This window comes from Hakea prostrata, chromosome 7 (assembly GCF_041222555.1).
Source record: "Hakea prostrata isolate BN-2017 chromosome 7, UWA_Hpros_2, whole genome shotgun sequence".
NCBI lineage: Eukaryota > Viridiplantae > Streptophyta > Magnoliopsida > Proteales > Proteaceae > Hakea > Hakea prostrata.
This window is the reverse complement of record NC_142606.1, coordinates 22801856-22946034: the sequence shown is the minus strand read 5'-3', so window position 1 is coordinate 22946034 and position 144179 is coordinate 22801856. Positions and strand designations below refer to the sequence as shown.

General features: G+C 37.4%; 9 protein-coding genes, 1 long non-coding RNA gene, 2 other non-coding genes and 1 pseudogene across 16 annotated transcripts in view; 5 read left to right on the top strand and 8 right to left on the bottom strand.

The window, feature by feature from the left end:
• LOC149010633 (pollen-specific LRR extensin-like protein) overlaps positions 1–856 on the top strand; it is a 5116-nt gene extending 4260 nt beyond the window's left edge. The window contains exons 3-4 of one of the 4 annotated variants that reach the window (XR_016174403.1): positions 1–604; positions 795–856. The exon at positions 1–604 is cut by the window's left edge and continues 543 nt beyond it. Coding sequence is in view for 3 of the 4 variants with exons in the window: in XM_089161242.1 (XP_089017368.1) it covers positions 1–127 (127 nt within the window). In the remaining variant the exon portion in view is untranslated. The other 3 variants (XM_089161243.1, XM_089161242.1, XM_089161244.1) reach the window with 3 other exon arrangements.
• A 93-nt stretch (positions 857–949) lies between these two features.
• On the bottom strand, positions 950–9915 carry LOC149010632 (putative protein disulfide-isomerase A6). Its single transcript, XM_089161241.1, has 11 exons — positions 9692–9915; positions 6309–6393; positions 6086–6183; positions 5937–5992; positions 5032–5149; positions 4890–4917; positions 4659–4750; positions 2684–2840; positions 2477–2601; positions 2232–2331; positions 950–1882 (listed from the first exon to the last, which is right to left on the bottom strand). The coding sequence occupies exons 1-11, from the start codon at positions 9841–9843 to the stop codon at positions 1817–1819; spliced, it is 1077 nt and encodes a 358-aa protein (XP_089017367.1). The 5' UTR covers positions 9844–9915; the 3' UTR covers positions 950–1816.
• Positions 9916–35760: 25845 nt separating this feature from the next.
• LOC149010631 (transcription factor MYB11-like) lies at positions 35761–37953 on the bottom strand. The gene is made up of 3 exons (XM_089162189.1): positions 37706–37953; positions 37455–37584; positions 35761–37027 (listed from the first exon to the last, which is right to left on the bottom strand). Exons 1-3 carry the CDS (start codon positions 37836–37838, stop codon positions 36091–36093), a joined length of 1200 nt encoding a protein of 399 aa, XP_089018315.1. The 5' UTR covers positions 37839–37953; the 3' UTR covers positions 35761–36090.
• A 35519-nt stretch (positions 37954–73472) lies between these two features.
• Positions 73473–86320, top strand: LOC149010630 (dnaJ protein ERDJ3B-like). Its single transcript, XM_089161313.1, has 10 exons — positions 73473–73810; positions 73927–74075; positions 74179–74305; positions 75530–75644; positions 80550–80666; positions 81014–81100; positions 84707–84766; positions 84839–84916; positions 85543–85614; positions 85713–86320. Exons 1-10 carry the CDS (start codon positions 73740–73742, stop codon positions 85869–85871), a joined length of 1035 nt encoding a protein of 344 aa, XP_089017439.1. The 5' UTR covers positions 73473–73739; the 3' UTR covers positions 85872–86320.
• Positions 86321–88530: 2210 nt separating this feature from the next.
• On the bottom strand, positions 88531–88602 carry TRNAP-CGG (transfer RNA proline (anticodon CGG)). Its single transcript has one exon. It is a non-coding gene; the product is annotated as a tRNA-Pro (tRNA).
• A 382-nt stretch (positions 88603–88984) lies between these two features.
• Positions 88985–92622, top strand: LOC149010627 (uncharacterized). The gene is made up of 3 exons (XR_016174682.1): positions 88985–89872; positions 90034–90683; positions 92047–92622. It is a non-coding gene; the product is annotated as an uncharacterized LOC149010627 (long non-coding RNA).
• On the bottom strand, positions 89334–89405 carry TRNAP-CGG (transfer RNA proline (anticodon CGG)). The gene has a single exon. It is a non-coding gene; the product is annotated as a tRNA-Pro (tRNA).
• A 335-nt stretch (positions 92623–92957) lies between the features above and the next one.
• LOC149010626 (transcription initiation factor TFIID subunit 13-like) lies at positions 92958–94504 on the bottom strand. Its single transcript, XM_089163762.1, has 6 exons — positions 94356–94504; positions 93976–94111; positions 93831–93868; positions 93426–93485; positions 93250–93324; positions 92958–93068 (listed from the first exon to the last, which is right to left on the bottom strand). The coding sequence occupies exons 2-6, from the start codon at positions 94079–94081 to the stop codon at positions 92958–92960; spliced, it is 390 nt and encodes a 129-aa protein (XP_089019888.1). The 5' UTR covers positions 94082–94111; positions 94356–94504.
• Positions 94505–94944: 440 nt separating this feature from the next.
• LOC149010625 (uncharacterized) lies at positions 94945–96294 on the bottom strand. Its single transcript, XM_089163928.1, has 4 exons — positions 96135–96294; positions 95934–96040; positions 95633–95858; positions 94945–95467 (listed from the first exon to the last, which is right to left on the bottom strand). The coding sequence occupies exons 1-4, from the start codon at positions 96223–96225 to the stop codon at positions 95337–95339; spliced, it is 555 nt and encodes a 184-aa protein (XP_089020054.1). The 5' UTR covers positions 96226–96294; the 3' UTR covers positions 94945–95336.
• Positions 96295–105742: 9448 nt separating this feature from the next.
• On the top strand, positions 105743–109764 carry LOC149010624 (phospholipase A1 PLIP2, chloroplastic-like). Its single transcript, XM_089163970.1, has 5 exons — positions 105743–106750; positions 107057–107542; positions 107942–108001; positions 108154–108570; positions 108955–109764. Exons 1-5 carry the CDS (start codon positions 106046–106048, stop codon positions 109537–109539), a joined length of 2253 nt encoding a protein of 750 aa, XP_089020096.1. The 5' UTR covers positions 105743–106045; the 3' UTR covers positions 109540–109764.
• A 3961-nt stretch (positions 109765–113725) lies between these two features.
• LOC149010623 (Late embryogenesis abundant protein (LEA) family protein) lies at positions 113726–115493 on the bottom strand. Its single transcript, XM_089164242.1, has 3 exons — positions 115128–115493; positions 114795–115014; positions 113726–114454 (listed from the first exon to the last, which is right to left on the bottom strand). The coding sequence occupies exons 1-3, from the start codon at positions 115331–115333 to the stop codon at positions 114239–114241; spliced, it is 642 nt and encodes a 213-aa protein (XP_089020368.1). The 5' UTR covers positions 115334–115493; the 3' UTR covers positions 113726–114238.
• A 5976-nt stretch (positions 115494–121469) lies between these two features.
• LOC149010622 (BRCT domain-containing protein At4g02110-like) lies at positions 121470–130781 on the top strand. Its single transcript, XM_089164029.1, has 10 exons — positions 121470–121737; positions 121829–121918; positions 122071–122175; positions 124104–124205; positions 124369–124456; positions 125540–125606; positions 125737–125781; positions 126618–129296; positions 129467–129683; positions 129910–130781. Exons 1-10 carry the CDS (start codon positions 121672–121674, stop codon positions 130207–130209), a joined length of 3759 nt encoding a protein of 1252 aa, XP_089020155.1. The 5' UTR covers positions 121470–121671; the 3' UTR covers positions 130210–130781.
• Positions 130782–136697: 5916 nt separating this feature from the next.
• On the bottom strand, positions 136698–139502 carry LOC149010621 (uncharacterized; annotated as a pseudogene). Its single transcript, XR_016174752.1, has 3 exons — positions 139258–139502; positions 138523–138938; positions 136698–138424 (listed from the first exon to the last, which is right to left on the bottom strand). The product of XR_016174752.1 is annotated as an uncharacterized LOC149010621 (transcript).
• Positions 139503–144179: the final 4677 nt, after the last annotated feature.

Below are 144179 nucleotides of genomic sequence, written 5' to 3'. Positions count from 1 at the left end.
TTGCAGGGTATTGAATTTGGATGCGAAAGGAGAGGAATCGGGAGAAAAGGAGTTTGAAGGAAATGGGTTGGGGAGACCAGCTGTTATGCCGCCTAGATCTGCGAGATGTGAGAGAAAATTTTTATGACAAACTCTAACTGAGGATGGCTTTTCTGACCAGTAGATGTGGATTATAGCATTGAAGCATCAGGGTGATTTCGGTGTTTATTTGATTGGAAACGACTAATTGTCTTTATCATTAATGCTGATGATTCATTTCCCTGGAAATTGTACCTGTAATCTGCTAAATGAGTCTGTTGCAATACCAAATGTTAATGTTAGCTTTAGCCTTTGGTGGAGCTCTTGCAAGTTAATGTTACAAATTTAGGCCATTCCATAATTTCTTGCCGTATTATCTCCCTCAGTTGTGTTATTTGATTAAAGTCATTGTGCATTGATCATGATTTAGGACCTCTACCATCCCAATATTGATTTCTGTGAGAATGGGACGATATGGAGTTCAGATTGAGGAGTTGAATTGGTGTCACCTTGGTATGAAGGCCTTAATCGTTTCTGCACCTCATTAGACATGCCAGACTAATTGGTTATCCGTGGTCCTCCATAGGTAATGCTCGAAACAGATTGGCCATTCTGTGTATAGATTGATGTCACCACCATCTCTTCCTGCCTATCCAGTTTGCTTGCAACTTTTGGCATCAACTGTTAGATGTTTGCGTGTAGTGATTCCCATTCTTGAATCATCTTAGAGGCTTGGAGTTTTCATTGATTTTCTACTATTTCAATAATTGAAGCAGGATAAGTATGACAAGGGATATAGATAAAACATGTTTCCCAGGTGAGTCCTTTTCCCGGACCAGAACCAACGATTTCTGCAGATTTCTTGTAGCATCTGCATTTCCTCTGCTCGGAACAAAAGTTTATGCACGTTGTTTGACAGCCATTACAGGTAGCTAACACTGGTTTATAATTGGTTTTGGGTCTTCTTTTGTTCTAATATTTTGTTTTTTTCTTTTTAGCTGAATGGCATTTTATTTACCAAAACGCTGCATAGGTTTCTGTCTTTCTGAGACAGGAACCCTATGCTCAGAAGAAACAAGAATCTCCATACGGTCTCAACTCAACGCTGATATTAAAACCCAATTCACATCCCTGGAATTCCCTGGAATTAGAGAGGGACATGCCCCTCTAGAATTCTAAACGAACACTAGTTACAAAAGCAATAGCAATCGACAAGTTCAGGAATGATCTGAACTTCCCTACCCTTTCCGATCATCATGTGTTAAACTGACGTTGCAAATGCTAATTTTCCCACTCTATTCCCAAATGTACTTCCTGCAAATTCACGAATGTGGATTTGTCTTCCGTAAGAAGATTTAAATTGAAGCCCATCATCATCGTAACCCTTCTGGACCCCTTCCCAAATTTTAGCAGCTAACGTACAAGAAGTGTGGATCCTCAAATTTTAGCTTCGTAACCAGAACATATATGAAAAAAAGAAAAAAAAGGAGAAAGAAAAACACCTATGCACAACCATAATGAGCGCTACAAGATAAAATTACTACAATGGATCATATAAAACCCTACAAAATTTAAATTTCTAAAGTAAAATTACATTCGATCAGAAAAAATTACCACCAAACCAAAACCGTTCTCAGCACTTTCTATGGTTGAAGAGCTACTCTTTATGATCGAGGATAGTCATGCTGCTAATAGAACCTCATGTAATTATCAGCCTTCAGGGTAAGGAACTTGAGGCACTAAATCCCCCAAGAAATGAAGAATCCAATAACCCAAGAGACGGAGCACCCAGCTCCAATTAAATGAATGTAGACAAGATGTTCTTCTTCAATGTGAACTCATCAATCTTGGTTGGGGATATTGGCTGCACCCAAGAAAGGAAAGAAATCAGAAAACAAACAAAAAACTATCAGCAAAGAATAATTTTTTAAAAATATTGCAATTTGCAGGTAAAAAGAGATACAGTTGCAAATTGGCAGGGTCAAGATGAATACAAACCCCAGTCGCCAAAACTAAGAATAAAACGTTTGCCGGCTATGGAACCCATAATTCAGCTATCCACTCTGAACCCCAGGCAAATCTTATGATTATATGGCATCAAAAGAGGAGCTGGTTAGTGCAGTTTTCCCACCCCAAAAAATTCCAGCTTTTAGATAGAACTTCTGAACCCCACCAGGAAGGAAGGATTTATATATTGAGAGGAGTAATTTTACCTTATCAAGTATACGCTGTACGCGTTCTATCTCATTCTTTGCATAACCAGAGCCTTTTTCCATCCAGCTTTTAGCAGCTTTCAAGTATATCTTACCATACCTGTTCAAGCACAGGGGATCATATTTCATAAAAGCTAGCCTGCAAACTGTAATTATTTTTTGCACCATCGTCCATCAACTATGCTCTTTCACCTTTAGGCATCAATATATGAAGAAAACGATTCACGCTTCTGAAACTGTATTACCTTGCACTGGAACCCTTGAGCTTCTCAACCTCCTCTTCAATCTTGGAGAAGAGTGCTTTCTTCTCATCATCACCAGCACTTGTAAATTCCTTCACTAATGCATCAAGATTTGAAATAATGCCAGCCTGACAAACACAAGGCATAAAGACCCTAAGAAAAATGAATCACTAGCAAAATCTGGAAGCTTCTGGATCACGAGAAACGAACTTTGGAAGTGAGCTGTCCTTTTCCATCTCGGCTAGTGCCACACTTGTCATTGATGAAAGTCACAAAGTCATCTAAATCTCGGCCAGCATCATACTCCTCCCCAGCTTTATTGCTCTTTGGGAAGAATTTTAATGTAGGATAGCCACCAACACCATACCTGAATCAGGTCAGATCGTACATCAGGAACGGTAGATATACCATAATAATTTGAATGGTTAAAAAAAGTTAACCAAAGTGACCATGCATCCATGGTATCTCAAGATAATCATCTCAATGATAGAATACAATATACGAAGGAAGAAATCAACTGCTTCTGGTCAGGAAGTGTGACATTATTCTGGTTTTATATGCACTGTTCAACACATACAAAAACATCTGATGAGACCTCATCAGAAGATCAATACCATGAAGATATATTCATCAGTAAATGTAATACAAAAAGAACATTTAACCCAGTCTACCAAATACTTGAAGGGAAGCATCCTTACTGCAGTGATGACAGTAGGATCACAGTACATGCTAAACAACAACAACAGGGGAAAATGCGGGATTATCAGAAACTTGAGACATTCTATAGAATTTTAATGAATAAAAATGCCAGTTCATAAACATCCTACAGAATTTTAACAAATACAAGTGCAAATCCATGTTCCTTTTCTCCATAAACAAATACATAATACAACGTCAGCAACAATTATAGCGTTAAGCCCAACTCAATGGTTCAGCTAGATAAAAGACAAAAGCATAAAGGATGTCATATAAGATATCAAACATAAAAAACGAAACACCAGGGCATCAACCATAGCTGCTATCAGTTCATGACATACTGATGATCTGTTCTAGATCCCAAAAAGGTGGGTGAAAACAGATGGCAACTACACTGTCGTAATCCAAAAACAGGTCGGCCTTGCATATCATTGAACTTTAATCATCTCCATTTGAGGGAATACTAGGAACAAGGCCCAAGCAAACTACGTCTTTTTTTCATTTCCTCTCCGATGGTTATTTTTAGGCATATCTCTTATTCTTATGGTTCCTTCAGATAATATTCTGTAACTCTTACAAAGTGGGTCATCTGTGGGCCTCTGTAGGACATGATCAGACCAAAGCTTATCATGCATTGGAGCTACTCCTAAGTCCCAACTCAGCTCTAATCATTTTTTATTTTTCCACACATCCATCTCAACATCCTCATCTGTCATATATGTGACCTAGAGGCTTTTATTTATTTATTTTTTTTGGGGGGTGGGGGGGGGGGGGGGGGACTCCTCTCCACTTCAATCCTCTCTAGTTTGATCCTCCGCGCAAAATCATCATCTATATCTCCTTGTTTGCATTTAAACCCAAATACCTAAGGTGGTCAGTTAGTTGGATCTTCCATCCATTAATATCCACTCACTCATGATCCATGCAAAAGCTGCTGAAGCTACACCATATATAGTCTTAGTTCTACTCATTTCAGGGCTTTGGTATCCAGGCTGATCTCCGTAGTTTCAAATTGGCTAAATCCCTGCTTTTGTCTCACCTACTAATCCTATATAAAAAAAGACATACATGAAGGTACCTCATCTTGAGCAGATACATTACTCAACTAAATAAGCTAATAATTTTTGTTTCTTTTATTATTTCTTTTTTTGAAAGAGAGGTGGGGTGGATTTTTTTTTTTTTGGGGGGGGGGGGGGGGGGGTTTAATAGAGATATCTAAATGTAAATGTATGTCATACTAGTCAAACCTATTTGCTCATAGTCACTAGGATTGAACTATAAAAAAGCTTCCAGAACAAGAATTAATAAATTTCCTCCTTAATTTTTTTGGTAAACATACTCTTTGATGGTACTTCCATTTGCAAGGATAAAGTGAACATTTTCAGTTGTTATAAAGTTCATTAGTTTTCTCTAAACATTGTCTGCTTATTTGAATCCGTGTTCAAAAAGTATTTCTACATTGAAATGAGATCCTAATTTGTGGACTCACTTTTCAGCCAGATCCTTGTATTTGTCAGCATCCAGATTTGCAATTACCACATCCTCCTCCATTTTAAATGCTGTTGCCACCTTTTCATAGACCTACAGAACAATCAGAAACCTAAATTTGTTAGAGTTCTACAAAATTTTCTGTTTTGCAGACTGTGTGTGTGTGTCCCACCCCCTAAGGCAGAAAGTTCTTCTAAAAACAAAATTCAATGGATAAATGCTCTAGACTCACAGGGGCAAGACTTTTGCAATGGCCACACCTGCAAAAGTTATCCATTTCAGTTTACAGGATAACATAATTAAACAGTCCATTTCAGACTCAATGTCTATATCATATAAAATTAAAAATACAGAGACAATTGAGTGCATCTTACCATGGAGCATAAAACTCAACCAGAACATCCTTGCTTTCATCCAAAACCACCTCTTCAAAATTATCTGCAGTAAGCACCGCCACATGTGATGGGGCTGTAGCTATCTTCACGTTGGTCCCTGTGAATAATTACAAGGTACATCAATGGTTTATATTAAAATGGTAATGCAAGCCAATGACAGAGAAAGTGGTAACCATGGGTAGAGATATGTATGAGAAGATAGAAGATTACAAGAAAATGTTTGTTTGCTAATGCAGGCCAAGGCCAGAAAAAGTAGTATAAAACATGTGAAGACAAGTGCATCATTAGATAAAAATTATAAAAAGATATATTAAGGCTTCAAGAATAGATATTAATATGTTGACTACCAAAAAAGATTCTGAAGACTCCAAAAAATTAAAACCAAAAGCTCCCAATTAAAAAGAACCATGTTGTAAGGTGTACATACAACTACTAGGAAAATGAACATCAAATGGAAAAAGTAAACATCAGGCTAGCACTATCAACATATACTACTTTCCAATGTGGTATAAAGCTCGCATCTTTCTCCAAATTCAAAACTGGAATTGAATATAAAGAAGTGACTAGTTTTATTTTGAGAATAACAAGGACATGTATCAACAAATCCAAATATCAGTAGTCTGAAAAACTCAAATTCAGATGACATGTCAAAACTCTGTCACCAAAATATTGATTACATCCAGAGTTACACTGCCCAACACCCTCTTTGCACCACAACACCCCCTTCCCCTGGCAGGACAAAAAATAAATAAAAAAACAAAAAGGGGTGGTAATTAAGTTGATATACTTGGGTTAAATACCAAAACACAAAATTCATGCTTTCGTAATCAAAAAAAAATCTTCCAACCTCGGCCATATCAGCTAACAGTTCAAGCTCATATTACCTCCTTCACTATTCACAAATTCAGCAAGGGATTCCGCGGTACGTGGTCCTTCATACCTATCCAGGATACACATTCAACTATGATGAATACGAAGGAATAACCAGTTTGGGATTTAAATAAAGCCAATCATGTCAAGAACATTTCCTTACTTTTTTGGTTCCAAGGAACCTTTAGGAAACCATTGAATTGTAGGGTATCCAGTAACTCCATATTTGCTGCAAAGACTCTTATGCTCATCACAATCCACCTATGCCCAGAGTAACATGGAAACAAAGTTAAAGCATTTCAATAGATACCTCTACTCCTGTTCACACATGTTAAAAACCAACATAGAAATAATAATTGATGCTAGTTACAAGTATTAATGCTGACCTTTCCAATCAGAACACTTTTGGCTTTCTTAAAGCTCAAACCAAGTTTCTCATACTCTGGAGCAAGCTTCTTACAGTGCCCACACCTGTCAGGACAAAGGATATAAGAAGGAAACGATGAGAGCTCAAAGCAGAGCATAGGCTTCAATCATCTACCTACCCCCCCCCCCCTTTTTTTCTTTCTCACTTTCCCAAATACAATCTTCTACTCAAAAGCTATGGCATTCCAATTTTAAGGTAAAAACACTTCAATTACAACAACATTAGGGCCAGACACAAAAATTGGGGGGTGGGGGGGGGGGGGGGGCATTATAATATTCAATCGAGCCCAGAAACAAAATTAAATGTCATATAAAACCAAACTCTTTGTTTACAAGATCAACATTGCAATTCGAATCCATGCTTTCAATTTATTGAGCAGTAAATTCCATTCCACTTAATCCAATCATCAACACATATCTTTGTGGCTAAGAAAAGGGAAATAGTAGGAGGTAGGCACGATGAACACTAGGTTCAGACTATACACCTCCGCGAGAAGATCCCAAGCAAGCCCAAATAAAAAGTCAATCAGCAGTCATCAGAATGGTCAATCTTCTTCTCAGTTGAAAGTCAAAGTTCAACAATCAATCCCAAAAGAAAAAAAAATAATAGGAATATCCTTCAGAAGATGAACTACAGGGAGCGGTACATTAAAGGGTTTTCAGGAGAATAAAAGAGGTCAACGGAGGGAATGGACCTTGCGACTATGATACCAAGTTAGTGCAGAACCATGGGGTGACCTACTATGGTGCATTTGACAAAGAATTCTTCTATGGAAAGAAGAAGGGGGAGGAATAACTCATATCCACACACACTCTTGCTGAGCTACACTCCTCCTTAATCCGGATCTAAGTTCTCATTGTATGCTTACATCTATTTAAAGAAGGCAAACCATCAAGAAAAGAAACAAACTCAAACATGGAAATTCAGATAAGGAAACTAATAGACATCAAAGAAATAAATTCTAAACAGCTTAACCAACAACTACTAGACACAAAAGAGATGACTTACTACAACATACTTCCAGCCCTTGTTGGACTAAAAACCCTTGCACCGGTTTTGTTTGGTTAGGGTTCCAAAGCCAATCATACTTGTCCAACTGGTCAAGTGCAGCTACATCATATCTTCTAAAGGATATTCCTGCTACCCATTTCTGATTTATATTCAAAGTGTGATCTTCATCAGTTCCAAACCTAAAACTTTACAAAGTATCTTCAATTTGACCATTAGTCCACTCTTATCTTATCAAGGATATCCCTACTAGTTATTTCTGATTGTTTGTCGAACTTTGACCTTCATCTTAGAGGGTTGAGTTTTCCTGTCGTCTTTGGTTGACACTCTGTTTGGATTGCTAGGAATCTTGCATGGGGGATTTATCTTATCTTTGCCCATCATTTTTGTGTATCAGCTTCAAACCCTGATTGAGAACCCCAGTTAGGAAGGCCTTGAAAACCCCAAAAGTTTGTCTTAAGTTGATAATGAATAGATCAATATCCCAGAAGCAAAGAAATTAGACTGAAAACTTAACAAAAACAAAGGGGGCCCAAGGTAGTTAAACCAGAGAATAATGAGACTAAAACACCAAGAGCTGATTACTCATACTAAAACAGATGCATGGATGAAATCTTAAGTATCAGAGTTTATAACTGAAGAATGGAAAATGTAAATCAATGGGGTGGTGATAAGGGTAACTTGCTTGTGGAAAAAATGGAAAAGAGGAGCATATGATGAGTGACAAGGAGATAATCACAGATTCCCACCAGCTGGACTACAATCCCTCTGTCCAAGCTTCACTCCACAGTAACTGAATCACAGACCGGAGTTGCACAACTTCAATCTTTAATTTCTCAAATTGTGGACCAGAGTTGCAAAACTTTGAACTTTAAACTTCTTAAATCCTCTCTGAGCCAATGCTTAAAAGCTCATATAAACTAAAACATCATCACAATCATTATGATACCCAATCCTATTGTCAATATGAAATGCATGAACATAATCCAGATAGGACACTTAATTACTTTAACAAAAGCCTAAATATATAATAAAACACACAGCTGGGCTGGACTACTAAGCCCATAAACGGGCTGAAGTCAGTTCCAATCAATTTACACTTTGTTCAATTGGGTTTGGCACTTCTTCCTGCAGGACTATGTAAGATGCTTCCTTGCAACAGGAAATCTTTTTAACTAAGTGAATAAAATGTTTCATTTCACCTAGACCATCTTTTTTCTCAACAATGTCTTCATCATTTGATAGAATAATCTTCTGTTAGATAAAACACATTTAATGAATACTAATAACTCTTGGATGGAGCATTAGAATAGAAAAATTCATTAGGTACTAGCTGTAAGTCATTCCTGACGATGAATCAACGATTTAAAGTGCTTTTATTATGTACTCTTGATGGACCAATGATTATATGTAGGTGTGTGGGGGGGGGGGGGGGGGACATAGTACAAAATCAATAACACCAATGAATTGGCAATTAGAGTAATTTTAAACAATTGAAAAGCAACAGCCATCTTTTTAATACTCCAACCTATTAGACACCTGACTTCATCCAATTAATGCTAGTAAAACCCAAAAAGTACTGCAGAGAGAAAGAGAGAGCAATCATTGAATGGAATCAACAATAGACAGTTTTTTCTCTTTTCTTACTATTAGCCAGGTTGAACGTCTGAAAAACAAGATAGGAGAACTATCACTGAACTGAATCAACAATGAGAGATTTTTTTACTTTAAGAGTAATAGTATAGCCAACCTGAGCAAAGCAAGATAGGATGATATAAAAAGAGAGACTAAGCATTCGCAAACAAGTGCTCGTGCACCAAAGCAGGATATTTAAATATAGCAAGAAAAACAGATTAATTAAAAGAGGCATATATACTCGACAGGCGAGTAATAGATTGAGACTCAATTGGATACCTCAAATTAAACAATCCAAAAACACATATAACTGAGCCACAAGAGGAACTAGAAAAAAAAAGTTCCGGGTTAGTAAAACGAGAAAGTATCGCAACACCCAGTAAAACAATGGAACTGTTTGGAACTATATGTTCAAAAACAAGACCGGCGAGACGAGACTACACATCCGATTCGATCCAAACCTACTAATCCCAACTTAAATCCCAATAGATGGACAATCAGGAACCAGATTATACCACAAAACCCTAATGATTACAGTCTTGCAGATCTCGAATGTAATTACGTAATTGGAATCCCACGTTTCCACAGCTCAACAACGTTTAACTGAAGAATTCTATATAACATAACCGCACAACCAGGAATATTCATTTTATCTCAAGATGAAATTTATCGAGTGAATTCAGTTACTAATATCCATACCACGGCGCGTAAAATTCGACAAGAGCTCCCCGATCCTGTCCAACCTCTTTTTCGAAGTTCTCTTCAGTAAGAACGACTACGTCGTCTGCAAATGCCGATAAGAACAGAAGAGCAAATGCTCCAACAGTAACGCAGATTTTAGATATCGCCATTTTTGCTTCCTTATTTTTCTATGATTTTTCCGCGAGTAGTATATATAATATGTCTAAGTAGGGGATTGAAGGGCGGTGGCCTGCTTGGAAATGTCTGTCATTTTAAGTGTTTCAGTCTGATAGCTTTTTGATAAAAGATGATCTCCCACTTTTATTTTATCATCGAATTCAGGATGTTATCGATAATTCAATATGATATTTTCTACGAAAACCAAACTGTACCGTACAGAATAACGTCCCACAAAAAAAATCTAACCTAATGTGAATTTTTCCATCTAATGTGGAGCTGAATTGTTAACGTGAATTGCTAACGGTTGAAATCAGCCCTTGTTCTAATGGTTAAAAATTTAAAATTCCTACATCCCTTAGCTTTTTTTTTTTTGGTTGCCAACTCCGGTTAGGGGCCTTAGGGCATCCCTTAGCTTAATAAAGCCCCTTTAGTACCAAAAAATAAAAAATCTAAATTATCTATTTATTATAAATAACATTTATTATGGATGTCTATTATTTCAAAGAGATTGTACTTCTAATTGGAGATTTTTTTACTAATAAAATCATGTTCTTTACGAAATTATTGTTGCCTCATTCCTTATAATGGTGTTAAATAATCGTTAAGTTTAAATATGTAATGTCTAATTTGTCTTTCATTAAAATTTATTTTGAATTAATGAAATAGGCAAAACCAAAGCTATCGGTCAACATCCATCACTAAGGCTTCATTTATTTTGAATTAACGACACCATTGGCCTCTCGTCCAAATCCCATTTGGTTTCCAGCCTTCACTAAACTTCATTTATTTTGAATTAAAGAAATTGGCAAAATCCACATCCTTTGGCCCACCTTCACTAAATTTATTTTGAATTAAAATGAGCAAAATCCAAATCCAATTTGGTTTCCCACATTCACTAAATTTTATTCTTCATTTATTTTGAAAATATTTTAGGTGATATTCAGTTTCCAATTTGAGTTAAATTCGATTTTCTTTCCTCTTCAGTTTTTATTTGAGTTTTATTCAAATTCTTTCTTTATTTGGTGGTTTTTTTTTTAGAATAAAACGGATTATAGTTATTTTTTTCTCCATAGTTAATTAAGGATACTATTGTAATTTGACAAAAGGGTAAATAAAGAGATAAGTATAAGGGTATTTTGGGATTTTTGAAAAAATATAAAAATGCCACATCATTATTAAACTAACGGAATTTAACGGTATGGGGTAATAGTAAGTGAAGACAAAGTTAAAGGTTGGATTAGTAATTTTGAAAAGTACAGCGGACACAATAGTAATAAAATCAAAGTACAAGGGGACAATAGTTAAGGTGGATAATTATCCCAAAATAAATCTAATGTTTGGTTACATGAGTCTGGAGATTTCAAATTTCTAGAGATTTCAAATCTATGGAGTCATAATTTATAAAATTAAGTGTTTGGTTAACCGAATATGTGAAATGAATTCTGTGGATTCATTTGTCAAATGTTAGCATTTTTATAGTAGGAATGAAATCTCTGAATTTCACCTCATATTCATATATTTACAGATTCACATTTTTAGTGTAAAAAGATGAATCTCTAGATTTCATGAATTTAGAAATTTTTAACAACCAAACGGAATAAATCTTGCATTCATGAATCTATAGATTCCTTAAATCATCGTCGAAGCAAGGCATGTCATGTTGATCTCAACACAAGGGGAGACTCACCGACCTTTTTCTTACATCCAAGAGGCATCAACCGCTATGGGAAACCCCCCCCCCCGGTGGGGTTTTGCCCTCCCCTCTCCTTGATCAGGACTTATGTTTCTGATTCCTCGGCTTTGCACCCCCTCTTTTATGAGATTACTGTCGTCAAGTCAAGGATTGACTAATGACCAATTAGTCAGAAGCTCCACCAACAAGGCCAGCCTTGATAAGAAATCAGCCACACTAATGCTCTAGTTTCCTCCAAGATTCATAATATATCCCCAAGAACATGATGATCTTCTTTGTCCTTCATAATAAGTGGGATCAACTCCTCTAATGGGGAGTACAATGTGCTCTTTAATGCGTATTGACCATAGAAATACGGGAGGGGCCCACTAATTAATCATTTTCATTAATTTTTAACATTTACTCAGTGAGCCCCACCCCTATTTCTGTGGTAAAAACCTGTCAAGAGAGCACAGTTAGGGGAGGTGATGTTTAGTTGAAATGCATTCTCCAAGTAGCCTAGTTTCTTCCATGCTTATGTTAAAAGACCTCGCTCTTTTTTATGAACTTGAGGAGATGATCCATAATAATTTATATGAATGGGTCGGCTTCCTCCAATTTTCTTCCTAAATTACTGTAGTTGTGGGCCTTATGAGACATTTTCCTACTACTTAAAAATGTTTCTTGTGCCTCTTAAAAATTGGCATGGAAATCCTTCTGGTATTTTTATACCATGGATGTGAAGTTTATTTTCCAGAACCCCTTTTCTGCTAGGTAGAAAAGATTTGAGACTCATCTTGGTGAAACTGAATTCCTCAGAATTAGATCCAAACACAAAAAAAATATAAAAGAGAGATCAACGCAACTGAATAAATCCTAAGTGAAAGAAATTTTGTATGGTCTTTCATTAATGTTATACAGTTTCAATAGAGAATGACACCCTTAATCGAAGTTGGGACCTCATAGGTGATGACTTTATCATAGGGGTTCAATATTTCTTTCACGTAGGATTTATTCTCAAAAATATTTAAACCAAATTGTTATTAGCCTAATCCCAAAGAGGAAGAACCCTTTGAAGTGTCTCACCTTGGACCAATAAACCTGTGCCTTGTCCCATATAAGGTCATTGCTAAGTACCTAACTAATAGATTGAAACACTTACTTCAACCCTTCACTTCCTGTTTAGTCAAACACAGAATGCTTTTGTGCCAGGTAGGTCCATCTTTAACAATATGTACTTAGCCGATGAATGTCAACATTTTATGAATAAGTCCCAATCTAGAAAATGAATCATGGCCCTTGTTGCTCTTGAATCGTACTGGACCTGAATTTGTTCAAATACAACTTGAGCTGATCTTAAACCAGATGTCTACACAAGAAATGAACAGTGAGTGTGGGCCAACTCTGTGGACTGGAAGCCACGTCAAACGATTTAGTCAAATTCAGGATAACACAAAACCTCGCAGTGAGTAATTTAGAACTCAAAGAGCATTCAATGCTAAGAGTTATCACAAGAGAGTAAATGTTGTGTTTTTCTCACCTGATTTGCCTTATATCTTTCATCCATTACCTTTATTCTTAGTATCCATGATGTCCTTGTGGAGAAGATTCTCCTAATCCCTTAGATTTACATATGCTCCTTGAAGAGTCCCAATTGAATATGACACTTGGCTTACTGGAGAAGCCCAGACTTGAATCTTCTTCAAGAAGCTATAGGTGCAATACTCCTAGCTTTGTTCCGAAATATCTATTCATATTATCCTTTGATTTGATGTGTAATTAATGCAAATTGATATCTTAGCAACTGACTTTAAATTCTCGAGACTAGGGAACTGCACATTAAATGACGCATTTAATATTCTAACGCATCCAGTTCCTACCTAAGAAGTAACATCTTTGGTGATGCCACTTGAACTTCTATTACGTAAAGTGACATTGCCAACGTGGTGCTTACGTAAAGCTGACCTCCTCAAAATGCTACTTTCTGGAATGAACCCAACGATTCATCATTGGCTTCCTGATTAGACCAATATGAAAGTCATTTGTATCAAACGGTTCACTCTGATTCGTTGGCCTTATCCAAATTAAGTGTAACAACCCTAAATTGGAGCTCTGTAAATATAACAAATGGGAATGGAATTTTGTAGAGTACACACTTAGACATCTTGAATTCTTGAGCCTTGGACTTATTGGATCATGCAATGTGTGACCACTATAACATATCATATTAGAATCATTGAAAGAATTTTTTTCTTTTACAAAGAGGACTAAGGCAAGGTTGTCCTCTCAATTCTTACCTCTTTATCTTCTATCACGAAGCGTCGTCCCAAAGGTTGTCTTCTAGCTGTGGAATCTCAAAATTACTAGGTATTCACATTTTTAGAAGAAGCAAAATTAATCACCTCTTTTTTTGTAGATAATTGTATGCTATTCACTCAAGCAACACAAGCATACATGAAAGGGTATCAGGTCAACACACTAACAAGGCTAAGTTGACAATCCTCTTCAACAAGTGTATCCAAATCACCATTTGCAATAACATCAGCACCACACTGGACATCCCGAAAGTCGATTATCATGGTAACTACCTTGGTCTCCTTGTCTAGCATAGGTAAAAAAACCCAAACCTTTGCACATAACTTGAAATGTTGAATCACAAATTGATATATTGGGTGGAAGGAGAAACTTCTACAGGTAAGAAAGTCCTCATTAAGGTAGTGGCCACCATGGAATTATTTCTAATTCTGGGCAAACACCGCGGGACCCTCTCCGTTTCCCGTTCTTTTTATTCTTTTTGCTTTCTTATCTTTTTCGTCCTCCTTGTGTTTTTTCTCTTTTTTGTGTCTTTTGTTTTTTTGGTTGCCTTTCTTTTCCCGTCGGCTGTGTTTTTTTTTTTTTTGTTGTTTTTCTGGTTGTGGATGGAGTTATTAAAAAATGAAATAAAAATATTAAAGATAAACTGAGGCGCCTACGTGGGATATTTATATTAGTTTATTAATTTTTTGAACTTCAAAACTTTAAACGCATGCGAGCCATCACTCATCAATCATGTCATCATGTTATTTTATAACATATTATTATATAATTCAGGTAGATATCGGCGAAATCTCGCCGAGATTTGCCGGTCGGGCGCCGCGCCGGCGAACTTTCGTTCCATGGTGGCCACTGTCCTCCTTGTCTATTCAATGTCAAACCTTGACTTCCCACACTGCGAACTCGAGGAGTACCTAGCTTTCCTTAAGCTTTGGGCCCCATGTTTGTATTTGACCTCATTAGCGAGTCAACTCATAAATGGCACAGTTCCCCGTCAGGTCACTCTTTACTCCACATGAGGCTAAGGCAATTCTCAGCCTACCTTATTTATGCCCTTCCACCCTTGACTCATGGTTTTGGTGTTCTAACATGTTAGGATTAAAGCGATCAATCACACACAATCCAATAGAAAGCAAAGAAGAAAGAGACACAAATTTTACTCTGGTTCACCTCAATGTGAGGCTACGTCTAGCATTAGGTTTTTCACTATATTCAATGTTCTGTTACAAGAGAATATATATAAGCACTTAGGAACCCTAAGCCACGGCTATTCATAGGCCCAAGTCCAAACTGTAAAGAAACTTTGAGAGACCTGTGTCCATCAGCAACACAACGTGAAGCATGAACCATACTCAACATAACATAACTAGTCAGTTTACTATTAAATTTGCTTATTATCTTTGTTTATCTTCTTCTCATGTGTCAAGCTAATATAAGTACACCTTCAACTCCATTACAATTTTGGTCAAAACTATGGAAGATCAACAACTCTCCAAAGATTTAAAATTTCATAGAGAGGGCAGCACATGAGGCCGTTTCAAGCTGCAAAACACTCTTTTGATAGAGGTTTGGTGGGCATCCCCACCTCCCTTTGTTGTTAATAATCTCCCCCTAAATACCAGATGTGTCTTGCTTGACAATCTAATATAAGTCTACTCTTTGACCCCTCTTCAAAAAAAAAAAAAAAAAAAAAAAAAAAAAGTTTTGGGATTTCTTCGATGATTAAAAACATATTTTACGTGATAAATATAAAAAAGCATCTTAACAAAAAATAACCATATTTAAATGGAAAACAGGTTTCAAAACGTATTTTTCAAGTAACTTTCTTTTTATTTTTAATTTTTTTTAAATGGCGGGTCTAATTCCAAGAGGATATAACCTTATCCCAACCCTATCATCATATATTTATGGGTATCATCTTGTTAGTGTTTTGAAGTAGGTTTTGTCTTAAAAGTCGGGTGAAAGGGTTGTCAAAGTTTTACCAAAAAAAGAAGACAACGTCATGGGAGAGTCGTCTACCCTTCTACCCTTTATCTCAACTCAACTAGCACTACCAGCTCAGGATCCACTCATCCATGTGTCCAATGGATGGATTGGTGGTCGTTCATGTTGGAAACTTAGAATATTAATAAAATATTTCACATATGATGAGCTTCATTGATTGTGTTACACTCTAATTTGGTTTTTTATTAATCTAATATGGGTAATATATATGGACTGGTTAGTGTGGGCTAATAAGGACCGTTAGATCTTGATGGACGATCTAATGGGTTTGTCTATATAAAGGATGTTAAGTTTCTCTTCTGAATCTTAATTTGATCACATTATTCTCTGCACAAAAAGTGTTAATTCAGAGAGGTTGTTCCATCGAGCCATTGAATAGTGAGAAGTCTAAAGGAGAAGATTTAACATCAAATTGACCATAGAACTAACATAAAGTTCGTTTTTTGTGGGAGACTAAATAAGAGATTCCGCTGCACTTTGCCTCCAATGGATCTTAAACAATATATGTTAATCATCTAATAATGTTATTATACTGATGTGTTTTTAATCGATCTATAAGATCTTGAATAGATTTATTCTTACGGTTCCCTGGGGAGAATCATTTTCCTAATCATATATTTTTTTCTATTAGCTAATTTTTTATGGCACCTTAAATCCTACCTGGCTAATTATTACATCAATATCTAGACTCTGGATTGGGTTTCCATTAGAGATGGCCATTAGGCCTACCCTTCTTCCTTAGGACTGACCATGTCCTTCAACTCTTTGGACTCTCAAATCTCACCTCATTCATCCTCTTCCTATGGCTGTCGCTACCGGATTAAAGCGATTTATTCGGTCGGAACAATTCTAAGTTTTGCAATTTATAGGGTTTCTGATTCTTAGATGTGAAAAACCAAAACTAGCCAAATCCTACAAATCACAAAACATGGAATCAGAGGTGTTTATCATTGCTAATTGGATAACTGTTTTTTTTTCTTCCTTTCCCCCTTCCCTCTTTTAACCCAATTCATTTGGAAGAAGACACAAAACAAACCAAAAATACATATATGCATGGGATTTGATAATAAAAACGTCAAGAAACTCCCCCAATCGCAAAACTTACCGAAGGTTATTGTTTTATAACGATACTTCGTTTAGGTCATTGAAGTGCATTTTGACTTTGTAAATGAACAATGGTCGAACAACAAAATCTCAAAAATCTGATTCTGTTTCTATGACGGTTCTCTGAGGACAATAGAAAGAAGAGCGAGAATGACAACTTGTCGTTGCATGCATCCGATTGTTTCATCTATTGTTTCGGTTGACAACTCACGAGATTTCTCACTCGTCTTTCATTTTCTGTGTCCTCTGATCATGACTTAATTATATATTCTTATAGGTAGCTCCAATTCTGTAGTTTGAACATGAGATTTTGCCTTTTTTTTCACCCCTAAGAATCAGAAACCCAAGAAATTGCAAAACTTGGAATTGTTCCGACCGAATAAACCTCTTAAATCAAGTAGAAGTGGCTATGGAAAGAAGAGGAATTAGATGAGATTAAGAATGAGGTTACCTCGATTTATAAGGTGCTAGTAAGTTTAGTAAAATAAGAATCTTATATTTATATTTAAATCGTTAAATCTAAAATGGATTACATGGCAAATATCTAACCGTCGGCAGCAGGCGTTGCCGCAAATAAAAATCCCCATAGCAGGCCAAGCCTGGACATGAATCGTTTAGAAGCCCAGCCTTTTTGATAGGTAGCAGCTTTCCAAAACTACTGGCCACAAGAATATGATGATGGACCATTTCAAATTGGAGGTATTTTAATGGTTTCAGGTCTAATGTTGAATTGCAGTGCCATATTGGGTTTGGGCTTATTTTTGTCCAAACATATCTGAAATATTTTATAGGATGAGAACATGGTTTAAGGAATTGGAACTGAACCAACGGGATCACCCAGGCATCCAAGATAAATCCTGATACTTACCTATTATTACAACTTTTTTGTTGTTCACCAAAAAAAAATTACAACTTTTTCTGTTTTAATATTTGACACTATTCTTATTTTTTTTTTGTAGAAACATTGATTAAGAAGAAAGAGGCACAGGGGCTGGAGAAGGAACAGACTCCTTTAACCAGCAAGTGGAAATAGGCCAATCTATCGCAGCCTCACGTGACAGGGCTTCTTGGGCCAGGGAGTGAGCCACAGAGTTGGCACTCCTTGGAATAAAAGAGAAAATACATGAAATGTGGGCCATGGATAACTGACGGAATTCCGATACTACATTCATCAAGCTTGTAGGTGCCGGATCTGAAGGATGATTCAATAACCGTACCACAGTAAGACAATCAGATTCAATCATCACATGTAGTCATCCTTCTTCAATAGCTCTCCATAGGTAGTGTTTGATTCCCAAGGCTTCTCCAACACTCGCTTCACCGAAAATAAGGGGAATTGATATGGCCAGAACTGGATCCCCTCTTCAATCTCTGGCAATGAAACCAATACCACTCTTATTATAGGTCGGTTTTAAAGCTGCATCAGAATTGAGTTTGATTACCCCTTGTGCTGGTTGACTCCAAGCGTGTTCTCTTATGCCATTTCTCTGATGAAGGAAGGATGCTGATGTGGTAGGATTGACACTCGTCAAAACAATTTTAGACTGAGCCTTAATGAATTCCTCTGCTGCTTTAGTTGCCATTTGTCACTGTTCATGCTTCGTGATGTTCATCTTGATCTTTAGTGGTTAAAATTCTTCATTTGATCTTTATGGGGGCGGGGTGGATGGATCTATCCCTGCATGGGTACTAAGAATAGGTGAATAAGTGAATTCACCATCTTTTTGGCACAAAAAGTAACCCAGAGAGAGAATATGCAATCTTTACCCACAATAACATATAACCAAAATTACATATTGTAAGCATATCCTAAGCAATAAGAATATTATTTCTCCCAAAAACTAAAAAAAAAAATGTTAAAATGCAACTAGATTACAGTAGTTTTTTTTATCTATATATATTTATTTTTCTCTTTTCTTTATCTAAAAAATCACTGAATATTAATCGAGATTAATACAAATTCTAAAGCCATTGAACCATGAATCATGTAGATCAGACCCATCTATCGCTGCATGAAGTTGGGTTGTAAAAAATACGTAAGTATCAATGGGTTTTGATGCGTCCAAAATCTGCTCAGCCCTTAGATCTCCTTAGAATGACCTGCAAAACGAAAGCGTCAGATGAGGCCCGACCGCTGGGGTCGGGAGTCCACCTCCGAAGGCTAAGTTAGTCGATGAATTTAATCACAAACGGCTCTGCTAGAAGCGCAGAGCTAAGGAATGAATAACTGGAAAACGATTTAGATCATAAGCATTTGAGTGTTTACGTCCAAATGTGTGTGTCTCTCTCTACCTTGCAGATTGGTGAGGTTTATATAGATTGTACCTTCGAATCTTCTTCGTTGGATATATTTGAGCCTTCTTCGGATAGTCGTTGGATTCTAACAGTTAGATCCGTTGAGCGATAGACTTCTACTAGTTTGAACTAGTAGAGGACTCTTGAAATAACCTCACGGTTATCTGATGATTATCCCTTCAACAGTGATAAGTGACAGCCACCAAGTTGTGTCTGCCATCATTAGGGTAATTAACCTAATCCATAAGTTGGATTAGGGCGTGTTTGTTGCTGATTTAGTTTTCTTCCTCAGCAAGCTACCTCTTGAACCCGGCTCGCTCGGAAGTGAGTCGATTCCTTTCATCCCGATCGGAGTTGAAGGTCAAACCAAGTATGAACCAGGTTCGATCATATTTTCTCCACATCAGGTTTTGATGTGGTTGACCCGGGCGAGCAACTAGATCAGTTCGATTAGGATACGGTCAAGCCAAGATGTGCATACAAACGGCCTTGATAGAGATATAACCAGCTTCTTCTAGATTTTCGGAGAGGGACTCTAGTCGAATAGGGAAGTTGTAGACGGTCGCAAAGACTAGGGAGGACACTTCCACTATTTACACTAGGAACACCTTATATCAAACAACCAAGAAACATTTACAAAGGTCGATTGTACAGCCAAGCTAATGCCCAAGCACCTATATAGACCTACTACATTCTCTTTATCAGGTATACACACTCTAGTCTACATTCGAGTATTCAGAGTTTTGCAACTTGCATTCATCTTTTCAAGCGGTGACTGACTTGATTGTCAGAGGCATTCCTCAGCTGCAATAGCCGAGCATGTTGTTTTGCAGGTTAGTTTGGCTTGCATTGACGAATAGGATTTTGGAGCAATAATTTTTGACATTGTTTGTGGGAGCGCAATCAAGAAGCCATGGTGATGTTGATATTTGAACTTGAAGCTAAAAGCCAACAGAATGATCTTGAGAACCCAGAGACTTGGTAGGAAAACTTGCCGGTGTTATGGGAGGGATCCGTTCCCCCTCTCAACCTACTACCACCAGGCCCATCCAACTAGTATGTTATGATGGACAAATTTGATGACCTATAAAGACAGATCTTGGAACTTCAAGAGTTGGTAAGAATTACCAATATTCACCAATGTGGAATCCATTGAGATCCGAACACTTCCATCACCGAGTAGCAAGGAATTCACCCCGGCTGCCCCTTGGTGAAAGGCAAGAAGACACAGAGTTATAGCATGATGAAGGTTGACCACTTCCTGTTGACCAGGCCCCCCAAACCTCCCAAAGAATTTAAGGCAGGTGATCCAGTTTGAACAGCACACGAGGGAGCGTCCATACCTGATTTGGACCCTCCCTTCATTGAAGTAAGGGACGACCACCAAGGCAGTGAAAGATCTATCACAGGAGGCAACTGACCACCATTTGAGCACTTGGAGGGCATGACAAATCATGAGGTGTCGGGTGGAGAGATAGCTCGATCCACGATTTGAAGAACTAGATGGAAGTTAAAGAAGTTGAAGGACAAGGGAAAGGAGAACATATATTTTGTTTTTAACCTTGATCCATTTGTCCAATTGATTTCGAAGGTTGACATGCCGAAGAGCTTCAAATGTCCAAGCTTCTTGACGTTTAACAATACTTAGAATCCAAGGCAGCATATCATGCACTACAAGTCGGTAATTTCTTCTTACAAGAATAGTGAGGTGGCTTTGTGCTGAACCCTCCCGGTCTCACTTACTAGCACAACATCCCACTGGTTTTTAGGGTTGAAGGATGTGTCGATCTCCAATTTCAACTAGCTTGGTTGAGTTTTCATTATTCCAGAGCGAGACAAATGCCAAAAAAGACAGGATTCTCTTTTCAATAAAGCAAGGCCACTCAAAGTCAATTAGAGACTTTGCAACTAGATTTAGTAAAACTACCATCCAGATTGAAAACTTGGATGAAAAGATGGCATTCCACGCTCTATAGCGAGGCATCACTCACCCTCATCTGCAAGAGAATCTCATGCATGATATGCCTGAGACATATTCCAATTTGCTAGACCACTGTCATAAGTAGACAATGATCTTAGAGGCAATCAAATTAAGATGGGAAAAGAAAGAGCCGACCAACAAGAATAAGACCAACAAGGAAAAGCCCCAACAAAATAGGAGCTCGACACACACTGTTGACAGAGGTGGTCGAACAAAATCCAAGAAACAGTCTTCAGAGATAACATACACTCCCCTTAACATTAGCCAATTAGAGATTCTGATGCAAATTAAAGGTCTGGGCTCCTCAAATGGGCAAGTAAGCTCCAATCTAGGCCTGAAGACTGGGATAAAAGCAACTATTGTGATTTTCATAAAGACCACAGTCATTGGATTAATAACTGTAGGCAACTCAAAGTGGAGATTGAGAAGCTTATATCCTAGGGCCATCTAAATAAATATGTCCAAAGGCCATTACCCATAGACCGGAAGCGAGTAAGGTTGACTAGCAAAGAAAGGCACCGAAGCCTAACAAAGGTTTACCAAGGTCGACGGGAGATGATAATCGAAGGAGAAGGAAAACTCCAATTTACTCTATGCTCGGTGGTCCAAGTCTATTAGGTAAGAAAAGAGAAAGGCCCAGTATATGGGCAATGTAGTGATCGAGAGGATAGAATCCATGGCAATCATGGTTACCTTCTTTGAAAGAGACATGCAAGATGTCAAGACTCTACATGATGATGCTCTGGTAATTAAAGTCATATTAGCCGGCTGCGAGGTGCACTAAGTGCTGGTCAACACTGGCTCATTAGTAGATATTCTCTTATTGGACGCTTTTCAAAAGCTCAAATTGAATGAAAAAAATGTTTGTCCTATGTGGTGCTCAATTATATGGATTCATTAGATCCTTTGCAAGAGCTAAAGAAACAATTCGGTTAGACCTGAGGATTGGTGAGCATCCCCAAGACACGATCGTTCAATTAACCCTTATGGTGGTACGAGATTTGTCAACTTAAATGTTATCCTTGTTCAACCATCCCTCAATGCCTTAGGTGTAATAATGTCTCCCAAACATATGAAGATGAAATTCCCGACAAAGAACGAAATTGGAGAATGCAGTTTTGACTAGAAAGCCTCTTATCAGTGTTATGTGATCTACATGAAAAAGAGAGCAAGAATAAATTCCATTATAATAGTGGAAGTAAGGGATGATTGGGACGAGAAAGCAATGCAAAGGTAGAGCCAGTGGAGAAGCTCTGATTAAGCTCGAAAGATCGAAGTTGGGGGACATTGGTAGGAGCTAAGCAAGAAGCAAGTTTCAAGAAAATATTGATAGAGTTCCTAAGGGACAACTCTATTGTCTTTGCCGGTCAGCCAGAAGACATGCCCGACATTGATAGAAAAGTAGCCGAGCACCAACTATGGATTGACCCGCAAGCCATTCCGGTCATCCATAAAAGAAGAAACTTTTCCACAGAGAAGCATGAGACAATCAACTAAGACAATCCTAGCTCACCAACGTTGTAATGGTAAAATTGGCCAATGGAAGTGGAGAAGTGCACCAACTATACAAACTTGAACAAAACATACCCAAAAGATTGCTATCCTTTTCCAAGGATTGACCTTCTGATAGATGCCACTGTCGGCCACCAAATTCTCAGTTTTATGGATGCTTATTCTGAATATAACTAGATTCTTATGCACCCCAATGATGAGAAGTATACTGCTTTTATGACTAATCGACTATTATAAGATGATGCCCTTTAGAAGAATGCTAGGGTGACTACCAAAGAGAGGAGAAAAAAAATTTCCTACTAAATACGGAGGAACATGGAGGTCCATGTGGATGATATGTTAATAAAGAGTGTGGTTATAAAGACCATATAACAGACCTAGCAGAGGTCTTTGATGTGCTTGGAACTTATCGAATAAACTGAACCTTGAAAAGTACATTCAGAGTCTCTTCGGGCAAGTTCTTCAAATTCATAGTGTCCCAAAGAGGTATAGAAGCCAATCTAGAGAAAATACAGGCTATCCAAGACATGCAACCACCTAGAACCATAAAAAAAACATTCAGTGCCTCATTGGTTGGGTAGCAGCACTAAACAGGTTCATCGCTTGGTTAGGAGAGAAGTGTCTACCCTTCTTCAAGGCTTTGAAAAGCTTGCCAAGACATAAAGAAGAAATTTGGAACGAGGAGTGCCAAAAAGCATCTAAGGAATTAAAGGTAAGGTTGGTGAGTGCCCCCTTGCTAGTCTAACCATCACCCAAGAAGGAACTCTTGTACTACCTTGCAACATCACCCACTACCATCAGTCTTGTACTCGTTTAAGAGGAAGGTACCATACAAAACCTTGTGTATTATGTGAGTCACGTGTTAATTGATACTGAGACCAGGTACCTAGAGGTTGACAAGTAGGCCTTGGCTTTAGTAGTAGCTGCTTGCAAGCTCCAACCATACTTCCAGCCCCATCCTATAGTTGTGTTGACCAAATTTCCTTTAAAAAAAATCCTATGTCAACTAGACTTAGTTGGGCTATTGGCCACCTGTGAACTTCATTGTTAAGACTCATTATCCCCAAGATGAGTAGGGGGAAACAAGAGCCACTCCAGAATAAATTCAAAGATGGATCTTAGCCGTTAATGGATCCAATATTGCACAAAGTAGTGGAGGAGGCTTAGTCCTTAAGTCCTAGAGGGTTCATGATCAAATATGCCCTCCGGTTCAAATTTAGAATCCCTGACAACGAAGGAAAATATGAAGCATTATTGGCTGGACTAGACTTTCCATGACACTCAGTGTTCAAGACTTAGAAGTCAGAATGTATTCAAAGTTGGTCGTGAACCAGGTGAATGGGGCTTAAGAGGCAAAAGAAAAAAGGATGGGCCAGTACCTTACAAAGGTCAACCAACACATGCACCCTTTTATAGACATATTGGTGAGGCAGGTTCCTAGGGCAAAGAACGACTAGGCAGACACGTTGTCTTGCTTGGCCACAAAAGAATTAGACATCTCAGAACTAGTGGTCTACCTAGAAGAGTTGAAAGAGGTCCAACATCAACGTGATCGAACAGATGTAGATGGATGTGGATTAGGGGTGGATGGAGCCGATCATTCTCTATTTGGAGCACAATCAACTCCATGAGGACAAGAATGAAGCCTAAACTATATAGCAATACATAGCTTGCTACCCTATTAGAGGATACCTACTCTATAAGAAGTCAGTCGCTAGACCATTGCTCCGGAGTTTGGGACCCATTGAAGCAAAGAAAGTTCTCAAAGAGATACATGAAGGGGTGTGCATAGCACACATTGGAGCTAGAGCACTAGCAGATAAAACGTTGAGGCTAGGGTACTTCTGGCTGACCATGCAAGAAGATGCTAAGGACTATGTACAAAGGTGTGACAAGTTCCAAGCACATGCAACAGTGCCTCATAGACTAGCCATGCCACGAACTTCTGTCTTGTGTCCCATGCCCTTGGAAACAAAACGAACATGTGTTCACCAAAAAATTTGTATGGTCAATGTCATGAAACCAGATGATTGGGATTCAATTCAAACATTACATCTATAGAAGAAATAGACTCTAGATAGATTTTATACAATGTGTCTTTATCCTAATTGTGTCTTGCTCACCTCTCTCTCTCTCTCTCTCTCTCTGATTTTTATTTGTTGCAACGGCTACAGCTACAATGGGCCATTACGATCATATCACGTGTATGGGAAAAAAATCAGTGGCTGTAAAATAAAAAGTGGAGACTGAAGTGCAAATAAAATTTTTTTATTTTATTTAATCAAACTCTACTTAATTAATCTTTTTAAATATTAAAAAAAATCCTTGGTTCACTTGATTCTGTTGAATTCGATTTAGGGTTTTCCATGAAGATTTTCTTCCATTTCTTCTTACTCTTTTCATTCCCTTCTAATTCTTGCACTCATCCCTTCATCTCTCTAGTTTCTGTCTTGAGAGGCTACTCAGATTCCCAATATACATACCGAAAACTCTCTGTTGCAGGTTAAGCTTCCAATTGATTGCAGTGGAATAAATAATAATGCACCCAATAATCAAGTGAAAACTAGAAGACCTCATATGAAGTAAATTATGTGCATGTAAGTATAAAGTGGAGACATTTTCACTTTATGAGCATGAACTTTTAAGATGTCATACCCATGGTACAAAAAGTCAGCGATATATCCCCATGTTGATGGAACCCGACATGAAACCCATGCACGACATGGAAAATTTCAAAAAGTCGCTAATATGCCGCCAAATGTGGCCACTGTAGTCGATATTTAGCTAGACTTCGGTCGAATTTTGACGATTTTTCACTTTATTTTTTTGCCATTTTCTCTCTCTTCTCCAAAGCTTCCTAGAGTTTCTCTCTCATATTTCTTGCATTTTAACCTTATTTTGCTTTGATTTTTGATGTCTACGAGTATATCTTGCTACGTTATTGTTGGCTATTACATTGTTTGTGTTGATCAAGCGGGATTTCACACAAATTTACAAATTTTTTAGATTTTTAGTTTCACCTACATACAATTGGGCATGTGCCGAACAAGAACATTAGTTTAGGTGAGGTTTTATGCCAAAATAACACTACTAGTGTGTTTATTGGCCTCAAATTAGGGTACACAACAAAGTTCATGCCAAAAGAACCCCAAATACCCCTTGAAACTAAGCCGATTTTTCATCGACACCACTCCAAAAGTCGCCAGAATTGTCGCGACATGTCGCTGTGTTGTGGTGTCACCTACCACAGAAATAATGACATGAGGTGACTTTTCGAACCTTGGTAATACCTCCCTTTTGCACCTAGAGGGCGAATGTTTGTCTACAAAAGAACAACAAAGGGAATAAGAAGAAAATACCTAGTCAATTTTTACAAGTTATCATTAGAAAGAAAAATATTTTTTCCCCCCAAAAACTACCAATCTTATATTAACATATCCCTAGTAATAAACCTGGAAGAAAAGTCATTATTTGGACACATAAAAAGAGGTGGGCAAACCACCAAAACCTAGTAAGAGCAAACATATTTGCTCCACGAGCAATAGTATCCACAACATAGTTTGAAGACCTGCTGATAAACCTGAATTCAACAAAGGAGAAATTTGCAACAAGTTGCTGAATTTCTCCAATAATATTCATACTCACCCAGTCGATGGGTTGATTGCTATCATTTAAAACAAAAATAATAGATTGACAATCTGAAAATAAAATAACCCTATCAACATTAAAGTTTAAAACTAAATGAAGTTTATCTCTAATAGCTTCAGCCTCTACAGTAGTGGCTGGTGAGCTATGACATATCTTAGCATGGGCAACTACAAAGCATCTAGCTGAATCCCATAAGATAGCTCCACGACCTCCCTGCTTAGTCATGTTGTTCCAAGCCCCATCTATATAAACCATCATTTCAGAAAATTGTTGTATCTCCAGATCTGTCAATAGTATCAAGATTCAAGATAGTAATATCCACAAAGCCTAAATATCTTGCTAGATCTTATTTTTGCTTCCATTTATTTAGTTTCCAATAAGAGTACCATGGTTGGCCTAGTTTTTCTATATAATTTTTGTAGAAAAGATTTTGTCGAAGGTTGGCCACACAAATACAACATTTAGTCTCGTTGATTTGCTTGGGATGCTAGCTAAAGAAAAGAAAAAATGAAAAAAGAAAACAAAAAAAACTGAGTTCCCATTGCATACTCTATAAATTGCGCAACATCAACACACATTTGTCCTTAACTCAACATATAGTCATACACACGGGTTGGATTACACCTTTGCCAACGAACTTTTATTTGATATTCTGATTATTAGTTGCTAGCCTAATATGATTACCAAGGGAAGAAAATTCTAGTAAACAGATGTCTCATCCGTTTCCTCTTTCATTAACTAACAAAAACCAACCCAGAACGAGGTGCTGCTTCTAACAAATTCATGCCGTTTGTTGCACCTAAGAATATACAACAACTTTGCACTCGACATTGAATTTGAGAGAGAGAGGAACAACTACCATTGATAAATAATAAGTGAAAGTGAGATTCCCTCCTTTTTCTTCTTCTTCTTCTTTTCTTTTTCTCTCTCTCTTTTTTTTTTTTTTTTTTTTTTTTTTCAGTCATTAGAATTGTACATGTTGGATAGATCATTAAAGGAACAACCACCATTGATAAAGATTAGGTGAGATTTGACAAAATTATATATTTACAATCAAACTTATTGACATTGAAAAAGACAGCTTAACAAAAAAAGAGTAAGTGATTTTATTTATTTTTTGATAGAGAAAAGAATAAGTGATTTGACTCCTTTTTTTGCAAAAATCATTGTCCAGATGGTTTAGTTAATTAATAATGTCCCTCAATAATACTTTACCCACATCCCTATGAAAGGAACTCTAAGAGACAAAATAGTCTATCATGCAACGTAATGCACATTTACACCTCATGATGTCTTTGTGTTTGTTCTCTATTAATGATATTTCTAGAAAATCAACCAAAACCCTAGCCGCCACTTCGTCTCAAGCTTATGCGGCTAGGGTTGCTTCCAAGAGTTCCACTTCTGATAGAAGTCCCACAGCTGATCAAACTTCCAAGAGTTCCACTGTTGTTAGAAGTACCACAGCTGATCAAACATCAATTACTACATACAAGAAGAACTCTACAATTGGTATTCACAAAGACACTAGGCAACCCAAAGAAGAGTTTGATACTGATTGGTGCAAAACTCTAGTCTATATTTTATGTAATCTAAAACACCTACTCTCATGTAAACCAACACTGTAACTCTAGAGTCCTAGAACCACAACTACAAGAGTTCTAAAACACTAAGAAGAATGACTCTGTTTTTCCATATAAAGCCTTGTACTAAATCATTGGAAATTAATGTGAAAATTGTTATTGTGCTCTCTCACACGCACACTAACATGGCATCGAGCACCAGGCTTTTTCTTCCCCCCCTGCTTCACTTCCCTCCCTCAACAATCTACTAACCATCAAGCTCACGGACATCAATTACTTACTATGGAGGTCGCAACTTGTTCCTCTCTTAAAGACTTATGACTTATTTTCTCTTGTAGATGGCTCTTCCATCTGTCCTCCTGCAACTATAGTCATTGAAGAAGACTCTATTCCTATATGCAAACTGAATCCTGCCTACAATTCATCGATTTGTTAGGACCAACTTCTCATGTGTTGGCCTATTGCTTTGCTCACAGAATCCGTCCATGCTCAAATTGTTGGATGTTCTACTGCCAGAGTAGTCTGGCTTCATCTTGAATCTACCTATGCTACACCTTCTACAACAAAGATTATGTAACTTCGCCTTCAGTTATAAAACATGAAACGTGGTAATAGTACAATTCATGATTATCCTCTTCATATTAAGCATACTACCAATCAACTTGTTGTTGCCGGTAAGTCTGTTTCAGATGATGATATTTGTCTTCATGTTCTCAATGGATTGAGCCCTGATTATTCAACCTTTGTTACTTCTATTACAACTCGTGGCATCCCTACCACTTTTGCTGAGTTAAAAGGAATGTTACTCACTCAAGAATTCATCTTAAGGATGACTTAGCTTATAACTCATCTTCCCCTTTGGTTAATCTGGCTCAGACTGGCATTGCTCGCAATTATCATCCTCCCTTTAGGGGTCAATCGCACTACAAGAGGCGAGTTTTTTGTGGACGTTTTTCTAGCTATCGTCCTCCTCTTTGTGCCACTCCACCCTCCAATGGTGGTTACAAACAACAGCAGTCTTCTCTCATTACTTGCCAAATTTGTGATCGTTACGGCCATAAAGTTCATGATTTTTATCAATGCTACAATCATGTTATTCAAGGTACAACCAATGCTCCCCCCCTCTGTAACAACCCCTGTATTTCTAACCCGGGATCCGTATTCCAGGTCCGAGAATCCAAAGGTCTATCCGGGTAAATTTGTGGAGTGTTCGGATAGAAATCCATGATCCATACCTGAACCCATGGATCTGGATTCTTTTGGTGAAGAGCCTGCCTTGCTTGGTAGTTGGACTTCTAGAATGCAAGTGATGTCTGGAGATGTCCGGAATGAAGGTAAGACCTCCCCCATGTCTTCATTAGGGTTAGATTGTACTTGGACATCAACCCCCTAAGCAAAGCACCCTTGTATAACAATATACTTGGGGGCGGTTGCTAGTGGCGGTTGATTAAACCAAGCGACCGCCTGGTCCTAGTTATGGGGTTTTGCCCTATTTTGCCCCCAAACTCCTATAAATAGTAACCCTCGCCTATTTTGCAAATATGATATTCGGGATTACTGTTTTTGGAGGTTAGACGGCTGTGGAGACGTGCTGGAAGCAGATCTTAAGTGCTGTTAGAGTCCCAGAAGGTTCTACTGTCCTTCATAGTTGATCTGGTTGAGGTAAGTGATTCCCTGCTCACTCATACTTCACCACTTGCTATGATAAAAGTAGATTAGTGTTTCCCTTTGGTTGTTCTTGATCCTTCTATTGCATTGCCTACCTTTTTGATGATCTTGGTGAGATCAGATCCGAAACGAAACCTTGCTTTCGTGAAAAGGGCTAATCTAATCAAGAGGGAGGATTCTGGATAACCAATTTGATGTCTTTGGTTAGGTTTAGTATCACCCGTGGTTATGGGAGTGATAGATTTGAGATTCGGACTATGATCATTCAAAATTCGGATTGAAATTGGATGATCAGAAGCCTGAGTTTTGGATTGAAAACTCTCTGTTTTTGGGCCGGTCACTAGTGGTGATCGCTCAACTTAAGCGATCGGCTGATTTCCAGTGACCAAATGACTTCTGGTTTTGATCCGATTTGATTCATTCGACTTATATCTTATTGTAACCTTGTATATAGGTGTTCTCTATTTCAAATAAAAGTCTTATAATAGTTTATGGATTGCAAGTTAGAGGAATTCTGAATAATTACAGGTAAGGACATACAATCCTATCTTTATGAAATGACTTAAACATGCTAGTCCAGTGTCTGTTATTATTGTTCTTTCATTTCATATGCTGCTGTAACCTTGTTTAGCATGCTGATCTTGTGATATGCTTGATGTTTGTACTGTCTTTACTTATACTTTGTTGATCATGAATGTGTTTTGTTGATGTTGGTTGGTTTGTGGTTCTAATGGAAGGGGTATTCCATTGGGATATCTTGGCTTGGGATATCAGAGGGCTGTGGTATGGGACACATGCTCGCTGATGTCTCTAGCTCTATCATAGCTACTGGATGACATACCTAGGTAGAGTCTAGAGTTGCATGGCTAGGTACCCCACATACTACTACCCTTTCGATAGGGGAATTGAAGCCAGATGACCCGTGACGGCAGTGATGTGACGATGGTCCACTGTTGGTCATATAAATTGTAGGGTTGCATATGTTAGAGTTGGGCTCATGGACGTCAAGGAACGGACCGGGTGTCATGAGGAATCATGAGAGCATTCCGCCCCAACAATATTTGGATAACCATAGGGTTATGGAATGGAGTCCAATAGCGGTAACCAGTCCGTGAGGGTTCTCATTCCTAGGTTGTGAAGGATACTGAACCGAGTTGGTTTGGTGTCATAGGGGATGTATCTGGACTTCATGTAGTATTTTACATTTATGACCTACATTGGATTAGAAACCTCAACATGTGCCAGTACTCATGCCAAGCTTATTCGGCTAGGGTTGCTTCCAAGAGTTCCACTTCTAATAGAAGTCCCACAGCTGATCAAACTTCCAAGAGTTCCATTGTTATTAGAAGTTCCACAGCTGATCAAACATCAATTACTACATACAAGAAGAACTCTACAATTGGTATTCACAAAGACACTAGGCAATCCAAAGAAGAGTTTGATATTGATTGGTGCAAAACTCTAGTCTATATTTTATGTAATCTAAAACACCTACTCTCATGTAAACCAACACTGTAACTCTAGAGTCCTAGAACCACAACTACAAGAGTTCTAAAACACTAAGGATAATGACTCTTTTTTCTATATAAAGCCCTGTACTAAATCATTGTTAATTAATGTAAAAATTATTATTGTGCTCTCTCACACACACACTTCTTCTCTCTTGCTCTCTTCAACTATTATTATTTCAACACCATCACATAATTGATGTGACATATAAATATATGCATGCCAAGTAATGAAACAACACTCTTTCCCTCCATCAAATAATTGAGGTGACATATAAATATATGCATGCCATGTAATCAAACAACACTCTTTATAGCTACTAAAAATAGAAGGGGAAATCATGGTATGCTCTTAGGATACTTAGAGGACATTTTGTTGATCTCTAGACATTTTATTCTGGACGTGCCCTCTCACCACGTGAGATAAGCTATTTGGTTTGCAGATTGCGTACCAAGCTTAGTGTCAGTTTTTTATGATATTAGGTTGGGTCCTTATTGCTTACCCCAAACCATCCACAAGTTTGTTTGTGAGGAGGCAACAGGGAAGAAATTCTTTCGTATGTAATTCTGTTTGTACTCTATTCTATCTATAAATATATGTAGTTCCAAAAGAAAAACGAAAAAAAGGAGAAACATCTTTAAATTAATAGTTAAGTCAGCCCTGCCAGCTATCTATTTGTTAGAACCAAACTAATATACCATGTGTTTTCTGATCATGAATAAGAACAAAAATAGAATGAAAAGAACATAAATATTTAATGTGGTTCACACACCAATGTGGTGTATTAAGTCCATGAACAAATAAGAAAAACTTTCACTATGTAGAAGAAGAAAATAACGAAGAACGTATGATAAATATTTATAGATTTTAATAACGTAAATGAGCCAATCCATTGGTTTGTACCTCATGGGATCATTCAGTCGCCTATCAAAATGTGTTTGTGTAGGTCAATCTTCGAAGCCCAGTCATTACATAACACTATTGTCTTCCTCCCATAGAGAATTAATGAGCCATTGTCTTCATTGATAGGCTTCCTATCATGTCAAACTCAAAGAGATGGAGATTGAACCAAAAATTATTTGGTTTTATTACCTCTAGAAGAAAGGTTGCCATCACTGTACCAAAAGCTAAAAGCACTGCCATAAAATAACTACCTTTACGAAGTGTTTCATGTGCTTTTAATTTTTTTGGCCTCACTACATGCTAATTATACGGACAGTTTGATTTCTAATCATGATTTTTTTTTTGATAAACAACAATCTTATTCAACGCGGGCAAGGGGTGGGGAGGAACATAATTCCACCAACCACACAGTGGAAGACGGTCAATCTTTCGGGCCCGAAACCGAAAGGGCTTTCCTGGCTAAGAGATCTGCAATCACATTAGAACCCCCGATGGTAGTGGACCCTCTGATCCAAGATATCCATTATTTAATGGATAACTTTACACATTGTATCCCTGCCTCCTAAGATTTCTAACCATGGTTACTTCCTAAAGAAACATCCAAGAATCAACGAGAAAAGACAAACTATATATATATAGAACCACAATTCATCAATGAATTCAATCAAGCTCATTATTGTTGGGACTTGTAGATGCAACTCAAAATAATTCACCAGCAAGTCCATAGCAAGGCCAAGCTTGGTGGGCTGCAACCAGGGGTCCATTGCTAGGAGAAATTTTTATGAAGCGACCATCGCATTTATTAGATAACCAAGGGGATCATATGGGATAAAAAATAAAGCTGCAAAAGGTCAGCACCCATGGAAAAAATTATCATTTCAATCATTTATAGGGTTTTGTAGTATATGTGGCTTGGGGTCCCATAGGTTATTGGCCTTCTCTTCTCTGGTTGAGACACCTGCTACCATTGATTACGTGTTTTTTTATTTTATTTTATTTATTTATAGTGAAAATAAAATCTATATTAGGGAGCAATTACAACTAGTGTCATTCCAGACTAGACACTGTTTCCTTACTCATAAGATTTTAGAATTATTCAGGGTTGTGGCCCAGGGTGACCCAACTGTGTCAATGCTTCATGTCATACAATTTAACCTTTCGATAGAAATTCCTGTTGTCTTGAAACTAATAACTTGGAATATGTATAAATAATTATCCTTCTCTCATATATAAAATATATTTTTTTTAAACAAAGAAAAAAAAGTCTAGTAATGATATAAATGTAAAACATTCTGAGTTTAATAGTAGTGTCTGAATCACATTTTAGGTACATTAAGCAATTCATTGAACTTGAAAGGAGGGAGATGCCAAGGAAAGGTATGTGAGAGGTGTTTGTAAACCAGTGTGCATGAGTCTGATTTGTTGTCGGTGATTGAAGCTTTATCTGATGGATTTTTCGGTAAAGTTGCTAAGTTTAATGTTGAAGAGGACATCTTTTCCATCGCAGCAGCTCCTCCGGTCATGGTGAAATTTTTCTATGTTTAATATGGTCTTCCTTTTGCTTCAGGTGCTTTAGGCCTGTTAGCTCTCCCTGATTATTTCCTTCTAGAGATGAACTAAGATCTTCTAACCACTCATCTTCTTAATAATTGAAGTGCATTACTCAAAATAATAATAATAATAATAATAATCATTTGCATGTACCAACACATAAAAGTATACCTGAGAGCTAATGTTGCTACGTTTAATGTTGAAGAGGACATCTTTTCCATTGCAGCAACTCCTCTGGTCATGGTGAAATTTTTCTACGTTTAATGTGGTCTTCCTTTCGCTTCAGGTGCTTTAGGCCTATTAGCTCTCCCTGCTTATTTCCTTCTAGAGATGAACTAGGATCTTCTAACCACTCATCTTCTTAATAATTGAAGTGCATTACTCAAAAAAAAATAATAATAATAATAATAATAATCATTTGCATGTACCAACACATAAAAGTAAACCTGAGAGCTCATGTTGAAGAGGACATCTTTTCCATTGCAGCAACTCCTTTGGTCATGGTGATATTTTTCTACGTTTAATGTGGTCTTCCTTTTGCTTCAGGTGCTTTAGGCCGGTTAGCTCTCCCTAGTTATTTTCTTCTAGAGATGAACTAGGATTTTCTAATCACTCATCTTCTTAATAGTTGAAGTGCATTGCTCAAAAAAAAAAAAATCATTTGCATGTACCAACGCATAAAAGTACTTCACAGCTTCGCCTGCTTCTTATTACAGCGGCTATGTTGGCGTGGCGGAAATGAACGAAAAGCGATATGAACGTGCTATTTTCAAATCGATTGATACATAGCCTAATCTGTTCTGATAGATCGAAAGAAGAGTAGGAATGGATAGAGAGGGAATCTTGATCCCGTTGGTTGAGCGAGCAAGTCTTCCTCCTCAGTGTGATCCCCTATTGCTCACTCAGACCCATCACCCGCCTCAGTAGGGATGATAGACTACCCCACCCCAACCACTCTGATGGATGCCTGACCCGGAAGTCATATGAGGGACCGGCGTTCTTCTCCAACCTTATTCATTCTATAGGGCGAGTGACTTTGCGCCTCTCCCGCTACTTCAATCTCTCCCAAAGATTTTATCCGTCGATATAGAGGCTATAGCCCACCTTTTCCAAGTCAAGTATACCTGAGAGCTAATGACACATCCTTTGTGTCCATATATACTGTTCCTCAGGAATAGTGGAGATGAATTGACCATGGGATAACCTAGTATATATCTAGGTTGGCTGGAACTCCACCTTTTTAGGTCAATTAGAAAGAAAATACTATGTAAGGGACTTAAAAGAAAAACATAGGATAAGTATTCAGGGGTGACATTAACTGTTAACCTACTCTAAAAAGACAGCTCCAGAGAAAGTACTGTTTATGAGATACTGATGTTATTATGTATGATGTTTAAAGGATCGAAAGTCCATGAAATTTTTAATGTGAAAAAAATCTATTTTTTTATGCTAGCAAAGAAGCATCTATTTTGTCACACTAATAAATGATATGTCTGTTTTGATAGATATGTAAATCACGTATTAAATTTCACAATCTAATTCAAAATGTCCTTTTTTTATAACACTACATGTCATATATCAGAAAAAATCCTCTACTGTGCATATCTTTCTGCTGTGTACAACAGTGCATTTTTGTACTAAATGATTTGTTGAGATTAAAAACTTAATTTTAAATTTTAAAAATCCTCCATAGTTTTGTATTTACTTTGTTTTCTTAACCAATCATTTGATACTTTAAAAATCATTTTTTTGTTTTTAAGTATTAAGTTAACCATTGTCTATTGTTAGCTCTAGGGAGATGGTCATATCTTTTTGGTACTTTGATGGGGCACTATATTCAAACAACTACCAAGAGGGGACCATGTAATTTTTTATTTATTTTGAAAAATTAAACATGGATTCTAGTGGGGGAAAAATTATTTGCTTCGCCCATCTTTCTACATGTTATGCAGAGCAGTGCATTTTTATCTCAAACAGAAAACTGATTAGGCTTAATTTTAAAACAAATAAAAAAATCATCAATACTCTTTTAATTTTTAAGTTTTGTCAACCACTTGTTTGGCATATAAATGTACTACAGTGCACAGAGCAGAAAATGTTTTTCTGATTGAAACTCATCATTGAAGATGTTTTTCTGATTTCAACTCAAACACACTTAGGTTGACAAAATTAGGTGTTCGTCCCGCTATGATTCATGACCAAAGTAAAATATTATCACCCATGGTGATTGTATTCGTACATCTGCTGGCAGCGCAGCAACAAGAGTACAATTTGTTTTTTTCGTTTGGTAAACGAAGAAAATACAATCAGGGCATCTTTTAGAAACTTGGAGGGACAAAATAATTGGAAATTTACTAAGAGAGCTGTGAACTACATAGAGAAGGGGGAGAGGACCAAGCTAAGTTTATTAAACCCTAATTTTCTTTACAAAAAAGAGAGAGAGAGAGAGAGGTTTTCCAAGAATAAAAGGAGAATAAGTGAAAGACACACAAATGTATCAAGAAAGAAGCCAATCGGCCAAAGCCTGTTGCTGCTGCTCCCAGTCTTCTGCAGTAGTACCTGCTACTCCTAGTTCACCATCATCATCCTCCCAGAGCCAAGACAACATCTTCTCTCCCTCTTCTGGCCAAATTGCACCACTGCCACTGCTACTGCTATGAATATCCTCTGCTGCAACACTCTCATTTGTAGTAGCCGCAACAGTAGCATTCTCATTCCAATCCCAATCAGCCCAGTTCTGATCATCAAAGCAGCAGGAGATATTTGAAGAAGAAGAATACCACTCCCCACTATTCTCTCCATTATTATAGCTTGCAATTCCACTCTCCATTTCCTCGCTGGTGGTGATGATGGTGGCGGTGGTGGTCCCTTTGTAGCCTCCAATTAATGCCAATGTTCCCTCATGACTTTCTCTTTCCTGGTCAATTCCATTAATTACCTCATCAAAGCTTATCGACATGGACTCTGTATCCAGAGCCTTCGGATCTTGTTCCATTGCAGCCCCGTTAAAACTCTGCAATTCAGTCTCTACCCATCCACCACCACCGCCAAAACCAACTTCACATGATGGCTTCATACTCATGCCCATGCTACCGTTTTGATCTCTACCGCCATCAATTTGAAGCACATCTCTTTCTTTATGAGCAACTAATCTCATAGTTTTCTTCTCTGCCACAGACATAGATGATGCTGCATTAATGGAATTAGCACCATTAATGATTTTGATGGGTTTCTTCTTCATGGCAGATCGGGCCGTTCGGCCCCCTCTTCTCTTACATCCGGTACCCAACTTGGCTATGTCCATGACCACCGGAGGTTGACCTTCGTTGCCTGCTTTCCTGATACAGACGATTCTTCTGCTCAAACGGGAGTTCCAGTAGTTCTTTATCTCGTTGTCCGTTCTCCCTGGGAAATGGGCAGCTATCAACGACCACCTGTTTCACAAACAAACAAACCCCAATAAAAAATTTTGTAAAATGTTTTGTGCATGGTGATACATGATACATGATGCATGAGTCCATGATTAATGGTTGCAAATAGTTGAATGGGAGTCACACCCCAACAGTTGTAAGCAGATTCTTTTTACCAGAAAAGTTGCTTTTGCACATACTGGCGTTTTTCTAGGATCCCGTTTTCTTTATATGGACTTAATGCCATCCTGAGATGAAAGTCTTCAACTCTTATGATTGAGCAGCTCGAAAGAGTTAAAAAGGTAAAATGACTAATCAGGATTTGACAGGAAAAAGTAGAAAGCGACAGACGAGGATCCTGGATCCCGTTTCAGGTGAGAATGCTGAACTGGAGGTTGAGCTATACAAATACCAAACACTGACAAAGATTGAAAAAGATGTTAAAAAAAACCTGTTTCCCAATGAGCTGTGTAGTTTGATGATTTTATCTTCTTCTTCCGCAGAGATATTTCCTCTCTTTAAGTCACCTCTCAGGTAATTGATCCATCTCAGTCTGCAACTCTTACCGCATCTCAATAAACCTTCAACAGCAAAGGAAACGATGGTTAGATGACTGAATCCCATCAAGAATAAAGAAAAAACACCAACTCATTTGAACTGCTAAAATAAAACCCATCTGGGAATCTGGAATCTTTAACTTACCAGCATTCTTGGGTAATGATCTCCAGTGACCTTCTCCATTAGCTTGAATGTACTTCATCAGTATCTCATCCTCTTCAGCTGTCCATCTCCCTTTCTTTAATCCCACTTTTTCGCAACAGGGTGCTCTTCCCATCTCTGGAAAACCCACACTGGAACGTCCACAGAACACAACTCTCAGAGAGTGTCTGGGTATATTTATGTCTGTGTGTCTTATAGTGAGAGGGAGATGATAGAGTGAGACGAGTGCTTTGGAGTGTATCTACCAAATCTTGGACGAGGATTGACGATGCTAAATAGGCGCAGAGAGAGAGAGAGAGAGAGAACGAAAGAGATATGTGGGGCTGGTTATGTAGAAGGACATGAGGTGGTGAAGGTGCCACGATGAACACAGAACTGTGTCTTTATCGGTCGTCGTGGCTTTTCGCCCTTCGAGAGGCTTGTCATGGGCTTCGATCTCCCACGTTGAAGGTTATAAGGAATGCTACGCTAGCTTCAAGTAGTAGGAGATACTAAGCAGGTTGCGCAGCAACTTCTCTCACCGTATAGAGATGCCTAAATTGTCTTGGTCCCTCAAGATTCTTCAAGCTTCACAACCATACACTGCTCACCTCATTAAATTTCTCACTTCCTCCATTCTTAGAGCTTTTATTATTTCACCGACTCCGCTCACCATACTTCCCTTCCCTCACCTTCAGGCCTTGGATTAATTGTCAACTGGACCAACTGGACCAGCTTCTACAGGGACGACACGGTTAGCCTAATCATAGCATGAAAAGCCCTTGATTTGACCCCAAAGGGTAAAAGAAACAGAGTCCGGATCCTCACCCCGTCGGGGGAGCACAGACTGCTCCTCGACGGCTTCCCAACCACACAAATACGTGAGGCCTACAGGTGAAAAACACTTTTGAAAAAAAAATTTTAAAAACTTCAAATTTTCACCTGTGGGCCCCACGTATTTGTGTGGTTGGGAAGCCGTCGGGGAGCAGTCTGTGCTCCCCGACGGGGTGAGGATCCAAACTCAAAAGAAACAGTGTTCTCGAAGATTTGCGGGAGATTGCTTCAAAGCTACGGTAGTTCCGTGCAGCCTATGGTCTAGATGAAAACTTGTAATCGAGACTTTCGTAGTGCTCCCCGACAGGGTGAGGATCCAGACTCAACAGAAGCAGTGTTCTTAAAGATTTGCGGGAGATTGCTTCAAAGCTACGGTAGTTCCGTACAACCTATGGTCTAGATGAAAACTTGTAATCGAGATTTTCGTAGTGCTCCCCGACGGGGTGAGGATCCAGACTCAAAAGAAACAGTGTTGTTGAAGATTTGCGGGAGATTGCTTCAAAGCTACGGTAGTTCCGTGCAGCCTATGGTCTAGATGAAAACTTGTAATCGAGATTTTCGTAGTGCTCTCCGACGGGGTGAGGATCCAAACTCAAAAGAAACAGTGTTGTTGAAGATTTGCGGGAGATTGCTTCAAAGCTACGGTAGTTCCGTGCAGCCTATGGTCTAGATGAAAACTTGTAATCGAGATTTTCATAGTGCTCCCCGACGGGGTGAGGATCCAGACTCAAAAGAAACAGTGTTCTTGAAAATTTGCGGGGAATTGCTTCAAAGCTACGGTAGTTCCGTGCAGCCTATAGTCTAGATGAAAACTTGTAATCGAGATTTTCGTTTTGCCTCATTGCACGTAAGTTCTATTTCTTTAAGTAAAATTTATCAAGATTTTCACAAGTTTCAATGTGAATCATAAATTGCACAATACAGCACAATAATCGTGTAGCATTCAAGTAAAGCTCTTGCAATAAGTCCAAGCCCACTCACATCTCAGATAGGACCCATAGCTCGAGATGTGGGGCTCATCCCATATTCTCGTACGTGTAGGCCCCAATACATTTGAAGATTCAAGCTCATTTAGGAGGGGGAAAGATATGTCTGGATGCATTAGACAATGGTTTTGGGAACAATCTGGTGTTTATTTGTTCTCGAAGAACAGAAAAATGGTTTGCTTTTTGTCTTTAAATAATAAATCAATGAAAAAAAGTCTAAGAATTGACTTTTACGGTAGAGGGACGAAAAAAAATTTGGTAAGAAGAGACAAAAATTTACTACAATGGTGTCGATGGGATAATGGTCCCCATGCATAATTATCCATCGGGTGTTCGTCTTAATGCTAAATTCAGGGGGCATACCTCACTCGTGTTTGATAGGCATTCACAAAATAATATTAGGATTTAAAGCACCTAACGAAGCAACCAGAGAAAAAAAAAATTGTTTTCAGAATTTGTTCTAACCCAACATCCATTCTGTGAATGCATTGCAAACACAACCTAAATAATTCCTTCTCAAATAATGTCTAAATATCTTCTAGTATATTCTGTGTGTGGGAGAAGAGGTGGCAATGTTGGGCATCTCAATAGTGTCATTTTATTCTTTGTTGGAATTTATTGGTCTGGAGGGGAAAAAAATTATTGGATCACATTTGCTGGCCGTATTCATCATCTAGAGGTTTCTTTTGTTCCAGGAGGGGTTCTTCTTCGTCCATCTATTCCATGACGTACCCATATTTCTAATTTTTTTTTGGGTGGGGGGAGGGGGGCCACAACTTCTCCATGTTTCGAAGAAACAAAAAAGAACCGTAAGTTGGTGAACTAAATCCGGCAAGGGAAACACAAGATATCCTAGACAAATAAGTTAATTTTAAAAAAATATGATATTGGACCTACTACGGGTTAAGTACTAGTAGTAGGACTGTGGTCCCAAATCTATAGACACCAACATGCTTGATTTGTCAGGGAATTTGAAGGGTATTGAATGAGACTCATACGAAATGGAAATAAATTCCACATCTAAAATTGATCTAATTAATTAAGATGGGTCCTCAAGCCTAATTAAAGCCTAACTAATGATTACGCAAGGCACATGTATGATTACGCAAGGAACATGTATGAGGTACTTTATTTAAGCAAAGGATTTGTGGTGGAAAGAGATGAAGTTGAAAGAAACCTCATCCCACCCACCTCCCATCACTGATGATATGTTTCGGTACACAAAGGGAATGTGTGCAACTGGATCCATTCCGATATGAGAATGAGACTCGAGAGTAGGATCCGAGTGTAAGATTCACTTGTGTTAGTCAATCGACTCTACACTTCTACCTTATTGGATGAAAGACCTGTTAGATGGATGAAATGCATTTAATTAAAGTTTAGTAAGAAAAAGGATTAAAGTTGGATCATGGAAGATCTGAAAACTCTATCCTTAGACATGAATGTACAATGGATGGAGTAGAGGAATGATCCTAATTCCTAAGTGTAAGACTACATTGATGTTGTTTAATCATTGAATTATGTATCGATTGGATCGTAAACAACCTCCAAGCGAAAGGAATATGCTCAGGAATAACATGTAAGTGAATTTTTACCCTTAATATTTGCATAAACATGTAGCAATCAACTTTGATGATTTATGATTTTATGCTATGATGATTACTTGAATGTAAATGCATATATGAGTGTATGAAAGTAAAATGACTTGTTTATGCTTATGGGTGGAAAAAAGATAGGATTATGTTTAAGGAATGAAAATTATACGATATGATTATAACATTATGATATTATGAAATGAAAATGATATATTTATAAAAATTTATACATACTCAATGGTAATGGAGTTAGGGATGCCGTAGACGTATAATAGTCCACTTCAGTGGATCGAAGTGTATGATAGATGTTACAACTATAGATAGTACATTTGGCATTCCTATGCTCATCACTAACTTGACGATTAGGGGTATGAAATGAATACGAGATAAACACATGATTAATAAGCTTATGAAACAATGTAGAGGAAATATAATGAATGTCTCATGCAATATGCTCACAAAGCGAAAGAATGAGAAATGGATTAGATGATTATATCACCACCTTGAACTAAAATTAGTCATGTGATACGAAGTAAAACCAAACCTTAAGGGTTATGAAGTCTCAACCCTCCGTTGTATGACATGTTTTGATACATTGAGAGGGCATAATCTTGCAACAATATACGTTCTGGCTTAAGTTGTGATAAGAAAGCATTTAGGAGTTGTAGGTAATAAGAAGATGTGAGTACATGATGTGAAAAGTCTCAACCCTCTTAGTACAACAATGGTTCGTTCCGGTACAAACAGAAAATGATTATGTAATTGAGACAGAATGTAGGAAGAAAGATGAATTCGAAGGTCAAGACAGTACAACAAGGATACATTTTGATACACAAAGGGAAAGTGTATGCAATGGAATCCACTCCTGCATGAATTGAGACTAAAAGACTCATGTATTGAAAAATGATAATGGAAGACAATAGTAATCATATATGAAAACAAAAAAGAAAATATGAAAGTACAGTTTTTCATTGTACACTGTCTATAAGATGCTATGTTAAATAAAAAGTCCATACTGAAGACCAATGAATAGGAAAAATAAAAAGAATACAAGGTCTATAGGATAATGTGTTTGGAAGTATCATTGTCCCCCATGATCCTAATCCTAAAATCCATGTTGTAGGTCTGAGAACCTGAAGCTCAAGTAGAAGGCAACTATGGGCCATCCAAATAGGGATTGGAAACTGAACCAATGGAAGTGGATTGTGATGATGTTGAAGTTGGAATGTTGTTGAAGTTCGAAAGTGGATCAAGAGTTCATTGACGGCACCCTTGGAAGGTCCTAGAGATTAGGTACGACCCCCCCCCCCAAGTGTGGGTTAGATGTTGAAGCAAAGCCAAGGGAAAGACTACCCTCAAAACTGATCTTGGAGCAATTCTAGGGGTATGGGTGTCCCCAGGCAACCCACACCGGTGCCTACAAGTGAAAAAAAGGAAGTTTTGTTATTTTGGTGTTTTAGACCCCTATTTAATGATTTCTTTGAACTAAAACGTGTAATTTCACTCCTACTCCATCAGCGAACGTCATAGAGTTTGTTGCGAAGAGGGAGAATATTACGGAGATCATACGAAGAGCTTTTCGAGCACCAACTGAGATTTCTAAGGTTAGTTCACTCCTTCGTTTGTTTTGTTCATCTCCTTTTGATTTTTCGCTGTTAGTAGATCCTTGTGGAGAGACCCTTAATTACAGGAAACCTAAACCCTAATCTTGTTTCTACTTTAGAGTGATTTCACGATCACCTATTCTACCCTTTTCTTTTCGATTGGATTTCAAAGAAGACGTATTTATGATTTGGATTTAAGTTTTTGAATGTCTTCTATTGATAAATCTTGTTCTTAGGTGTTTTTATAATTTTCTATTTGATCTAAAAGTAGTTTAGAACCCAATTTCATAGCCATCTAAGTGTTAGATATCAAGATTCTGTCGTACTCGGACATGGGTTTCCCTAGGTGACCCATAGTGGGTACTGTTCAAGCAACCCATAGCCAACCCATACCCCATCTGAGGTGATTGATCAAGTCTCCTTGGGAGACCCAAGCAGCTACTGTTCAAGAGACCCATACCCGGAGTGTTGGTTTTCGATTCCATTTTTTCTATGAGACTTTTGGGGTTGTTTCTAACTTTTAACCAAAGTTTAAATAAGATTATTTGAGATGCGTTAGGTCATATTTTGATTATTTTGAAGAAGTTCAATTTACCTGCAAGGTGAGGACACTCAATTATCTTTGCTTATCTTTAGTTCTCAATATGATATTAGACTTGCATAACGAATCGTAAGCTACTGTTTAGAGACTTTTATATTCTTACAATATTCTAAAATTGTAGAATCATGATGGTTTATTGAAATATAAGTGCTATTGTTTGGTCGGAATAAGAGTGGATTTGATTTTTTTTGTGGAGTAACCATTGCTCAAGGAACCTTAGAAGGAACACATAGCTTAAGTGGTGTCTCTAGGTTGTCTACATGAAACATAGTTAGGCACTCCATCATGTCATTACCCTATCAGCAAGGGAATTGATGCTGAGTGACCCGTGGCAGCAGTGTGGGGTGGTCGCTGCTCAAGATTGATAACCAACTCGTGAGAGGACACAATCACATTGTGGAGGCCATTCATTGGTAGAGTTGCATATAATATGCTTGGACTCATGGACATTCAAGACTGATAACCAACCCGTGAGAGGACATGATCAGAGCTTCCTGTCCATTATATGTGGATAACCAATAGGGTTAAGGGAATGCATAGTCCAAGTTGGTTGAAGCCAGAGAATACGTTGACTCTAAATAAGGAAGGATACTGAATCAAGAAGGCAAAACGCATGAGGGAGGTATTTGAACCGAGAATGATATGACTAAGTAAATGACTTGCATTGGGTTGGGCTTCGATCTCTCTGACACACACACCTACTCATGCCAATGGTGTGGTGAGAAAGTGGTGACCGAATCCCCAGCCGTGGTTGATGAGAGTATTGTAATCCCTATATGTCACACCCCACCTAGCCGGTTTTCGAGCACGCCCGAATACCCGTGGGGCGATGCTCTCCGTAGGATCTCGGTTCACGGCCAATCCATAACAACAATATTATATAGCATAATCCAAGAGCAAGAATATAAAAGAAAGTAAATCTAAGGTTATTACAGCGGAAGTCTCAAAGTCAAACGACGCTCTAACAACGAAAAAAGGAGGAAACAACCTAAACCCAACCCAAGTAAAAGAAACTCCAAGCCTCAGAATGGCTGGACTCCAAAAGCACAATCTGCACAAGTACACATCCCATCATGCATCTTCTTATTCTCGCTCGCCAATCCCACATAGGACTCTACCGGCAGCAGACTCTCCAAGTAATATGAGTCGTCACAACCTGCAACGGAGTCTAAAGAAAAGACAATATTCACAGAGGATGAGTTCCACAGAACTCAGTGAGTCTAACATATCATACATCATGCATTCATCATGTGCACACACACATATCAGCATATACAATCGATGAATAAAAGAATGAACATGATGATATGGTTATAACTTCTACCATGCAGTCTCTACAGTAGACACGCTTTAAGATAACACACCAGCCTCCTCTGGGTAGTCTCATCACTCACCCTCACGACACTTAAGCTGGTTTGTTGGGTTCACCGCGGTAGTTGGGTCCTGTCACATCAACCATGGCTGGGGATTAGGTCAACACTCTCTCACATCACCATTGGCCTGAGAACTGGCGTGTCTCAAGGATTTACTCTAGCCCAATGCAAAGTCACTATGTCTCGTGCTACATGTGATCCGGATACCTTTCCTCATGCCTAAGCGCCCTTTTGGTCCGGTATCCTTCTCACCTATGAATGGAATCCTCAACGGGAGGCATCTATTGGATCCCATTCCTTAACTCTGTAGTCATCTACATATGCTAGGGTGGATGCCGTCATGTCCCCTCACACCGCCTAACCGCCGTCTTTTGGGCGATCACGAGGTCCATTCTAACACATGTCACTATACCACTGCATGATACCGTGGGTCTATTTGATGCACACAAAACCCCCATCCACTGATATCACGGGTCACTCGGCTTCAATACCCCTGCCGAAAGGGTAGTAGCACTCACGAGATTCTTAACCACATGCATCTAGACAACCACACCAACTATGAAAAGTGCTTTGGACATCAAAGGACAGTGTTCCATACCACAACCGTTGATAACCCAAGCTAGGAATACCAAGATAGGTAAACCCCATTTCACAGTCACATACATTTATATGCATCAATCAAGTGAAGTAACCAATCACATAATCACATACGATTTACATTTTATCATTTAGTCAAAAATATAGTATGACATGCAGGATTATCGAGATTATAGAAGGTAACAGAAATTATCATGCAATACCACATTATTCACAGTCCAAATACACAATGATATGACATAATATATGCGATGTTATCCTCACCTGTTAATCGAGAATTCACGCGCAGACCCACAAATTCACAAGATTAAGGAATGCCCAATACCCAATTAACCTAGCAAATAAACAAACTAAATTAGATTTAATTCGGGATTCAATTTGAACACAGATCAAATGTGGGTTAACCGGGTCTTAATTTCAGTTCAACAAGGCGGGTCAACTCAGTCCCAAATAGACCCGGTTAACTCGGCGGGCAACTCACCGAGTCAACTCGGTCAAAAATGCTCGGTTTCGCACGAGGTTCAAAGTAGACGTGTGCAACGGCCGTGCGAATCTTTCTACGGAGTCAAAAAATTATTTCCTCAACCTAAGCCCTCCAATATCACATTTAAATGAAATTACCCATCAAAAACCTCATGAATTTGGGCCAAAATTAGGTATGTTGAAGCAGACTTACCTCTTTACACGATCTAACTTCCAAATCACGATTCCACACCGTCAAACTACACAAACTCTTCCTCCCCAAGCTTCTTCTCCTCTTCTCTCTCCTCTCCCACGAGTTCACCCTCCTTCAAATCCAAAAATCCCGAATTTGGGTGATTGGGGTGGTTAAAAAGCTTTTAGGAGGTGAAATGACCATTTTACCATTCATTGAAAAAGGACCGGTCAGATAATTTATCTAACCGCCTCCATTTGACCGCCCCCTATCTTCTTCATCTGAAGGTCGATCGCGATGAGTTTTGGAGGGTAGGTATCTTACACAAATACCAACTCAATGGTATATTTTACTTGAGATTTGAAGTCGTCTTGCATAGCTTTTTGGGCACACCAAAATGTCACTTTAATGCCTTAAGGAGAAATTTTCTCTCTCCTGGTGAAGTCAAACAAAGTGCCCGGGTCTTCATCACTGTCATTCAAGTCCATAGGATCAATTTCTGAACTTTTGGGCTCAACTCGGATGTTCAAGAGTTGACCTCATCCTGAACTTCGGGTACACGAACCTGAAATGCCAGGTTATTAGGTTAGGATTTTTAGGGATCTCACACTATACCTCAGTCATGAGGCTCAACATTAGTAAGACTCAATGAGAGGTCTGTGTGAGACTACCTAGAGGATGCTGATATTATATCTTAATGCGTGTTTACCTAGATAAATACTTGCATTGGTTAGAGTACAAGAGCATTACTTCATTGCATTTGCATAATCATGATAGTTCATATCATATCAACATATAACTATTATTATCTCGTGTTTTGAATGATGGATGTGCATATTTATTTGAATTACTCACTGACTTCTTTGGAACTCATCCCTTGTGGAATTGTGTTTTAGATTTTATTACAAATCCAGATGTCTCAATATTTCAAGATCACAAGACATCAGCGACTGACGTGTATGATGTACCAGATTACGGGAGTGACAATGAGCACAGTGAAACGTGTGTATATCTTGATTGTGCACACAGATTAGTCCTACGTTTAGGAAGACGTTCGTGAAACTGTGACATTTGAGTTCCATTATTACCATTTGATTAAAGACATATACTTGATGTAGACTTTAGGAGTTTTGATTCTTTCCTAATATCCTTTTCCATTTTTGGACAAATGTTTTTATCATATTGACTTCACTTTCGTTTATTGTTTTGAGATCCTTTTGAGATCATTTAACTATGATATTTTTACTTTTAATATTGGATTTTTGATTTACTTGTGCTCATAATTATGTTATTATGTGGAATGGTGTATGTGATGTGACATTAAATCGGATTTTGTGGTTGTGGATCACTCCCTCGGATATTTGGGTGGATTGATATCAGCTGGGTGGATGTGACAACCATTGACCGTGTTGTGTATATGTATTCTTTCCATGACTAGACTCCTATTATAACTTAATATTTATGTGACACAGTTATTGCCACCATGTGTATGTTTTAGGAATAGTTTCACTTACTGAACTAAGTGCTCATTAAAGTTCATTATTGTTCCTAACACAGGTTTAAAGAAAAGGATAGAAGAGGTCACTAGCACGGATAAGAGTGAATGACCTCTGGTGTATTGTTAAGTAAAGTTTAGATACCAATAGAACATATGCTTGTGGGGTTTTATGTTTATGTAATAGGTACATGGTCCTTGATCACAAATATATATGATTTGTTATTCAAGATCTTTTAATTTGATGAATAAATAAAAAAATTTATTTATAAACCCCATTGATGTAAGCTTCCGCATGTTATAAAAATGAAATGTTTAATAAGAAGACAATAGATTACCTGCAGGTGTCCAGTTAGATTACAGTGTCATGGGCTCCACTAGGTCTAAGAAACTAAGGTATGATAGTAGGCATTGACACAATATGTGTGGTGGAAAAGCATCAAGGGAACCCCTAATGGGAAAGTGATTTAAACTCTACCCTACACCCCAAAAAAAATTATAAAAAGAAAAAAGAAAAAAGAAGAGAGGGAATTGTTAGACTTGAAATCCACAGTTGTCATGGATGATGCCCTCCTTACATTCTTCAATCACACATTCATAAGGGACGTCCGTCTCTGAGCATTAATAAGGTGAATCATATATAAGTTCTTTCTTAAATATGTGGTGAGAACACGTGAGAGAAGTGCAATCCTCTACCCTCAATCCCAACTCTGTTATAGTAGCCTTCAACTACAGGATTTTTTGTTTATTGTGGCGCCAATATCTCCCATGCCACAGCTATGATTATCAAACTCTATCTAACGGTCATGAATGAAAATGCATATTTAAGTGTAAATAGCGATATTTTATCTTACATTCTGGGGGCTTTTGTTTTCTGAGTGTACAATTTCAATTTTCAAACCCTGACTGCTATTCGATTGAGGAAAGTCCAACATAAATAGCTAGTGGTTTTTCATTTTATCTCCTACGGGCTACTATTTTACATGTTCAACTCCAACTAATCTCCAAGTTGAATTAGATTTCGTTTCAGCTCTCGCATGCATCATAGTTACTGAACAAGGGTTCTGATATGTACTATATTTTAAGAATTCGGATCATCATCCCGTCAAGGGAGCACTCCCCGACGGCTTTACCACCACAAATCCTGTGGGACCCACAGGGTAAAAAATAAAAAAATATAAAAATATAAAAAAGAACCCAATCACCCAACCACTGGGTCCCCTGTATTTATGGTGGTTAGGGGTGTCAGTTTATAGCCAAACCTTTAAAACTGAACCGCACCAGCCGGTTATAGCCCGAACCGGCCCGAACAGAACCTTAATGGGCCTTAATTGGGCTGAGGTTTGTGGAGCCCATACCAACTCGAAACCGAACCGCAACCCGTTATAACTCGTTTACAACCCGTTTTGTAAATTTACTTTAAATAGTATTTGAATCATTATATTATCATTAGGTAGTTGGTATAGATAATTAAAAAAATTACACATGAATTCAAAGATCAAATAGTTATTTTACTACTTAATATCTAGGTTCTTGATTTCTATAGAATGGGTGGGTTTTTTTCAATGGAAATTTACCAATAGCAACTTTGCTTTCCAAATAATTTTCACTTTTGTTGTAGGATGCTCAATTGTTTCTTCTTGTTTTTTTTCTTACACTATAAACCGTTAGTCAACCAAAATCTAAACCGTTAATTAGCCTAAACCCAAATCGCATCAAACCAAAACCGGCCCGAAACCGTTATTTTGCTAATGAGCCGTATTTGGGCTAGGTGTTTTTCAGCCCGAAACCGCACCATTGACACCCCTGATGATGGTAAAGCTCCGTGCTCCCCCGACTGGTAGCTGGTCCAGACTCAAATATTAAAGCTTCAAGACTCCTTTTCAAGTTCACTGACAGATGAATTAACTCATTGTGACCTACCCCCTAAACTCCCAACTAATTTGGCTTAACAAACCTAGTAAATGCCAAACATGACATTCTCTGTATGTACATGGGGTCGCTTAAGTACTTTTTAATGAGGCACTGACCATTTTTTATTTTGTGTCTTTAACTTCTAATTACTCCAATTATAATTCATTTTAGCCCTTGCATTTAGTAGATGGAGTTTTTATTTTCCTGATCAAACATCAGATCAAGTAATGAACAGTATTTGGCTCATCTCCTTAGAGAAAATCTCCCAACTAGTACTTAGTCCGTTTCAAGATTCACCCATGTATAATATTCTAATTCAAAAACATTCATTGGATTTATTCTAATCCTTGGATTCCTATAACTCATAATTAGACACTCACTGCCAGAACCCCTCCAAAAAGAAAATACAAGCTTGTTTTGATATGTATTATATTTTAGAGCTTCTAATTTCCCTTTTGAGTTCCCTAATTTGATTACTTAAGTAATTCCTCGTGACCTCTCCCCTTCAACTCGCAACTAATATGGCAAACAAATCTAGTAAATGGGAATACCATAACATTCTCTTTGTTCATAGAGGTCCCTTAACATTTTCTTCAGCAAAATGTTTGCTTCTTGATGCCCAACCACCCACTTGATCATGCATGATGGCAAAATCTCCCCGTTGTTAGCTGAAGCAGAAAAAATAAAAGAAAGAGGGAGTGGGGTGAGCAGGAGGAAAAGGTTACTATAGAAGTTTTTTCTTCTTCTTTCTTTTTCTTCTTCTTCTTCTTTTTCTTCTTCCTTCTTTTTTTTTTTTTTTTACAAGCGGGCTAAACAACCCAAAGGAACAAACGACTTACTAACAGCTCTCTCCACCATGAGATTCCTTCAACCCCTGGAGGATCGGAGAAGCGCCCTGGGTCTGGGCGTTGTACCCGCTCCTCGGCTTGTTTGCTTCCTCAGATGACAAACCTCCCTTCCTTCGCCCGGGTTTTTTTCTCTGGGCGCTCTCCCTTGTGCTGCCCGGGCGGAGAGCACTTTCCTTGATCGGTTCTTGTCCCCCCGCCCGCCCCTGGCCTTCGCGCTTCGCTCGGTGCCGGCTTCCTTGCCCTCCTGCGCCCCTCTGTCTCGCCCCCCCCTTGTTCTTCTTTCTATTAAGAGAAGCATCCACATTGCACTTTATCCGATCACCTGCATATAGTTCTTCTTTGGTTGCATCGTATCTTAGATTACAAACTTCTAACTTAGATGTAATGAGTAGCATCATTGTCAAAATAGGAATAAGGGTGGGAGATAAGTGGTTTATCTTTTTGCCTGTGGTGAGATATTTTGCTATTGTGTGATCACCCCAAATGTATTGTAGTTGTACAATTTTTAAATGGGCTCTTTGTATCATTGTCCAAGTGGCCTCTAATAATTGTTTCAAAAGTTGTCATCTTTGTGCTCTTCCTGTTTGAAATTCCGGGATGATTCCATTCCAAAGGAGTCCTATGCTCCATCTGTCTTCATCTAGATCATCAGATACACCTGCACACATAAGTATCGATGAATTTCTAAAGTCATTAGATGAGTGAAGACATTTGAAACAAATAGGTTATGATGTTATTTCTGCATTAATTTGTTGATTCAAGATTAGTTTTGGTAAGAATTTTCGTCCCTAATCCATCTATTTACATTATTGAGTATTTGTAGTGGGTTGAGTTCTTTATAGTTATATCCATTTGCATTCCTTTCTACCCGATATGTACGTTATTATAAAATTAGAGAACAACCAAACAAGTGATTCTTTATTTCAACAACTGTTGGGTTGGGTCTTGTTAGCTAAAGCGCGAGGAATGAATGACACCAAATAAGCAATGCCCACTCATTCAGATGGAGCTGTTTTCGATCCATTAATAAATCTGGGACCAGGATGATTGCTAGAGAATAAGGGAACGGGAGAATGTGTTGGAAAATGGTTATCTTGCTGAGATCACTGAGCACCATGATATGCAACTAATTTTCTAAACGGGCTTCATTCTCATGGTCTTCATTAACTCAGAACGTTTATGTATTGTTGTTGTTGTTACATGGTCTAAGAATTCAATAGGGTTGGTGTAGCCATTTATGGGTAGTGCTATACAAACAAATATGATCGGCAAATTCAAATGATTTCTTCCTGAATGGATCTACCACCGTAAATGAAAGATGAATAACAAGTCAAACTATTGTAGCAAGGTTTAAAGTATTGTGTATTGGTATTGTATCGGTCGAGTGATTTTAAGAGACGTTTTAGCTTGTATCGTATCGTATTGTAGCTACGTATCAATGAATGTGGAATTAAATAGAAATGATCAAAGCACATATGAAAATAGTCTAATATATATACACATAGCTAGTAAATAATTATGTTATCATGCATCTACATAACCATGTGTACCTCATAACTACTAAGCATGACATCTCTTAAGATCATATTTTATTCAAGAAGAAATTTTTCTTACTGGGAATTAACTTTGTAATTGTTAAAATATACCTTATACAGAATAGAGATATGCTAGTATACAAGGTGGGAATGTGGGAAGTGCGATGGAGGCTCTATTTATCGATGAACTTTTGGTTTTGGACCCATTAGGGAAATCGATTCAGAATTTTAGAGGTTATTTTTTACATTTGTTTAAAAGTTTATTAGTATACTGACATCAATGAAACCTCTTCATCAGAAAGGAAGAAGAAAAAAAGAACATCAATGAAACCCTATTACCCTAAAAGTATTTCGTTTTAGGCGTAAAAGCCCTAGAAGTTAATGAAACTAAAGTTTAATGATTTAGAGTTGGTACTGAAAATCTGAAATAATTCACATTCAAAACAAATGCTATTCATCCCTCCAAGTTTGAAGTAACTTCTGGAATCAATCACTGATAAAAGTTGACGTACAACGACCCACCAGGTTTAGCAGCTTCATGAGTTTTTCTTTTCCACTCTGACCTTCAATCTCAAGGTTTCAGACTTCTTCCCTTCTATCAACTCCTTCACATTCTCCTTCTGGAAATTCATTTCTTGCTCAGTGAAGAAAATGCCTACAGATCAAGACTGTGCCCATTTCTTCCACCTTCTACGACTCGTTACCAGACATCAAAATGCATTTTCCCCCGTTGAAGGAGTTCATATCAATGGTATCAGCTCGTATCATAGTGTTTTGTATCGTTTCTGAGGGTATCGGTCGATACATAACGATACGTGGGAAATGATAAGGAAAAATATTTTTTAGAGAAGTATCGGCCTGTATCGTGTCATAGGTCTGCAATACCGATACATATTGGCTGATATGAAACAATACAAACCAATACTTTAAACCTTATATTGTAGCATTTGCATGGATTGGAATGGGCAAAGTCATTGTGTATTCTAGAACTTTGAGGGAGATGTGACTCGACAACAGTTGTTGTTAGTATGCATAGAGGGATTAATATTCCATGGTTTATTTTATAGATGGATTACAAGTTTTAGTGAAAGCACGTTGGAACCAAAAACATACCTCTTTACGGCTCTGCTGTCCACCACCTATAAGCCCAAGACTACTATCATATATGACTAGGCCCTCTTTACTAGTGAGTCAGCTATAGTGTTGACATCCCTTGAAACAAAATGAAAAGTATATTTATGAAATGAATAATTTCACTTAGGAACATAGAAAAATATTTCAACAAACATTGGCCGTTATGGCGTTTAGTGATTTTTTTTAGAGTGAAACCGACACGGATAAAAAGTCGCTGAAATTTTGATGGAATTTCCAACCTATTTTTTCTGATTTTCTCTCTCTTCTCTAGAGCTCCTCAAACATTTTCTCTCCTACTTCTTGCATTCTTGCCAAATTTTTCTTCGATCTTTGACATATAGAAGTAGGTCTCGCTTCATTCTTGACTAGTATAGCATTGTTTGCAATAATCAACATGAAACGTCATTGATTGACTTTAAAAATATTATGGAGGAGAGCTCATAACTATAGCTTTTGAGCCTTCTAACATGAGATATGAATCATACGACTCACAACAGATGGATCCACCGAGGCATAGTACTTGGAATTAACATGATAGAGGTGGTGCCAGCTCAAGTATATATTTAGTTGTATTTGTATATTAGTATTTTATAATGATGTTTATTGTCCTTGTGTATATTTATTTTGGTTTAATTGTTTAGAATAATGTTCCAGTTTTGCCCATATACAGTTGGATATGTGCCAATTAAAAACACCAATTTATGTGAGGTTTTAGGTAAAACCAAGTAATTCTAGTATGTTTATTGGCATCAAATTCGGTGGGGCCAAAATGACTTAAGGGCCTAAATGAATTCAAATCTCTAGATTCATGAATGTGAGATTTATACCTGTTTGGTTGTGAAAATCTCTAGATTCATGAAATCTAGAGATTCATCTTTTTACACTAAAAACATGGATCTGTAGATTTATGTGTATGGGGTGAAATTCAGATATTTCATTCCTACTTTAAAAACGCTAAACATTTGTGCATTCACAAAAATCACTAATGAATCCACAGATTCATTCCACATATTCGATTAACCAAATAGTTAATTTTATAAATTATGACTCCATAGATTTGAAATATATGGATTTGAAATCTCTAGATAAATGAAATCCCCAAACTTATGTAACTAAACAGGCCCTAAAATACTCTTGAAATGGAGGTCGAAATCTAGCGAAATTTGGCCGTATTTCGGGCTGAAGTTTCGCACTATGCTCTATTTCGACCGAAATTCATTAAAGTTTTGCCCTATGCTCAGGATATTCCTAACATCCAACAACAAATTATTTTTCTATTTTGCATTACAAAAAATCTATTCACCATAGAAATCGAATGTTTTCAAATTTCTTTCTAACATTCAATAAGGGCAAAGTATGTCTTTTAATATTTAAAGCTATCCATAGGACATTTGTAATAGAATAAATTTATGTGATAGAAACGTAATTAATTGAAAACCTAAGGGTTGTATATGTAAATTAATTCTAAATTTCATAACTGAGTTAGGAAACCTTTTTTTTGGTAACCTTACGGCTGTATTTGTTTGGAAAGGTGGGGTGAGAAAATTAAGCATGTGGGCTCACAAATAATGGGGTGAGGGAGAAGGAAAAGGAAAGAAAGGATTTTGTGGAAAAATGTTAAATGAATATCACATTTTATTGTTTTCCACACTTTTCCTCCAAATTTCACCTATTTTGTAGAATTTTGAAAAGGCATGATGTAGGAAAGTTAGTATATTACCTCAACAGACAAGCTTTCTTAATTTAAAGAAGCTTGTCAGTCAACTTTTTTACCCCCAGTAAATCAAATAAACTACACTTTGGGATTTCATGAGAGGAAAAAAAATTTCAAACTTTTTCCTACCCACCTTTATTCCAGCAAACAAATGGTGCTAGGGAAAACTTTGATATAGTTTTCATCAAATTGTTTGTTTGTCCCAAAGATACGCATCAAAATATGGGTTAAGTTAATTCTTTTAAAAATCAAATTCTACTTATGTAGAACATTTTCTTCTTCTTCTTTTTTTTTTTTTTTTTTGTTTGTTTTTTCGGGGGGGGGGGGTTTTTTTTTTTTGGGGCGGCCTCCCTTGTTTTTCAACTAACCTTATCAATACAATAAATCAAGAAAATTTTCTATTTAAGTTGCAACTTATTTCTCATTGGCTAAGAGGTAGGGATGTAAAGGGCTTGAATTCGGCATGAATAATTGAATATAGTAACATCTTAATCTAAACAAATTATCCTAATTCGAATCTGATATCCGTCATATATGTAAATTTATAACCGAATTCGTATTTGTTTAGAAAATCGAATTTTTAGATAATATTCGATCCGAATTCAAAGTAATCGAATAGATAAAAATATCTGGATGTAATTTGAATATCCAACATCCAATTAGAGTAATTATTGGTAGCTTAATGTAATTAGTTACTATAAATGAAAATTAATGAAGGGATAATGATGTATTTCCCAAAATTAAACTTTTACGTGATACAGAATCACAAATAGTATTTGTCAAATATCTAATCAAATCTGATAGTATCAACTTAAAATTGACATATTTGAATATTAGTCAAATTATCTAATTCAAACCGAATCCCCATCCAATTATTAATCGGGTCATCCAAATTCAAATTCGAATTCAAGAAAATCAAAGTCTAATGCTTTTGAACGGATAAAAACACAAATCAAATTCGAATTTTCGATTATCTGTTTACATCCCTACTAAGATGTGAAAAAGAGACAAAGAAATTACCAAAAAAAAACTAAGATGTGAAAAATGTACGGAAACCAAGATTATGGATCTTCTATGGGAACCTTCAAATTTAGCATTCAACTTGGTCACAAATTGTTGAAGAATTCAAAATTTAAATTTAATGCCAAGTGGGTAAAACACAAGAGATAAATTAATTTTCTATTTTAATTTACGAAAAATTTATAAAAAAAGAACAATTGATTCACCATAGAAATCGATATGTTTTCAAAATTCTTTCTAACGTTCCAAATGGTTAAATATGTTTTATTATCCCGAAAATGAGGATTTTGTTCTTAAGTTTGAATCCTCTCCCTTGAGAAAGTATCTCGAGGAGTTTGTAATGAGTTATAAGATTTATCTCTATGTAAGGAGATGATTTTAATCTAAAGGTTAGATAAATCAATAGGTGCCTTTAGATTAAAATGTTTACCAGGAGTTTTAATGAGTTATAAGATTTATCCATGTGGAATATTTTAATCTAAAGGTTAGATAAATCAATAGGTGCCTTTAGATTAAAATGTTTACGTGTGGCAATTCATCTTTGATTTGTTACTCAGTGGAGATTTCCTCTTAGAAAAGGAGCAAATCCAAAGATTTTGCCCCCTTAAAATAAATTTATTTTGGAAAAAGAAAAGTTACTTAATAAAAATATAGATTAAGTAAAATCTTTTCCAAATCAGATTCTATTATTAACATAAAACTTTCTCTAAGGAACCTTATATCAATACAATAAATCAAAGAAATTTACAAATAAACTGTGGCTCTTTATCTCCCACTAGCAAAGAGTTAGGCATCGGATGAAAACCTAATTTTGAATCTTCTTTTAGAGTTTATTTTTGTTTTCCCTCTTTCTGAAGAGTTCAGATATGATCACAATACTTTGAAAAAGCAAAACCTACAGTTAGAGAATAACTCAAAAAACGGTTAAGCATAAGAGTCCTCATAAATTTGGATTTTGCTATCCACCGTTGTATACACGCTTACCTGAATTTTATCAAATCCAGCCGTTCAAAACAGGATTTAGTATAATAATCAACCTCAAATTGCTAGCACAAATCATGAAGAGTCGTGAACCAGCTCAACTCTACGTAGTTTCTCTATATAAACTTGGAAACGGTCTCTCTGCTCACATCTTCTCTTTGATCCTCTTCTCTCTTCTTTTTGATCGTCTTCTCAAATCCATCTCTTCTCTCTGATCTCAAATCCATGGAGATGGAAGTTCTCTCTGATCTCAAATCCATGGAGATGGAACTTTTTCTCTCTGATCTCAAATCCATGGAGATGGAAGCTCTTCTCTCTGATCGTCTTCTCAAATCCATGGAGATGGAAGCAAAGGAAGTGCAGGAGCAGCAAGAAGAGATGAAACCAACAATGGACATGGAACCAAAGGAAGAGAGCAACCAGCCACATGTACGCAAATATAACGCACAGGATAGGTTGGTAATCTATGGCTTGTTTGTCTTGTTTGGAATAATCGGTGGCTTGCAGTCCAAAGGCTGCTGGACCTTCACTTTGTTAGCAGTCACAGTTTTCTACTGGTACTTCTTCAACCGTAGCAACAAGGGAAGAAGTTGTGTTCGTCTTCGTGGTTCAAAACCTTTCATCATCAAGACCTCCGTCTCCAATTGTCTTTTCAGGTCTCTAGCAAGAAAAGATCAAAGGTGGAAGAAGGTCACATTCGTTTTATTAACAATTTTGAATATTATTCTATTAGTAGAGAATATTGTTCTATTACAAGCTCTATACGAGTGGTGGTCCAGCCCTTACCCTTAAGCATAAGGATCAGCATAAGGAGGATCGACTACTTAGTCCTATTACTAGTTGCAGACATCATCATTATTAGCATGTCATCCAAGATAGAGGAGGGAAGATTTCGTCTTTCATTAGGGTTTTTTTGAACCAAGGCAAAAAAAAATTATCGTGTTTTATTTTTTTATTTTTTTTATTTCTTTTAGGTAGAAATTGAAGCATGAATGTATTCATGAATATTTTAATAGATCGTTTGGACTCTTCTTGTTATGATTTTTCATTCTTATTTTGTCTAGGGAACCTATTGTGAAGGAAGTAAACTATTATGTTAATTTTTTGGGTTGCTTTCTACAATCCAAGTAGATGCACTGGAAGCTGAATGTGAGTTCTTTATTGGACACCAACTGATAGAAAACTCATGTTGTAAACAAAGCAGGTGAGGAAAAGACAAATGGCAGAGAATCATTACTCTTAAGACACTGAGGTCATAAGAATATACCATAGATTTTCAATGACAAAAAAAAAAAAAAACAATAAACACAAGAAGAGCATAGAAGATGAAGGGAACTCTAGGATGAAAAAATAGCAATGCAATTGTAATAAAATGAGAAATTTAAAGCTTCCAAGACTCGCACTTTTTGTGTGAAGCATCTAGCCAAACCATTTTATTGGTGGGGAAAAATCAAACCAAACCATTTTATTGGTGGGGAAAAATCAAAATGGCCAAACTGCTCGAGTGGCTAAAAAATTTAGGCTCTCTCTAATAAATAGGCATAATAGAGAATGAGAATTGATACCACAAAGAGCGAGATTTGCGTGTTGTGTTTTTCTTGCGATGGAGATGGGAGGTGGGTGGCAAGGGTAGGGAAGGAGGAAGGGGAGGAGACACAAGTGAACAAGAGAAGCAATAAATATATTTACAATGAGCAGATGCAGTATCATAAACAACGTTATCTTTTAGTAACTCTTTAAGACTGAGGAAGCTGATGTCAATCTCTTTAATTTGCTATTGCTGCCCAAGATAAGCCTCAATGAAACCTTCCATGATTACTAAGGGTATAGATGGTAAATTACAGGTTTCTAGGTACCGTAGAGGCATATTCATTAGCATTGGAATTGGAAAGTCATCTTTTAGTAACTCTTTAGGGCTTAGGAAGCTGATGTCAATTTTTTTAATCTACTGCTGCTTCCCAAGGTAAGCCTGAATTGGATCAATGAAACCTTCCATGATTACTAAGGATACAGATGGTAAATGGCAGGTTTTTAGGTACCGTAGAGGCATATTCATTAGCATTGGAATTGGAAATATCCTAAACACTTGTGGAATAAGGAGCTACTGGATTTGTTTCATTTTTTCTGCCTGATTTTCATTTCAAAGTATTCAGGGTAGATGAGAAAAATGAAAACAGAGCATTTGAGATTTAAGGATTTACTACAGCAACAAAAGTTCATATCAAGCTTCCTCTCCTTTTCTTTTTTTTTCTTTCTTTTTTTTGGGGTGGGGTGAGGGGATTCCCCACATATGAAAAGACGTACATTTTTTTGGGGGGGACTCCCCACATATTTCAAGACATAGATGAAACATTGCAGCTTCATATTTTTTTAAATTTTGCTCAAGTTGCAGACAAGGAGCAACGAACCCTTGTTAAAGTGCTTTTCTTTTTGCCTTTCTACAGAACTCAAGGGCAAGAAATTCTCAAACATCAGAAAACTTAATGCAATAGCGTCTTGAAGAGATATATGACAGACTGGGCCTTTTACGTTTTGAATTTCATCGTTGTAAACCAAAGTTCATAACAGGGGATAAAGTTAATACATGGAATTAGTAGTTAATGTTTCAGTTAGATTAGGATCATTAATAATTACAGAGAGTTCCTTTCGAGTTTATTCCCTTCTTGAGTGCAATGGAGTGACCAGCGGTTCTAAATCTTGGTGCTGAGGCCAGTTTCAACCATCCATTAAACCAAGGTTTTATTAAACCATATTGGGCACTGCATACATGACTGGTGTTTCAAAATTGCTTTCTCATTTTCTCCTAGTTTCCTCACGAAATGATCACTCTCATCTCTTTTATTTCCCATTCCACCAACACAAATAAAGAATACAAGTTCAACTCAACCAGAAAGGCCTTAAAGTCAAAGGAATATTTCAACATAATAACTCTTACATGCAGCACCAGCAATCCACGGCAAGAGAATCACCAGAAGTAAGATATACGATCTCATTGGTGGTAAATGTCGCCTAAAACAACAAGAAGCAAGTGAAGTAAATTCAGAAATATGACATATGCTAATTTAAAACATGGTATGTATAAGCAAATGCAGAGTGACAGATCAAATAGATCATCAGGTAATCTATCTGAAATAGATACAACATTTTGGCCTTGTTTCCATTGTCAATAAGCATAGCTCCCATACATGATGTGACCTGGGATGTTATAGTGGTTCACCATCTAATGGGTAAGGCATTGAGGGAAAAATCTGATTGCCAGCAGTTCATAGCCAAGATAAGGATGACAAGTGCCACTACAACAAATCCAGAGTCGATCCCAAGTTTCACACAGCAAACCCTGTCAATCCCAAGTTTCACACAGCAACCTTCCGAAGTCCCCAACAAAACCATCTCAAGAATGAATTTATCCCATATCACCCAATTTGACCTTCATTCAAGAATCCCTTTTTCTAACTGAAAACCCATACAGTTAACCACCTACATCTGCAGCAAATGAAGCCTAATTTCATAATCCTGTTTGAACTCAAGACCATCCCATACAGTTAATCACATTCTCAGGTTTATTAATATTTCATGAGCATGAGGTATTGAAACACAGTTTACAAATTTTACATAGAGGAGAATGGTACTTAAGATATGACTCTGATATGATGAATTTTATTTTCATCAGGAAAAAAAAAATTGCCATGCAAAAATATCAAGATGCTTATCTATTTATACAGAACATAAGGTGCAAGCTGAATTATGAGAAATATCAGTCAACCTGGGTATGTTCCTGAATATTCTCCTTATCTGTTCAGTAATATGAGTTTTCTTTGAGTTAATACCTTTAGAACATAATCTGTGACCACACTGACTTCCTGTCCAGCACCCTGAAAATTTTTCCAATCCAAGTTAGTATATCATAAAATAAGTTGAGAAATTTTCTTTCATGAGATTGCTAGCTAAAGAATATGGAATATCTGAAAAATTAAGCAATTTTCAATAAGCCATCTTAAATCCCCTATGTAGATTGCTGAACTACCAAGTACACATTGAAATTAGACATTCACAACCCTTTTGCCTCACCATAAACAACAGATGTCCTGCAGGGCTTAAAAACTACAAAGTACATAATAATCAAGTCACAGAACCTATGTGGGAAACTAATTATGCATGTATTTATTAAGAATACTTAAGAACTCAGGTAAAAATTACTAAATATGATGGTGATCTAGTAGAATGACACTTTCGGTGTTCAAGTTTGTGCTGCTGCACAAATGGCAGTTTGGATAAATGGGAGAGCTGTTATTTGAGGGATGAGAGTTGCAAGAGGCTGCTGGTCCCTTACAGCAAGCAATGAAAATTGGATTACCAATCACAGCAGCAGAGATTTGATCCTGGCAGAGCTCGCTTTCACGCAAACAATCCTTCAATTCCACCAACAATAGTGGGGAATGCTAAATAGAAAAATGAACAGAAAGTAAAAATAAAGAGAATAAATATAGGACATTAGGACCGCTATAAAACTACACCTACCAAAAATAAATTTGTAATAGAAAGTTTAGATTTTATGGAAATTTTAAGAAGGTAAGCAGAAGAACTATGAGTTCCCTCAACATTATTTAACCGAAAGCTAGCACATTTGAAACAATACAAGAAATACGCACCTAGGATCAGACATTGCTATTGCTACATAAGCCGTGGAGGGTGTTTGGAGAGAGGAGTTATTGGAGACTTAGAAAGTGAAACTACAAAAGAAATTCGATGCTAGAGTATATTGTTCGGTTTCAAAATACGATTACTGATTAGCCAATGAAAAGAGATAATTAGAACAAAAAGTCTAAAATCCTTAAGAACAGAGAAAGAAAACAAAAAGCATATCATAGCAAAAATTTACAAGTATCGTATCATAAATGAGAATTTTGTGAAATTAAGAACAAGTTAAATAGTTTTACAAATAGGTCTTATGATCAGCAAACCTTACCCTAGCAATGAGGGAAAAAGAAAATGGCAAGCCCTATCAGTTCATCAATTTAGCTTGAAACAGAGCTCATGAGATCCTTTTCAACCTCATCAGCACTCAAGGGTTGAATATGAAGGACTAACCGCTGGTTCTCCACTACAATCACCGGCAACTCAAGGGTTGAATACGATCGAGCACCATGACCTAACCTACAGATGGAAGACGATCGTGAAGAAGATTTCTAATTTGTGATCGACTTAGCTCCACGATTTAGTTAACTGTTTAACTTATTTCATGTAATGCAGAAGGTTATTTGACAAATTATATTTTTGGATATTCTTTTCTGATGACTTAAAGGTTTAATAGTTTTAAAAGGTAAGGGTGTCTTGGAAAGTAAAATGTAGCTATTCTCCCTTCGTGCTTTTATAATAGTAGTATGAAAGTATGATATATATATATATATATATATATATATATATATATATATATGAATTTATCATAAACAATCACACAAGAACTCAAGAATTAACGTGGTTCAGCATTCATTGTGAGCCTACATCCACGGTGGAAAACCCCAATCAACTTACGGGTGGGTTCATTATCTTTAAATAGAAAGGAGTAAGAGTTTTACAAAGTCAAATTCTACTCCCCCTCTCTGCTAGTCTCCTTATAGGTTGGGAGACTAGCAGTTCTTCATAACACTCCCCCTCGTTGGATCGACATCATTTGAGGTCAACTTGCTCAATGCAATTTGAAACAATCCCTTTGACGGCTTTGGTGATACATCCGCTGATTTTCACTTCTTCATAGGGGTTTCTTGTTCCATCTCGAACCTTCTCACGAACAAAATACAATCAACTTCATGTGTTTAGTTCTTTCATGAACACGGATTGGGCTGTGTGTCCGCTTGTTGTCGGCAACTTCATGGGTTTTTAGAACCTCTCACCCCCAATTCTTGAGTAGGGCACCAATCCGACTAATTCACTAGTGGCGGCGCCATTGCTCCGTCTCGCTTCGCACTGCCGCAACATTTTGTTTTTACTTCTCCAAGAAACTAAATTTTCTCCTCGAATACACGCCGTAGTTGATCTTCGATCGTGGTTGCCCCCTCTGCATCGGCATATCCTTCAATGTTTGTGTGTCCATTATTCTTCATGCAAATGCCCCTTCCTGGAGAGACTTCGGTCGTATATATGATTAACCAATTCCATGTGCCCTTTGGTAGGATTATGCTACCGCTTCTGCTCCTGCATTGCATGTCGGTCGAGTATGTCGTAAATCAATTTTCCAACCAACCTTTGAAAACAATTATTATCCTGCTTGAGAATCATCATTGTAACCTTACAAGTGTAATCCATAGGTGTGTTGGCTGGTTTCACACCCAATTTGCCGTTTCCTTCAACAAGTCAAGAACATATTTCCGTTGAGAGATGAATAATCCTTTACTAGACCTAGCAACTTCAATTCCAAGAGTATCGTAGTTGTCCCAAGTCCTTGATGTCAAAGGTCTTCTTCAAATATTCTTTGAGGGTATTGATTCCTTCATGATCATCTCCGGTGATTACAATGTCATCCCGTATCCAAAATTCTGTTTGCCGGTGGGTTTTCTTCACAAACATGGAGAATCTGTCCACTTCTGTAATCCAAATCTAATAGAGCTGTCTTAACTTTTCATACCATGCTCGTGGTGATTGCTTTAGGCCATATATTGCTTTTTTAATTTACAAGCAAGTCCATCTTGTTTTTCTAATGGGTGGCCTGGAGGAATTTTCATATAAACTTCTTCTTGTAGTCTCCTGTAAATGCATTTTTCACATCCATTTGCAAAGTGGCCATCCACAGTTCGCGACATCATACTCTTCGGTATTCATTTTACTCGGGAGCAAATGTCTCTCTATAATCAACTCCATATGTTTGAGTATATCCTTTGGCAACAAGCCTTGCCTTATATCTCTCTAGAGTCCCATCACTCTTGAACTTGGTCTTATAGACCCACGACATCAACTGGATGTTTGCCACTTGGGAGTTGCACTATATCCCATGTTTTATTTTTATGAAGAGCTTCTAGTTCCTCATTCATAGCTTTCACCCATTTAGATGAATTTTTAGCTTCAATAAAATTGGTCGGCTCCTTATAGTCTTCAATGGCCGAAAGATATGCAAAATATTGAGGGGAGATATTATCATAGCTTAAATGAGATTGGATTGGAAACTTAAGCGTATGATAAGTGGTAAACTCGCGCAATCTTCTTGAAGGTGAGAGACTCGGTAGATCTGCGGTTGGTAGTTGCGCATAGTTTCAACTGTATCATTTTCTACAATAGGTACATTTGTAGTTGCTTCACCATGTTGATTCTCGTCAGTATCTTCGGTGACATCACCTATAATAGTGTTATCTTCGGTGTGTCGCCCATAACATTGTCTTCATTAGCATCACCCCTTCGGACATGTTGTCGGAATAATTGGTATGGGCGGGAACAAATTCACCGTAATCTAGCTCCCCTTGGTTTGATTCTGCTAGAGAGAACATTTGAGTTTCATCAAAAGACACATCCCGTGAAATAAGTTTACCGGTAGATGGGTCAAGCACTTGTAACCCTTTTTAGTAGATGAGTATCCCAAAAACACACATTTGCGAGCACGATGATCAGTTTACCACCACCCGGGCATGAACATAAACAATGCAACCAAAACTCGAAGATGAGACATCATGATAGGGCGATCATATAGAATCTCTAAAGGTATCTTAAAGTTCAAAGCTGTCTTGGGTGCGGTTGATTAAATAACAACTCGTGTTGACATCGACCAATAAGTCTTGGGAAGATTCCCATGAAATAACAAAGATCGAGTCACCTCAAGTAAATGCCTGTTTTTGCGCTCGGCATGCCATTTTGTTGAGGAGTGCTCGCATGAGTTTGATGTAAGATTCCTAAACTTTTGAGATATGATTGAAAGGGCCTATTGGTGTATTCTGTCCCATTATCTGTTCGCAAAACTTTAATGCGAGTCGATCTTGAGTCAAACCATCGACAAAATTCTTGAAACATCGTAGTACTTCGGTCTTGGAGGACAATAATACAACCATGTGCCGAGATTTATCATCAACAAATGAAACAAAATATCTGAATCCATCTCTAGAGTCTATGGAGATGCCAAACATCGAATGCACTAGATCAAATAATGCATTTGAAACATGAGTACTATGTGGCGGCATCTGTGTTGCTTGGAATGGCGGCATCACACCGGTAGAATTTATCGGGTTTAAAGATCGTAATCCTATCGGGGGTGCCCATCCCTGCCAGTTGAGATTTCTCATGTTACTCATAGAGTCAATGCGGTGTTGTAGGATCTAACATATAGAGTCCATTTTGCGTCTACCTTCACCAATCATTGTCCCTGTTATTGTCTTGGACACTACTTTGTCCTTTGAAATCACATTACAATTTAAACTCGGTAATTTTACTACCGATAACAAATTCCGATCGATGGCACAATAATGAATCGGTCTTGGTTGTAAGTTCAATGTCCCTTGCCTTGGATTGGGCGGTGTCCATTGGCACGTTGGAGGTGTTTGTAACTTATCGGTGCTCAAATCGCGTGGTGATCGCACTGTTGTCGGTTGCCCCGAATCTACTATAATGATTCGGTGAGGCGGTAGTACCATGGCGTTCGGGGTATAATTTTTCCAGGAGTGTTGTTTGCTGCTTGCCATTGGAGTCTCTCTTCCCATTTCATATACCAATGGCAAATCTCCTTGTCCGTCTTCCCCGTCTTTGCCAATCATCCTTCATTGTTCTCCGCCCTTTTTCTCATGTTCTAGATCTCCACCCCCTCGCCGCTCCCTGTTGTTTATCTCTCACACGACTCGTTCGTGGTTCCTTCATTGTGGCCTCTCCCGGTGGCCCCTCCTGGGGTTTCATTATCTTTATGGGGTGGTTTTCATAGTCAATTCTAACTCCCCCCCGTCTCCTTATGGTTGGGAGCTGCAAGTTGCATTAAAAAAAATTTATTTTTTTTAGGGGGGGGTCCTGGGGGGGGTTTTGTGATGTTTTCAATGCAATATTGCATTATAAGTTTCAAAACATTTACAGCCAACTAAGCAGCTTGGTAAAATTAATTTCACGGTACTCCATTTACAACCAAACGATATAAAAGGGAAAATGAATCTTTTTCACTTCATATTTCTTCACTTCCCTTTCTCATCCCCCTTAATTACAGCCAACCATACTCTTAGTTCAGCTGCTCCAATACTGGCTGGAGGATTAATACCTTTGATCATGAAGAAGCACATGAACCTCTCAGGTATCCTACTGAGATCAGTCACCGGGTGAAGGCATGCTTTGGTGAAGAAATATATGAATAATTGAATACCTGATTGAATGCTATTGTGATTGAAAGATTAAGATTCAGTTGCCTAACTCTCCACCTTACTGAGATTAGGCATATATATGCAATTTCTCTTGCATTTGGCCAGGTGATTCAATATTGTCTCTCAATTCATACTCTCAACCTTAACTGACACCAACATGGTTGAATTTCTAAGATCACCAACTGAACTGCGAACGTGTAATGCTTATATTTGTACATAATTTTTCCAACACCTGAAGAGAAAATATTTATTAACTTTTCAATATGAATTTTTTGGATCATAGTTTTGAGTAGAGATTTGGTAAAATCAAAACCAAATCAGATCATACCAAAATCATAAGATGTTTTCTCTTCATGCTTCTAATATACAAGGCTGCAGAGAAGGCTTCTACTTCCAAAAGGAAGAGTTGGGATGAGGTGACAAAAGGGTGTGGAAGACTGTATGGAAGACAAGACACACTGCCTAGAATCCGTTCTTTTCTGTGGCATGCTTGAAATGGAGCTCTTGCTTGCTTCAGGTGAGAACTGTGTTAAAATGGGCTTCAAATTGGACCCAAATTGTGGGCTGCCTGGAAAATCAGAATCAGTGTGAAGCATATTTTATCGAAGTGGATTGCTGGAATGGTGGAATTTTGAAAGAAATTGGTGAGAAGTATGAGGAGATTCATGGGCTTTTATGGTTTATTATGTTGTTGTTGTGGTCCTGAAATGATGTAGTCTTTGGAAGGCCCAGGTGGAGTCCCATGGACGTAATTTTCCAAGCCCAGAAGGCAGCAATGGAATTTTTAACGGGAGAGAAGGAGAATGGGCCAAAGGCACCCCAAACGTGCCGTGGCTAAATTGGTCCCACCTCAATATCAACTATGATGAGAAGCTGGATCACCTCCCCATCGTGGAAGCACTACTGATGTTTTTTCACCTGACATATTGTGTGGGTTCTACATCTAAATATGACAAAATCATTTAGAGGTGGGACCCCCACTCACCAAGGATAAGTAAAAAAGAGCAGGATTGGGGTTGTTATTTGGGATTGGCAGGGTACCTCGCTCTCGCCTAATCAGGGACCTTTGCTTCAGTCATGCGCATTACATGCGCAGGACTGTCAAGCAAAACAATTTCGGACACCGGAAAGAAATTTCGTCTGAAATTTCAAATCTGACGATCCGAAATTCGGCTTGCAATCATGCGCATTAAACGCGCAGGACTGAAGCAATTTCCCCTAATCAATTCCTCTAAAATTTAAGGGCATTAAGCTGGGCAAGATGCTGGCCATAAGGGAAGGATTGCTTGAAGGGGTGGGTCATGGGTTGGATCATTTCAAGATGGAGGGACATAACCTTTTTAGTTATTCAATTGCTTCAAGTAGCTAGTGGGTTGATAGTAACTGCGGTCTATTGTTTTTTTTTTTTTTTTTTTTTTAGGCATTTGACTGTGTACCCTTTATTGGGTTCTTTTTAGTTCGATACCTAGGGAAGCCAATTCAGTAGCCCACTCCCTAATCCCAGAGGCCTCATCTTTAGAGACAAAGATAGCATGGCCATTTTCCACTACTTGGCTTAGAGATCCAATTTGTTATATATGCCTGATGCGTCTTAGTTACGATCTAGATGTTGACTAAGCCCCTTTAATCTCCAGAGACGATGAGTCCCGCAAGAAAGGTTAGACGCAGGCTGGCTCGTATGCCGAGCAACCACCTCCGATGGCTAAGTCAAATAGTGAACAGCTTAAGATCCTGTGCAAGAGCTACACAAGATTATGTTCATAGTGTATTGGTTGCTTACCGGAAGGGGTGAGTCCTCGTTTAAATAGTGTATGTGTTACATTTTCAGGATTGGACAGGCTTCCCCGACAAAGGCCGTTATATCTACCTTGACTACACTCCCTTGTTGTCTATCCCGCTTAATCATCTTTGTAGTTCACCTTCTAACTAGGGCGTTGTTGCCCTATAGGTCCAGCGTAAGTGGCGTTTTTTTGTAGTTAGTAAATGAAGGTCCCAACCGTGTATCTAGTTTAGCCCCGCTCGGGCCGGATGCTAGTCGGGTACAAAACCTCCCGTATCAACGCCCATTGTCTCCTTTTGAATAAATAGGCTTTTCTCCCAAAAAAAATTCCAAAAAGAAAAACTATATATATATATTATATTATGTTATTCACTCAATAAGTACTAAGATTATTTTTATTATATAATATATTAGTTTTATAATAAATAATAATTATTTAGTACCCATAATAACCTATTAAAATTGATTTTCATAAAAAATCATAAACATAAATATAAACTATGCCAAGGAAAACCTAATTTAAGGTACTTTTGTCTATTTGATTTAAATGCCATGGTCTTTATTGGGTTCTAGTCTATGGATCTGCTTAATAGCACTTTAACGAAAACAGAGAAATTTATTATTTGACCAAAAAAACAGAGCAATTTATGAAGGCTCTTTTTTGTATCTATTTTCATTCTCAATTATGGAATTTTTTTCATTATTTTAAAGTGTTTGGTATCTATTATCAGTTTTATTTTTATTTAAAATAATAGGAAAAAAAACCCCATAATCCATAATATTTTTTTTGTCCATTATGGATTATGGGTGAAAATTTCATTCTTCTCATTTATGCGCAAGTTTCACTTAAAATTTTCAAGTTAAAGTGAGAATAAAATGGTCAATACATATTCTTTTATGAAAACCGCAAGAACAAACACCACTTGGTGGCTGGAGTTGCAACCAATTTGTCATTCTCTCTCTCTCTCTTTCTCTCTTCTGCAAATCTCATGTAAGAGAAGTATTTCTTCTCTCTTTCTTTTGCTCTCTTTCTTGTTGAGCTTCTACTTTCAAGTCGGTAGTTGTAGGAACTTTTGCCTTTTTGTTTGTTTTCTACTCTAGTGATAATCCAATTTGATATGTTTTAATCTTTGAAATGTCTTCACACTTACTTTTTTTTTCTTTTTTTTTTCCGAATTATCCTAGTATTTGAGTTTCCAGTAAAGTTGTCTGGTGTTTATAAATCTAATCTTTCTCCTTGGTGTTGCATATTGGATGTGAGGTTCTGGTACTACGTTCTAGTCTATGTGATGTTTGCATTTAATTTTTCATTGATTATAGGTTTTGAGTCTTCTTGAGCTACCTACATTTTAGTTTATCTCCTGCTAATGGTGCATACCTAAATGTTGTTGCTTGGTTTTTTTTAGGGTTTAAGGTAACAACTAATGTGTCTAATAATTTCAAACTTTCTGTCTGTTTGTTCTATTTTATTGCTACCCATTTCCATGTGATGTTCTGTGATTGGTGGGGATGGAGAGCACATCATGTGGCTATGGTAAAAGCATTAGTCATGTGATCATTGGGCTGAAAACTGTCAAAGGAACAAAGCAACTGAAGTTGGACCCAACTATTTATGATGTGATGATTAAGGAAAAGGTAAGGCCTATTCCCTTTCCTTTAGTTTCTTGTGTAAGGTAGACATAAATGTGTTATTGTAGTATAGCAAACTAATCAATTGCTAAACCTTGTACTACTGAAAGCATCTCTCTATTGTTTGTTGTTACTCTGCTTTCTTCCCAGTAGAAAATTATTTATCTACTAGTGCCTCTGTGCAGAAGAGGAGGATGAAGTGCTTATCGTGCATATAACCAAGATAAGGAACACTCATACAAGTAAGGTGAAAGCAGGATTTGATCCCAAGACTTGATAACAACAACCTAAAGTCTTACTGAATGAGAGAGCTTGAATATTTGTACTAGAGGTGTATGTTGATTGATATATGTCATTTCCAAAGTATTTTTATTGTGGATGGGTATTCCCTAACTATTTTATTAACCCCAACTCCTTTTCTTGGAAGAAGTTTTGGAAAGCAGACCTTCACTTTATCTTGCTATTCCTTTGTCTTCACTATTATGTTACTTTTTCCATTATGTTCAACAATGCACCAGTGCTAATAGTTACATCATGAAAAAAAATCCCAATTGTTGAGTGGCTGCTGAAATGTACTTACTTCCAAACGATGCCTTCCATAGACTGCATCTTTTACTCTTTGTCTAACATGTCCTATACTCTTGTTGCTGATTGTGCTGAAAATATTTAGAAAGATATGCTTAGCTGTTGGTTTACACCAACAAACGCGTCTTTAAGCCGCAGATTGCAATGCTTTAATTTGAGGTGGTGGTTAGGATTTTTTGTTCAAGCTAGCTTTTTTACATTGTTATGATCGGGTGTTGTGCAACTTTTGTAGGAGGCAATTTAGTTCCATATTTATGATTGCATTTTTGTTGGTGCATCGTGTTATATGGAGGTATTTGCCTTTCTGATTATTAGTTGTTGCTCTCATTCTCTTGGGGTCTCCCTCACGCATTACAGGATGTAACACTGCATGATTTGGATGTTGCAAATGCCAGACCACAAGGTGGCCAAGATATATTATCATTAATAGACCAGATGATGAAACCAAGGAAGATTGAAATCATTGATAAGCTATGGCAAAAGATAAACAAGGTTGTGTTCTATAGCTTCACGACATAAAACATCCTTTGTATTTCATTTCTCTAAATTAGTTATCCCAACTTATCAGGAAAGTGCAATTGTGATAGGGTTTAAGTGTAAGCTTTGTCAATAACAGGTTGTTAATCGCTATATTGAGGAATGAGTCACGATGCTTGTCCCTGGGGTGCTATTTATTGATGAGGTTTCTTTTTGTTTTAGACCTTACATTCTGCTCTAGGTTTTGATTTGCTCGGGTGAGTCTATTATTATTCTGCAGGTTCATATCTTGGACATGGAATGCTTCTCTTACCTGAACTGTGCTCTAGAGAGCTCATTGTCTCCAATTGTAATTTTGCCACTAACAGAGGATATGTGATGTGAGGTATGCATTCCAAGTCTTCCTAAAAATTAGAAATTTCAACTAGTCCATTTGGTAAGTGGGTCCAGTATGTTTTGAATAGCTATGTGCAAAATACATATTGTGATTTAGCAAACTCTATTTAGTTGGGACAAGGCTAAATGGAGTTGAATATGGGAAACACATATGGTCTGAATATAGTAATGTATGGACAGAATTTCTTAATTGTCCTAATCCCTAACTTTATTGTTGTTGAAGTCCAATTCTTCCTAGTAGTTCATTTGACAGTTCTATACTTCTATGTATTCCTCAACTTATGTATCTATCTTATGCATTTCCTTTTAAGGCTTCCTTGCTTGTCTTTGAATCCTTTGTTTGGTGTTAGTATGCTCTTTGATGCTGTAAATCATGTAAGTGGTCTTGTTAGTCTTTCATCCATCCAACCACTATGTGGCTTGATTCCTGGTCTTTCTTTAATCTAATTCTACTCCCTCATCTTCTTCTCCATTAACCATTTAAGTGTTCTTTTGATAAGTGTTCATCTACTATAGTTACACGTGGAACTTGTTAAAGGTTCACATGAATTTTGGTAAGGAATCTAACCATTAGATCCTTTCAAATTTTGAGTTGTTCCTCTCAAAGAAGCTTTCAACTAGAAACCCTAGCTGATTAGATGATTGTTAGATACATGTTAGAGGTAATTTCTTGGTTACAAATTCATTATCTAGAAAATAGTTGTTTTGGTGGAGTTTGGTGTTTTAAGTAACTAAATTTGTGGTGGTTCATGATTGTAGGGAGCTTTCACTCATCAAGATTTTGGAGGAAATAAATGCACAATTAGAGCTGGTGATGTACATATATGAATTCTATTTAAATACCAACTAAAGCTCTCCTTATTTGATACATTTTTTTATTCTTCATGGTTATCTAATGTTATGTTCTTCAATGGACGACTACTAGTAGGGGTATAGTTAACTTAGAGATGCCTTGTAGCGAAGGGGTCAATAGGGGATTGCAGGAGAATCAATTTAGCTCTTGACCTTTCCTCTTCTCTCGTGCTGACACCGAGCTTCAATTTTGAACTTTGGAGACAATTATTCATAATGATACATTCATCAACAACTAGACACATTTGCCATCAATGGAGGTTAGGTGAAAATGTTTGAACGAGCTTTGGAGTGGTTGATGTGGCACGAGATACTTTCCTGAGTTGGCAAAGAACAATGAACAACGGACGCCCATCGCCTGCATTGGTTGTCAACATTGCGACGTAAATGACTCTAATCTTGTTCCAACGAGAATTTCTAAGAAATCGACAATTTAAGATTGTGAATCTTAGTTTTGGCTTGGATCTGATCTTCTGGATGAATTAAGGCTGCTCCAGCCTCCAGGTGCAATGCTTTTTGTTTGGTGCATTTTCTTATAATTAATGAATTGTTAATATTTTATTAGCAAAAAAAGAGTAATCATTAATATTTTGATTAATAGGGTCTTTTTAGTATCTATTTTCCTTATCATTTTTAAATTTTTTTTCATTTTTGACATACCAAACTTATTTTTTATTCCTTAATCTATTCTCGACAAAAGTCACCAAGCCATTTTTCATTTTTAACTAAGAACGAATTCTTTGCACTCATTTCTCGTTTTTTTTGGTAACAACACTCATTTTTTTAAATAGGCATAATAATGAATGAGAATTGATAAACAAAAAAAGGGTAAATATCAATTACCTCCCCTCTTAGCTTGACAAATAGCACTTACATCCCCTCTTAGTTAATTTTTTCGATTAAATTTAACTTTTATCGTTAAATATTTTTCTAAAACCCCAAACTATTATTGGCTAAAAATATTTTTTATTTTAAACCCTAAATTATCGTAATCACCCTAATAGTTAAAATACTAAATTACACTTAATTAAAATAATTATTAAAAATCAAAACAACATAGTTAAAATCCAAATTATCTTTAATTATTAAAAGCCCAACATACCCTCTTTTTTATTTTATTTTATCAACAATTAAAAAAACACATACTACTATCAAGTAAAATAAAAAATGCAATTAAAAAAAAAAAGTATGTTGATAAAATTAAACACGTACTACTATTTTGGGCATTTTTAATTGTTTGACGATTAAAAATAAAATAATTAAGGGTATGTTGGGCTTTTAATTATGATGTTTTGGTTTTTAATAATTATTTTAATTGAAGATTAATATTTTAACTGCTAGGATAATTGCCGTAATTTAGGGTTTAAAATAGAAAATATATATTTTTAGTCAATGGTAGTTTGGGGTTTTAGAAAAATATTTAATAGTAAAAGTTAAATTTAACTGAGAAAGTTAATAGAGGGGAGGTATTTGATATATTTGCCAGGTAAAAAGGGAGTGATATTATCCAATTAAAAGGGGTGTAAGTGTTATTTGTCCAGCGAAGAGGGGAGGTAAGTGATACTTACCTAAATATATATATATATATATAAAAGAGCAAACTGTTTAACCAGATACCAACCAATTAGCACTCTAACCTCAAGCGAACCGCTCCACTTTCGACCGTTTCGTATAGAGAACCGGACCGACGGTTTAATTATGAACGTCTTTTTTGGGGAACGAATGTCCTGCATATATAAGGCCAATACGCCACATGTCATTTTTCTATTGGATGAACAACCCTTTCCTACTCATTCATTGGTTAGCGTTGAAAGGGAACACGTCGCCACGAGAAAGTCAGTCAAGTCGTAAGGTCGACGGTGAAGCCTGTGTCTTATTCTTACAAAGCGGTATCGTTTCGGTTTCCAGGATTGTTGTTGAAGGGACAAACAGGAACTGTAACTCTGCAAGTGATCCCTCTGTCTTTAAATCGTTATTGTTTCGGGAAACATTTTTCGTAGACAAATCATTTCGAGAATTCTCCATCATCTGCAAATCTGTCTTCTTTGCGTTATAGTGAGCCCTAAGCTTCCAGGAGAGAGAGCTTCAATCTCTCCTGATTTCTGTACTTGAGTTACGATGGCGGATCAACGAAGGAAATTCTTGCTGTTCGTTTGCTTTCTATCATTTGCGCTTACTGTTCTTGGAGGGTAAGAGTACAATTTGTGCCTATTATTTATTGCAATCGTCGCTCTATCGTCTTTTTCTTGGATTTTAATTTTCAAGACTTTCTTTTGATTGTGATCAAATGATTTAAATCTTGTAGGAAAAACTATTATGATATTCTGCAAGTTCCAAAAGGAGCCTCGGATGACCAGATCAAACGAGCTTATCGGAAGCTTGCATTAAAGTATCATCCTGACAAGAACCAGGGAAATGAGGAAGCTAACAAGAGATTTGCAGAGATTAATAATGGTACATATGAATGGCATATGCTGCTGAACCGACAATGTTCTGCTTACATTTCCGTTTTCTTTCGTAGCCCTGCATTCATTTACTTTTCTTGTTTCGCTAATAGCTTATGAAGTGCTGTCGGATCGGGAGAAGCGGAATATCTATGATAGGCATGGCGAAGAGGGCCTCAAGCAGCATGCAGCCGGAGGTGGCAGGGGTGGAGGAATGAATATGCAGGATATCTTTAGCTCGTAAGTGAACGCCCTTTGCCAGCTAGTCATTTTTATCAAACTCTGAATTTATATAGCAGTTAATGCAGATTGAATTAAGCTGAGAACCTCCTCTTTTTTTCCTCACTTGACAGGAAAGAATTCTATGTTAGTTTTCATTCTAATGCTAATCAATTATTGTTACTTGTACTAATCTTACCAACTACATCTTTAGCCCTCGTTAGTCTGATGTTTCACAGGGAATTAGAATAGTATGGGAACTGCAGGGTTTTTTTTTTTTTTTGGTTTTCTTTTTGGAGTAAGACCTTTATTCCTCTAAACCTTGAAAGGAAAATTTTTATCGACAATCATACAGTCAGTTATACAGAATGTTGGACAGTGAAGAAGCATCATATAGATAAATTCAGTCTAGTGGAGAGTGGTTGTTGAGATGAATCTGTGGCAAAATTATGGAGGAAAAAGAAAAGGTAACAAATGATCATATTATAGCAGATATGGAAGTAGTTTCAATACACGATCAGGTGTAAAGGTTCATTTCAGGTGGCATGACCATGTTCAATGGAGACATGGAATGCCTAGTGCAGAGTAGTGATTTGATTTATGATTTAAGAAACTAAAAGAGCTAGATGCTGACCTAAAATTATCAAAAGAGAGGTTGTTAGGAAAGACTTGCATAGATTAGAGTATCAAGTATGACCTTGAATAGAGTGGAGGCAAAAAATTGGAAAGGGGGGGGGGGGGGGGGGGGGGTTTTTTTTTGGTCTTCCTAGCATGAATACACCACCCCTTAGCGTTGCTACTAAAATTACACACGTATACTTTACTTGGATTCTACCAGCTCAATGCCATGATTCCAAGGTTGATCTACAGAATTCAATTGATTATCTCAGCGTGTCATCAAAAAGAACCTAATTTTGTGATCTGCCCTGACTGAAATTGGGAATTTACTACCTTATCCTTCATAGTTCTTATGCTAGTCACCAGTCATTATAGACATTGAAGGGCCAATTCATTTCACATTGAAGGGATTAATAGATATTCACTAATTTATTTCCTAGACATCTAAAAATGTAGCTATCACAGTCGATGTAACAAATTTGTTTTTTGATTGTTTATTTATTTTCAAGACATTATGAATTTGTGTTTCTTTTTTCAGCTTTCCTTATGCATGGTGTTGTTTCAAGTTGCTTTTGAAGTGCAGACAACAAATTTCTCTTTTCCTAACAAGGTTGGTTTGCCTTTTAGCTTCTTTGGTGGAGGTCCGTCAGAAGACGAAGAAGAAAAAATTGTCAAAGGAGATGATGTAATAGTTGAAGTGGATGCAACATTGGAAGATCTGTACATGGGAGGTTCACTAAAGGTACCACCTGTATCTTTTTTTACTGAACCAGAGTACACAAACTTAGCTTTTTTATTTTGGTCGGAAGAAACCTCTGCATCTTGCATCAATAAATTCAAAGGGCATGCGTTTATCTTCTTAAGTGTTGCATGCATGCAAATTGTAGCAACATAGAATCTGAACCAGTCTTATGCGGTCTGACTTATTTTGAATTATGAATTGTCCCTATTATGGCTTCATCATTGATTAAGACTCCTATGTGAAGTTAAATTACAACTGAATTAATTAGTAAAAACTAAGAATGAGTTGATGAAAACTAACTCTTAAGACAATCCAAAGAAGTTAGCAAGGACCACCCTCTCTCATGGTCCACTTTGAATCTCCCCTAGATGGTGCAAGTTGGGTCTAATAAGCCCTTTACTGGATAGCTTTTGAGCCAACTCAAACAATTAAACACTCAAGTCCAAAGTTAAGTGGCAAAACAGAAAATTGGTGGAAACTGGATTTGGGTTCAGGTGCTGGAAACTTAGTCATTTGGCTATTGTTTAGCCTGAAATTTCAGGGATATAAGGTCACGACAAAGAGCCTTACTAAACACAATTAGAAGCAGTCCAACAATTTACCAAGAAGGTAACAAAGGCTACCTGAATTTTTTCTGGCAAAAATCAGGCAGACCTGATCTCAAGAGAATTACCCTTAACATGTTTGCAGGCCAAAATTCTTGACATAGGATTGCTCTAGGATGAAAAAATCAATCCTAGAAGATTCAGATTAAATCAATTTTCTCCTGCTAGTGTTTCAAGCAACTCTATATTGGGCTTCTATTCCCGGAATAAGTTTATGTTTGGGATGTGAGGTGTTGGGCCCTTGATCTCATGGGTTTCCTGTTATTAGGCCTCTTTAAGGGCCTAAAGTTGGGAACCAATGGTGCATTTGAATTCTAGTCTATATGCTTAGTTTATTTTAAGTTTTTTTATTTAAGTCAACTGAACCCTTTGTTTCTTCTCTCAAATCCTAGATTCAGCCCCTTTCTTGAATTTTTGAATTTCCCAAGTATTCCAAAATTTTGACTTAAATTTAGTCTATGAATCTAACTATGAGATTTCTTTAAGTTTTGGACTATATACATCCCAAACCTGAAGCTATACTTGATCCAACTTATGGGCCCATTCATATACCACAACCTAGTTTCTTGATCACCCAACCCTTCCAAAAGCCTTAGGTTTTTTTTATTAGACCTAGTTTCACTTCTACATATCAAATTGTTTCAAACTTTTTTTTTTTTTTTTTTTGGGGGGGGGGGGTGGTTTGAAGAACTTAATAACAAAAGGTTTAAATTTTAATTGAAGATCTTAGCCACCTCAACATGCAATCTTAGTGATCCATATTTCCATTCTATGCACCTTCTATCATGGGTAGAAATCTATCCTTCCATACTAAGGGCATCTTATTGTGTGCTAGAATCAATTTGAATATCATATATTGTATTTCTTTATAGACTTTGATATTTCTAGTTAGAGAATATATTGTAATATCTTCAACTCTACTATAAATAAAGAATGCACACAACACAATGTAATAGAGAGATTACCGTCATCTTGTCCTTTTCTTTCTTTTTTTTTTTACAATATCTTTTCTAGTTTTCCTTTAGTTTTTATAACATGTTATTAGTACGAATAGTCTCTACTATATTCAACTAAGGTTTGGATAACTACCAACTAAGAAAATAGATTTTGTCTAAAAGATATAATTCTTTATGAATTTTTAGTTCATTCTCTTCTATCAATTTTTTTTTTTATCTTTGTTTAATCTAAAACTACCTTTGTGCTCCTGAAGTGGCAGTGAATATTTACAATCCTATTACCTGTGCTACCCGTGCTTCTACTACCCATAGCCCTTGTGCTTTGTTATGCAAATATTTTTTCTTGTGCTAGTGCTATGCCATTGAAATTAATCCTACTACCTTAACCACTCCTACCCATGTTTGCCCTTATTTTTTAAAGATGCCTATTATAGATTGACAAAGTGCTTCGGCATACGACAATACGCGACCAGTGTCCAGTCATGCCAAAATGATAGCGTATATTTTTATTAGCCACCTTTTTTCATTATCTACCTTCATTGGTTTCTTTCCTTTACCATGGTTCGGGCCAAGGTTACATTTTCTAGGGCGGTTTAATTTCCCATCACCTCTTCAAGGATTATATCCTTGCCTGCCCTCATAGCCCTTAATATGACTAGAATTTTCATAGAGTTAGCATCTGCTTCTAGCAATGCTTTTGAACCAGCAGTTTCAAGATCATGATTTTTCAGCAGTAGTTCATTAGTTTGTTTAGCTGTCAGGAGTACAGAAATTAATTCAGAGTATGTGGCAAATTGATGCTGCCAGTATTGCTGTTGCAATACTATATTAGAAGCATAAATAGTGGAGAATGTTTTCTTTAATAATTTTGCATCAATTAACTTGACACCACATAACTAAAGCTGAGAAACAATATAAAAAAAGCGGAATTATAATCATATAGTGATTTAAAATCTTGCAGCCTGAGATGCTGCCAGTTATACTATGCTTGAGGAAGGATAACAGTCTAGGAATGATCATACCTATCCTTCAACCTTTTCCACAAGGTCTGAGGTCTCTAATGAATAAATACAGAGTTTGCATGCTCACATGTAGATGACAATGAATAAAAATCAGTGCATTTGCTTTATTCATTTCATTTGAGGTTTTAGTTTTGTAATTGCATTAGCGAGACCTTGCCCTTGAAGACGCATTTCCATGTCAAGGCACTAGGACAGATGATTCCACTTACTTCCATGATGTGGAACTTGGGCTTATCAATATTTGCCATAATTTTGTTTAAAAAATCCTTAAATTAATTACAAATATTGTAAATGTCCATTGCCCCTTCAAGAGTGGAAGGATATTTTCAGATTAAACAATGATAAAAATAAATAATTAATAGAAGATGATGAACTTAAAAATTGATAAAAAGTCATACCTTTTAGACAAACTCTATTTTCTTAGTTGGTAGATCTCCAAAACTTAGGTGAATATCATAGAGGCTATTCATGAATGTGTTATAAAACTAAAGGATAACTTGAGGAAATATAGTAAAGATAAGAAAGAAAATTAAGACAATATGAAACTAATCTCTCCATTACATTGTGTTGTGTGCATTCTTTATTTATAGTAGAAGTAAAGATATTATAGTATATTCTACGACATGGAAATATCAGATTATACAAAGAAATACAATATATAATATTCAAATTGATTTTTATATATAATAGGATGCCTTTGATAGGAATGATAAATTTTTGCCCATGAAAGAAAGTGTATAGAATGGAAATGTGGATCATCAAGATTGCAACACCGAGGTGGTTGAGATCTTTAGTTAGAAGGTACACATTTTGGTATTATCTCTTTGGGGGTGATGGACATCCATAATCAATATTATTTATAACACTCTTCTGTGGATGTCTATCAATAGATAATGTACATCATTAAACCTTACTAAGAAAAAACCCCTGGGAAAAAATCTTAGTGAAAGAAAAAGAGTACACATTTCTGGATAATACGTATTGCTAATTGTCTCATTAAAAACCTTAATAAGAAAATCCAGTAGGACAAAACCTTGGTGAAGGGAAATAGAGTGTTGTCCTGATGTGTGTGTGTGTGTGTGTGTGTGTATAGCACCTCATCCTCCCACTCCATTGCATAGGAACCCCAAAAGAACCATACCTATTTGGAGATTTAAAAAACCCTAATACCCTATCAATCTTGCTTAAACCTAGCCATAGTCCACTTAATTCAAGATGGTTCTATTTAAAGGTCCTGTTTTGGCCCTTGGGTTTAAGGGTGCATCAATGTAGCTTGAGGGGTAAAGGAGAGAGTAAGAGAAGGGGGAGCACTACTGCAAACACCACTCAGGTAACACCTTAACTACCTCAATATTCCAATTCAGTCTCAAACCTAATTCTATCCACTATATTGGGGACCAAACTGAAAGTGCAGATTCTAGAAAACATATCAAATTTGAACTACCAAAAGAAATTCTATGAATCTATCCAAGCAACGCAACCTCCTAAAATAAAGAGAGTTAAATAATCTAACTGCTGCATCCTATGTAGTTACCAGTCCTTGCCAGGCCCCCAAAAAGGGTTTAGGACCATTTCTTGGTTTAGCCACCAAAGAGGGTTGTGTTGGTCCAGCCAAGCCAAGGCAATGGGCAGCAGTCAAGCTGGAAGTCTCCCATACCCAACTTGAGCAACCTCTGAGAAATGCAGGCCAAATAATGTCCTAGTGATCACAAAGTTGATTGCCTGAGTTGACAAAGAAAGTGGCGAGCAGGTTGTGCATTAAACATTCGTTCCACATCAAAAGGCCAACTTTCCACCTTTAGCTCATTCCTTACAGGAATATGCATCTTGCATCACATACACTTATTTCTGGGTACTGTTTATTGATCCTCTGAAACATCCTGCATTGCATGTCATTGATCGTGGGTAATATTAATCACTTAAAACCTGAAGTCTTTCCATTACCTTGGATAAATTTTATCACCTGAGATGCATTCGTTCTGTAGTAGAGAAATGCACAGAGAAAGGTGTGAAGTCTAGCTCCTGACTCCTTTAAGGGTTGAAACTTGATTTCCTGGTGCATCACTCTTTGCATGTTTTACTGATTGTTTGTTCAATCTGTATTATTTCCACCCTAGCAAGCACTTGAGCTGACACTTCCCTGTTTTACATTCTACCAATTGGTGCTAATGCATGATGTGTCATTCTGCAATTGGAATGCTAATGTGCTTCATAAGTGTTACCTATGCAGTTTCATTGTGTTGATTTTCTACATTGGTAGTTATGCAGAATGATGGATGGTTATTTTCTTCATTCATATGAAATCTTCTATGTAATTACTAGGTCTGGAGGGAGAAAAATGTTTTAAAGCCAGCCCCTGGTAAGAGGCGCTGTAACTGCCGAAATGAGGTCTATCACAAGCAAATTGGCCCAGGAATGTTTCAGCAGATGACAGAGCAGGTACTTCCACTTTTGATATTTTTTTTGGGGGAACTGTAGCTTGTATATATAGGGGAAGGGGTAACTTATATATAGGGGAGAAGCCCTGGACCCAGGGATTTGAACACTTGAAATCTTACTTATGAGGTGTTGGTCTTTGCCAACTGAACCAAACCCTTGAGGTTCACCTTTGATATTTTCTGTGAGCAGGTTGTTCATGTTAGTTAGATCATGTTTCATGATTCCAATCTTTAATGACTCTCATGTTTGTTTCTGTTGTAATTGAATTCTCTTGTTAAGAACATATGTTGGAAAGATCATATTTATCCACATAATTACTATTGACTTTAGTTGTTTGTTTCTTTCAGGTCTGTGAGCAATGTCCAAATGTGAAATATGAAAGAGAGGGGTATTTCATCACTGTTGATATTGAAAAGGGGATGCAAGATGGGCAAGTAAGCCATATTTCAAGCATACCTTTATTTATTCATAATTTTAGTTAAGTAGCAATTCTTTTATTTGTGAAAGAAATTCAGTGTTATTCTGCATTGTGAATCTTCTGTTCATTCTTATTTAATTTTAGGATTGAGGTAAATCATTAATTATTATTGTCTCTCGCTGCCCCCTTTTAAAATCTGAACTAGAGGAAGGCTATATCCTCTGATACCCTGGATCTAGCAAGCTTCAACTGCTTCATGATCTGTGGATTTTTTTTTATGCTTTGGATACTATTAATGACTTCTGCTAGCCTAGTTGTCTTCTCTCAGGAGATAACCATAATGTACAAGTCCTGATATGCCACAATAAATCATCCGACAGAGGCACTAGTTATAATTAAGGCTTACACACCTCATGTAGGATTGGATGAAGTAGTAAGTCTTCATGCATTATCTGTCTGTCGCCCAATTCCCTTAATGGTGACCGTGTGATCAGATTCTAAAATAAGATAAAAGTTATAGAATTGTAATAAATGGGTTAAGAGTCAGTTTTGGGTTTGGTGGGTTCAACAGATTAATTACCTCTTCATGTAATCTTCGTTAGCTGAAACTGTCCCAAACATGAAAATAGCCAGCCTGAGCACTTACTTGACTGATCAGTTTGGGTATTCCCAACCTTAGGCCTTAGCCTAGTTTTTCTTGCTTGTCTTTCTTTACACTTATTATCATGGATCTACTCCACACCTGTATGATGCACCCATTGAAGGTGCTTTGGTTCTTTTGCTTATAAGCCCCACAATCTCCCCACAAAGACAGGCCAGTGCGGGATTGGGAAAAGCTCTGTGAGACTGTTTCAGCTATGCCATGTAACTCTTGGCATCCATGCCAAGGAAGAATCAGCTCCGTATGAGACCCACAGTCCACACTACAATATTCCCAAGACCAGCATTCCCAATGCCTTTAGGTTCGCTTTGATGCCAATTTTCATGGGTCCGCACCCCAAAAAATGTTTCTCTTTTGAGGTTTCCTCATGTAGTTAAGATTGTTCAATTAGGGGTAGGAAGACATTACTTTGGTGCACGGATGTGTTTTATTTGCTTAAGAATTCTTTTATTTTTTTGTTTTCTCATATAACATGCTTACTTAGTAAGCCAGTGTGTAGGGATTTTTGTACAAGGAATTAAAAATATATGCTGGGTCCCATTTGTAGGAGTTCTGTCAGCTGCCAGTCGGATGCTTGAAGTTTTCTTTAAGTAGGTTGGCCTTTTCCCCGGGTGGGGGGGGGGGTTGCAATGACGCAGTTGGATCCAATTAAGTTAGTTTAAACATTTTAGGAAATTTAAGATTCTGTGGTTGTTTGTTTCTAGTTTGAAGTGTCATGATAGTTTCTTGGAGTATATTAGTTTTCTCTATTAATGGCTTTGTGTGGCTTACACTCTTTGATGTCTCTCTCTCTCTCTCTCTCTCTCTCTCTCTCTCTCTCTTAAGAGTGAGATTTTGTCACTCCTTGTTTCTTATCCCTCTGATGCAGGGCTGCAAACATAGTCCCAAAAGAAGCCTAATGGATTAAACCAATTAATGGCCTACAGATATGAGTCATATGACCCAAATCAGTCTATAACTTTCATGGGCGAGGACTACTTTAATGGATTAGAGTCAGCCCAAATATTATGGCCTTCATGGGCTAGACTTAAGCCCATGTCTAATCTAATGTGAGTGGAAATTTGAGAAATGTTTCAAAGTCAACAAAAGGGGCTGTAGTGTGAACATAAGAAACTCCATTGTTAAAGGAGCTTTCCTTTGTCAAGATTCAGGTAATTGATGAACCAATTTTAGGTTTGAGTTATACTCTTTTTGGTGGGTGTTGGCTAGTGTTTAGTCGATGTATTTAATATCTATTCTTTAGATTGGTTGCATAAAGGGATTTACGTAAGAGGGTTGATCACCTCACTTGGGAATTGAAATCTATATTTCCTTTTTCAAGTCATTCTTCTATATGGAGAAAACTTGTGTTTGATCAAGTTAGGATGGTTGCACCTTGCAGTTTGAAGCCCGGGCATTACTTTATTGTCCTTATTGTTTTCTCACATCCCTCATATTTTTCCCTTACTTTCTTTATCTATTAACAATCTATTTAGTGACTAGTCTTCTGTTTTCGGTTACTAATTAGATCCGAGTATCTGCTTGATATCAGATTTTCAGGGTATTGGTCTCATTTCATTTTGGTAATCTACTCTTCAACCTAGATCAAGCCTAATCTACAGTTCTACCCCTGCTTGAATTACAATGCTACCTTGTCATAATGTGATTCTAGACATGGTTTAAGATCTCAATCTCGGGGTCCATCTCGCCAACTTAAAAAAGAGAGTTGGCTTGAGATCTCGGTGAAATCTCACTGAGTTGGTAATTTTTCTCGCCAACTCAAGGCTCCAACTTGAGGGGTGTTAGGGGTCATCTGGAGCTGAAACTCGCTACCCACCGTATTTCAGCTCTTCTGAACATGATGATGATCTCAGATTTATGGAAAAAAGGGTAAGTTCCACTACAGACCTTGAGTTTAAACCACTGTGCTGAAGTGAAACCTTAACATGGCCTATTGTGTGCATCGTATGTTCATACATTAACGCTCAAAGTTTAGAATTCAAACAGGTCTAATGCACTACACATAGCACATAGGGTGTCAAGTCTAGACTCTTCAAGTTGTAACTTTGCTGATCAGCTTATCATTATAACTTTATAATTCAAACTATGAATAGGCACATCATCTTGTCTCGCTATATGGAAAGAGAGAGATATCTCGCAAGATCTTGGTTAGGTCTTGAGAGTTCTCCGACTATGATTCTTGAGTTACCATTATGATATTACTTGAGGCTTCAGTTTTGTTTCACATTCAAATTTATTCTGTGAAAACATCTCAATTAGCTACTGGTTTGAGCGTCAAACACAGTACTACTTACCCTCATTGTAAGGAATTTTCTCCATTATATTAATTGGGTCTTATATAATGGGAGGATTTTTTTCTTTTGGATGAATGAATAAATTCATTAACCAAATGAGAGAAAGGTGGAGGGGAAATAATATAAAAGCAAACAAGGAAAAGAAAACATGACTCAACAAAGCAAAAAACACAGCACTAGCATAACGCTAGCACAAGTGGCACATAGTGTTACAGCAGGCTTACAACAAAGCAAAAAGCACGACACCAGCACAACAGTCGGCCAAAATAGACCAAAACCAAGGCCAATAGGCCAAGTTAGATGGATGCAGTTTCATGTTTGATGAAATCTAGCTTAGAGAGGGAGTTCAATTATTTTCCAACTACAATCTCTGATTTCGTCTGCTGCCTATATATTAGTGAGCTGAAGTGCTGCTGTGTTTTGCATACTAGGTTTTATCTTTCCACTTAGAAGTTCTATGTTGTCTGTTGCACTAGTATGCCCTCTGATTAGTTGGAGTTGCCAGCATTCTGTCATTACACTTTCTTAACCTTTTGTTACTGGTTGGGACTTGTGGCTCAATTTCAAAGCTGACATCGAGCTGGAGTTAATAATTTATCTGAAACGCATCTCCTACATGTTTATATGTTTTATTTCTAAAATGTTACTTGGGATTGGCTTTATACAGGAGGTGGTCTTTTATGAGGATGGTGAACCTATAATAGATGGAGAACCTGGAGATCTCAAGGTTTGTTCCTTCTAAGTGGTTCTTGCCGTTTAAGTTGTGATCCAGGGTAACAATCATCTTCCTTCTGAGCAGGTCCGTATTCGTACTGCACCACATGAACTTTTCAGAAGGGAAGGCAACAACCTGCACACAACTGTTACCATAACACTGGTAACTATTTCTTGTTCATGATTCGTTCTTTATAGGTTTTTTTCCTTCTAATTTTTCTATTTTAGCCTGCTTGTGCCAATATTGTTCCACCACCTTGTTCATGATTCACTCTTTAGGCTTTTCTCCTTCTAAGTTATCTGCTTTGGAAGTGCTGCTTGGGCCAATTCTTCTTGAGCTTCTTTTGTTCTTGATTCACTTTTTAGGCTTCTCTTTCCTATAAATTTTATATTTCTCCAATTCTGCTTGTTTTTAATCAAAGGGAATGTTGAACCGGAAAAGAGCCAACATACTAAGCAACATTCCCATTTTTTAGCTTCCCAGTTTCCCAAGTGATAGTTGGCTGTTAAAGTTATGTCAACACTGTGCCAACCAGATGATCTAATTGTGTTGGCTGGCAAGTTTGAACTCTGTGGCCCGTGATTTAAAATACATCTGCAGGATATTGGCAGATGACAGAGTTTTAGTTGTTCAATCAGTTTATAAGTGGACATTCTCTGTAAATCTAATCTTATTAATTAATTATTTACCAAAGAAAAATATTATTAGTTAATTGTTTAGCATTTTTCCCTCACACTAGGACATACTTTGACTTCCCCTAACTGGATGACTGATATAATTTGCTCCAGGTTCAAGCACTCGTTGGTTTTGATAAGACCATCAAACATCTTGATGAACATCTTGTAGACATTGGTTCTAAGGTGAGGTTATAATATTGTGCATTTTGGGACTTAGATGTTAGTGCTTATATTAATTACACTCTCTAACTTGGAAATTGAATTGGGCATAATACTTTCAGGGAATTACAAAACCAAAAGAAGTGAGAAAGTTCAAAGGTGAAGGGATGCCATTGCATTTTAGCACAAAAAAAGGGGATCTATATGTTATGTTCGAGGTTCTGTTCCCCACATCACTAACTGAAGACCAGATGGCCAAGATCAAGGCAACTCTTGGTTAATGCTGAAGTTATTTCCTTTTTGTGTTCCAAGATTTTCCGAATTGTACAACGATGAGGTCAACAAGATGTGGGCAGCTGAAGGATTTAGTCAAATGTTTTAGTCCTTAAATTCTACTCTCGCGAGGGCAGTTCACCCTCCTATTTTTTCCCCACATGAGTATACTTCTTCCTTTCATCCTTGGAATATCAAATGTAGGATCCTAACTACAAAGTTGTAATTGAAGCTAGTGAACTTAATTTTGTGATCGGCAAATGTTTCATGTTTTGTCATGCATTATGTATGTAGAGGCCATTCCAGCTGACTAAAAACCAAAGGAGTCTAGTACAACATGAACAGTAAATATTAATAATTTAGTGAAAGTCAGATGGGGGTCTTTGTAATTTGATTCCAGAGTTTCATTAACTGATTTGTGAGTTTTCTATACCAGAGGGTTAATGTTATAGGAATGAATGTGTTCCTTTCATCGACAATGCAGCTTTTTTGCTGGCGTATTGGTTGAGGAAAATCCCATCTACCATTTAGAATGGATAACTGACTCTGATCGCATACATTAGAATCCAATCCCCTCTTCTAGTTACAGTATATGGGGGAGTCAGTAAATCATGATAATTATGGCTATGCTGGATTTGCATCTTTGGAATGGGTTCTACCTGTAGGATCTAAGTTGAAACTTGATTCTTCTCTTCATTTTCTACCTATCCTTGGGCACATGTTTGCCACATGAAGTTTCTGATCTTGGGCAATGTCTTACAATGGTATAATCTCTTCCAGTCTCTGTTGCTAAGGTCTTCCCATTAGTGATGTCTAGAAGAATATGGTTGAAGATGCTGACTTGACTCCACTCCAGGTTCGAAAGGAGGTGGTAAGCTGATTTCGTTGACAATATGCCATTAGAAGACAACCCCCCCCCCCCCCCCGGAGGTCCCTATCCTATCCTCTCTAGGATTTAAGGAATAATAATTTTTTAATGGCCGAGATTTCCTTGGAATTAAATAGGGACAATAGTATGCCTTCCCTCCACTCGCACCCTTCTATTCATAGGGTCAGTTGAATTCCCTCAACCACTAAATTTGACAATTTGTAGGACACCAAGAGGAGATTTTGGCCAACGCAGAGCTATTCTAGTGGTGAAACCAACACCTCTTAGTGAAGAGGTTGTGGGTTCGACTCTTGCTGAAGCATATTAATATCCCCATCCCCCGGCTTAATAAAACCCCTTTGTACCCAAACAAAAAAAAAAAGAGAGGAGACTTTGACACAAGGGAGTGAGTGAGGGAACCCATTGGGCCTTCTGACAATTTGTAGTGAATGCTCATCTTGTGAGGAAACCATTTCCCATATATTTTTTTCACTATCATGTAGCAAGAACTGTATGGTTTGCGTGCCAATCAGGTTGGAGGAGCTCTCTAGCAACAAGTGACTCAATAGGGGAATGGCTCAACACATGAAAGCAGGTGGAATTGTTGAATAGCAAGGATGCTAAGGATTTCAAGTGCTTCTCCTCATTTGTCCTATGGATCCTATGGAAGGCTAGGAATGATAGATTGAATGGAAGAAGGAAGTGGTTACCTTTGGAAATTGTAAAGGAAGCAGAAAAAGCCTCCTATGAGTTTAAGGAGCAAGGAATCAAGGAAGATAAAGGGACACTAGCAAGACATCAGTTGGACATGCACACAGATAGCAATGGAAAATTAGACATTGATGACCATAGTTGGTTGCCTCCCCTGCTACCCCAAAGTTCGAGTGAATACTGATTTGACCTAGATTGAAAAGGATAAAAAAGGAGGAGTTGGTTTAGTGATTCGTAACTCTGAAGGGATTCCCATTTTAGCACACTTGGAACCTATTTCTCATTTCTCATTTCTTGAAGGAGAGGCAATGGCATTAAGGTGGGTATGCTTCATGCTATTGGAGAATGCCATGAGCATTTAGAGGTTGAATCAAATAATCAGCAGAGAGTCAAAATTATCAATGGGGAGATGGAGGGTCCCTTCCAATGTCTTCCGATCATTCAAGATATTCTATATTTAGCATCTAAGTGTTTAAGTTTCAAGGCAATGTATATCTCTAGGAGATCTAATCATCTAACCAAGTGGCAAATCATCTAGCAAGGATGGCGCTCACCTTGAGGGAGGGTAGAGATTGGCCTGTATCCTCTGCGTGGTTATTAGAGCTCTACTCGGCCTCGTGTTTTTCCTCTGTTGAATAGAATGTTATTTACCAAAAAAAGATACTAACCGATTCGATTGCCAAAGCCACCCGCCGTACCAGCCCATCTTGGACCACTTTTAGGCCCACCAGAATGGTACGCCAGGCCCAGGATGGAGGACTACCTGCTTTAGCCTGAAAAAGATCACAATTGCGGAAGTATATGGCCTTCACGAATTTGGCCCAAAGTGTTTCCGGCTCCTGCCAAAGTCTCCATGCAACTTTGGACACCCCCCTCCCGACCTTTCTCTTTGACTTGCAAAGCCAGGCCCAAGCTACCCCAGTTCGACTTTCTTTCGCCCCAAATACAATCATCACATCTTTTTTTTTTGGGAAATGTAGCTTGGGGTCTTTAACCGCTTGACTAAGCCATCATTGGCAAAATCAAAGGACCTCCCCGAGAGGGCGGGTCTTTTACCGCTTGACTAAGCCATCATTGGCAAAATCAAGGGGGTGTTGCGAGAATCGAACTCGCGACCTCTCGCACCCGAAGCGAGAATCATACCACTAGACCAAACACCCATAATCTACAATTGCACATTTTTCTTTAAGGAATTCTTTCTAGTCCATTTCTGACCATCCATTGTCCTTTGGATAAATGACACATGTTCATCAATCACATCCAAAAGTTTAGATTAAATTATAAAAAATATTTCTATATATATATATTTTTTTTGTAGAAAAATATTTTTATCATCTATGCATAACTTTTGGATGTGACTAATGGATATAGAAATAAATAAAATTCTCCTTTCTTACTTCATTTAAAAAAAAGAAAAATAAACAAAAAAAAAAAAGGGGAAGAAAAGGTCCGTTTGGGGCTTATATATACGAAGAGGTCGATGCCTAATTCTCATAAAAATTCTTGCAATATTTGAAAATCTATTTGATTCTATGTCCATCAGTTTACAAGTTACAGCCAACCCAAGTCTTGTGTTTTATGAGTGCAAGGCAGCATCCATGTCTTGCAACAGAGGAACTCGTAGCTAGTTGCTTCCCCGTGGTGTTCAGAACCTCTCGTAACCGCCATGCTGCACAGATTGCTGACTAGATACCATGTTCCGCAACGAGGATGAAGTTTTTCATCAGGCTTTTTAACTCCTGTTTAGTGTTAACAATTTGAACTGCAATAAAACACTGTAAGCTTTGAATGCTTCTTCTTGAAAGAGAAAGACCTAGTTGTTCTCTCTTGAGGTGATCGGGTGAGGAAGACAGGAAATGGGATCCTGGAATCTGAAAAACAAAAATCAATGGGGGCGTTGCGAGAATCGAACTCGCGACCTCTCGCACCCGAAGCGAGAATCATACCACTAGACCAAACGCCCGGAATCTGACAATGATTTCTTCGACTTACCCTAAGACAGCAAACCAAGGTCGTCTCCGTCTTGAACACATCAGACGTCTTTCCCCTCAGCTTCACAACTTTGGCTCTGTAAGTTCCTTCCAGATCTAGGGTCAGTCCTCTTTTGATGTCATAAGCTGTCGAAAGCGGGAATTTCAAGTTAGGTACCTCTAGTTCTGAAGTAATCTTTAGTATTCATTCATTTTGACTGTAAAATCTTTAACATCTGCACTGTGATTAAGTAGGAGTGGTGGTTTTGATTCAATATTTTTCTTGCTTATATTCAGGCAGAGAGAGAGAGATGAAAGTATGTATGATAATGATGTATTTCAAATCTGAAGCTTTAATGAATTATCTTATGTTTCAGTTTTATTAATTCATTTGCAGCAAAAGAAGCCCTTGAAACACAGGGCTTTGAAATGAACTTGTTTCTCACTTGGGCACACTCAGGTTTTGCTTTTGGAATACCCAGAATTTCTTTTCATTTGAAATTGCATTTTAACTGGTAACTAGCTCACTGCTCTGACTATTTTAATTAATATGAGGTGCAAATATCGAAAGCAATAATTTTTGTTGTTATTGTTGTAATGAGCCCTTATGGTCTTTTTCAGGTTTATTGTTTTATAGGGTGCATCTTTCATCCGTGTAAGTTCTTTATTAATTAAGCATATAAAGGGTTAGGGCGTAGTCAATCTTCTCGGAAGATGCATCTTCTCCTAACCTTTGTGAGTTCGTTGGTGATTGGACTAGTTGATCCATCATATCTAAGTTATTATTATTTTTTCTCTCTTTCAGATCCATCTCTTTTCAGTTGAAATATGCATTTTATTTAATTTTCTCTGGATGAAAAACAGCTTTTTGATGAACCAGATGGCTCTAGTGGAATTTGAAGTTTCTTCTAGTTCATGAATTGTGATTGTGTTTGTTGCAGGTTGTAACTCCTATAGTTCCTCCAAGTCAGCTGGTTCTTTCTCAACTTTGTTTCAGTAGAATTTTGCTTCTGTATTCTTGTTGTGATAAATTGATAACAGGTCTTGTTTGTTCTGGATACTGTCATGCAGTTCATGAATGTGCATTAACACATCTGCTAACTACTTGGTCCAGATTGATGGAAAGAAACTTTTATTTCTTTTTTCTGGCTAAGGTTTCATGTGTGTTCACATGGTTGTTCTCTTCATGGTCCTTCTGATAAGCTTTAGGTATGTTGATGCAGGTTGAACAATCATCCCTTTGGTAGATGCATACACCATGTCTGAGTAAGGTGTGTATATAAACTATGCATCTATAGAGATAATCTTAGTCTACTAAGAAGTGAAGCATTAAAAAACTATTCTTTCTTAACTCCATTGTAAAAATGACAGTGGGACTTGATGAATTAGGTCTCAGATTTATTGGCAACATTAAAGAGATCTCTGAGAAAAATTTAGCTGAATTAGATCTCTGTAACCAATCAATAAGCTCCCTATGAATCATCTGCTGTTAGATGATTTATTCTGGACATGGTTATTCTTGATTCAGGTGTGCCACATGTCTCTCACACCATGCAGAGTGGACACCGTTCATGTTGTCTTGAGTTAAGTTTGGTTTTTGACAGAGAATTGTCTATTAAGCATTTGAAATGTAAAACGTAGAATAATCATAAAGGTACTGTGAAGGAAAATGATTGAAGATGTTTATTCATACTGTTTATGTACTTGGGCTTTTTGATTTTTATGTCTCACAAGGACATCTTGTTATAGGAATTAAAATATCACATATTCATATTTAGAAGCTTTTGACGGCAAGTTCCGAAATCGGTTTGAACTTCTCAAGTAGCAAAATTGCAGGCAGCTTTACTGAAGAAGGAAGCAATCAAAAGAAATAAACCTCCATTTGTGCTTGACTCTTTCTGAACTTGTATTGACCTGTAAACCTTGTAAGACCTTGATTCTGGGTTTTAATACCTCTTGGCCCAAGAATTTGAATCAGAGTGCATTCTACTTATAGATTTACTATGCTTGGTCAGCTTATTACCATACAAATTGCTAGCGGCAGATTCTTGCACAAGACCCTCTTTTTTTTTTGAGAAGGGGAGGGGGGGGGTTAAAAATGGATTGATTGAAATTAAAACTTGAACCTCTTGGATAATTACAGCCTAAATCATCCAACAACAATGATCAACACAGAAAGGGGGGATGGGGCTGAGTTAGACAACAAGAACTCTGAACTAGCTTTTGGTGCCAATTTTGCCAAGTACTTTGTTTTAGTGTGAAGCACGCATTAGGCAGCTGTAGTCAGGTCTTGGAAGTCTATTGAACACCTTACCTACTCCCTTTGGCAAATGGCGATGGAAATGTTCCTGGGTGGAAATTGGTAACCATCTTCTTAACCAAAGAGAGGGTGTTGGCTGCAGTCTGTCCCAGAATAGTTGTATCATTAGCAGCCACCTTGAGGGTGTAAATTGTCTCTTTCTCCTTTTCTGCTGAATCTAAATATGTAATCTATATGGAAAAATGTTGAAAATTTTGAAACATTTGTTGAAAAACATAATTTTGGGGAGGGTTGTTTTGGTTTAGAGAAGAGAATACTGTTGTGAAACATCTTGAAGCATGATAAGATTAACACAGAATGGTGCATATCAACAGGCTACAGAAGGAGGGAGATGATAAGACCCACAGTCATGGTTCCTGCAGCATCAGTGTTGAAGAAGGAAACTGGAATTACTGATAAACCATGGTGTCTCCTTGTTGGATGATCATGACAGTTTTTAAGAATGGTGAACTGTTAGCTTTACCAAATGCTTCCGCGATCCATTCTATGTACTTCTGGTTGGTTGTATAAGAAGTTAACTAGAGAGGCAGGTAAGAAATAACATCTCTCTGTTGTTTCTCAATTTTGGTAATTTTTAAGGCTATCTATAGTCCGGTTGGATAGTTGGTTAGAATGTTAGATCTACCAATCTGATCTCAGACGAACCAGGGATCTACCATGGATTGCAAGAAGCCGAACCAAGCCACCAACCTCAGAATACAATGATAGATGTATTCAATAATAGAGGATATCTAAATGGTGTCCATATCTTAGGAATGGCTTTCAGTGTACAGGGTTAGTGCAAGGTAGTCAGGAACTGTTTAATTCAATGTTAACAGAGCACAATTTTAAGCCAATTCAAGAATGGCATGAAGCTGATCAGTGCTTCAAGCAGCACGTTGCAAAGGGCTTGGAGAACTCATGGTGACCTACAAGTCTGCAACTTGCAAATGTGCAGCCAAGGAGCATGGCAGGAATGAAGCTGTCACTGCTCTTTATCTTACTGGTTGTTTCCTGAATGAATCACCTACTAGTATTTACAAATTCATGATGATCAAGTTGAATGTGTATTCTTTAATTCTTTTTTTTCCCCCAAGAATTTGTCTACATAGATCCAGTGAGAAACAACAAAAGAAAACCCACAAGGGATGCCCAATATGCTTGTCTCAGTTTTTGAAGATGTTGAATTCACAATCCATGGTGACAGAACAATGAATGACTTTGGTTCTGAAGGCATTCACTTGTTTCAGTCTCCACTTGCCAACTTCTCTTCATCAACTTCAAAAGCCTTCCGAGCTTGTTTCAGTTCTTCATGCATAGTGAGTAGCTCTGTACAGCGGTTAAGTTTTGGTAAATCCTGCAACATGAAATTGTCAAAGGTGTCTTACTGTTGCATTAGAAAACAGAGCAAACAGACAAAGCATCAATCTGAAAAAAGAGGAAATATATCTACAAGTGTTAGTTGGAATAACTGGTGGATTGTGGATAACTCTGGAAATTGAACAGTTGGGATGGATTGAAGTAGGAGTAGAAAATACCTTGCGGATTTGAAACAAAAAATCTTCTGTTAAAAGCTTTCCTCTCTTTGATGCAGGTTCTTGGGCTTTATGCACCTTAAGAAAAATTCAGCTCCAGATAAAGGTTATAGATGCAAGGATATCTTAAATTTGATTAGCTAAGAAACATAACCTTGAACATAAATAGCATGGTTTACCATATCTGTGATATACTCAATAGCTATTTCTTCAACCAGTGCAACTGTTTCTGGGAGTGGCTGTGAAAGGAAAAATTAATTTAAACAACATTGTTGATGAAAGGTGTTGATCTTGAGACTTCAAACAGATAGTAGACAAATAATGCAGCTCTGTTCAACACAGATCTCTTCTCAAGTAGAAAAAAACCACTGGTTCATGCATAATTTTCAAGGCAAACATTAATTCAGGTAGTTGTTAAAGATCAAAAAACAAAAAAATCAAAAGACATAAAACAAACGATCAATTATAATTCCAAGAGGAAATTTTCTACCATTGGTTCCTCTCACTGTTGCTACTTTTACGAAGCAATGTGTCTTTTTAGTATTTCTAAAATAAAGGGTGAAACTGAAGAGATGAGAACGTACGTTAGGGTCGTCACCAAATCCAAACATCATGTGTTGCACTGTACCATCATACAGAAAATGAAAGAACACTCAGAGCAGTCAAGAATCAAAACTGAAGGAGTTTTCACAACTTAATTGAGTCAAATAACCATAAGCATTTGCTTACAATCTTTCAGAAAGATCCCTGGCTTGCGCTTGAAAGTGGTATCCAACATTGGCAGCGATCCAGTTTTCGGTTTCCCAGTGGATCCACTAGCAGAGTTGTCGTGCATTTCTGCAGCGTGATTTGCTATATCCTTGCTCTATCACATAATCAAATTCAAAAAATAGATAATTACGGCACAGATAACGATTTGTGTCAAATTTTAGGTCAAAACAAATCGTTTTCTTTTCTTATCCTGAGTGTTCTTGAGAATTCAAGAGCCTAACAATTCCACCCAAAAAAAAAAAATCTCAAAATCTGTCTGTGGCTTGTGGGTGTATTGAAAAGAATGAAGAACAGAAATCAATTTACCAAAAGCAAGGTCGAATAATGGTGTTGTTTACCTTGGGTTCAATCGATTCGATCTTGAAAGGAAGATTCTTTGACGATATGAAAAATAACTCTAGATGGTTGATCGAGGGATGAAGGTTAGGGGGCTGAGAATAGGTTTTAAACTTGGAGTTGATTCTTCGATCAGAATCGATCTCCAAAATCTTAGAATCTTAGAATCAGAATCAATTACATCAATTTGGGCTATTCCGATTTTTTGAAGGATTAGTTTTATTCATATTTTTGTATTAAGATTACTTGAATTATCAAAAGTTCTCCATCACCCCTGAAGCAAAGAGAAATATCCAAAAATATAGGAATGTGATTTTTTATTAAATTCATTGATTGCGATGGATGGTTCTTCACTAAATTGAATCTTGAAGTGTTAGGGCACTTTTTTTTATAGATGATGACAATATTACATATGCTGTCAACAAGAGTTAAACCCACAACCATATGAAACTAAAGTAGTTCAGAACTATATCTTACCATATCTTCATTGCTTGCAAGATCAAGAATCAATGACACATGATATTTAATACTAAGATAAGACGTTTGCTCATATATAGAACTGGTTCATGTTCAGCCTGAATTGGACTTGCTATTGGTTTGATTTGGGTAGGGGTTTAATTCAATTCACTCAAAGAATCTGAAATAGTTCGAGTTATTTTTAGTTTTTCAACATTTCCATAGTCGTGTAACAATGCCTTTGCTTGGCGAGTGAAAACTTTAATTAGCTGGAGGATATGATTACCACCAAGAAGCACCCTTTTATTTACTTACAAAGGATCGAGAAAGCTTCCAAATCATACACATATAGTATAATGTAGCTTTATATATATGACATCATATATCTATAGAGTCATTTTTTTTGGGGGGTAGATATAGAGTCATAAATCAGTACATATTTGTTGTATTGAGATATGGAGAACCCTTTTAATCTTTTAAGGTGAAGAGGGCTTGGAGGGTATGTTAACAGCCATAGTAATGTATACTTAAAAAAGGAAAACAAGGAGGGTGATGAGGGACACAGGCAGATATGGCTGCATCAGGTGTGATTTATCACTGTAAGCATGGTTGCCATAGTATTCCTCATTCTGCATGTGTTGTGCAACATTGAAGTTTCCTGCAAAACAACACCAAGCACAACATAAGCTGAGATTTCTATTTGATCCAAAACACTTGTCACAGAATGTTTAATCATGAACACTGATTTTGGTTTCAAGGGGTTCAAACTCAGAAGTCAGAACCATCCACTGTGCTTAACCGTCCCAAAGCTAAAATGGTTTACCTCTTTCACTGGTGTCGCCACATCCAGAACTAATTGTTTCTCTTATATCTTGAACAGTGGCCTTGTTGTAAAACAGGAAATTGCTTAAGATGCCATCGATGCAGTCAAGAACAAGGTTTGTCTCCTCCAGGCAAGGCCCGTTGCAGTATTGATCAGTTTCTTCAGGAGAGACATTGATGTTTCCACTGTCGCTTAATCTGTAACTTTCATCGCAGCTACTATAAATCTGCACATTTTGCAACACATAGATGTTGGGTTTGAAATATTCTTCTCTTAGTAATTAATACAAGCATGTACTTACGTAATGATTATTGAAGCACAGCAATGCTTTTGCAACTAGTTGAGCTGGATCATCATGGGTAAAATCTGCAGCTGGATCATCTTGGGTAAAATCTGCACCAGAAGAATCTAGAAAGGAAGGAATCAACATCAGTATATGAAGAACCCAACTAACATCCATTCTTGATTATCAACCTAAACAAGAAATTCTCTCATGGCAGACCTGAGTTGCAGCATGAGACAACTATGGAGATTAGAGCAGCAATCAGAAAGAAGCGCTTTGGGGCTGGGAAGAATGAGAAAGAGAATGCCATTGCAGAAGAAGCTATCTCTCAATTTCAGTGGGAGAGAGAGCAACTCACTTAACTAGTTATTTAACATGCAACACGTACAAGAAATAAATGCTTAATTTCTTGTATTAATTGGAAACAACTAGGTTGAGCTGCTAATAACCAAACGCACCCAATCTCCTTTATGTTACCAAAATACCCACTCCCTAATATCATCAAACCAACCATTTGACTCCCTTGCCTTTGAAGATAACATCTAATGTTATGGTTAGTATGGTAAATATGGAAGGTGAGAAGGAAGGGGAAATGGGGTAGACCATTAGTTGGGCATGGCCAAGACCAAGTCACAGAGCTGAAGAGAGCAGTTGGTGTATAGTAGTTACCAACCCGTTTACTTCTTTGAAAAGTTCAAATTTGTGTCTCAGAAATCAAACCTAAATGTTCTTTTTTGCTGGTGTCCTTACTCTTAAAAGGATTTCATGTCTCACAAGCCAGTTTCAATGACTCATTCCTTCTGAAATCCTAACAAAAATTCCAACCAAACATCTAACCTGAAATTAATTAATTATATTATTTTAAACATAAGAATTGGATTTAGTGCATCAGCCAATTTGAACCATTATTGGTCGAGTTTGATCCTAATTCAAATGGTTTCAAGATTGGCTTCTCATTCTCATATCTTAAACCCAGTATTTCAATATATAGTCCGAGTGTGAATCATCTCCCCTGACGTGGACAACTTTGATCCAAATTCTAATGGTTTTGAGATTGGCTTCTCATATCTCAAACCCAGTATTTCAATATATAGTTTGAGTGTGGATCATCTTCCTTGACAGGGAGCACAGAGTGTTATCTTGACAATTTTACAACAACAAATTATGTGGGGCTCACAAGTAAAAAATAATAAAATATTTTTAAAAAATAAATCCCATCACCTTAATCATGTGGATCCCCCATAATTCGTGGTCAATAGCCATCGGAAAAGCACAATGTAAGGCTCACAAAGTTCAGCTCACGTACATATGTAAGAAAATACATTGCTCAAGTAAATGATCAATAGTCAAACCAATTTTGATTTTAAAAAAATGTAATGAAGAAAGGAACATGTAAATTGAGAAAAGGGCAAATGTTGAAGAAAATATTGAAATCCATTTAATTTTAAGGATCAAAAGACTGAATGAAGCATTTAGGCATGCATCTGTTGCACCAAACATCTATTCTGTAGCTTTTTGGAGAAGAATGAAATCTTGGCCAGCAGAACATAAGTTTTAGCCACTAATTTACAAAATACTTGACCTAGGGATAAGATGAAAAATAATACATGTCTCATCATCTTAACTGATTAAACATTTTTCTTTTGTCGTTTTTTCTGAACATTTTTTCTCAAGACATATATATATATATATATATGGATCTTTGCCGTATAGATGCAAGAAATCTAATCATCTGTAAGGGCATTCATTAGATTCCTAACTCTTGAATTAGAATAATATACATGGAAAAAGTTCAACTAGTTTTGTCTTTATAAAATTCAATAGTAAATTGATTTTTTTTTAAAATTAATTCAAAATTTTCATACCTCCATAAACAAAACCAACCTTCCATACTAAAAGCAATATATACAAACTAATTTGAAACCATATTTATTCTTTTGGATCTCAAAATCTAAGTGAACGAGAAAAATTTATAAAAAAAACATTTGTCACCTAATTCATCAAACCAAAGGGTATTGTTTAAAGCAATAAAATGCAAAAATCATTTGTCACATAATTACATAACCCTTTAAATCCTCAAAATATTGTCTTTACCAATAATAATAATAAAAAATCTTAAATCTATATCAGATGGTGCTTGTATCTTAGAATCATATGTGAAAGGAATACCGGAGATAATGGCCAATTGACTCAAAATACCATTGTAGACTAATTATCAATATCATGAGAATAGAATGATTTGATCTCTACATTTAAGACATGTATTGTATTAGGGATATTTCTGGCGAACCACCCAAAACTCTAGCTGCCACTCGCTCAAGCTTATGCGGCTAGGGTTGCTTCTATGGCTTCTACAGTTGATTAAACTTTAGCTACTACACTCAAGAATATCTCTACAAATGGTACTCACAAGGACTCTAACTAATCCAAAGAAGAGTTCACGAAGATGACAGTTTCTATAAAACCCAAGTTAATATTTTATGTAATCTCGAACACTTATCTTCATGCAAATCCAAACACTGTAAAAGGAATACTGAAGATAATGGCCAACTGACTCAAAATACCACTGTAGACTGAGAATCAATATTATAAGAATAAAATGATTTGATCACTACATTTGAGATATGTATTGTATTAGGGATATTTTTGGCAAACCACCCAAAACCCTAGCCACTACTCCCTCTCAAGCTTATGCGGCTAGGGTTGCTTCTAAAACTTCCACAGTTGATCAAAAATGAGGTGGATCTAATTTTTCTTTTCCCTTATATTGCATTGTTTTCTTAAGAATTTTTAAGGATCACTTATTTGTTAACATATTTTCAGCTTCTTTCATTTTCGGGTTAACATAAATATGAAATGAAAACTATAAAAATTATTTTATTTGGCATTATTAACATACAAATGAGAAGAAGAAAAATGTTACGAAATATTGGAAGATAAAGAATAAGGAAACCATCTAGACGTTACAATATGTTGTGGAGAAATATGGTCCCGATCCTCCCCCTTCGGGAGAGAGACACCCCCACTCGGGAGAGAGGCACCCCCCTCGGGAGAGAGGCACCCCCCCTCGGGAGAGATGCACCTCCCTCGGGCTGGTGCTTCTCTTCCCTCTTGAAGGGTCCCGAGTGCCTTACTCGGGACATAAGCCTCCCTCTTTTGTAATCTGGTTTATTCCTTGAAGAAGGTCCCGAGGGCCTCATTCGGGAGAGACACCTCCCATGTGGGATGGCTCACCTCTTCCCTAAAGAAGGTCCCGAGGGCCTCATTCGGGAGAGCCCTCCTTTGGGGGGGGTTCATTTATTCGTTGAAGAGTGCCACACTTGGGAAAATATCCAACTCTAGCATTTCTGGAAGACTCTCTTGACTAAGTCAAGAGAGGTTGGTTTCGCATAAACACTCAGCATATCTATTCCGAGAATTGGGGAGGTGAGTCGGCGATAACGGCGATATCGGGGGACAAAGAAGGAGCCGTTATTCCACTACACTCACTCCTCAACTATCGTCCGGAATCTAAGGAATCGCCGCCTCCAGGTAACTTCTATATAAACCTACCTCCAACATGGAGAAAGGTAACGAGAACTTTCATCCGAGTACTATCACTTACGTTCTTGAGAACTCTCTCAAGAACCATTATTGTTACCTAGGCTGATTTGAGCGTCGGGCGGTTCCCGGCCAAAACTAGGCCGGGCCGTTCTTGCTTTCTTTGTGTGTGCGGGCTGGTTATTCCAACTTGGTTGGAGAGCTCTTAAGGTGGTCATCTCAATATCCGACTCTCGAAGAAGTTCTATACGCAACACAATATGTAAAACATTAGAATAAAAAAATTAGTGAAAAACATTATTGAGTAGATTGGGGAGGAGAAATTAATAATTAATGTATCATATTAGATAATTACAAAAAAAAATTATTTAAGATATATTCAAATATCAAAATAATTTAATTAAAAGCATACTTCTAAAACATTCCCCTTCTTACCTTACATGTCTCATGTGCAAAATGCAGTTTTTATCATATATGGGTTTCTATTTTCTTTTTTTTTTCTTATTTTTTCTTTCTTAAAAAAGGTAAGAAATCAGTTAATGCATCAATTAAGAAAAAAAATCATGGAGATGCAGAGAATCGATGCCCATACCTCTCGCATGCTAAGCAACACTCTATGATCCGAGCTACATCCTAAGGACATAACAAATGATCAATGCACATATTTAAAATTAGATTAATAATAGTCAATACCATGTGTTATGAATAAAATACCCCAACCTCGGTTCATAGTGGTTCACTCCGGTCTAAATCTAATGCGATTTATTTAAGTCGATTAAATAAAGCAATCTATGAGTCCCGCTCAAGAGCTAAAAAAAGGCCTAATTATGGTCATCCAATTCTATACTATGATCCGACAATCACAGTTAAAAGCAGATCAGACGGGAAATCTATATAAGAAGGAACGATGAGTTCGTCGAGGGTAAGTCTCTCAGATAAACCTGAACACTGATATTTTTTCTGATTTTTACTCCATTAGAACACTGGAGAAATTCAGAAGCTCCTACGAGTTCTGAAGAATCGTCTTCATCATTCTGACTAGACCGTCGGAGACGCGAACGCTTATCAAGACGATTGGCTCCATTTCTCACTGGTGTTCTGTCTTTCAAGAACGAGAGACTAATTGAGGATTAAGCAAGTCAAATCGATCCAAATCTAAGTTGGATTGGTGCTAAGACCGCGGTTCAAGATATCCAACAAATTCTACACCAAACACCCCAAAAAAATACCGTGAATTTATAAGACATGCTTATTCCAAATAGAAAATATCGATGAATTTTTAAATGAGCTCTTATTTATAATTATGCCCAAATTTTTTCTCATATGTCCTACTTGATTTTCGTTGCCGGGTGGGGACTGGGGGGAAGTCAAGACAGATAATCACGTTAGGGTTTTTTTCTTTTTAAATATTAATTCGTATGATAAAATCAAGGTTGACAGAAAATCACGTTGGGGAATGTGCTCGTGGCCGACGCTTATGGGAATTGAGAAAAGTCGGCAGAGTAGATTAGATGAATCAACAGGGTCAACTGGTTCACACGAGCTCAGCATCTCATATCCAGATAAATGAAACCTTGCTAGAGAGTGGCTGGAACTGGAAGTTGATTTTAAGCCAGCTAGCTTTAATGCATCGTGGCTGGAAACTAGAAGTGGGTCTCCTCCCTTATTATCGGATGTCTCCGAAGAGACGGGTCTCCTCCTTTAAGAGTTGCGAAGTTTCCTAGGCCTTGGGGGCCATGGTCCTCACAATTTTTTAGCTTTTGTTAGAATTTCTCTTTTCCTCTCCAGTTTTTTTAATGTTCGTAAAAATGCCTTTTTAGTCACAATGCCTTAGCTGAAAACCATGACCAAGATTTAAAGTGTTCTACAATACCATTCGATACTACATGATACATTTCAATACGTCTCTCTATTGAATTGTACTAAAATACATTAGTTAGAACAAGACAATACGTCTCTTAAAATCAACTAACCAATACGTACCGATACTTTAAACCTTGACCATGACTACAACAATATCCACACACACAGAGAGAGAGATGGAAATTGGAGAGATTCTAGACTCTCTATGATGAGTAGAAATTTATGCTTTCTTTATATTTCTCTACTATATATACTTATCTAAACGTGAACGTAGAAATTTAAAGAAAGCATAAATTTAAAATTTAAAAAAAAAAAAATGTGAACGTTGGTAATGAGCCTAGACGAATTCATCTATTTAATTATTCTGAAAAATATAAAAATAAAAATTATTTAAAAAAATAGTTGTTAACATATATATATATATATATATATATATATCGTTTTCCCATCGTTCATGTAGATTAATAGTCATTTTAGTCAAACCAAAAAAAAGTGTGTAGATCCTTGTGGAAAGAGGAGGATGTAACACTTGAATAGATGGAGATAGTTACCTAAAATAAGTAGACAACCATGATAAAGATGTTATATGATTAAACTTTTTTTAGATTAAATGATGCATGGGTATGCATGTATCTTGTTAATTTGGACTTTCCATCTAGTATATTAAGCTTCAATTATTAAACTGATTTCAACCAAAATGAGAAAAGTTACTAGGCCAATAAAAGCTTTTATATGAGAATCATTTTCGAGGTCAAAGAATTGTGGAAAGGGCAAACTCCATGTAGATGGTGTAAGATTAATTCTATAAAGACTTGAGTCGAGTTCTTCAATCATCTTATGAGACGGATTTTATGTCCATTGATCTCAAAAACCATAATCTAAGTCGATCCTTAATTTGCATCATTACCAAATAGAATCGGTCCAATCGACTCTTTTCCGGCCGACTAAATTACTGTTTACAAAAATGATTTCAAATTGGTCAAGAAATTGATTTGTTTCCATAAAAAATTAACTAAAATCAACCAAAATGTGCTATTATCTCAGAAAATTCAGTATGGATCGGCGAAAACAATTCAACTATAACAAATTCAGACACAGTCGATCCCAATTGTTCATAAAAACCCAAGAAAGTGATATTCTTGGAAGATGAAATCACAAACTGAAACACTCAACAAAGATTGGCCTATTTTGATTTTCTAATTCTTATTGTCAATCAAAATCAACTCATTTATCAGTCAAGAATTGGGATCGGTCCATTCTGATCCAATTGAGATAATTCCAAAATCATGGAGCCTGGAAATTCCATATATGGTTTTCAATAATTGAATTGCTTAGTCCAAGGCATGAAAAGAAAATATGTGGGTCGGACTCGGTGGGTCTCAACAGGGATGTAGATCCGAGTCCGACTCGCCTAAAATCATGTTAGAACTTGGAGAGTTGTCTACGTAGACGTCACGTGGTGAAGAAGTGAGATGTTCATGTGGTTTCTTCGGATTTGAAGGAATCTCGAGATTGAGAGCTGCAAGAGACAAACAGTTTCACTTCGGCGACACGTCATTGATCGTCATAAGCATCCATTTACGTGTCACCACGTGGATAATTACAGAAAGAACGCGTGTACTTGTCAGCGAGTAGATAATTATTAAAGCGCGTGATAGGTACTGCAGACTTTGCTTCAATCCTGCGCCATCATGCAAAATAATTTGAACCATCGAATCAAAATCTATACCAAAACTTTAGATCCGACGGGTCAGAATTCCGCTTGACGGCCATGCGCAATCAATTACGTGGGTACTACAGCTAAGCAGCTCTTGCTCTTTCTTGTTGTCTCCGAATGACCATTCAATTGGAATTTACTGAGACAGTTCAGTTTTTGTTTGTCTCTGAGTCGACCATTTGTGACTCTTGAATTTCAACTTTTCATTTTATGACCCAAAAAAACGAGAAAAAACTTCAATTTTTTTTTGAGAGAGACAGAAAGATCGAGTGTCACTGTATTGACTTTCATTTTGTTAGTCTTCTTCTCTATTGAAAAGACTCTTAAGGCTGCGTTTATTTGTGAAGGTGGGTAGAAAAAAATGAGTGGAAAAAAATAATATGTGGGTCTCATGTGTAATAGTGTGAGAAAGAATGAAAGAAATGAAAGGATTTTATAAAAAAGTTATAGTGATGGGTCTCACTTTTTACTTTTCCTAACTTTTTCACAAAGTCTCACCAAATATGTGAAGTTTTTTTAAAATAGGCTGGAGTGGGAAAGTTAAGTTGCCACATCATCGACAAGTTTTTTTTATTCAGGTTATAAAAATAATCACAAGACATTCAAGGAAACTTGTCATTCAATTTCCCACCCCCAAGCAACCAAACAATCTACTATTTTGGGATTTAAGGAAAAAATAAAAAATCTACAAATTTTTCCATCTCTTTTTTCCCACCCCATCCTTGTTCCAGCAAAAAAACGCAACCTCGCAGCCTAAATGACACTTGAAAGGGTTGAGATGTAACACTACCCAAAACACAGTTATTGGAGAAAATTCAAGTTCAATGTGATTTTCAACTTTCATATTTCGAATCACATGACATTAAAAAAACACAAGGATAACAATACTTGAGTTGATAACAAGCTACAAAAAAAAGGACAACCAGGAGAATGTGTGAAGGAAAACTGTATCCATTCCCTACAAACAGTACAAAAAAATACAAGATCTACTTCATTCATTTTTCCAATAACAAACACATGGTTAATCTAAACTATAAAGCGTGTGGGGATCACATAATTTGTTTTTTCAATTCCTGTCCCTTTTCATGTCTCCATGGATCCTACACTTTTTATTGTGTCACCATTTTTTTTACTACAAATGAAATGTATCTGTTTACATGATTTCAGTAACTTCTCTATGGCAACCAAAAAAAAAAGAACTTCTCTACATTAAACACTGGCCTATTTAAAACCCATTAAGCTAAACCTTCGACCAATAATAAAGGCCACCAAACAAAGCATTGATGACATTTATAATCACATAAGTTGATATCCAAGTTTGCCATAATATAATTTTACTCAAAATTTTGTAAATTGATATAATATTATTTTGGATTCCATATGTGTGACTCAAATTGTACCAAATAGTTCATGTATGACAAGTTGGATTACGAAATTAATCTTAAGGAGTGATTTAGTTGGTAAAAAATAACACTTTCAAGTAAGTTTAGAGTTCGAATCTCATTCGGGCCAAGAGCAAAGTCTTGCCTTATATTTAAATTATATGTAATAGTTAACTGTGAGGATGTCATCAAGATATGCATAAGTTGAATCGAATAAACATGAGTCCCCCTCCAAAAAAAGAAAGAAAGTAGAAACTAAGCTGCAAAATTGAACCAATAATATTTTTTAAAAAATCGGTATTAAGTCGGGGATGGGGATATTGATATTGCCTCAATGAGAGTCGAACCCACGACCTTTTCACTAAGAGGTATTGGTTTCAACCATGGTATATTATGTCTGCAATATATCGCCGAAATGTCGATATATTGCCGAAAAATCGATGATATATCGCTACATTCGCATATATAACAATATTTCATTCGTTTTTCGCCGATTTTTCATTCGAGTTTTGCCAAAGTGACATAGGACCTCTTAGACCCCGTGTCCGTCGACAACAATATATGAAGCATGAGTCATACTCAACATAATTGTATAATGAATTGTAAACTTTAGTAGATCTATTTACTAGTTGTGTATTTGTGTTCTGTTTACATATTTACATTAGTTTATATGAATTTTCCAAACTTCCAGTTTTTGCCCGCATATAGCCGACATGTTCTAATTATAAATTTTAGATTAGGTGATGTTATATGTCAAAATAATACTCTCAATGTGTTTATTAGCCTTAAATTAGGCTACACGTCAAATTTTAGGTCAAAATGACCTGAAATACCCTTCAAACCCAAAAGTCAGCCGACATTTGGCAACATGTCGCCCGAGTCGCCGTGTCGCCATGGTCCAACACGACGACACGGACAGACATGTCGGACCATGGTTTCAACCACTAGAACAAATCTACATTGGCTAGTTTCTTAGTTCTAAAAAAAGGCAAAATAGATAATATAAATCTAATCTTGACAAGCTGTTAATTTAATAGAAAATTAAAAAAAAAAAAATTTAAAGAATAAAGTTGAATTAGTAATTAAGTAATAGAACAACAGGCACAAGTAATTATCCTTAACTTATTTGAGAAATTAAGGTCAAAATGTCAAAGAAGAAAATCCCGTAAGACAAGGAAGAAATGGGTACCTGGCTTTTGCTGGGAAGGGACAACTGCACAAGACGAAGGAGCCGTTGCGGTTGGTGACGGTTTGGTTCGAATTTTCCCTTTATAAGACGCAAAGCAATAGATAGAGAGAAAGAGAGAAAGAGAGAAAGAGAGAGAGACAGGCACGTTACTCTGAAGGTGGGAGGTTGGTTCATCTATTTATTGGTTCATTCTCGGCTTCTTTAATGCTCGCCACCTTCCTCTCTTCTTCAACTGTATCAAAGATTGTTCTCCAGTTCTACGTTATAGACTTATAGTTACCTTCTTCTTCCTAACATTTGGGATTCTCTTCTTCTTCTTCTTCTTCTTCTTCTTCTTCTTCTTCTTCTTCTTCTTCTTCTTCTAGAGAAGTATAGAAACTGTAGATAGAAAGAATCAAACACAGAGTTATAATTAGACGGAACTACTGAAGAATCAAGAATGGATAGTTTGCTTTACAAACAAGGGATTCACGCTTCGCCCATCTCCATTTCCAGGTCTGTCGAAGGGCGTACGCACCCGGTGCATGTCTGCGCTCTAGGACGTTCTGGGGATGGGGCTTCAACCAAATCTAATGGAATTTTACTTGAGAAATCCAACGCCGAAGTTTCGTCTCAGATACCCTCTTCGTCCTCGAGGTTTCCCTTCATGTTCCCTTTCAGACCTCTCTGGCCTGAGGATCGGAATGGGAAGCCCAATGACGGTGTTGCCCAGGACGATGCTGTTGTTTTCGTTGGGAATGGGGAAGATGGAGAAGTTATCGGTGGTGATCGACCGCCGGAGGAGAACGAGAACAAAAACCAGAACCAGAAGGAGCCATTGCCGTCCAGCGATGAAAAGGAAAGTTGGGTCATGAAAATTCTCCGTGTAAAGTCTCTTTGGTCGGAAGAATCGGAACGAGATGATTCTGGAGTAGAGAAATTGGGGTCGGACGAGGTTGCGGTGAGTAGATGTTCTTGTGGAGAAGATTCCGGAGTTTGTGGTGTTGATGGCGAGAACGAACAGGAAGGACAGGCTGAGCAGGAGATCAAATTTGATAAGGACTCTTTCTCCAGGTTGCTCTGCCGGGTACCCTTGGCTGAAACTAAATTGTATGCTCGAATGTCGTATTTGGGGAACATGGCTTATACCATACCCAAAATCAAGGTACACCCCCATTGCCAAACCAAAATCTCTATGCTTATACCTCTTTTCTAGATTTTTGTTATTACCAATTGGTTTTTCTACTTCCTGGCTTCCTTTTCTCTGAGATTTTTGAGCTTTCTGAACTGATTATTTTGTATTTCAGACAACAAATCGAGCAACCTAGATACCATTTTCAAAACCCAATTTGCATTTTAATTAGCCATAGTCCTGATCTGTGGAGTTTTTGTTTTGATTATAGTTGCTCAGTTAATTTATTGACGACTTTGTCTTTGTTTTCTTTTCCCTGTTTTCCCTCTTATTATTTAGCCGGCGAAACTCCTGAAATTTCATGGCCTGCGTTTTGTTACTTCCTCAATAGAGAAGAGAATGCAGTCAAAAAGTGGGAAAGAAAAGATGACCCCAGCACAGTTTCAAGAGCCCGAAAATGAATCAGATATTGAGGGGCAGATGAAGAAGAAAATACTTGGTATTAGCGCATCCACTGCGTATCAGGTTGTTGCATCTGCTGCTTCCTATATGCATGCTCAAACAAAAAGAATTCCTCCTTTTATGTCCTCAGAGGCTGCAACAGGGGTCTCCCCTGGAGATAGAGGCTCCAATGATGATATCAATGTAACAAGCTCAGAGGAGGCTTCTTTTATGGCGACTACTAACTCAGTAACAGCTGTGGTGGCTGCAAAAGAGGAAAGAAAGCAAGCTGTCGCAAAAGACTTGAACTCAGCAAACTCAAATATTTGTGAGTGGTTCATATGTGATGATGATCGCAGTGGGACAAGATTCTTTGTTATTCAGGTAAAAATAACTTATCAACTGACAACTGACTTGTACCATAGGATAACTAGACTTGGATCAACCTCGAAAAGATAAAATCAGGGGTTTCTCTATTTGATCACAGTGTTGACTCTGTTTTGTCGATCAGTAAATGATGATAAAAATAGGTAATAGATATAACTGTAACTATTATGTAAACTGATGTCTTGGTTATCCATTTGAACATTAGTAAATGGTCCTTCGCACCCAGAGGGTAGCCAACCATTGGACTTCTGTGCACCTTCCCTCTGTCTGTTTATTTATCATAACCAACTAATCAGAATCTGGTAGGAGAACAAAAATTACTGCAGATTTTCATGAGTTATGATATTGCATTTTATTTGTGTCTTGTAATATGACTTTCACTATTTTAATGTGCAGGGTTCGGAGTCAATGGCTTCTTGGCAAGCAAATCTTCTCTTTGAACCCATCCAGTTTGAGGTAGAAATCTGAATTTACTTGGAGTAGTTAGGGACCTCATTTGATAGGATAATGCATCCTAGCATGTCATCTCTTCAAAGTGGCTTACAGTTGGAGTTAGGAGATCAAAACATGCTAATTGTTAGCTGACGATTAATTTGTTTGTGGTTCAGGGACTAGATGTACTTGTACACAGAGGGATTTATGAAACTGCCAAAGGTATATATGAACAGATGCTACCTGAAGTCCATGCCCACCTAAAGTCTCATGGTGATTCTGCAACATTCCGCTTCACTGGGCATTCTCTTGGGGGTAGCTTGTCTTTGCTCGTAAACCTCATGTTGTTGATACGGGGTGAAGTCTCATCATCCTCCTTACTTCCTGTAATAACATTTGGTGCCCCATCTATCATGTGTGGAGGGGATCAACTTCTGCAGAAGTTTGGCTTGCCACAGAGTCATGTCAAAGCAATTACCCTGCACCGAGACATTGTACCCCGTGCTTTCTCTTGCATGTACCCCAATCAAATTGCTGGATTTCTCAAGGCTCTTAATTCCAACTTCAGTAACCACCCATGTCTAAAGGATCAGGTATTGTCTTTTACTGCTACATTTTGTAACATTGCTAATTTAGGTTTATTTTTCAAATTTGATGTGAACTTTTCATTTCTTTTGAGTCTCCCTTGAAAACTGTGGTCTGTTTTGAGCAACTGACTATAACTTTGATCTAGTTGGTTGTGGCTTGGTATTTCTACGCCAATAACTTACAATTAATGTGTTAGATTATTGACTCAGCTGTGCACAAATAATATGCTATAATAACCTTGAATCAAGTTTTGAATCCCATTGGTTTCTCTTGACAAGAGTTTACTTGTTCTGGAAATTCTTTATGTTCTGTTACTTATTTGACTTTGACAGTGATTGGTGTTTGAGTATGGGCAATAATTGACATTTTGTTGTGGTTTTTTGTGACAGAAACTGTTGTATGAACCCATGGGGGAGCTACTAATCCTACAGCCAGAGGACAACTTTTCTCCAAACCACCACCTTCTACCCACTGGTAGTGGTCTATACCTTCTAAAAGGCCCCAGGCCAGATTCATCTGATGCAGAGAAGCAGCTCTGTGCTGCAAAAACTGAGTTCTTGAACTCGCCTCACCCACTTGAGATCCTGAGTGACCTATCAGCTTATGGCTCCAATGGAGCCATTTTCAGGGACCATGATGTGAGATCTTACTTGAAGTGTGTGCATCATGTGCTCCGACAGGAGCTTCATTGTATCAGAAAGGCTAAAAGGGAACAGCGGCGTCAAATGTGGTGGCTCCTTGTGGCTCCAAAGATCATCAATGCAGGTATCAGTGTGGATAAGCATGTCGCATCGGGCAACATGAGTCAGTGGGCTCGGCACCTGCCCAGCTGGTCTGGTATCTTCAGGGATGGGAGGCCAGCATTGAAGCGGTTCAGTAGGTTGGTTGCATCACAGCACTTGCATTTGCTTGTCCTGCTTCTATTCCCTTTACAGTTGCTATTGAGGACAAATTCTCTGTTCGGTTTCCATTGAATAAGAAAGAGCTATGTATCTGATTATCTTAGTTTTGGAACTAGCGAATAGGTAGGGGGTTAAATTGTACAGGTTGAAGCAACTCTCTGTTGGAAAGGGAGGTTATTCTTTATTCATTGGTTTTACAAATATTTTTCTCTCGAAAGAAAGGGCAAGAGAGGAGCTGGAATGTAAAGAACAAACATACAATTTTATGAATGAAAACAGAGGGCCTTTATTTTTTGGCCCCCCTTTGTACATGTGGATCTGAAGTCTGTTACTTGCTGTCACCTGTGAGGCTGCCATAAATATGTTATCATGAAGTCTGTTACTAAATTTATGTTGCAAGGTTGCTCTACTGCCTGGGGTGAACATGTTACATTAGATCCGAATCAGGTGGTTGGGCTGAAGTTGACATTTTGGATTTATGTTTTCCATTTTCTTATTCTTCTCCACGTTGGTCTTTTGGTTGGTCTCTTGGTTTGGTCTCTTGAATGATCCTTGAAGTTTAGATTGCTCAAGTTCACTGGATCACACTGCCAGAAAATGATATTCTTATAAAACCCAGAATAGGGCAGAACCCTGTAAAGCTGTTTAGAGGCTGATTGTAGTGGATTGAAGTGGGTTCATCTTCGATTCATAAGACCTGAATCTGTTCTTGAAAACCCTGGATAAGACCCAGAAATGACCACAAATTCATGTTCAATGTGATAATTTTCATATGTTCTGCTGCAAAAGTAATACATTGCACTAAAAGAAAACACAAGTATGACATCAAATTCAAGTTCAAGTTCATATCTAATGTGCGACTAGATATACTGTCTGTTGCTTGTTTGGTCTACGATGAGCCTAGCACAACCACGTGGTACAATGGGCACTCCAAAGGACCTGGCAAATGCTGGCCCACCCGACCCAAGGGCATGTATGTCATATGGGAACTCATGGCTGAAAACAAAGCTTATGGTTTTGATATCCGGTGACACTAACCAAAGACACAAGTATGAAAATGAATTCAAGTTCAACGTGATGCTCAAGTTTCATAATTCATATGTTCTGCTGCAAAAATAACCAGCACTGATTAACCAGTTAATCTGTGGCATGGCTAGCCAATTGTTAAAGCCAACTTACCATAAACGTGTTATCAAAAGATTTTGGCAGGATGACTGCCATCCTGGCTATAGAGCCAGCAAAGCTTGTTAGTCTCCCTTGGAAAAAAAAAAAGAGAAAGTACAAGAGATAAACTTTGTGGCTAAAAATTTGATCTCCTACAATGTTCCTAATAAAGAGATGATTCAATTGTCTTAACCAGCAATTGGGAATCAGATTCTATTACCAAGTCTTTGAAATCCTCCCCTCCGACAAAGCATTACAGCATACCTTCATGCATTGCCATTGCCTCCCTTTTGGTCTGGGACAGAAGCGACCAGTTACACCTCCTCTCTTGACTCTTGAGTTCCTAACAACAAAACCAAGGTCCCCTTCTGAATCCTTCATGGTTGCAAACTTGGAGGATTCTGTGTACTTTGTTTTTGTTGAATCACCATGAAAGCTCTCTTGCCTTTAATCTTCAATGCTTGTATTTCAGGTATACATAGTTCTTCAAGCTGTTGGCATGCTCTCTGTATTACTTGACTTCGTGAAGACTGAATACCTTGGAAAAGTAGCCCCTTCGAACAAGCTCTTTATAAGAAGAGCTTCGCACCTTTCCTTTGTGGGGGGGGGGGGGGGGGGTCTTGACATTTCAAATCTTCCTCCAAACTTGATTAGGAATCTGATTTTGCTCCTTAATTACTTGAGGAGAAAATAAATTATAAATGACTATATTATTGATTTATTCTTGGAAGGTGAAATATGACCATTTTTCCCTTTAATCCATATCACTGTCTCTACATTTCTTCCTTGTGATGCAACCTATGGAATCTGATTAAAAAAAATATATTCAAGCCGATAACCCACATGAAATCATCTTAGTGAACAACTCCTTTTACACCTATATTGAAATCCTCTTAGTGAACAACTCTTTTTACACCTGTCTTATTAATGCTTAAAAGTAAACTCTCCTCTGAACTCAAATCCAACTTCCTCCGTTCAGATCGATAATCACCAAACTTAGAATTATGTAGATTGTACTGTAAATCTATGGCAGGTCAAAATCCACCACCATCACCCAATTGGAGCCAATAGGAGAGCAAAATTTTGATGCCTTCTACATTGATTTCTAGAACAGTGATCAATTAAGAGTGGAGCCAAAGTATGAGTGGTTCAGTTATAGAGAGACAAATCTGGATTGTAAAAGAGGGCCACCCAGTGGAATAGTGGTTCAGTTATTATCAGCACCCATTAGCCTCTAGCTGTACTTTGCTGTTTTCCACATAAAATAAGAATATATAATAGGATTTTTATTTATTTTTTATTTATATTAAAAACAAAAAATATTTACAAACTTACAATCAAACACAGGTTGAGAGAAAGCCAATCATTTACGTCCGCAATAATAGTTGCTTCAATACATTTAAAATCATATTCATAGGAACCTCAAGATACAAAATTGTGTGCACATGTAATCAAAATCGAAAGCAAGAGCACCCAGAGGCATGCCAATCTAATTCATTCGTTCCTAGTTAGTCCCTATCCTTAACTAGAAATGAATATTTAGTTTACCAAAAAAATACCTTAATATGAATAATTACTGTTCATCTACACATGTTTAGTCTATTCTTTTTGGAGACGAATTTAATGTTTTTTCAACCAATGTTTAGTCTCTTTCTTAATTAATTGGAATGGTGCAACTACCATGGAGGCGATCAACTTTGCTGTCTTCCTTTAATGATGACTGGAGCCCTTCTCCATTATTTCAAATGTAGTTCCTCTTGGGGCTGTTACTGTTTCATGGAAGTGCCAATAAAACCATCACGGGCAGAATTGGCCCTGACCAACACAAAGCTCGCGATAGAAGTAGAGAGAAGGTAGGGATTAGAGTAAGAAGATTGGGATTAGAAAGGGAGTGAAAGGCCAGTGCAGAGCTGTTCTAATCGTGAAACCAACACTTCTTAGTGAAAAGGTCGCGGATTCAACTCTTGCTAAAGTATATTAATATCCTCATCCCCGACTTAATAACCCTCTTTGTGCCAAAAAAAGAAAAGAAAGGGATGAAAGATAGATAGAATTATCTGGAAAAGGAAACTGAGAGAGAGAGAATTGGGTTTAAACATCTTGTTTGTGTTCCTTTAATCGTCTATATATAAAGAATTACATTTCATATGATTTCTGTTGACCTCAATGGATTATGGTGTTATGGTCAGGGACATTAAATTTGTTATAGGGCTTGCAAAGAAGCATGCCGAAATACAGCTCCCAGTTTCCCAATTGAAAAAGATTTATAGTTTTTTTTTTTTTTTTTTCTTAACAAATAAGTCTGAAAATTTGAGCTCATAACCTTTTCTTTTCATGAACGTCCTTTCTCGGCATCTTGTCTTCTAATCGAGCATGACTAAAAGTCAAAATTCTAACAGGGCAGGAGCTGACCTGCAACTTGCTAACATGGTTTTGGAAACCTTTCGCCAGAAAGTGGGAAGAGTTAGAGCAAAGTGACAAGCCCAAAATCAGAGTGCTTGGGGTCAATCTTCCTATGTGGAGGATTAAAGAAGCACGGTAAATAAGTTTAGTTCAGCACCTGCTTCCTAGTACTACTACATAATTAACCGAAAAATCCATCACCCTGCAACTCAATCCCATCAAGCATGACTGAAAATGCTTTGAACCAAACGAGTTCTGGTGCTGGAGCAGGCAAATCTGTCTCCCATGCCAAACTTTTACAATAACTCTCGAAGAGATGTACCTTAGCTATCAAACCCAAGAATATTGAAATCTAAGTGACATGGGTGCCTGCAGTAACTGACCAGAAGCCTTTCACAAAATACTATTCCATGCCCATCAATCCTCACTCAGGGCAATAAGTGACTGGTCAAGCTCTGAACAATTCCTCCAACCTTAACTATTGGATCCATGTCATACACATTTTATAAAAGCAGGATAAAGTAAATCATTTGAAGGAACAGCAGGAGGTTGGTCATGTAAGAATGAGTTTCAGCCCAAGAGTTGGCTGTATAAATGAGAGGAAAGTGGTCTGAAGAACAGCACTTACAAAACATGTAACACAGGTCTTTTCGAGAAACAGAAACTTGATAAACTAATCCATATAGTGAAGATCTATTGAGATCAGCCCCAACCCTACTTGTAAATCCCTCTCCCTTGTTCTCCTGTCCCAAACCCTTACTAAAACAAGATTTTTCATATCAAGGGCTCAATTGAAAAATATTTCTAGATTGGATTTGTCAAACACCCAGTTCCAAACAAAGAATGATCCCCTAACACAGAAGCATCAAGCATTTTAAGTGTATTGTTTGCTTCACCCAGATTCTGCTGCCAAGGAACAGGTTGCAACTTGCAACGAAACAGTTTGCACAGAGATTCATAAACTCACTTTATCTTTAGTTTCAAAGTCTCTCTCTCTAAAATATGATGGATTTATTCAATTATGGTCAACCCATAAGCCAAAGTAATCAGAATAGAAGCAAGAACAGTTTATCCATTCACCACCACCTGCAGCAAAGACACTTACCTAGTACAAAACAGTTTTGACAGAGCTGGGCTTGAAGATGGTTGACAGGGGGAAGAACAAATGAGCAGTTGGCATGAAAAACAACCGTGAGCCCTCTAATCAAAGGTTTAATTTTCCAGCCAAGTACCAGGAATGCATTGCAAGGCTACCAAAGGACATAATATTGGCAAGAGATGAAAGCCCATGAATCATTCCAAACTTCTTGTTCATTGCCGCTAGCTTTGGATTAACCTTGGCTACATCCCTGTTCTTCGTCCACCCAACTTCTTCTCCAATGTTCTCTTCTCTCTCCACCTTGTGTCGCTGCTTCATCATCTACCCAAAAACACCAACACATGAAATTACTCAGCATCATAATAGGAAGCCCATCAATTAGCTTATCCAATTCCTCCTCACAATTTGCAACATAGTGTAAAAAAACGAAATGAAAATAAAAAATAAAAAAATCTCTTATGATGATCATTCATCGTTGCTCGAAAGTTCTAGGGTTTGGAGGAAAGCCTAGGTCAATGAAAAGATAACTGCAATTGAAGGGTTAAACCCTATAAAAACAACCCAGTGAAAGGAATTCTTTCTGATTGATTCTCCTAAAATGGTTTCCAGTTAACCTAAAAACCCTAAAAGGTTACTGGGTTGACATAATAAAGAGGATTACCTCGATTGTCATGGGCGTGAAGACAAGCAGATTGGTAAGATTGAAAGCGAAGGATGAAATCAGAAACCCAAGCTGATACTTCTCCGCAGACGATGAAGATTTCCAGGGGTGAAGGTAACCGAATGAGGCCACCGATATCGCACAACAAACCCCAACCAACGAGAAATAAGCCGGAAACATCTTGCTCTGTAGATTTCCAAACTGATGTCTCGGCAGATTCCTGTGTTTTACACAATCAAGGAGAGGAGAAATTTGACCAAATCAAATAAGTGATAACAGCTTTACCATCTCCTAAACATCAAGAAATTAATAAAATCAAAGAAAAATGCTTACTTGAACATGATAATTCCGCCAATGAAGGTAACCCAAAGAGCAGCACCAAAGGAGGTAGCGAAAGACAAGAGATGAGCAAGCTTGAGAGAGATTATGAGGCTCGACGAATACCCACCTTCTGATTTTGATCCAAATGTTTCTGGAGAGAAGAGGACTCCGAAAGCCAGGAAAGCTACTGCAGCCAGAAATCGAGTGAGCCAACCCATATCTTCTTCTTCTTCTTCTCTCTCTCTCTCTCAGAGGTGTTGTCTATAAATTTCAGGATTGCAGCTTTTTCCCTCACCGAAAGATCTATTTATTAGAGATGGAAACTAAAGCATGGAAGAGAAATGGCACTCTCTCCATCTGTAATACTAATATGTATCTCTGGCGTTGGCCTTTCTTTGGTATTGACGTGATATGTTATTTTCCATTCCTTCAAGCTTTGGTTGGTGAGAAAATGGGAAAAGTCTACCAAAAAATAAAGAGAAAATGGGAAACTCAATTACCCAAAAAAAGATCTGTTTTAAAAAAAAATCTGTTAAAAGAAAAAAACAGATCTTTTTTTTGGGTAATCAAGAAACAGAAAATGTCAGTGTTTTTTATTGTTTTAGGTCTTGAATCATGTATGATAAAATATAAGTAAAATATTTCAATTGGAGAAAATAATATAATTAATAAATTTAAGTTTTTAAGGTTTTAAAATAAGAAGATTTTATTTTTCAGAGCAAATTATACTTAACACGTCAAAATGAAAGCCTTAAAGCATTGACCCCACTTTATGTTTAAAAAATACAAACACCTCAAAATTAGATTTTTATTGAACACATTAATCTAATTCATAATTGAAAACTATTAAATCACTTCTTTTCTTTTTTTTTGTTAAAGATTAAATTTTGATGTTAAAAGGATGATAATGTTCTTCTGTTTTTTTCAAAAATACTGGCAAAGTATGCTCATCACTATAAGAAAGCCTTTACTCATTTCAGAAATAAAGAGAACTGCAAAAAAACAAATAAGAATACACATACATAATTTTGCTCGTTTCTATTCCAAATATATATAAGGAAAACACAATAAACAATGAATGGGTAACATTACAATACAACCCCTTTGGCAACCAAACAACACACTTTAAATTCATGCTCATTTATCCTTACACTATTACTAAATAAACATGATTGGGTACTTGTTGGGGAAATGATAATATCATTTCCATACCCACATTTTATTAGTTGTCAAACAGATTTGGACCCCTAAACAACTATAAATCTGAATTTAAAAGTGGATTTAGTTTATCTATCTTATTGTGTCATTTTGCACAAGAATAGAGCTTAGTCCTGAATCGGTGGTCGAACTGAGTTGATCCTAACCAATCATGCATTATGCTCAAGATGACTGGACCAAAGATCAGGAAATCTAGCTTCCCTAGGATTTAGACATGACTTGCCCTAGGGATCACAACTGAGGATGAAAAAGGGAAAAGTTAATCAGGTCGGGAAATCCTAGGATTGTTGGTGAATCTAAAGATTTAGTGTTGTAATCACTTTGAGTGAGATACTCGGGAGCTCGACTTCAATTAATGCGGAGCATTGTGCAGTGACCAGTCAAGATCGAGATATAGACCGAGATTTTGATCTCAACCGTCCGTTTTGCATAAGTGTGATAATACACTTTTTGGAAATGGACAGTGTGTTGTGCATTAATTGCAAAGCACCCAAACAATGTTAGATAGTTGATGCCATATTTGCTGCAAATGTCATACCCGTCGAGTAGAGTATCCATGGGGATTGAACTGAAACTTAGGCAAGAAAGAATACTCATGTCAATCTAAGAAGAAAACCCCGCCCTAACTGAATAAGTTTACGAGTTTACAGCTCATAGTGATCACGTTACTCTATATATAAACCCCTTCCATATTCCATTGAAACATAAATCTCAATTAGTCCCCTCAAGCTCTTGACAACCCTGCCTAGAGCTCTTTGCACCCCCATCTTTGAGGTAGTGTTGTTTTCGTAATTTGACTTACTCACCAAAGGCGACTTCCAAATCAACAAGGTCTATTTATACTGTTTGTAATTTGAACAAGTTCAAGTTCGATTGTGATTTATACGAGAAATCAAATTTAGATGCAACACATTTATAGCTCTACATATATATATATACTATGAATACATATATATCTACCGTCTACCGATCAACTCTGAAAAGTAAAAGGAAAAATTAAAAGAAAAAGACTAGCAAACTATTATACTCAACAACGTTCTAAAGTTCATCTACAGCTAGTTTGCGTGCACCTTGACCATATCTTCAAATGAGTAATTGTAATATAATTAATATGCCATCTACAAGAGTAAAACCCACGACCTCTCCACTGAAAATTATGAATCTTACCACTCTATCAACTCTGCATTTACACGACATGGTTATTTTTATCTCTCTTTCTTCACCTCGATCAAAAATGACCCTTACATCTCATAATGATGCATCGTTCCATATTTTGATTAATGTTACATATGAGTGATATATTGATATGCCAATTATGGCCTAATAAAGTTGGATTTGGAAATAGAAGATTAGAGATTTCATAAGTTTCTAGATGAGTTTTAAAGATTAATTAATTATTTTGCTCTATCTTATCACTTTCTCTAAACTCTGCTTGGTTGAAACTAGATATGAAAGCTTATGGCGTAAGTAGTGATTGCTCAGAAAATTTGAATTCATGATCTCACATAAAACAAGTTGACCCGCCACCTATCTAAAGCAGCAGTTATTAACGAAGAAAAACATAGGAAAAGTGGCTATCAGTTCAAAGAAAAATAAATAAAAAAGAATCCTTGAATGTCACATGTTTTATTTTTCTAAGGAAATCTGGTCATCCATGCTTTTCTTAATGTGAGTAGAAGCGCCATGGTCAAGACTCAACTGCATCTGAAACAAATAAGTTCACAATGGGACAAATCGCTCTTTTTTATATTTTTTCCTGACAAAAAATCTGAATATTAGTCAAACACTGATTTTCAGTGTGATTGATTCAATCCACGAGGATTTTGATTTTTGACCCAAAAAAGGAGAGTTTTTTTTTTTTTTTTTTTTTTTTCAATGTTGTTACTTATATGTCAATATTACATATTGAGTGCACTACTGAAGGTGAGAAATTACAAGTTACTTATAGTTACTTTTTAATCATTTAACTGTTAAGTTTTTATATTTTACCGTTACTTTAGTCTGATCATATTTTCTTAAAATGTGTTAAGACATAAATTCTTAAAGTAAAATCCTCTTAAGGAGTTATTCAAAAGACAAAATTACTCCTTCATATGGCTTCAACCCAGGGTAAAACATATAGCTAAAAATTGCCAAAATTCGGTAATGAGAGATATAAATAGAGGTCGTAATTGAACTTTTCTTGAAGTCGCCGGAAGATCGCTGATTTTTTGCGAACCAGCAAAAGATTAGTTGAAATCAGGCGAACTTTGGAGAGTAGATGAAGAATTACAAGAACTTCGAGGGTTTTCGAGTGAGTTGCAACTTTGCAAGGGAGGTTTGAGGTGAACCTACCGCTGCTGATTATTCACGGCAAAGAGGATAAGGTGTGCAATCCTGCCTGCATGGAAGAGTTGTATCGGTGCCTCCAACAATGAAAAAACTCTTCAGATATACCTAGACATGTTGCATCAAATTGTTGGTGAGCCTCAAGAGAACAATGATTTGGTGTTTGGCAAGATCATCAACTGGCTTCCCTAGGAGAGTCAGCGATGAACCACCATTTTCTGCTTCGCCTCCATCAGTACCGTCTTCTGCTTCGCCTCCATCAATACCATTTTCTACCCAGTTTTTTTTCCCAGTAAAATACTGTTTTCTACCCAGTTACGGCCACGCTTAGTCATTCTTGAATGAGTTCATCTTTTTAAAATTTTGAAGTCTGCAAGTTTGGTTCTTCATTTTCCAGTTCTTCTCTGTGGCAAACTTTAGAGCTTGATTTCATGCGAACTTTCAGCGAGATTTCACTGGTTTGCCTAGTTCGCCAAGTAGCAAACCGGCGAACTCCACCGAAATCTCTCACCTGGCTTCAACCATATAAGCCATCTACCAATAATCGGCCATCCTCCATGTGAAAGGAAACCCCAAACCCAACAACAAGATGAATATCAAAATTAAAAAATGAGACCTTGTAAGATTGATTATCAATATTGTACCCATTTGATAAGCCACCAAGTGTTTTTACTTTGAAAAATACTAGAAAAAACTTTACTTGTTTCTAAAAATAATTACATTTTTTTAAGCTTTTGATAAAACTTACTTTTGAACCAAAAATATTATCAACCGGGTTTCAATAGAATTTTATATTTAAAATGTCAAATTTTATGAATAACCCTCTCTAAACTCTTTCACTTAAACATAGCTCACACCCAAATTTTGTTTCGAGAAACAAATGCAACAACTAATCAAAACTATTTCTTGAATGAGAAATTTTCATAAGTTTCTATTTATGTTTCAAAAATCACCTCAAACAAAACAATTTTATCAAACAGTCTTCAGCCTAATAAGTAAATCCATGGAGCAAGTAAACCAATCAGGTCCATGATATGGACCAGATTTGGGGTAACTTGGTAAAAACCAAATCAAGAGTGTGTTATAATGTGTGATGGTGCAAGGGTCACCAATAAGGCTTTTATAAGAGTATTATTTTTCTTTTGGTTTTGGTAAACTTTATAAGAGTATTCAAACCCTTCTTTTTTCGGATTCTGAGTTCTTCCCATTATATGGTCTGAAAGAAGCAATGCAAAACATGGCTCTAGATATCAACATCTTAGTTTCGCACTTGTTCGGCGGCATTAATTATATATATAAAATCTCTCTTGAGGATGTAATCGTGGTACGCGTAAGCTGGCCCGGATGAACCTCATCCAAAAAAAAAAAAAAAAAACAATATTGATACTAATTTGATACCGTATTGATTACATGATATGAAGAGGGGTTAATGAAGTTCGGAAATCTAGCTTTTAAGAACTTTAAGGGTAACTATTGTCCAATACTTTCGATACCTATATACTAAAACCAAATTCAATTTCTATGTTGATGATATGCATTCAAATACCTGTAAACTAATACCTAGTGTTTGAGTCCAGATGCTCTCCACCCAACTACCCATCCTCCCATCCCCCTACCCTCACAAGTTGGCTTGTGTCAACCTGTTAGGCCCAACTTGAGGGTGGGAGGATGGGATGGTAGCCCACCTGGGTGGAAAGGATCTGGGATTCCAAATCCTTGATGTTGAGGGTATTTCAGACCAAGGTATGAAAGTTCGGTAAAACTTGTTGGTTCGTCCCTTGGCGAACTTGACAAATTGGCGAATTTTGTCAATGTTTCAACTAGATTTCAACCCCCCTTTGGGAGGTGTCTATTGACTTTGAAGATTCCACTACAAAATCCCATTGTAATATAATTCATAAATTCTTCCATGCATATTCTCCTCTCTAACCACATATGGAATGTTACATTTTAAGGCCTTAACCATTGGGATGTAATTTTTTTTTCTTCTGAATATTGACATATAATCGATAAGATTGTCCATTGATTTTAAAGATCCTGTTACAAAATGTCATATGAATTTGAATTATTTCAAAAAATTATTCTATATAAATTCTCTTCCTTAACCACACTTGGCACAATGCCTTTTGAGGTTTGAATCATTGAGACAAAATTGGTAAAATTGTTTGTTGACCTTGAAGATTCCCATATAGAATCACTAGAGAAATTGCCGGAAAATCTTGAAAATATTGCAAAAAATCGAGATATTGCCCATATATTGAGAGAAATCAACCATCAACCTTATGGCAATTTCTCTCCAACTTATCAGCAATATCTCGATGATCTTAAGTAGATATAAGTTTTGGTGGCATAAAAAATTCGGTAGCTATCGAACCGGACGAATTCTCCAGAACTTCTTATCAACATTACACTACTTCATTTTTTTTCCCTTCTCCCTCACCCCATTACACATGGCCCCCTATATGCTTTTTTTTTACCACCTCACCTTTGCAAACAAACACACCTAAATATGTTGGATCCTCTCTCTTTGCCTGCTCAGCTGTCCCAATATATTCTAGAAGAGCGGCATTGTGGTAGGTTCTTTAAAACCTAATCCAGTTTTATTGTATGTATTCTAGTTATTCTTTCTAATATAAAATCTCCTTTTCTCGAAAAAAAAAACGCACCTAAATAATGGAAATCTGACACATTGTTGCCACGTAAACATTTTTTTATCTCCCGCCACAACGCCAAAAATCAAATCAGTGAAGAGGTTTCCTTTTATCTCCTCGTGTCTCTCTCTCTCTGTTAAGAACACACAGTCACACACTACAATTCACAGTTCCCGCCACTCTTCATCCATGCTCGCGAAGCTTTGGTTTCTGCCATTGCTAATAAAAGAACCGTATTGCAATCTTTGCTTAGGGTCCATTTCTCTTCTCTTCTCATCTCATCTCATTCTAACCCCAAAATCGTTTCTTTTCTGAAATCTGCCCTAAAGAGGGGAAATTTCTTCTTGTGATAACATAACATGGCAAATATTTTTATTGGCGTTCGTTTCGTCCTTTTGGGATTTGATCCCTTAATCGAAGCGCAGGTGGTACTTTTATTTCCTCTCTTCGATTCGGTTTTCCTGTATTTTTTTCAAGTCGAAGGCTTCGATATCTGATTGTTTTTCCCTTTCGCAGATTCGATCGAAGCTTGTTAGTGGAGGTGGCGTTGATGTCGGGGAATACGGTCCGAGTTGCACACATGTAATCGTGGACAATGTTGTCACTGTAAGTCATTCTCTCTCTTTCCTACCTAAATCACACATTCACATCAGGAATTTCAGAGTGTTAAACCCCCCACCCCGACCTTTTAAAAAAAAAAACAAAATAATAGTCTGAAAGACTTAATCATGCTTCATTTCCTTATCTATTTTATGCAGGATGATCTTGTTTGTGTTTCTGCTTGCAATGATGGCAAAACAGTGGTTACTCGCTTATGGGTTGAGCATAGTTTTGATACCGGAATGCCTGTAGATGCAGATATGGTTCGTGTCTTTTTCATCCATCACTCTTATTCTAGGTTCTTAATGAAATTCCGTTATCATTGAAAGTGGTAAATTTTGTATTCATCCAGCCTGGAACACTCTAACTATCTTAATGTTCTAAACTTAGGCCTCGACTCTGAAAACTGTCAGTTGTACCCAAGCTCAATTTGTTTTCTGCTCTCTTTCAGGCTTAGGTACTCCTTATACGTTGGTAGAAGAATTCAGATAATTTTACCTATTATATTTTAATATCAATTCTGTTGGAGAGGACTGATTATCTGACTTGTCCAGGTGAAAGTCAACATAGAGGTGGGGAGGGTGAATAGGTTGAACTAGTGGATTAGGCCTTGTTATAAAAATTTAACTAACACCTAAATATTGAAAGTTTAAAATGCAAGAGACAAGGCACACAAAATTCTCTAATGGTTTGACTCAGTAGAGTCCATGTACACTCCTCTCTGACCTTAGAGAGATTTTGACAGATTTTGACTAGAATGTCCATTTCAGTACGGTGAATGGGGATACAACACCTTTACAAAATCTTGAATATGGGCAACAACACCTTTGCAACAATCTTACTTCCGAGTAAGAGTATCCATTCACAATAATAAAAGTGAAAGGTTACCTCAGGTGTGGCACAAACCCTTGTATGAATGTATGAATGAATGCACACACAGTTTATTTTAGCTTTTTCTCCTTGGGTTCAACATGCCAACCTTCTATTGAACAGGGAATGGAAATCTAAAGGATTTTAGGTTTTTTAGGGAGACAAAGATGATTTGTGAGTAACATAAAGTAGGTCAGTAATTCTTCAAAATTTGTGCTTAAGGGTGTCATTAAGATCCCTATTTGTGCCAAAAAGTTGGGTTTGAATTGGGCTCCAATGGATAGAAAATGGTTATATTTTTGAATTCTTGGTTGACTGGCTTAAGATAGCCATTTGAAACTCGTTGTTGGAGGCCAGCCTTGCTTGACGGTTGAACATCGGTTGTCCAATGCATCGACCATCAACCTGGCAATTGACCAGTGGTTCCCAATGGTTTTAACCTGATGCTGATGGTCGATCAGGCTTATTTGCCTGATGAATGACCATCACAAAAATCGGTGGCATTTTTAAGGTTTTCCAAATATATTTTACAAGTTCAGTTTTTTCCCCTAAAATCTGACCCAATAGTTCTTCATGCACATGCAAGTAGATTACAAAAATTATAAAAATGAAAAATATGCTATTACAACATGCCATTTGTCCTAGCCTATGTCCGTTGTCTTCATTGCTTGTTCTTTCTTCAATCTTGAGCATCTGAAGTGTATGCTTGTATGTTGGTCCCATGAGGATCTTCCATGGTGCAGATGCTTCATTTTGGGTCTTGTGCACCTTTCAGACAGTTCAGTCCAATGCACGCTCCCTGGATTCACTTACGTGCATATACTCCCATATATTGGATTGATGTGATCATCTTAACAAAACGGTAACTTGTTAGTGCTTTTTATATATGCTTGTGATCGTCAAAACTTGTGAGGGCAGTAGGGTCATTTCCCTAACATCAGGATCTTGTTTGTCTGCTTTATCTCTTTTTCTCTAGTATCCCAATCTGGGTGATACATTAATGAGGGTGCTTACCATATTTCTTTACAAGCTACTGAAATTATGAAAGTTAGCTAAATTCAACCTTGCTCATTGAACTTTCATTTTACTTGCATGTGTCAATTGTTTTTCATATTTGTGCAATCAGTTTCTAATACATAATCATGAATATATGGGTTTCAAGTTGATTTTGAAGCAGTTCTTTGTTAATAGGTAAGGCAATTTGCAAATGATGTGACAGTATATATTCCTTCTTCTAAGTGCTCTCTGTGATGACTTCTTATTTCTCTGTTTATTCTTATTGTACTCCAAGGTTTGATTTGCTAATTCGGTTTCCTCACAGATTTTGTACAGACCTGTAAAAGATTTAAATGGAATCCCAGGTGCCAAATCTCTATGTGTTTGCTTAACAGGATACCAAAGGCAAGATAGAGAAGATATTATGGTATACCATTTCCTCCTTAAAGTTTCACGTCTTATTATATCTTCTCTCTCTCTTCATATGATTTCAAAAGTTAAAGGAATATCTTAGACAGTAAACTAAATAAAGTTAGCAATTCTGTTGTGACAGGAGCAATTAATTGTACCCTTTTTTCTTCTTTGGTTAGCAGAAAATGGTAGGCATGATGGGCGCACAGTTCTCCAAGCCACTGGTTGCAAATAAAGTTACCCATCTTATATGTTACAAATTTGAGGGTGCGGCTTCTTTATTCCTATGAACATTTCTTTAAGATGTTTAGTTAGTGAGTTCTGCTTTTGGTTGCCATTTTTTTGTTATGCTTCTTTGATGAGTTGACATCTGTAATCTTTTGTCTCTCAATGCAAGAAATCCCTAGTTTCTTCATGATTTTCCAACCAAGGTTCTAAATGCAAACACATTAAGGGCTTAAAGCTATTTCTGTGGAATTCCTCACCTTGACCAGTTTCACACTAGTCTCCTCAGTATCAAACATGTCTTTAGACTAAAGTTATACTCACATATTTACTGGCAACAATTGTTTTCTCTAGTACCATCCACCCTGTAGGGACTTTGTCATAAGCTTTTGTTAGGTCGATAAAGACCATATGGATATCCTTCATGCGATATCTGAATCTTTCCATTAGTCTTCTGTGTAAGTAACCAACTTCTGTAGTGGATCTTCCTGGCAGTGTAGAAAACTGCCCAGGAGTGAATAAATTGTTGATCTTTCTACCGTACTATGCATGATTAGTTTTACACTTCTGTAGCTATTGCAGCTCTGAATATCACTTTTATTTTTTGAAAAACTAAAACTCAATGTCTCTTGTACATTCATGTGGCATCTTCCACATGCTCATAATCTTATTAAAGAACTTGGTTGGCCAATATAAATCACATATACTTAGGTCCCTCCACACAATGGAACTCATTTGGCTCAGGTCCCTTGCCTAATTTCATCCTTTAAAGCTTTTATTGCTTCAGACACCCTTATTTTTTTTAATTCATTGTTCAACAGTCCTGGAAAATACTTATATTTGTTGGATAATAATTTGTTACTCATTAAATTAAGAACCAGAGCTGTTAGATAGTTACAATCTTTTTGTCAAGTTTTATGAAACAATTATTTTACTTGGTAAAATTCCATAAAATGAAATCATTTTAGATTTTTTTTTAATGTTGTTTAATAAAGTATTGCCCTTGACATAATCTAATATCGAATTTTATATTGAGTATACACGAGGGAAAACCACAATTGTGTGTTTGTTTCCTATAACTAGTAGATATCCAATTTGAGTAATGGTTTGCTCATTGTGATCTAGGAGAGAAGTATGAACTTGCAAAGAATTTGAAGATAAAATTAGTCAATCATCAGTGGTTGGAAGACTGGTACTATTCTACTTCTTATCTGAAATGAAGTCTCTTTTCTTTGGTAGAGTAACCATGTGACATCTTGAATTTTTATTTTACTTCTGACTTCTGATTGAGGATTTTATTATGAACATGAAATCTCGTGAAGTTTAAGAGCATGGGAGATTGTCCCTGAAGGCAACTATGACAAGTGGTGAGCTTTTCTTTACTCGTTTCTGTGAGGCAACTACTATTTTTGAAGCAAACTTTCAGTGTCTTTCCATTTCTTTTGCATTAGAAATCGCAGGTCTTTGTATTCCTTTCATCTTTGTTGTGGTGGGTGCGTGGGCGTGAGTGGGGGTGCATTTGCATCATTCATGCATGGTGCAGTTCTGTATTAATCTCTGCACTTGTGTTTTCGCTTGGATAATCTGTGATGCATATTTTGCTGTTAAACGGGGAATATCAAGGAAATTGTTACAATTGAATGATAATTGACTACATGGCAAATATTAGGTAATATGGATTAAGGAAAAATGGTAAGTCATTGAAGAAATGATTTTTTAATTTTCTTAGGATGAATTATTTGAAATCGATTAATATTGGGGCACTCACATCAATAGACATGGATGACATATGAGGTTTGGGGGGGGGGGGAGCTGCATTATTTGGATGTGACAGAAGCCATGCCACAATTTAGTTCCCAAAGGTCTGTAAGTTGGAATACAAGAAAAGAATATGATAGCCGTTAAATGTGCACTACTATTAAGTATCTATACAAGTTAACATAGAAAATTATTTAGTTGTCCTATCATTGAGCTTTGCTAAGAATGTTAAGCCATGTCAACAATGGTAATGCTTCTGCCATGTGTATTGTCAATTTCTTTCCAAGGACTCCATTAATTAAGCTTTCAACACAATAAATCATGTTCTTTGTTTGTCTTCAGTTTGTGAGTAAAATAAACAGATATTTCCATGCCTTCTTCAGTAATTTGATTCCCCACGTTTCACTTGTGGGTTTCTTATTATTTTTTCCCCTTCTTAATACAGTGGTTATGAGTTTGAAATGATGGAAACTGAAGCCAAGGATTCTGATGAAGAAACTGGGGAGTATTATGGTAGTAAGCAATGTGATGGAAATAATGTCGGAGGGAGCCCTTTTGGCTTAACAATTAGAAATCCAAGAGACTCCAAATCGCCCATGCCTACAAGGGATGTGCCAGAGATCTTTCTGAAAAATTTCTTACCTAAAGATTTGTCAAGTGGTGCTGAAAATATTATTGATAACGATAGGTTATCAGCTAGTAGTGGAAAAGATACCACATCTGGAGAAGCCTCAAACTTCCATAATGTAAATGGAATGGACATCGGGGACTTCAGCTGTAGCAAGAATGGAGCTCTTTCTGGGGATGCTGTTGGTGGTGGGACATCAATTCCATTCGACAATATTTCCAACCACACTAAAGAATGCAATGAATCAACATCTGACTCAAGAACTGCATCATTGTTCCCTCACTCTGATGCAGCAAAGCTAATTACAGTTAGATACTCCAGGAGAACCCCAAGGAGGTCCTCGACTTCAACTTCTGCAGAATCTTCAGGTCATTTATGTGAATCTTTGCGAGGAGGTTTAGAAGGAAAGAAAATCAATCTTGGGATTGGCACTTCTTCCTTAACAGCAGATCAAACCAAGGATAATGGTGATTTAGATAGTGGAGCTTTATATCTTCAGGGAGAGAAAACTGGTTCACTACCTCCGAAGAGAGCGCTGGCTATTTCTAGTAATGATATTAAATCGCCAAATATGGAAAATCATGATTTAAAAGTTTGTGCTCCTGTAAGACCGGGATGCACTCTCGGAGGGTTGGAGCTTAAATCAGTGACAGCTAGTGCCTCCCCAAGGAGAACTGATCATACACCTAGTAATAATAAGCATCATGGTATTGCTTATGTGGATTCTGTTGAGAATCAGCTAAATGGTTCATCAATGATGAACTCCTTAAGTCCTAACCACATATCATTGAAATGTGGATTTCCTGATTTGCATACTTTAACTTTCGACAGTACTGAATCTCCTAATAATAAGAGGGTGACTGGCCCTCCTCTGGGGAAGTCATCTGGAATACCAATGGGGGCTTTAAAAAGTTTTAGCACAGCTGGGGGGCCTGGTGTAGGGGATTTTCAAATTGGCAGAGCATCAGACCATCCTGCTGATGGAAACACAGAGCCCCAAAAGCAGCTCCAGGATGCCAAGGTTTCATCTCGCAATATCAAAACCACTGTGGCTGAGGAGTCAAAAAATCCTGTTCATTTGGGTGTACTCAAGGGAGTGAATGATAGATTGACTGCCAAGAAAGTGGTTGGCCAAAAAGGTTTAGGCTCCAGGTCAAGTACTGCTAGAAATAAGAAGCTGAAATGTGCGTTTACCTTTGATAACACTGCAACTCCAAATGGATATACCTTCTGTCCAATGATGGGCACAAAGGGCACAAAGGGAGCAGAAGATCAGCAAAGAGTCACTGAGAAACATAATGTTTTTCGGCCAACTTCAGCTGCAGATGTAATCGTGGGGGAAGAGATAGAAGGGGAGAAGACTGCAAGTCTCAATGATAAGACTGAATCACTCGAGGAAAAAGATGGAGATAAGCTTGAGAAGCCACTCATTGAAAAAGTAGAGATGGTTAAGTCAATCTACTCTGTTGACACATCGACCATGGGTTCTGATAGAATGCCTAGCGAAGAAGGCAATGCTGGAGCTGAGCATTCAAGTACTGTGAATATAAGAAAGATTGATATGAGTGAATTATCTTCTCTAGCAGCTGCAGTCCTAGAAAACTCTACTAATGATGGGGAACTATCTTCAAGGAGAACCAGGAACACAGTATCTATTGTGGCTGGAATCAAGACCTACCAGAAAGTGAAAAAAAGGAATGAGGTTAGAGAAGGGAAAGTCAGAGCTGAGCATGATGAGGGAACTGACAGAAAGAAAACTGGGATGATGGCTCAGGAGGAAAAACACTCACCAAAGATACCCAAGGGAAATACACTATCCTCTGTATCTGAGATACAGACTTTTGACGAAGGCAAAGAAAGAGAAGAATTAAGGGAAGGACAAGAGGGATCTGAGCTCAAGAAGTCATTTAGGGAAGAGATGACTGATAGGGGAAAAACAACAGAATGTGTGGTAAAGAAAAATGGTGCTAAAAGGAAAATGCATCCTTCAAGAATAACCAAAAGAAAGGCTGTCACTACTGTAAATGAGATCGAGATGTCTGATGAAGGCAGAGACAGAGAAGAGATACTGACAAACATTGGTGTTCAGAAGAAAGAGGTGCCAAAGGCATGTCAAACGGGTAAGTGTACGGCTGCCAGTAAGATGAAGAAGTATGTGGATGCTGAGAAGGAGAACAAGCCAATAAGAAATGAAGTTTTGAGCGTGAATTTGTCTAAACATGGGAAGACCAGCGATAGAAGTAATCAAATGGTTCGTGAAATGGATCTGACCACATTTCAAGATGGTGGAAGTTGTAATATCGTAAAACGTCAACCAGTTTGGTTTATTCTGAGTGGACATCATCTACAGAGGAAAGAGTTCCAGCAAGTTATACGGCACTTGAGGGGAAAATTTTGCAGAGATTCTCACCAGTGGTCATATCAGGCTACACACTTCATTGTCCCAGAACCAGTTCGCCGAACAGAGAAGTTTTTTGCTGCTGCAGCATCCGGGAGGTATTTCAAGTCATCCTTGCTACTTTCTGCTGGAAAGCTATCTATAGCTTTTTCTACCTCCAGGCTCAACAACAGCATAAAATATTTTACTTCATTATTTTCTTTTCATGAACTTAAGCAGTCTCAAGACTCAACTATATTTGAAAATGATTGTTCCTCTGTCAACATAGGTGGATTCTCACGACTGATTACCTAACTGCTAGTAATCAGGCAAGGAAGTTCTTGCCTGAAGAACCTTATGAATGGTATCGGAGTGGCCTCAGTGAAGATGGCACAATCAATTTTGAGGCTCCCAGGAAGTGGCGACTCTTAAGGGAACGGACTGGTCATGGTGCTTTCTATGGAATGCGTGTTATCATTTATGGAGAATGCATTGCACCTCCTCTGGTATTTTTCTGTAAAAATCTGGTTGGGTAACATTTTGAGTACATCTGCTGCTTCTTTTACATTTAGTAGTACAAATAAATAAGCCTCAGAATCATGTGAATTACTCCCCCCCCCCCCCCCCCCCCCCAATAATTCTGTTGATTATATTGTTGGGACAAGGCTCGTTGTTGTTACTGTTGCATTCTGTTGATTGTATTCAGTTACTCATAATTCCTTCATCAACCAGGATACCCTGAAACGCGTCTTGAAGGCTGGAGATGGCACCATTCTAGCAACATCCCCACCATATACCCGTTTCCTCAAATCTGGAGCTGATTTTGCCATTGTTAGCCCTGGAATACCATGCATTGATCCATGGGTCCAAGAGTTCCTAAGGCATGAAATCCCTTGTGTTTTGGCTGATTACTTAGTAGAGTATGTGTGCAAACCTGGATATTCCCTTGAGAGGTATGTGCTTTTTAATACTCTTGCTTGGTCAGAGAAGTCATTTGCAAACCTGTTAACTCGGTCAGAAGAGAATATATAGGTCTCCACAAATTCAGATAGCAATGACAACCAGAATTGTTGAGTCTGACATTCTTCAGACATGAGGAGGCAATGCAAGTGATTCCAAGGGTGCAGAATTGGCATGCATGCTGATTGCTGTGATCCTTTCTTTGAAGATAATCCTGAGGAAGACTAGGTTTGTTCAAGCTTCAAAGTGTAGTGAAGATGATATTATTAGAATTCTAAAGAGTACCAAGAGAAGGCCCTCTTTGAATTTAATCGTGTAATTAGACTTCTTTTCTTCCTATGTGTATATAGAAATGTCATCCCACATTTGTCTTGCAGCCCATCGGATTGTGATAGATGTCAATGGGATTGTATTTAGTTTGCTTCACACCACTGTAATGAATAGTTTCTTTTTTTACCCCAAAATTTTGGTATGATTTATCAAGTTGATCTTGGTCAGAAGATGATAGCAGCAGTTTTATTAAACTAATTCATGCATATTCATGTCGATTAAAAGACTGATGTTGCTCTTACCTCGCAGCTGTGCTTTCATCTGATATTCTCATTTGATATTGACTCCTTTAGAAGCACCCGATTTTGGTATTAGCACACATTCCATCTTTCATTTGTCTAGAGTTATTTATGCTTTGACTTCTGCAGATACAAGTGTCAAAACTCAAAAGATCATCAATGGTGGGAGGCTTCAAACAAACTTGAGATGATGATCACATAGAAACATTGTCTCTCCATATGATGCTGATTATACAGATACTGTTTCTCCATTGGCATCACATTCTTGCTCACTTCCCAACAGATTTGAAAAGATGACAAGCCATAATCCAGCCCTCTTCCCCAGCATTGCATGAGAATAAAGTGACCACATTGGTATAAGAGTTTTTGAAGGGAGTTATGGTGAAGAGAAACTTCCTTTCCATGATTGAAGAACATATTTGTTTAGAGTGGGCCGAACTCCAAAGGTAAAAAAGTTATGAACCTGGTTTAGTTTAATTTTCCAACCCAGCCCAAAATTTGTATTTCTGGTGGGCTTGGTACACTTCTGTAGTATGCTTACCTGATTTGGGCCATGCCAGTATGAATCGGCCCATCTAAATCTTTGGTAGTTCTGTGTATGAAATGACTATATTCCTTAATTTTGACCAGAAGAAAAAAGACCATTCCTTCATAGGGCACTAGATATGAACCCACTCCTTAATGTGCGATAGAGAAAGCATCAAGATAGTGATATCTTTTACTTCCAATTTTGTATGAACACCTAGTTTCCTATCAAATGTCGAGCTTTATTGATCCTAATATGAATAGATCAGTACAATTTTTGCTTCATAATTTTAAATTTTTAATGGGTCATCATCAAAGGAGTCACAAGAACTAGGACCTATAGAACCAGGGAAATGGGAAAGGAGAGGGAATAATGTGAAAGGGGAAAATTTCAAATCTAAGACTTCCTTAATTTACTACCTTTACATAGAAGGCTAATACTAATGTGCCAAACCCATCCACTAATTAATGAAATTAGATTGAACAAAGTGTCACTCATAAAATTGATAAATGTATCCTTGAAGCTCCTTAAAAAGTATCCATTGTACGTACCATGACTTCCAAACACAATATTAGTTTCCGCCACTTGTTAATATAGCCCTGCTTTGGATGTGGATCCCTAAGGCCGTGCTGCATGCAGTGAAGACAACCTAAGTTAAGTCCAGACGTGAACCTCCTTTTCATATTCTTATGGCTTCTCTGTTCACTTTTAGAGTTAGGGTAGCTACTTTTTAGTTTGAATTAAGGTTTTATACTTGAACCATTCTCGCCTGTCTACCTAGTGTATGACAAAATATCTCACCAGTGGCCAGAGTCCAAGTAATCCATTTTATTTAGCATGAAAAAAATGACCACTTCCATTCGTTTCTGGATCTCTCTCTGTGTTCGTTCATGGGCTTTATCAATAGAATAACATCTGAAAAAGCACTGCAGGAGTTGAAATTTGAAAAGAATGCAGCAGAGGCGCAAAGCAAAACAGGGAATATAGTTAAGACAAGCTTTAACCAGATAGCCATTCTTTTTAGTTTTCAGACAGCCTGGGATGTGCTAACTTGAACTACAAGTCAGAGAAATAGATTAGATTTGACACCCACACAGAGAGAGAGAGAGAGAGAGAGAGAGAGAGAAAGAGAATCTTTAATCTTTTTCCCCACACAGACCCACTTTTCCAAATTCTGCTTAGTAACAGAATAAGTTATTCATTTAACAAAGCATTAATTTGTCCCTGCTTATCTTTGGTTGCGTATCTCAGTACCAAATCATCTCTCACATGTGAAACTGATCAGAAGTGGAAACACACAGAGAGCCATGGCAGAACGATTCATCCCCTCTGTCAAGCTTCTTGTTTTGACCATTAAACACTTCTCCTTTCCCTTATTAAAATAACCAAATAATATTCTTTCTTTGTTGCTTAAATCTAAGTTAACTTTCAAAACATCCAATAAAATAAATGTAATGGAGAGCACATGACATTTAAGCTCCTCACATGCCTTGTTTGACATCATCTACCATCATCTCCTCATCTTCTTTTTGTTCCCCAGATTCAAACATCCCAGCTTAAGCTTCTTCTCTCAAAGGAAAGAATCCACCATTGCAAATAAACAAACAGCTGGGGCTAATATTCTCCCTGAGCACAAAAGTTGGCCCTTTAAAGCTACCCTTGTGGGAATTGTGTAATTTTCATCTCCATACTTTAAGTAATCCTCAGGACGGGCATGTCCATGGGACTTTGTTTCACTTTCTTTAATTTAATTTTCTTTTTCATAAAAAAAAAAATAATAATAATAATTCAACTCCCTACCCTTTCCTTTGCCCACAAGATAGAAGTCATATAGAAAGATATTGTGTACATTGAATATGACCTTTCATAGTTCTACTCTTTCTTGCTGTTAAAGTTTCTCGGTAAACATGATAAATTTTGATATGAATCACTTGTCAACTAATACATTACTCATGCTTAGAATCATGCATCTCACACATTTGTATTTATTCTCCTATCATTCATGTGAGATTATGTATTTGAATTGTTTTTTCCCTGTGTCCATTGACTTTGAAACTATAGATGCCTCTACAAAAACATAATTAACTCGCAATTATATGATTGAATGCTTATCTCTCCAGCCACTTAGGAGGGAAAATAGGGATGGATTCATTGACTTGCAGTAGGAATTGCCCCAGGAGAAACTACATCAGAAATAATAGGGTCATAGTCATCATCAGAAGAAAGCAAGCTGATAGCATCAATGGTAGTTGCACCATCCCAATAAATGATGAAAGAGACTAAACATCTATAGATTAACATTAATAATCCTTATTAAGTTAAGGTTATGCACTAATTAAGATGAGGCAAATTAGACATTCCAATTATTTTGGGAAAACAGCAAAATACAGCTAGAGGATAACTGGTACTGATACTAACTGAGCAACTGATTCCTCCCAGTGTCCTTTCCCAGTCTAGATTTGTCCTGATACAAGGTTTTCCTAGGGACCCAACCCATCTTTGGCTCCACTCATAATTGACCATGGTTCTAGAAATCAGTATCTAGGGCATCTTCACATTGCTCTCCTATTGGCTCCAATTGGGTGATGGTGTTAGATTTTGATGTTTGAATTTTTATTTTTTAATTTGACTTTGTGAACTGCCACAGATTTGAAGTACAGAGTCTACAGACTAGAGAATCCAAAGCTTAGTGATTATGGCTTTGATTGGAGAAATTTGGGTGTGTGGGTTTCTGGTTGTTGGCTCATGGATGGCCATCTCAATAATGAATTTGCCACCCAATCAGTCACCACTATTACATCATATTCAACATTCCCCATGTGGAGCCTCAGTTGCAGGAAAGGCCAGGACAAATTTAGAGCAAGGAGCTGGGTTATCTGGTTTGACTCTGGTTCAGTTATAAACCAGTTGGATCACTCTCACATTTTTTTCTTCTTCTTCTAGGGTTTACCTTCTTTAGGAATTAGGATTATAAGCCAACCCAACTATAGCTAGCAAGCAGCAACTGGAAGATTAAGAAAATAACACAGAAGACATCAAGATGTGGGTTGATCATGAGGAAGATTCAGACCAACCCGATCCAACCAATATGATATCCATTGTTTGAACCCTACAGTCCTTTTGCTTTTTCTTTTTGTTTCTTTCTCTCTTTGCTAAGCATTTAGAGAGAACCAGGACCTCCTCTGCTTCAACCTTACTCTGCTCCTCTTACAACGTGGCCAGCCAATCTGCTGGTCCAGTCTCATGACTAGGCATCAGCTCATCTCTACCCCACCCTCATCTTCTCCATCTGCTTCCTTTGCTTCTTTTTCTTTTATCCTTTTGAGTTCCAATAATTTAAGGTCCTTTACCATCTCCCACATGAAGGAAAAATAATTTTTTTTTCTGCGTGATCTATCTTAAACACGTTTGTATGTTATCAAAACTTGCAACAAAACGACCTCTGATGGACCCAATCATCCTTGTGAACTCATGTTATGCTGGTGGTGGTGTTCTACAATGGCAAACACACCACAGAGAAACAACTAGTTTTGTTTCTATAAATTGACTACTGTGTAAATCACCAAACACCTAAAGAGTGGACTGAGAAAACATTTTCATTGTTGTTGTTGTGGTCATGAACTCATGATGGGTCCCTAAATTTCAATTATCAGATCAGTGATACTATTACTAGGTTAAGATGCCCCACATTCAAAGTAGACATACATAATTGCTGTTTTAAGTAAAATTAGAGGAAATGATGAACTAAGATTGAAAACCATATGAAGTATATAATCGATCTGTATTGATACCCAATATAAGTATTGGCTTTTTCGAAAGATTCGAAATCATAATGTCATTTTTTGATGTTCTGAGCTACTAGATTGATACATGTTGATGCTCATATTATTATCGATCTCCAATGATATCAATACATATTGACCAATAATACCAATACCTAAAACCGTGGTCCCAAGACTTGCCAACCATTAAACCCAACCTAATTATTTTGTTATGGTAGTGTATGTCAAATTATACATATTAGTATTGGTTTGCTGTCTCTAAATCATTGTACCTAATCTTGTTTAAGGGAATGAAGAGTATCTGAAACCTGCAGATAGGTTAAAAGCCTTCATTATATATGGTTCTTAAATTCAAAATAGGTATCAGTTCGGCCGGATAATGGAATCATGGGAGAGACAGGGTTGTGGGTGGTGGTGACTTGTGAACCATGATGGCGTGTGATTTGTGTGGTGTGGAGCATTAAATTGAAGTCAAAGATGACAGAAAGACAAATAATGTCATCCCTTAGGAGCCAGAAATAATTGGATATGCCAACAGATTCAGGGTTGCAAAAAATTGAAACTGAATCTCCAGTCAGAATTGGTCTTTATCCTGATTTTCTTTTAAGGTCAGTGGATTTTAGGGTTTTCTTTATACACCAATGTGCTGCATTTTTATATCAAAAAGACCCATTTGAGGATTCCCCCGGGGATTTTATGAGACTGATAGGAGATTCTGGGGTGGCTAATAAGCTTAGATCTGAGAAGTTGAATTTGGGGTTTTTGGGAACAATTTCAATGGAACTGATTCAAATTATTCCTAATTTGAATTATTGTTTCCTTCTAATCCTTGAAAAACTGTTTACCACAGCACTTGCTGCAATTCATGGACAGATCCTGAATTCCACCTGATGGGAATCCAAGAAGACACAGTAAAGCAATTTTCTTTAGAGGATTCAATTCAAAATCTTGAAGCATTTACCGAGGATAATTGCATGGGTATACGAAGAGTGAAGTAGTGATGTGTTCACTACTTCACTCTTCTTTTTGGCCAAGAAGAGTGAAGTAGTGAACACATCAACTGATCAAGAACTTGAAAAGAAACTGATAGAAGACCATAGGCATATACGGAGTCCAACCCAGGGCTTCTTTTTGGTAGAAACCCTTAACTTCAATGGAGATAAATGTTAGTATAGGAAGACAAGATGTAGAGATTATGAATTTATAGCTCACTGAATCACTGTTCTGAACTTTTTTCTTTTTCTTTTTCGTTTCCATTCAAGAATCACTGTTCTGAGCTATTAGAGAGAGAAAACAGCCCACCTCGAGTCATAATGGATGGCCAGCAAACAAGAGATTCAAAAGAATGATTTATGCTAAATGGACAATTAATGTTATCACACAACCACAGCTTTGCAGTACAGGAATCTGACATCTTCTGGAACCGAAGAAGACCCAGGCGTGAAGAACAGTCTGAATGAACAGAGAACCCTTGTTTTGTTTCACCCTCTTGGATGGAAAAATTTAAGTTCCCCAATCCTTTCCCCACCCATCCTTTCCTCTTCGTACAGCAAGCCCATTAATTAAGACTCTGTAGGAAGAGCTTGGAGTGTTGGAGTTGTTAAAAGGGGGACCATTTATCAGGTACCAAAGAACAGAGCAATGACGACAGAGCTGCCCAAACTACCAGTAGTGATCTAATCAGAATACCTCATCTATGGAATATGGATTGAATAGATAGCCATTTTAGATACTATTTACAATAATAAGCTAACAAACAATGGAAACAATGGCGAATATTATGGAAACAACGGCGAATATTATGCAGAAGATAATCCAAAACTATCATTCTAAATAAACTACAGGTTCCAACTACTACACTAGAAATGAGAAATGAAGGAACAGCACTGTACAAACAACGATAACAAAATGACCCATTCTAAGGAGGAGAACATAGAAATCGATACTGAAACCCCAAGTATCGAAACTGCAGTAGTGAATCGGACAAAATTTCCCAGATCTTTTTCTGTTCTGTTTCTTTTTCATTTCAATTCTCCATTTTTTCTTTGTACAAGGAGACATGGATGATAATTGAGAGAGCTCTAATCCCATATTCCCCCTCCGTTACCAACTTCAGAGTTCAGAAAAGCATTTCAGCAGCTTAACGCTTCATACTTAACTGTTATTGGACGATTGAACCCAACCTGCGAGAGCAAATTTCCAACCACGGAAAGGTCCCGACAAAATACTCCCTGGAACACAGCATTTGCAGTGGCTAGATTCTTCTTCTCTTCAACCTCGTTCTCTACTGCACTGAAATCTGATGAATCAGTCCGCGTCCTCTGTTTTACCTCCACTGCTTGTGGTTTATTATTACTCTTTGTGTTCTCCATCTTCGGCTCAGAGACGGCTACTTGAGCCTGGATTTGGACTTGGACTTGTTGCGTTGCGGCTGCTGCTGCTGCTGCTTCTGCTTCTTCTTCTCAGCTGCCTCTTCTTCCATGATTGCGGACATCACAGTCGAATACCCCTTCTGTATAAGCCGATATAAAACCAATGCTGACATCCTTGCTTGCTCCTTTACAGAATTAACTTCATGATCACCCACAAATTCGCAACGATCAATAAACCCAATGGCTCTATCTGGTCTATGCTTCAAGGTAAGCAGCAAATGGGCTCTCTCCAATTCCGAGCGTGAGCAGCCTCGCCTCAATCCAATCAATGCGTAGTAATCTATATTACCTGTCTCTCCTGATACCACTCTCTGCCTCAATTCCTGGATCTTCGAAGTCAAGGCCTTCAGATTACCAGGAACATCACGGTACCTGACATTGTGGCGTTTCCAAGCAGGGCCAGGGGGTTTCCTGTCCCGCAAGATGGAATCATAAAGGATTTTCAAGTGTTCCAGATCACGAAGACAATCGGGAAGGCATCGAATGGTTTCAAGGAGGCTGGCTCGTGTAGTAAGAGCAGGGATGGAGCCTGGTTCAAGTGCAAGGGTTCGATTGCAATCAGCAATGGATTCTGCAATCCTTCCAGCGGCTTTAAATGCTGAAGCCCTGTGTATGTAGCATTCTGCAAGGAAGCCCTGTGGAGTACCACGGCGATTATCGACTATCTTTGAGAAGTGCCTGATGGCCTCTGAATAGAGACCTGCATCTAAGGCTGCGAGAGCAGCTGTACGGCGTCGAAGAAGCAGCTTGATGTGCCCAATGAGTTGGGCTATGTACTCCGACTCTGATGCAGTAGTCGGAGGATTTGGGTTGCTTCTATCGCTGCTTGCAGCGAAGTTGGAGGAGAAGCTGTCCTCAGACCAGCACACGCTTTCCTTCCTGAATGCTGCAGACGCTAAACGTTTTCCTGTTTGAAGAAGTACCATAGCATCTTCCATCATCCCAAGATGGAAACAAGCTTGACCAAGTACCAAGTATCTGCAAAGAAAAAGTAGAAGATGATAAGCAATCAAATACCAAATTGGAAAAATTGATCTTTGAAACAGAGAAACGTGTAAGAACGCGGAGAAATGTACCTCCATTGTCCTTCCTTCTCGCAGTTCCTATTGAGACCGGCCATGACCTTCTTTTTCAGGTCTGAAACAGAGAAGCATTTAAAGGTCGGGTCTTTATCTGTCGAGTCAGACGGGGAGTGATCAGAGGAGAGAAGCTTCACTCGTTCCCTTGGGAGCTGCTGCTGCGACGAGTTCTCGGAAGAGAGGGACGAATCTTCAGACATCATTTTAAAGCTTGGTATATATTCCTGGAGCATGTCTGCAACCTCCTTGAACCGTCGGAGGTAAAGGAGAGATCGAGCTTTAAGCTCAAGAGCCGATTCGAGCCTGGGATAGAGAACAAGGGCTGCATCGAGTAGATTGAGGGCTAAAACGATCTCCGACTGCTCTTGGGTAGCGATGAGCGCTCGAGCTTCTTTTACATACTTGTCAACAATCTGCCAAGAGGAATAAAATAAAATTTTCATGTCAATACATAAGACCCATTTCCGGAACAATCTGAATCTCTAAGCTAACGAGCATTGGAGACTGAAAGTTGAAGTTTCAGTCAAGAAATTGCAGAGAAACCATAGAAATGGGGACAAACACATTTCCATTAGAGCTTCCAAAACAAAACCCAGGAAGCCTACTGTTCTATTCTATTGCAAAGCTAATCATTTAAGGAAAGAAGACGAAAACAAAACAGAGAAACAATATTGTGGAGCACAGTAGTAAGTAAAGCGACTACTCCAAAGTCAGAGAAGAGAAACTACCCACCTTTCTGTTGCTAAGCCACCAATGCCTCTTCTCTCCACCAGCCAAAGATGGAGAAGTCGACATGATTGTAATGGTTGTAAAACCTTCAACCATGAAACCTCAAATCCAAATCCTGCACATTTTCCTTTGCTCAAAGGAGGAATTTTTTTGGGGGGGAAATATCGACACCCCCCACGCACCCAGAGGGAGAGAGCGAGGGAGACGCAGAGAGAAGCTATGGATTTAAACCAAATTTCTAGAGGGTAAATATGCTTGTGTGGTGTGGTGGGGCGGAATAAAAACCCTAAAAAATGCCAGCTTTGACTCTGAGAAAGCTTTGATCCTTCACCTTCTTCGCTGGCAAGTGGCAACCCAGCCCAGCCCAGATGACTCTTTCTCTCTCTCTCTCTCTCATATTTTCCAATCTACCACTCAACTTCCAAATTAATAAATTAATAAATTAATAATAAAAAAAGAAAAAAGGAGGAGATTGAAAAGCAAGTAAAGCCTCAAGGAACAGTGTCATTTACCATTTTGTCCTTCCCTTTTCACCCAAAGGACTTGTAGTGACTGTTATTTGTCCCCATCTTCTTTAAAGTCTTAAACCTTCATTAGGAAGCTTGTTTAATAGACACCCATTTGAAAAGTATAGTTTGACTATGTAAATCAAATCAACTAAAAAGGTTTGTTAGCCCGTCTTTTCCTCGTACATTCATTTATTACGATTTATTTTCGATAAGGTCAAGATAAAAGTTGATGCGTTCTAATCTTAGTCGAATAAGGTAATTATTCCTGATGTAACTTTTCTTTAATGGTTGGTAGACAATTTACAATCGTCATAATTTGACATTGGGTTCTTATGAACCTTTTAACCATGGCACCAAGCTAGTACATATAGGGATTTCCCAAGTATGTACATCTAATTAAAGTGGTGAGAAAGGGACAAGTAAGTAATTAAGGGAAAGAGGGAGGAGAAATCTGAGAAGCAGGGCCTTGAGATAAGAGAGAGAAAGGGATATATTTATGGGGATGATGCAGAAGAGAGAAAGAAAGAAAGTGACGTCTCTCGTAAGGCACAAGAATCATGGCCTTTTGCTTGTGAAAGTTTAATGTGGGGAGGGGAGGGGGAGAGTATCCTCTCTTTTAATCCTCCCCACCTTTACCTACACCTACACCTGCACCTACACCTACACCTACACAACTTCACCTTCACCCACGCTTTCTAAGTATAAAGTAATATTTATTTTTTTCTAAAATTGAAAAAAAAAATAATAATAATATTATTTTAATTGGAATGGCAGGGGCACATGGAGACAGGTGAAGTTGCCTTAAAGGCTCTCTAACTTACCCGATCCAACGGCTTTTTTTTCTACAAAGTGCGGGTTTCTACAAATCTCATATGACACCTCATACCACGTCATCAATAATCTTAGCTGTTATCCACGTGGCTGTAAAAAACGTTTTCCTTCACGGATGAGTCACTATGTCCAGCTCATACACAGCCGTAATTTGGAAGTGATGTGGGTTCCAATGTGGAGTTCCTTTGTTTCCAGTGCATACATACTAAAATTAGCTAATATCAGTTTTTTTTGGGGGGTAAAGAAAAACTTCGTTTAGAAAGAGAAACACGAACTATAGTTGAGGCATTCACATTGACAAGGTCTTAGAGCCAAACAGTGGAAGTGGGCCAAGTTATCTCGCTCATAAGAGATAGAACCCTCCTAACTAGGGAATCGGTACAACTATTGCTTTCCCTATAAATATGATGGATTACACATTCAATAAACTTAGCTCTAAGGTACATAATATCATTTAGAATTGGTCTACTCCCAAAGGAGACAATCTTTTTTTATTTTATTTTGGTAAGAAGTTGAAAATCTTCATTCATGAACTTAAAAGGAAATACTAACACAGAAAAAAGAAAAAAAGAAATACAAAAGGTTGATGCATGAAAACTCAGAGATCGATCCGAACCAAGGAGTGAAAATTGACCAAATGTCGTACATGCAATAGACAAGGTCATCCAGGCTAAGGAATGGGTCAAGCCCATTACAAACCCCTAGAATAAAAGTTGTAACAACCACAGCCACAAATAAACACAGGGATACAATATACGTATCCTCCATCATAAACGCCCAAAGAGGCGACACGCCATAAGGACAAAAATACACGCCACAAAGGCGGAAACAACACGCCACAAAGGCATAAACAACACGCCACAAGTGGAGACAAAAGCCACAACGGCGGAGAAACACCGAACCTACAGTGACCAGCAATAGGAGCTATTTGTAGCAGCCATGCTTCCAGATCTGCGGGAGGCGCTTCCAGCTCCGGCGTAAACCATTTAGACCTGCATGATGCACAACTGGATCACTCATCTACCTGAGTTTTTTTTTCTTCTTTTTTTTCTCTACTTTCCTGATAATCAAAAACTTCCACCGGTTAAGGATAAACAAAAAATAGAGAAGCAGAGAGAAAGAGATCTTGCAAAAGAGATGAACGGAGAGAAAGCTGTGAATAAATGGAGAGGAAACGAAGAGGGAAATAAAAGAGAGAGGTAGTGTGAAATGGAAAGCAGAGAAGGTGAGGAAGAAGAAGCGAAGGTGAACTCCATCTCAAGGCACGATAGCGGTAGGTTTTTCAGAGCGTGAGAACAAATCGGAAATCCTGTTTCGTAAACGAGAGCAATCCAACAACCAAAGAAACCGAATCCCGACACATAAGAAATCCGTGAGAAACTTGAGGTGGAGGTGGAGAGATAGAGGCTCTCCACCTCAAAGCATAGCGGCGGTTCTCAGAGGCGGTAGGGTTTTTTAGAGTGCTCCCACTTGTTTATTCTCTCAAGATAGGGAAAATGGTAGAAACAAATGGAGACAATCTTCTAGGTGATGGGTAAGTTCTTGATTATCAGTTTCAAAATGCCCATGTCACATTTGCCCAATGTGTATAGCATGCTATCTCTCAGGGCCATAGCTTCTGCCACCAACACCAATTGTCTTGTTATATTTCATGTTTGTTGGCTTCATTGGCTCCATTTGCACATTAAGGGTTCTCTTCAAGGGCAGCCATTGGGGCCAGGAAGCCATGCTCCCCCCAACCCCCTATAAAGAATTAAAAAAAAAAAAACCCACCCCCACCTCCAATTTTTTTGAAATCTCCTAATAAAGACCCTTTTGGTTTATTTTTAATTTTATTTTTTGATCATCTGACCTTCTTTATAGTCTGAACTATTAGCACTTGGCCCCTCTTATCGGAAATTTTTTTTAAGGGGTAAATACAATATGTAGAAAGACTATTATGACTCTTCCAATGTTAAATTCAAGCTTCTTTGCTTCAATTATTGTATAGATTTTGAAGATAATCAATAACCAATCTAATAAAGTGCACTACAACCACGTATTCAACGTTTATGCTTCTAATTGCATGCATTTTAATACCCTAAACTACTTCCATGCAACAAATGAAAAATGTCAGTGAAAACACGAAATTGAAAAACATTTTTCCTTGATACATACCAACACTTTCATGGCCTCCGCTCCCATAAAAAGGAAAAACAAAACAAAACAAAACAAAACAAAACAAAAATGAATAAATCAATAATTCATGATAATTTGTAATTATCTGATCAAGCTGGAGCTCCACTATCCATTGAGGGCTTCATTATTTGTTCAATGATCCAAAAACTTATCATTTGGACCACAGCCCATGTTTGTATTATGGTTCCATCTGTTTTTTCTTTCTAAAAATGTGAGAAAAATAAATTATTTCTGTCATAGGATCTTTTTACCTTTTTATTTTACAGAAAAAAAATTACCACAATATGCATATATTACCAAATTAACCCCAGTCATTAGAGGAATTGACTATCTGGCCCATTTTTGATGCTTGGCCAGTGGAGATTTGTAATGTTGCTTCAACTTTGTTTATTAAATAAATTTAATAATTATAAAATATTAAATTTTTTTTGCTATTTGTACTTGTAGTATGAAAAATATAATAGTAAAACATATGAGAAAGAGCTCTTTCATTGCCAGAATGTCAAATGTAAGACAGTCATTTCGATTAATCAAAAGCTCGGATGTTTCCTTTGAGTTTTAATCAAAAGTCAAATGTGAACAATACATGTAACTTAGAATTTTAAATTAGGGTTTCTATCTTACAATTTTTGTCATATGACAGAATTAGGTGGTGTGTTCCTTTGTGGACTTTTAGATGAAAACAAAGATAAAAAATTTGTTACGACATGCCAAAAGTTTGGACCACATATAATCATGCACGTCACCATGTATTTCATTTTAATGATTCATAATCTTTTCAAGATTTGTATGATGATTAATTTTCTTAAACTATATTTCAATAAGTGTTAAAAGCCCATTTGAAGTCAACCTTACAAGAAAAAGATGTTTTAATTCTCAAATCTTAAAAAACTTGTTTTTTTCCTTAAAAAATTTTAACCAAAATCACCTCTCTTTTTTTTCTTAATATTTTTAAGTGTCAATCATTAAATCAATTCCCTTCCACAAAAACTAGAAAACTTAGATTGATCAACATTGATAAGCAAGTAATATTTAAATAACGACACGTATGTAAACTTGTATAAATAATAAACATATGAGATTAATATAAATACAAATTTTAAAATCATATAGTTCCACTATAAATCAAAAGATTTTGACAAGCTAAATAATATAGTAAAATTTTTTATAAGAAAGGACCATAGTGCAAATGGAATTACTAAATTTCAAGGAAAGTTCCAAGAAACAAATTTGGGTTGGATTGTTCTTAATATTTTTTTAAAGAGTCATGAATTATGAAAACCAAAATAGTTCACCAATAGAAGGGTTTATAAGAGATAAAAAGAAAAATTTTCAAAACTTTATATTAGTTTATATCATTCAATTGAGCAAAGATTTTCACATTTCATGAAGGGCACTTTAGACATT

Coding starts and splice junctions, on each gene's coding strand:
- LOC149010632 (XM_089161241.1), bottom strand. CDS start 9,843: ATGGCGATATCTAAAATCTGCGTTACTGTTGGAGCATTTGCTCTTCTG. Junction 5,993..6,085: donor GGTTCCTTGGAACCAAAAAA/GTAAGGAAATGT, acceptor TATCCTGGATAG/GTATGAAGGACCACGTACCG. Junction 5,150..5,936: donor ATTTGTGAATAGTGAAGGAG/GTAATATGAGCT, acceptor AATTATTCACAG/GGACCAACGTGAAGATAGCT.
- LOC149010631 (XM_089162189.1), bottom strand. CDS start 37,838: ATGGGAAGAGCACCCTGTTGCGAAAAAGTGGGATTAAAGAAAGGGAGA. Junction 37,585..37,705: donor ATCATTACCCAAGAATGCTG/GTAAGTTAAAGA, acceptor TTGCTGTTGAAG/GTTTATTGAGATGCGGTAAG. Junction 37,028..37,454: donor CACAGCTCATTGGGAAACAG/GTTTTTTTTAAC, acceptor TTTGTGAAACAG/GTGGTCGTTGATAGCTGCCC.
- LOC149010630 (XM_089161313.1), top strand. CDS start 73,740: ATGGCGGATCAACGAAGGAAATTCTTGCTGTTCGTTTGCTTTCTATCA. Junction 74,076..74,178: donor ATTTGCAGAGATTAATAATG/GTACATATGAAT, acceptor TTTCGCTAATAG/CTTATGAAGTGCTGTCGGAT. Junction 81,101..84,706: donor AGGGGATGCAAGATGGGCAA/GTAAGCCATATT, acceptor GGCTTTATACAG/GAGGTGGTCTTTTATGAGGA.
- LOC149010626 (XM_089163762.1), bottom strand. CDS start 94,081: ATGCACGACAACTCTGCTAGTGGATCCACTGGGAAACCGAAAACTGGA. Junction 93,486..93,830: donor GATTTGGTGACGACCCTAAC/GTACGTTCTCAT, acceptor TTCCTTTCACAG/CCACTCCCAGAAACAGTTGC. Junction 93,325..93,425: donor TTGAGTATATCACAGATATG/GTAAACCATGCT, acceptor ATTTTTCTTAAG/GTGCATAAAGCCCAAGAACC.
- LOC149010625 (XM_089163928.1), bottom strand. CDS start 96,225: ATGGCATTCTCTTTCTCATTCTTCCCAGCCCCAAAGCGCTTCTTTCTG. Junction 96,041..96,134: donor TGTCTCATGCTGCAACTCAG/GTCTGCCATGAG, acceptor CTTCCTTTCTAG/ATTCTTCTGGTGCAGATTTT. Junction 95,859..95,933: donor TGTGCTTCAATAATCATTAC/GTAAGTACATGC, acceptor CAAAATGTGCAG/ATTTATAGTAGCTGCGATGA.
- LOC149010624 (XM_089163970.1), top strand. CDS start 106,046: ATGGATAGTTTGCTTTACAAACAAGGGATTCACGCTTCGCCCATCTCC. Junction 107,543..107,941: donor CAAGATTCTTTGTTATTCAG/GTAAAAATAACT, acceptor TTTAATGTGCAG/GGTTCGGAGTCAATGGCTTC. Junction 108,002..108,153: donor TTGAACCCATCCAGTTTGAG/GTAGAAATCTGA, acceptor TTTGTGGTTCAG/GGACTAGATGTACTTGTACA.
- LOC149010623 (XM_089164242.1), bottom strand. CDS start 115,333: ATGGGTTGGCTCACTCGATTTCTGGCTGCAGTAGCTTTCCTGGCTTTC. Junction 115,015..115,127: donor GGCGGAATTATCATGTTCAA/GTAAGCATTTTT, acceptor TGTAAAACACAG/GAATCTGCCGAGACATCAGT. Junction 114,455..114,794: donor TCACGCCCATGACAATCGAG/GTAATCCTCTTT, acceptor GTTTTTGGGTAG/ATGATGAAGCAGCGACACAA.
- LOC149010622 (XM_089164029.1), top strand. CDS start 121,672: ATGGCAAATATTTTTATTGGCGTTCGTTTCGTCCTTTTGGGATTTGAT. Junction 122,176..124,103: donor TGCCTGTAGATGCAGATATG/GTTCGTGTCTTT, acceptor GTTTCCTCACAG/ATTTTGTACAGACCTGTAAA. Junction 125,607..125,736: donor CATCAGTGGTTGGAAGACTG/GTACTATTCTAC, acceptor AATCTCGTGAAG/TTTAAGAGCATGGGAGATTG.